Genomic DNA, 144,179 nt, shown 5'->3' on the forward strand with positions numbered 1-144,179 from the left:
ATTCTGGGAGTCGGGAGGTGGAGGACAAAGCTTGCTAGAAGAGGAGTGGAGACAGGGAGAGGAAGAGAAAGAGAGAAGAAGAAGAAAAGGCATTGCTGTTGTGCTTCTTGTATTAGTAGTGCTCCATATGCGCAAAGCATACAATTATTCAACGTAAAATGATATATCTAGCGTGTATATCTTGTTTAAAATTGTCCAAAATGTTTCCAGGGCGAGATCCAATCTGCTAATGTTGCAATCGAGCTCCAACCTCACTGGGGCACATGTTTTGGGTGTGCACCAAATTAACATAATTTTCGACCAAAATCTTTAAATGCCTTTCAGACAGCCTGGGTGTCTCAATCCCTCCTATTCCACTAACAGCTGTGTTTGGTGGGCTCACAGAGGGACTTAAAATGGAGAAGGACAAACAAACTGCAATTGAATTTACTTCACTATTGGCACATAGACTTCTCTTACTCAGCTGGAAGAATCCCAGCCTACCTCTGTTAAGTCAGTGGGTAACTGAGGTTATATACTATTTGAAATTGGAAAAAAATCAAATTCTCACTTAGACGATCTGTGCAGAACATTTCTAAAACCTGGCAGGATCAAATCAATAACATTTTAGAATAAGCATTTAAGTTGAGGAAGTGGATTATCTTCCCCTTTTTGTTCTATTTTATTTATTTTTCCTACTATTAAAAGTTTTACTCTGTTGGCCTAGCTTTCTTATGGGTGGGGGCTGATTTGATTCAAACCTAGTTTTGTAAAATTTGAATTGCTTTGATTTATTCATGTTATTTGATTTTAATAAATTCAATAAAATATTAAATGTAGTGCTTGTGTACTGTGCATTGCTGGTGGGCAACAAGAAAAATGTTTCCCACTGAAATAAAGCCTTGTGTGTTGCTGGACTTGTGTCTGTGTCTGTTGCAGCGGGTGTTTGGGGAGCTAGAGCGCCCCCTGGTGGCCACAATCTCAATACCTACTTGAGTTGAACTCTAGAGAATCTGTGTGGAGTATGGAGGAAATTTCCAGAGAGACAACCATCACTCCAACACTCCACTAATCAGGATCCTATGGTGGATTGGCAAGATGACTCATGAAAACCTGCTTGGAGTTGGTGAATAAGCAACTAAAGGACTCTCCAGCTCTGAGAAGCAAGATTGAACTGTTAGGCCTTGAATCTAAGTGTCACATCTGGAGGAGACCAGAAACTGCTCATCTCTGCCATTCCGTTCCAACGGAAATGAAAGTTGTTTGCACATTTGTGATGTGGGGTTGAGGACTGGGAGACTAGACAGGTTTGAATGAAACCTGAATTGAGCAAAGTATAGAGACATCCTTAATGAGAACCTGCTCCAGATTGCTCCGGACCTCAGTCTGGGCCAAAGGTTCACTCTCCTACAGGACAGAAAACCCTACGCCAAAGCAAAAACAAAACAGGAGTGGGCTTAGAGACAACTCTGTGAATGTTTTTGATTGGCCCAGCCAGAACCCATTTGGAACATCACAGGAGAGACCTGATAATAGCCGCCCACCGGTGCTCTCCATCCAACCTGACGGAGTTTGAAAGGATCTGCAGAGATGAATGGTAGAAAATTCCCCCAAATCCAGGTGTGTGAAGCTTGTCGTGTCAAACCCAAAGAGACACCAGGTTGGAATGGCTGCCAAAGGGACATTTAACGAAGCATTGAGTAAAGGGGTCTGAATACTTGTGTCAATAGGATATTTCAGTTTTTTTATATTTAATAAATTTGCAACGGTTCCTAAAAGCTTGTTTTCACTTCATTATGGAGTTTTGAGTGTTACATGATGTAGGGATGAAATTATTTTTAACACAAGGCTGCAACACAGCAAAGTGTGAAAATAGAGAAGGGGACTCTGAATACTTTCCATAGTCATTGTCATGTTTGAAGCTCCTGTTGATTACCTTCCAGTCCACGGCTTGTATAACCTCTTTACTGATATTTTATAAAGAGGGAGATGTAATTCAGAATTCTGCCGTTGTGTTTACTCAGTGTATTTTTTATTAACTCTCACTTTATCCTTGATATGTAAAATACACAAATTTTGCAAATCACGACCATATGCTTGTCAGGGATATGAAGCTTAGCTCGTATTAATCTAAGATTAGTTTGCACTAATCTAAGTCCAACATAACGTGGATTTATCTCTTCACAGGTCACGTTATTCCTTTTTGACCCACAATTCACTGGGGAGTTGCCCCTCACTATTTAAATTTTATAATACGCTGTTTTGGAGATAAAAGCTACTTCTGGAAGTTACTATTATAGACGTATTGGCTCAAGCAACGTTTGAGTGACCTTGGTTTGGATTCGGTTTGGTGACGGTGAAGGGTCTCAACACGTCTATGAGTGGGAGATTCCAGGTTTTGGTTTTTAATAGGTTTGCAAACCTTTCTGAAAACATGTATGGGTGATGGAGTGTAGATTGATGGACAAAAATGTCAAATGTAGGCATTTAAAATTAAATCTACAACACAATCATGTCTGCAGAAAGTGAATGGAGGGGTCTGAATACTTTCTCAACTGACTGAATAATGAAGCGTTTTGAGCCTGACCTGAAAGGGTTAGATAGATAGATAGATAGATAGATAGATAGATAGATAGATAGATAGATAGACAGATACTTTATTAATCCTAAGGGGAAATTCACATACTCCAGCAGCAGCATACTGATACAAAAAAAAAAAAACAATATTAAATTAAAGATTGATAACAATGCAGGTAAAAACAGACAATAACTTTGTATGATATTAACATTTACCCCCCTGGGTGGAATTGAAGAGTCGCATAGTTTGGGGGAGGAACGATCTCCTCAGTCTGTCAGTGGAGCAGGACGGTGACAGCAGTCTGTCGCTGAAGCTGCTCCTCTGTCTGGAGATGATCCTGTTCAGTGGATTCTCCATGATTGATAGGAGCCTGCTTAGCGCCCGTCGCTCTGCCACGGATGTCAAACAACATGCCAACAATAGAGCCTGCCTTTCTCACCAGTTTGTCCAGGCGTGAGGCGTCTTTCTTCTTAATGCTGCCTCCCCAGCACACCACTGCGTAGAAGAGGGCGCTCGCCACAGCCGTCTGAAAGAACATCTGCAGCATCTTATTGCAGATGTTGAAGGACGCCAGCCTTCTAAGGAAGTATAACCGGCTCTGTCCTTTCTTACCCAGAGCATCAGTATTGGCAGTCCAGTGTAATTTATCATCGAGCTGCACTCCCAGGTATTTATAGGTCTGCACCATCTGCACACAGTCACCTCTGATGATCATGGGGTCCATGAGGGGTCTGGGCCTCCTAAAATCCACCACCAGCTCCTTGGTTTTCCTGTGTGGCTAATTTTTTAAGCGGTCAAATATTTGTTACCTTGTATAACAACACAGTATAATATCTTCTTATAGAATACGCTACCGTGGCTGTCCATTTGTCTGTCCAGGATTTTAAAGCACCTGTAGCTCACAAACCGTTTGACATATTGACCTGAAATTTGGTACACATATGCTACGTGACCTCTACTATCCGCTTTTAGGGTGATGATTAACCTCCAAGGTTATTTCTCTTTTTATTTTATTGTAGAATCAACTCTCAGCAGCGGGCAGCAGGGCAGAACATGTGTATGGGTGCCGTTGACATTCCCTACCACCTTCGCCGTCACGTCCTCTACGTCTTCATATCTTAAATCATTCTTGAGGCAGATTGAAGACTTAAGTTCCAGCTTAAGTGAAAAATCAAGGAAAACGTACTAAGTAATAGCAACACAAACACTGGCTTAATCAGTTTTAACAGGAAAAGATGCCAACGGAAAAAGAGAAGAAGCGGGCCGCTAGGGTGAAGAAAAGAAGAGCTGCTCAGGAAGCACCAAGCGCATCAACCTCTGAGCAAACGAATATTAAACATAGAGAGAAAGAGGATGAAAACTATAAGAAAAGTGTATTCACTGCATGTTATCGTGCAGTCCGCCGTTACTGGTGTTTTAAATAATCATCCATTCATCCATCCATTATCCAACCCGCTATATCCTAACTACAGGGTCACGGGGGTCTGCTGGAGCCAATCCCAGCCAACACAGGGTGCAAGGCAGGAAACAAACCCCAGGCAGGGTGCCAGCCCACCGCAGTTTAAATAATCAGTATAATTAAATATAACAATTGAAAAATATAATTTAAATATGTAATTCTTTCAATTTACAAAGAGCACCAATAAAGAAAGATATACATCATAATAATCACATGAACGTAATCACATTCCAGTGAAAATAATCGATTGAAAGTCAACATATTCTACACAAGATCAATGCGACCTTGAAGACCACAATAAAGAAGGTTGTAAGGTTTGTGACGATGCAGGTTCACTCCACGCTTCCAACCGACTGCTGGGAGCTCTTGAACCCGACACCGTCGGTAATGTCACCGAGATGAGTTCACAAATGAGGACACTTCTCAAATGAAGCCAGGGGATAGTGCAATCAGTGCAAAGGTGCTTTTATTAAAAATCAGCAAACAAAAACAGTTAGTGCAGTGTTCCACAGTTCCAATAAATAATCTATAAAAACAAGTGCAAAGTGGGGATCAAAACAATAAACAAATCCTTTAAAATCAGAAGTTAAAAATGCAGTCTCACTCTTCACGATGTTCTTGCTCACCTCTTTCTCTCATTCCCCCGGTTCACCCATAACTCGCATAGCAGATGGAGACCCAACAGCAAAGAGCTCCTTTCGGACGACCTCTGTCTTGGCTTCCTTACGGACATCACTGCCAGACCGTCCAAGGTCGGCTGTCCTCCCTTCATCCTTCGCGCTCACGTAGTCGCTCCTCAGATCCCATCAGAGGACACCTGCCTTGCTCGCTACACTCCACCTGTATGTTCAGTGCGGCGAACTAACCTCTAGAGCGCCATATCAAAATGCTCCTTTGCGTGGCCCCAGCTCGTTCTGTCTCCTCCTTCTAGGTGGCCAGATCCTCCTGCTAAGGCCGCTCTTCATGTCTTCTAACCTCTTTCATTTTCTTCATCTATCCATCTATATATCTCTCCATTTATCCATCCCTCTTTTCCTGCTATCGACCCGTATATATATATGTATATATATATATATATATATATATATATATATATATATACATACCCCCATGCCTCTGTGGGCGCAGCGCCTTAATCACATGCCGCAGAAAGCCAATGAGGCAAGTGAGAATGATCGCACCCACACATGCAGGTGCGACTCGCTCCAACTACCTCATTAACTCCCCACGGTCGTGCAATCACGCCCACGGAGAACAACATGGCTATACGGATTTAAAATAACCTGGCCCCTTTTTTTTTGAAGCCGCGGACCCGCTATACCACATGGTTGGCTACAGTCCCATGGACATTAAACGTTTTAATAATGTTTGCAACTCTTGTAACAGGAACGTCAAGCTGCTTAAAGATGGTCTTCTAGCTATTGCCTTTAACATGCTTGTCTGTCATTTTCTTTCTGAACACACAAAAAAGATTTTGTTTAACTGACATCATACTACAAAACAACGTATTCTTCGTCCACCTCTTCATCTTTTCCCACTTCTGTGTGGGGTTGATGTGCTTGATCAGCCTTCTCCAAAAAAGCTCAGTCCTGCACATTCTCACAAGTCAGATCCTTCAGATCTTCTTTTACTTTGTCCGTCCACCTCCACTTCGCCCTCCCGTGCTTTTTCTTCCCCTGAACTCCCATTCCCCTCACTCTTTTGTCCACATATTCATTGTCTCTCCTCATCACATGTTCACACTGCAGTTTCTTAGATGTCTTTCTCACTTTTGTTGCACCTTTCATTTCTTATTCAGTTCTGTTTGTAACTTCACACATTTATCTCAACGTTCTCATTTCTGACACATCTAACTTCTTCTCCTGCTGTCCCTTGACTGCCCGTGTCTCAGCTGCTCAAGGTCTTGAAAATCTGACCTTTCACCTTCGCCTTACTTCTTCCATCACACAACACTCCTGATATCTTCTTCCTATTGTTCCATCCACACTGCACTCAATGGATTATCCCTGCATCCGATTCTCCACTGATCCTCGATATTTAAACTTCTCCACTCTTATCCCTCCAGGCCTTTAATGACCTCTTGGGCACGGCCATCAGCAGTGTGTCTGTTTGCGGAGAGAGTGTCGACCTTGTCGAGAGGTTTACTTACCTTGGCAGTGACATTCATGTCTCTGGTGACTCTTCCTATGAAGTCAGTAGACGATTTGGGAGAGCATGGGGGGGTCATGAGGTCGCTGGAAAGGGGTGTGTGGTGCTTCCGATATCTATACAAAAGGAAGAAAGGTCCAAGTCTTTAGAGTCCTGGTGCTTCCTGTCTTGCTATATGGTTGCGAGACATGAACGATATACAGTGACCTGAGATGAAGACTGGACTCCTTCGGTATTGTGTCTCTCCAGAAAATCCTTGGGTACCGCTGGTTTGACTTTGTGTTGCTCATGGAGTCCCGAATGAGGCACATGACCTGCATTGTGAAGGAGCGTCAGAACGGCCATGTGGCGTGATGCCCTGAGGGGGTGATCCAGCTAGTAAGATTCTTCATTGTTGGAGACCTGAGTGGCTGGACCAGACCAAGGGGTCAACACTTGGCTGTGGCAGATAGAGGGTCATTTCCGGAGGGTGGGACTGAACCGCGTGTCTGCCTCGGGGGGTTGCAAACCAGGATCCCGAGTTGGTTTGTCGTGTAGTGGGTGCGGCAACGTACTGTACCAGAGCATACTCCCCAACTTGACTTGACTCTTTTCAGTAGTTCCCCCTGCAGTCTAACTTCTGAATTCTGATCATCATTAAACCTCAGACATTCGGTCTTCTTCGTCCTATTTATCTGAAACCCTCCATCTTCCCTCCAAAGCCCTTCTCCATTTTTCCAACTTCAAACTTATATTTAAAAATAAATACTGTCTTCTACATGTAAAATTTCCATCATTTTAAGCAGTATTATATCTAAACATCAGCTTCAGAATTATTTATGAGGATGACTTTAAGCTTCTGTAAAGTAACTGTTAGCAATATCCTAAAGTGGTTTTCTACTGGCTTTAAACCCTGCTTTGCATTTTTTTTTATTTTTAATAACAGTCATTCCCTTTTTAAAATGTCGTAAAAACTGTAAATGACATAAATCCATCTGTGGTTAGAATCGTTTCTGTTTTTTTTATATAAGTGATTTGAATATGACTGAATAACCCTCTTAAATGATTATCTGACACAGGAGAAAAAAACCTTTTGAATGAATCATTTTTGTGCAGCAAGGGTAAGCATTCAGATGATTTCTTTTTAAATTCATCTCTCTGAGTAGCGGTAAATCTATTCCAGTTACTCACCGGCCATCATGTAATTTGGTTTTTCAGAATAATGTCTATTTTATGTACTTAAAAACGAGCTTCTTGTCTGGCTCACTAGATGAGGAGAGCTCGGCTGAGGGCAAAACTCACTCTGCAGGTCACTCTGGTAGCACGTCTGGGTTGTTGTGGCTTCTCTTCGTTTAATGCTTAACTACTTGCGCTGTTTTTCATCTCATAAGTACTTGCGCCGTGTACTTTATATACCAGTGTTAAAATGGCTATTTATATGCACGCTGTAAGGATGTAATATAAAATATTGCAATACATTTTAAAATTGTACATGTTTTTAATATAATTCAATACCTGTGGTGGATGGCTGGGGACCCTACCCAGCCGGGACGTCTGGAAGGAATGGGAGAGAGACAATACTGTGTTTCCCTGAAAACAAGACAGGGTCTTATATTAATTTTTGCTCCAAAAGATGCACTAGGGCTTATTTTCAGGGGATGTCTTATATTTATTCATGTACAACAATATACATTTATCTAAATACAGTCATGTCACCTTCTTCTGGAATATCATCATAACTCTCCACATTCAAACCCTGATCAATTTGAAAACTGACAGGCAGCCAGTGTAAAGAACCTAATATTGGAGGAACAGAATCAGACTTTCTTGCCCCAACCAGAAAGCGAGCAGCAGCATTCTGGACCAAGTGTAACCTGCGTATCAGGGATTTGCTAATCCCAGAATACAGCGAGTTGCAGTAATCAAGGCGAAAAAAGATTAAAGCTGGAGTAGCTTTCTCAAGATCCCTAGAAGATAAAAAAGGCTTGATCTTACCTAAAAGATGAAGCTGGAAAATCAACTCTTGACTACAGAATTAATCTGTTTCTCAAAAGAGAGGTTGCTGTCAAAGATAACATCAAGACTGCAGACTTGAGGTTTGCAAAAGACAGAGAAAGAGCCGAGAAGTCCAAGACCAATTTGGGCTTTAGCTGATAGACCCACTGTAAGCACCTCCATTTTATTTTGATTCAGGTCAAGAAAATTATCAGCCATCCAGGATCTTAGTTCAAAAAGACAGTTGTGCAGTTGACTCATTGCAGAGTTGCAGACAGGAATATAAACCTGAGTATCATCAGCATAGCAGTGAAAAGAAATGTTAAAATTCCTAAAAATAGCTCCAATAGGGTGAAGGTATATAGAGAATAAAATAAGACCCAAAATGGATCCCTGAGGAACATCACATTTAAGAGGAGCAGTAGGTGAAAAAGAGGAATTTAAAGTCACTGAAAAGTGTCTACCAGTTAGATATGACCTCAACCAGTTAAGATCAGCCCCTTTAAGCCCAACAAGATGTTCAAGCCGCAACAGCAATATCTCATGGTCAATAGTGTCAAAGGCAGTGGACAGGTCAAGGAGGACAAGGTCTGCAGCGCCACCCGAGTCAGTAATAATAGAGATGTCATTGAATACTTTAAGGAGGGCCATCTCAACACCATGATAACACCTAAAGCCAGACTGGTAGATCTCAAATAAATTATTGGAGTTAGGGTGATCAACCAATTGATTATAAATAATTCTTTCTAATATTTTAGCCAGAAACGGCAATTGGGAAATCGGGCAAAAATTGACTAAAACTCCAAGATCTAATTCAGCCTTTTTTAGACAGGAATGTACCGTAGCATGTTTAAAAAAAGAGGGCACAACCCCCTCACTAATAGAATCATTGATAATGGCTAGTAAAGGTTGTTCCATAGGGTAGGCATGTGGGGAGAATTCTCTCTTTCCTCTGCTGTACCATGAAGAGCCTCGGCAACTGACACCGCCCTTGGAGCCAGGAAAAGGCTCCGCCCCTTCTGGTTTAAAAAAAAAAAAAAAAGAGGCATGCCCAGTGTAGCATGTCTCATATGGGCCCTGAACTTAAACGTGGAAGGAGCTCCTGAGCTGCCTGAAACAGACGTGCTTCATTTCTTATGTGTTTTGAGAAGTCAAGCAAAAATGACACCTTTTATGTGTTTTGAAAAGCTGAGGTGGCTGTTTTGCTTATTTTTGAATAAGTGGTTTGCCCAGTGGTTCCCAACCCCACACTCCAGAAAATGTGAAGATTTTGAAGATGGAGGAGTCAAATTGTAATTTTTGAACCACAAATTGAACCACCTACAGTACTGCGGATGAACACATTTAACTCATAAAATTAAGATTTTAACTCAGTGAATAAATTTTAAATATAAATTGAGCAACTCGCCTCAATAAATCTCAATAATCTTGTAAATGTGTCGCCCATGAAGCTTAGACACTGGAGTGACAATCCGGGGGCTGGGGTATCCCACAAAGCATCAAATACCGCGAGGAAATGACACACCATCAAAGATCAAGGGGTTTGGGGGATTGAAGCAATGGGTACCAACACATTACTAAGCAACGAAACCCTCTCAACATGCTTTGTTCTCCAATAACACCTGCACTGCAGTTTAACACCAAATGCTGCACAGTTAAAATTGCTGAGCTACTGCCAGGACCGCCAGCAGAAGAGCAGGGCTGAGTGTAAGCAGCAGGTGTTGCATCCAATTCAGTCCTCCTTCGCCCCCCAATAGCAAAAATCCTCACAGGTGGCACCGTGGTAGTGCTGCTGCTTTGCAGTAAGGAGATTGTGGGTTCATTTCCCGGGTCGTCCCTGTGTGGGGAACGCTTTGAGTAGTGAGAAAAGCGCTATATAAATATAAAGAATTATTACCGATACTAATACTCTGTGCAAGAGAGGACAGAGCCGACTATACTTCCTTAGAAGCCTGGCGTCTTTCAACATCTGCAGCATCTTATTATCAGATGGTTGTGGCGAGCACCCTCTTCAACGCGGTGGTGTGCTGGGGAGGCAGCATAAAGAAGAGGGACGCCTCACGCTTGGACAAACTGGTGAGGAAGGCAGGCTCTATTGTAAGCACGGAGCTGTACAGTTTGACATCTGTGGCAGAGCGACGGGCGCTGAGCAGGCTCCTGTCATGGAGAATCCACTGCATCCACTGAACAGGATCATCTCCAGACAGAGGAGCAGCTTCAGCGACAGACTGCTGTCAATGTCCTGCTCCACTGACACATTGAGGAGATCATTCCTCCCCCATACTATGTGACTCTTCAATACCACCCGGATGGGGCTGGGGGGGGGGGGTATCTAAACGTTAACATTATACAAAGTTACTGTCTGTTATACAGTACCTGCATTTTTATCACTCTTTAATTTAATATTGTATTTTATCAGTATGCTGCTGCTGGAGTATGTGAATTTCCCCTTGGGATTAATAAAGTATCTATCTATCTATCTATCTATCTATCTATCTATCTATCTATCTATCTATCTATCTATCTATCTATCTATCTATCTATCTATCTATCTATCTATCTATCAATGCACCTCACTCAGTTTTGGCAAATCATGACACAGCTTTCCTCTTTGTCGCACCCCCAGAAATGCCATCTTGCACAGCAGGTTGAGATCCGCTGCTGTAAGCTGCATGGATTGGAAAAAAATGTCTGTCGCTAGTAAGCCACAATACGTTTGTGTTTTGTTCATTTAAATGAGTTGCCTGGCTGGCTCCCCAACGTTTATTGGGGGCTCCCCAAGTCTTCCTGGCCATAACAATATACAGTGCCCACCATAATGTTTGGGATAACAGCATATTTTTCCTTGATTTACCCTTCTGCTCCACAGTTTAAACTTTCATGTCAAATACTTCAGACTTGATTATGGTGCACATTGCTTACTTTCATTTAAGGGGATTTGCATACATTTTGGTCAGACCATTTCCAGGCACCATAACGTTTGTGAGACAGCAATGGCAGGTCTATTAAGCCCTGAAGGTGATTCCCTCAGGTGCAAAAGTTTGACAATATGTATGCAGCAGAATCAGAAAGCATTCGGACTTTCGGATTCGCATTCACGTTTTTCACACATTTTGTTATGCTGCAGTCTTGTATTTAAAACCATTTACATTCAATTTTTTTTCCTCACCAAGCAACATCTCAATACCCCAGAATGACAAAGTGAAAGCAAGAAGTTAGAAATTGCTGCAACTTTATTAAAAAACTGAAATTACCCACTGACACAAGAATCCAGACCTTTTGTTCAACACTTAGTTGAAGCCCGTTTGTCAGCGAATCCAGCCTGGGCTCTTTTTGGGTCTTTCACACACCTGGATTTGGGGATTTTCTGCCATTATTCTCTGCAGTTCCTCTCTAGGTCTGTCAGGCTGCAAGGAGGCTCTTAGTGTACAGCTTTTTTCCCCCTGTCTCTCCAGAGCTGTTTGTTTGGGTTCAAGACAGGGCTTTGGCTTGTCCACAGTAGAACATTCACAGAAGTGTCCCTAAACCACTCCTGTGTTGCATTTTCTTTTTGCTTAGGGTCACTGTCCTAATGCAGCAATTCTCAACCTTTAAGTATTTGCGACCCGAGTTTTCATAACAGTTTTAATCGCGCCCCCTAACGTTTTTTTTAAAGGAGCCCACGAATACCAATTTGTTCTTTTTTAATTAATGATATATCATACATGCATATTTTATTATACCTGCTTAACTTTTATCGGCATTTATCTAACTCTATATTTACTTTTCTAGTATCAGAATGTAGTTTAAGTTAATTTGTTTTGGTTTCAATAGATGTATTTTTCATATTTTTCGATTCGTTTTCTTTTTTTCACATCTTCGCGCCCCCTTTTTTGTTACTGCCACACAGATTCAGAACCACTGTCCTAATGTGTCCTGCTGGACGGGGAACCTTAAGCCCCGTCTGAGGACCTGGAGTAGTATATCTCTGTACTTCGTTTCGTTTAGCTTTCCCTCAACCGTGTCACGTCTCCCAGGTCGTAACACCCCGACGGCATGAAGTTCCTATCTTAAACTTCCGTTTCAATTTTTTTTGGTTCCGTTATTTTGTTCAAACATGTCGAATTCGGACTGCTTACCCAATGGTTGCACGGTCACGTGTGCCGTGTTGCGTGGAAACATCTGATGCCAAAAAGGGTATTGCGGTAGGCTAGAGTAAAACGGGCGTATCCTGTGGGCGTGGTCATCTGTCAATTATTTCGGAATTCAGCCACTCAGATATTACATTCTTTTGTCAATCACTTCTTCATCCACTTGAAGTCAGGCGCAAGAATGACGTCATTACCAGTGCGACAGAAACAAAGTAGCTTCGCGAATCACATTTATCAAATGACAGAATTCACTCCTAGAGCATTGACTGAGTTCTGCAAGTAGAGAAAACTTAAATACACTGTTTGGGGAGCAGACGTACAGGTAAAGCGGAACATTCTTGTTGCACGGTACATGTCATCTTTCATCGAACCGCCCTAATCGTCAAAACTTCGCGCAAGTGCTGCCGTTTTCAACGCAAGGCAAGCAGAGCGCAGGAATTGATTTCTAAAACGTACATAGAACCGGCTGCTGGTACAAATGGTATACATGTGTTGAATCGCTTCACATTTGCTTATTATATATACGCATTGCTGAGAGAGTTGCACAAACAGAACACTTTAAAAGATTTCGTGGGTAAATCCTTACGTCGAAAACGTTGCTTAATGTACTTCAGGGGGAGAAATTCATATTCTGTTAATTTTCGCATGAATGCAAAATATTATGTTACCCACAATGTATGAAAGGCGGGTATTGTATTGAATGCCTAGGCAATATATAGAATGCCGAAAATTGGACGTCAAAGAATGAAACGATTAATATTTCACACATTTCCTAGGCATTCTATGCAATGCCAAAAGACAAACCGGCAAAGAATAAAATACTCCCGCTAATGCAAAAAAGCAATGAAGTGCAATTCAAAATTCCATTCAGACTTTCCTTGTTGCAACAAGTAGGTTCATTTTTTCTCTTATTTTTTCAGTAAGAAAGTTCTGTATTTGATATTTTCTTGTTTCATTTATGTAATTTTTAATGAAGGCCTTTTCATGACTCTCTTTTCAAGTTTTACTTTTTTGTGAGAAAGACAAGTGCAATTTAAAATAAAATTTTTTCCTTCCTTGTTGCAACAAGTAGGTTCACATTTTATTTTTTCTTGTTTTCCTCAATAAGAAAGTCCTACACTTTATTTTCTATTTCTTTCTTTTTCATATAAGTCTTTTCAATAAAAGCCTTTTCATGTCTCTCTTTTAATACATTGTCTAAATAGCATTTGTCATTCTATATAATGCCTAGGTATTACATACAATGCCTAGGGAAAGTATATATAATATTAAAATTATTCTGATATTTCATACTTTGCCCAGAAAAGGGCGGAGTGGTGGCTCTGAGGCTAAGGATCTGCGCTGGTATCCCGAAGGTTGCCGGTTCGAATCCCCGTCACTGCCAAAAGGCCACTGCTCTGCTGGGCCCTTGAGCAAGACCCTTAACCTGTAATTGCTCCAGGGGCGCTGTACAATGGCTGACCCTGCGCTCTGACCCCAAGGGGTATGCGAAAACTACCAAATTCCTAATACAAGAAATTGTATAAGGCGAAATAAAAAAAAAAAAAAAACTCCAGGAATTCTATATACTGCCTAGGCATTCTATACAATGCCCGCGTTTCATACATTTCCGGTAACATTATATATATATATATATATATATATATATAATATATATAATATGTGTGTGTGCGTGTGTGTACTGGATTTTTTTGTCATGCAGGTTGCAATCAGGAGTAGTAGAGGAGGCAGGAATGCAGTCCCACTTGGGATTCCCACAGTGTACAAACACTTTTAGTCCCACACACACCAAAGACATGCTAAATGGTTAACGGTAGATTGGTTCAGTGTGAGAGTTTATATCGATATGCCCTTCAAAGGACTGGCATCTTGTTTAACCTACTTGTTTTTTTTTTTTTTTTTGCTTTGCCATTAGGCCTGTGCGATATATTGAGTGGCACGATATGAACAATATTTTTTAATGCATCGTTTGAAAACAAACCTATCGAGATATATTATGTAATATGTTTTATTAAACACTACAAGTGTGTAGTGCGTTATTTCTGCTAATTGGAGCACATCCTAAATGCAGTCATTGCAATTAAACCCCGCCTCCTGCTTATCTTAAACAGTAACAACAATGGCTGAGATGGAGGCAGAAACGAGTACGGCTATCAGCGATGATTTAGTGCCAAAAAAAGGTACAAATGTGACCTCCGTTGTTTGGAACTGGTTTGGCTTTAGACAAAATGATACAGAACAAAAGACTGTTATATGTAAACTTTGTAAGAGAGAAGTAGGAACGAAGAGCAGCAACACCTCGAACCTTTTCAATCATTTGAAAACAAAACACGTTACGAAGAATGTATTAAACTTCGCGAGAACTCTGCTCAAAACACAACGAAACACATCCCTGCCGCAAAACAAATCACACTGTCGGCAACGTTCTCTCGTTGCATACCGTATGAAAAAACAAGCCCCAAATGGAAGGAAATAACAGCTGCAGTAACATACAACATTGCAAAAGATATACATTTAGCACATAGTGAACTGCCACAGAGCATCTTTAAAGCCAGTGGCAGTTGACAGACTTGTCTTTCTTTCACAAAATTTGTGAAATTGTGTTACCTGAATGCATATTCTTGCCACGCTTTATTTGTTTACAAAACATAGCTTAAAAAGAGCATATTGAAACATTATTATTGTAAGTTTTTTTAGGCAAACCTAGTAAAGTAGATAAAGCATCTACTCCAACGTCACCTAATATTCAGAAAACTGGCTTTCTTGCGTAAATGTTTAGATGTGTTTCTTGCATTAATGAGTATATTTTGGTTTATGCCTATGATGTAAAGTTGTAAGTTTGCAATTACATGTAAATAACTAAAGAACAACATAAATGTATGGCTTCTTTTTTAAGTAATAATTGATAGGAAAAAAAATATCGTTGCATATCGTATATTGACTTTTGGTCCAAAAATATTGCACTTTGAATTTTGAGCCATATCGCCCAGCCCTATTTGCCATGATTAAATTCTAGAAAAGAGGTTTGACAAATGGATGGAAATGTATCTGTGGCTTTTGATGTTAACATTTTCCGATAGGCTTTGTCTTTGACTCAAACCACCTACACCTGAACACCAGCAAAACCAAAGAGCTGGTGGTGGATTTTAGGAGGCCCAGACCCCTCACAGACCCAGTGATCATCAAAGGTGACTGTGTGCAGATGGTGCAGACCTATAAATATCTGGGAGTGCAGCTGGATGATAAATTAGACTGGACTGCCAATACTGATGCGCTGTGCAAGAAAGGACAGAGCCGGTTATACTACCTTAGAAGGCTGGCGTCCTTCAACATCTGCAATAAGATGCTGCAGATGTTCTATCAGACAGTTGTGGCGAGCGCCCTCTTCTACGCGGTGGTGTGCTGGGGAGGCAGCATTAAGAGGAAAGACGCCTCACGTCTGGACAAACTAGTGAGGAAGGCAAGCTCTATTGTTGGCATGGAGCTGGACAGTCTGACATCTGTGGCAGAGCGAAGGGCGCTCAGCAGGCTCCTATCAATTATGGAGAATCCACTGCATCCACTTAATAGTATCATCTCCAGACAGAAGAGCAGCTTCAGCGACAGACTGCTGTCACTGTCCTGCTCCACTGACAGATTGAGGAGATCGTTTCTCCCTCAAACTATGCAACTCTTTAATTCCACCCAGAGGGGTAAACGTTAACATTCAACATTATACAAAGTTATTGTCTGTTTTTCTGTTTTTCACCTGCATTGTTATCATTCTTTAATTTAATATTATTTATTGTATCAGTATGCTGCTGCTGAAGAATGTGAATTTCCCATTGGGATTAATAAAGTATCTATCTATCTATCTATCTATCTATCTATCTATCTATCTATCTATCTGTCTGTCTGTCTGTCTGTCTGTCTGTCTGTCTGTCTGTCTGTCTGTCTGTCTGTCTGTCTGTCTATCTATCTATCTATCTATCTATCTATCTATCTATCTAAAAATCCAGTTTTGCTCCTTTGTCAACTTTTTTGAAGTCCAAATAGAGCATTAGTTATTACAAATCAGTTTAAAGTCCTTGAACACTGAGATACGCAGGTTGAGGTCTGACAAAACCATTGTGTAGGCAAGTGTTTGCATTCATTCAAACAAGAAACTTTTCTTAATGCGAAATGTACTCAGAAAATGGATGTGAACACACAGAAATAGAGTCGCATGACTTGCTTCATCCATTTCAGGACTGCAAGAGCCCGTCCAGGCAGCATTACACAAAAGCTAAAGCCAGACAGAGAATGTTATTTCTGGCTCTTCTGCCTTTTTTTTTTTTTTTTTTGCTCAGCCATTTTTTAGGCTGCATTTATGAACAAGGGCACAAAAAGATACGATGCTTGACAAAAGAGAGAAAAAACTTTTCAGTGCATCCAGCCTGATGGGTTAATAACTGATGTTTTATGATTTCCCATTTCGATACCTCTTAAAAGTTTCTAAGGTTTCCATTTCTGCAAATGACTCTATGGTTTGCTGCATGAGCCACCGTGTGGTTCAGCACATTTCCTCATAACTTTCACTGGTTATCCTTGGGTTTGTGAATCACAATTTAAATAGAAACATTTAAATACCTACATTACGTAGTCTTTATTACTAAAGGGGCTTAATTCCAAAGCAGTACACAGTATTCCAGATGTGACCTCACTTGCACATTATAGAGTTCTCATGCCTTGATTTTTTCTTTAGAATATAACACGTCAGTTTATTTATAGAGCACATTTAAAACAACATCAGTAATGCTGTAGCCAAAGTGCTTTACATTAAAACATACAATGAACATAAATAAAATGAATAGAAATCAAGTACAATAAAATGAAGAACAGCCAGCAGTGAGTTAAAGAAAAGAAAGAAGATGACTAAGAGTAGGGAAACCCATCAGTATCAGTGAAGGTCACCGAAAGCTAGAGAATAGAAATGCGTCTTCAATCTCATTTTAAACAGGTCAATTGAAGGTGCGTCCTTAATGTAATGAGGTAAAGAGTTCCACAGATGAGGTGCAGCAGCTGCCAAAGTCCTGTCCCCCCCTTAGTTTTAACACTTAGTGTGAGGGACCATAAGAGACAACTGACCGGTAGATCTAAGCACTCTAGATGGCTGGTGTAAAACACACAATTCAGATAAACAGACAGGAGCAGACCCATGTAATGATTTAAAAACTAGCAACAAAACTAAAGTCAATTCTGAAACTTAACAGGCAGCCCCAGTATAAAGAAGCTAATATTGGAGAAACAGAATCAGACTTTCTTACCTTACGGGCAGCAGCATTCTGGACCAACTACAACCTGCGTATCGGGGATTTGCTCATCACAAAATACGAGTTGCAGTAATCAAGTCGAGAAAAGATAAAAGCAGGAGCAGCTTTCTCAAGATCCCTAGGAGATGAATAAGGTTTGACTTTAGATAGATAGATAGATAGATAGATAGATAGATAGATAGATAGATAGATAGATAGATAGATAGATACTTTATTAATCCCAAGGGGAAATTCACAAATTTAGCTAAAAGACGGAGCTGGAAAAAGAAACTCTGACTACAACAACAACAACAACATTTATTTCTAGAGCACATTTTCATACAAACAATGTTGCTCAAAGTGCTTTACTTGATGAAGAAAGAGAAAAAAGACAAATAAGAATTAAAATAAGGGAACACTAGAATTAAAGTAAGGTCCGATGGCCAGGGAGAACAGAAAAAACAAAAAAAACTCCAGGCGGCTGGAGAAAAAAAAAAATCTGCAGGGGTTCCGAGGCCACGAGACCACCCAGCTGGCCCTCTCTAGGCATTCTACTTAACATAAATGACCTCAGTCAGTCCTCATTATATTCAGGGTTTTCATAGAAGAACTTGATGATGACGGTCATGTGGACATCTGGCCATGTAATCTATCAGTGTAGAGTTAATCCGTTTCTCCAATGACAGGTTACTGTCAAAAATGACACCGAGATTACGGACTTGAGGTTTGCAAAACTCGGCGAAAGAGCTGAGAAGTTTGAAACCAATTTGAGCTTTCAAAGTGTGGATAACTTGACAACCCCTTGTACCGTGGTGTGCAAAGGTATTCAGTCCTCTTGAAAGTCATCGTAATGTTTGCGGTCACTGAAAGTCGGTGACGACAAGGAAACGGACACCAATATAAAATAAAAAGCAATATCTTTATTTTTTATTCTTGGTGAGTTAAAGAGACTGCTGCCCCCCCATGCCTCCGAAGAGACTGGAAGCTCAGTGCCACTGGCTGGTCAGAACAGACACTCCGCGTAAAAGAAAAGAAAAATCCTCTTATATTACCTAGCTTATTCATTAGCCAAAGAAAAAAAAAACATGACAGTTAATTTTGAGGTCATACATAGATTGCTGTAAGTTACGGGTTACATCCTGATTTATTACATGCAGGAGTATACCAAAACAAAGAGTCACCAGGCACTCGCATTCCTAAAAATACGCTTTTATCAGCTCACACATACAAGACCAGTTTAAAGCAGTTTCTGTAGTTCAGTACTTTAGTTACAAAGAAATTACATTCTTATAGCTTTAATATCTTCATTAGATTTTGTCTGGTTGGATTAATAAATCCTTATTTATTAATCCATAAGGAGGTCCAAAGATCTTTTGAGCTGTATTAATAACTCTCTGTAATGCCCCCCTGATGGCTGTTGCGCGCTTGGCATGCCACGCTATAATACAGTATGTCAAAACACTCTCAACAGAACAGCGATAAAAGGACCCGAGCAGTTCCGCAGTCAACTCTGTGGTCTTAAGTGTCTGTAAATAACAGAGCCGCAGCTGAGCCTTTTTAACTAGTGCAATGCAGTTAGTTGTGGAGGTCATCGGTGATGATGGGTTCACAGAAACTTCAAACTGGAAACCCTTTCTACTTCTTCTTCTATGATGTTTACTAGAGAGTGATCCTCACGTTTTTATCATTCATGTTTGTTATTCATGCATAGCACATTGCAACTGTCTTCATTCTATATCACGTTGTAAAAGTTCACTAAAGCTTGAAGTTTGTTTGGGTCTGTTTTTATTGCTCCCCTCATTGTTTTCAATCCCTTTAGTTCTTGTGTCATCTGCAAACTTCACACGTTTCCAAACTATATCATAATAATCTTTATCAGTAATATAAATTTGAGCACAGACTCCTCAGGGATGCCACTGATAACCTTACCCCTTTCTCATCATATGTGTACTCTTAAATTTTCAGCTAACTAACCATCCTATTAATCCATTTTCCTAAACGATCTCTGATGCCCATTACAGCTCACTTCAGAATTAATCGTTAGTGTGAAGCTGTAGAAAAGCCGCTTTGAAAATTGCACTTAATTATGCCACATGCTTTTGTTCTTATCTACTGTACTAGTTTCCTTGTTGAATAAAGTTTAACAGCTTGGTCATTTTATGTTAAAGTTTATTCAAGTTTATGTACTGTCCAGATATTGTGTAATTTAAGTCGACAGTGAAGTTCAGCAGTCCATTCCTGTCTCCCTGTTATTGCAGGATCACATGCCCTAAAGTCAGTACTGTATGGCTGGCCGTCGTGCTTTGAAGGCCGTGTTGGTGGATCTCAGTGGCACTCTGCATGTGGAAGACTCGGCAATCAATGGGGCACAGGAGGCTCTTCAACGGTAAGAAAGTAGCTACAACTCTTTGGTGCTGACAACACCGTTGTTACGTTGCGTCTCATTCCTGACACAGAATTGCTTTCCTACAATGACAGACCAAGATTTACCAATAGGTTATAGGGCTGGGGATCTGCGCCAGCAATCAGGAGGTTGCTGGTTCAAATCCTGTACATGCCAGAAGTGATTCCACTCCATTAGGCCCTTAACCTGCAATGACTCCGTCCTGGGTATGACGTTAATCTGCATCCAGCCCTCCAAGCAGGTTCTCCAACTTGCAAGGGAAAACTTGGGGGTTGATGGAATCCACTAAATAGTATCATCTCCAGACAGAAGAGAAGCTTCAGCGACAGACTGCTGTCATTGTCCTGCTCCACAGACAGATTGAGGAGATCGTTCCTCCCCCAAACTATGCGACTCTTTAATTCCACCCGGGGGGGGGGGGGGGGGGATAAACGTTAATATTTAACATTATACATAGTTATTGTCTGTTTTTCACCTGCATTATTATAATTCTTTAATTTAATATTATTTATTGTATCAGTATGCTGCTGCTGAAGAATGTGAATTTCCCATTGGGATTAATAAAGTATCTATCTATCTATCTATCTATCTATCTATCTATCTATCTATCTATCTATCTATCTATCTATCTATCTATCTATCTATCTATCTATCTATCTATCTATCTATCTATCTATCTATCTATCTATCACATAGATAGAAAGATAGATTTGAAAGGCACTATCTATCTATCTATCTATCTATCTATCTATCTATCTATCTATCTATCTATCTATCTATCTATCTATCTATCTATCTATCTATCTATCTATCTATCACATAGATAGAAAGATAGATTTGAAAGGCACTATCTATCTATCTATCTATCTATCTATCTATCTATCTATCTATCTATCTATCTATCTATCTATCTATCTATCTATCTATCTATCTATCTATCTATCTATCTATCTATCTATCTATCTATCTAGGATTGGCACTCCACTGTATAAAAAACATCACACTGTTCCATTCCATTTGAACTAGTGTGGTGCTGACGTGTCACCTGTTGCACTTGGATCCTAATTTGGGATCCTGAGGTGGCTCGTCGTGTGGTGGGTGCGGCAACATGCTGTATTAGTGCATGCTCCCAACTTACAGGTTTCAGTTCTGCAATCTACCCTGTTAGACAGATAGCACGTCCTTGTAAATAGCAAGGCTATCCAGTCAGTGCCCACCACTGACTCATTACTTGACTGTGACTGAATCACTTAATGTCCCAGTGTTTCAATTGTTTATTCCTAGAAAATGACAACAAAAATTGCCTGATTAAGGTTGAAACTTGACCACTGTGACCAGACACACCATGTTTCCACATGTGCGCAGGGAAATCAGTGTAGTGAGCCCAAACAAAATTATCACAAAAATGTCAATTTATTTATAGAGCACATTGAAAACAGCATCAGTAATGCTGTAGCCAAAGTGCTTTACATTAAAACATACAATGAGCATAAATAAAATAAACAGAAATAAAATACAATAAAATCAAATACAGCCAGCGGTGAGTTAAAGAAAAGAAAGAAGATATCTAAGAGTAGAGCAACCATCTGTATCGGTGTAGGTCACTGAAAGCTAGAGAACAGAAATGAGCCTTCAGTCTAGATTTAAACAGTTCAATTGAAGGTGACTAATGTAGAAGAATAATTTAAAGGTCTTCATCTTAAAGAAATAGCATAAAGGGTTAATAAATGTCAGAAACCTTTGCAGGCTTATCAGGAAACCAGATAAAGGTCAAGTGAACCAAAATGTACTGAAAGATGACTAAGAAATGAGCAGATGTCCTGTAAAACAACCAGAATGGACAGTTGTTATAAGCGCAGAAATTTCAAGGGTGGTGGCTCAACTCAAAGGTATAAGAAGAACCAGAATCCTCTTTAATAAAATCCCTTTGTGCGTCCAGGTGTCTGTGTGTGTGTGTCTTCTGGAGAAGTGCGCATGCGTGGGGCATGGTGTGATGCGCGATATTACTGTCAGAGAAAGTTAGAGGTGTTTTACGGAAATACAAACCAGTATTACTGCGAGAGGAAATTAAAGGTACACAATACAGTGACGCATATTACAGCCACATACAAGCCAGTATTACTGTCAGAGGAGATTAAAGGCATATTACCGACGTGCACACCTGTATTACCGCCAGAGAAAATTAAAGGTATATTACGGATGTACAAGCCAGCGGACTTACAAGACAGTATTACTGTCACAGAAAATTAAAGACACACAATACATGGTGGCAGCCCACGAAGAACGGTCAGCTCAGCAAGTAAACCTCAACAAAAGAAAGGCTGAAAGAAAGAAAAATACGACAAACATAAAGAAAGGTCAAAGTCCCTTGCCATTTAATGTAGACTGTTCCTACTAAAGTTTATGCCCTACTGTTCTAGCGCCCGTTACTGTAACGGGCTAAATGACTAGTATAATATAATAGACTTTTATTTTATACCAGTAATGGCACACTGCATGATAACGTGCAGTGAATACACTTGACTTGAACATTCCTAGTTTTCATCCTCTGTACGTTTATCATTTGTTTGCTCAGAGGTTGATGCGCTTGTTGCTTCCTGAGCAGCCCTTATTTTCTCCACCCTAGCGGCCCATTTCTTTTCTTCTTTCGTCGGCATCTTTTCACGTTAAAACTGATTAAGTCAGTGTTTGTGTTGTAATTACTTAGTACGTTTTCCTTAATTTGTCACTTAAGCTGGAATTTAAGATATGAAGAGGTAGGGGAAGTGACGGCGAAGGAGGTAAGGATGAGAACTGCGCCTGTACACCTGCGCTGCATGGCCACCCTGCTGGCCGCTGCCAAGAGTTGATTCTACTATAAAATAAAAAAAAAAAAATTAAAAGAGGAATAACCTTGGAGGTTAATCATCACCCTGAAAGCGGATAGTAGAAGTCACGTAATATATGTGTACCAAATTTCAGGTCAATTGGTCAAACGGTTTGCGAGCTACAGGTGGTTTAAAATCCTGGACAGACAAACGAAGAGCCACGGTAGCGTATTATGTATAGAGATAACTCATTTGGGTGTAAACCAATGAACCAATCAGAGTAAATGTTTGTATTGATTGACATTGTACAGGTAAAATTCCATTACAACGAATATCGATACAACAAAACTTTCATTATAACGAAGTTTTTTTTTGTGGTTCCTGCAGTTTCATCATAAGGCGTAGCCTGTAAAAATCTCAGTACTACGAAATAGCTTTGGAAGATACTTTCATTACAACGAAGTACCAAAAGGCCTTGGAATCCCCAAAAGAGTTATTTACTTTGTGAAGTTTTTTCTTTAAGAAACGCAGTTAGACCTGCTCTGAGCGGTTCTGACAGGCTCTAAGCTGTTCTGCATTTGAAGCTCACTTCCGTAGAAAGATCCTGATGAGAGTCCTCAGAGTTTCCTTCACTGTTAAAAGTTGTGTTAAAGTTTTGCTCTGTTTGTTCTGTTGTGTTTTTCTATTTTGCCCTCATTAAAAAATGTCTGACCTGAAAAAAGCGACAGTAGTTCACCTTAGAAAAAAAACTTGAGATTTTTGCGGCTTTTGATTCCGGTTTAAAGAAAAAAGAAGCTGTCAGCAAATTACGATTTTTTTAGGAACACTCTCAACCTTTTTGAAAGACCACGCAAAAATCGAGGAGAAATCTCAGGAAGCAAACCTTGTGCCCCAGTGCAAACGTATATGAACTGTAGCATTTGATGATTTTGAAAAAGGAGTTTTTGTGTGGTTCCAAGATGCTCGTGCGAGGAACATTCCGATTACTGGGCCACTCATCCAGGAGAACGCGAAATCAATGGCTACTGCCTTGGGGCACAAAGACTTTACTGCTAGTTAGGGATGGCTGATTCACTTTCGAGATCGCTTTGGGATCACAGCAAAAGCAATCTGTGGTGAAGAGTCATCAGTTTCACTCAAGACAGTAAACGAATGGAGATCCAGTGAAGTTAAAAAAATTGATTGCTCTTTATAGTCCTGACGATTTTTTTTAATGCTGCCGAGATAGGGATGTTCTATAAGCTGCTACCACACCGCACCTTGTCTGCCAGGAATGATCCTTGTCATGGAGGCAAAAAATCAAAGCAGTGGCTTAAGGCTCTCTTTTCTTGTAATGCCTCATAGACAGAAATGTTTCAGTCACTTATCATCGGGAAGTCGGCGAAGCCTCGTTGTTTTAAAAATGTGACGTTTCTCCCGTGTGAAAATAAAGCCAACAAGCACGTTTGGATAACTACCCCAGTCTTCGGGGAATGGCTTAAACAGGTTGATCTTCTTCTTTTGGCTGTTCCCATTAGGGGCTGCCATAGCAGATCATCTTCTTCCATATCTTTCTGTCTTCTGCATCTTGTTCTGTTACACCCATCACCTGCATGTCCTTTCTCACCACATCCATAAACCTTCGCTTAGGCCTTCCTCTTTTCCTGTTCCCTGGCAGCTCTATCCTTAGCATCCTTCTCCCAGTATACCCAGCATCTCTGCTCTGCACATGTCCAAATCAACGCAATCTCACCTCTCTGACTTTGTCTCCCAACCGTCCAACCTGAGCTAACCCTCTAATGTCCTTATTTCTAATCCTGTCCATCCTCGTCACACCCAATGCAAATCTTCACATCTTTAAGTTTGCCACCTCCAGCTCTGTCTCCTGCTTCCTGGTCAGTGCCACCATCTCCAGCCCATATAACATACTTGGTCTCACTACTGTCCTGTAGACCTTCCCTTTCATTCTTGCTGATACTCGTCTGTCACAAATTACTCCTGTCACTCTTCTCCATCCACTCCACCCTGCCTGCACTCTCTTTTTCACCTCTCTCCCACAATCCCCATTACTCTGTACTGTTGATCCCAAGTATTTAAACTCATCCACCTTCGCCAACTCTACTCCCTGAATCCTCACCATTCCACTGATCTCCCTCTCATTTACACACATGTATTCTGTCTTGTTCCTACTGACCTTCATTCCTCTCCTCTGTAGAGCATATCTCCACCTCTCCAGGGTCTCCTCAGCCTGCTCCCTACTATCACTACAGATCACAATGTCATCAGCAAACATCATAGTCCATGGGGACTCCTGTCTAATCTAGTCTGTTAACCTGTCCATCACCATTACAAATAAGAAAGGGCTTAGAGCCGATCCCTGATGTAATCCCACCTCCACGTTGAATGCATCTGTCACTTCTACCACAGACCTCACCACTGTCACACTTCCCTCGTACATATACTGTACAACTCTTACATACTTCTCTGCCACTCCCGACTTCCTCATACAATACCACAACTCCTCTCGAAGCACCCTGTCATATGCTTTCTCCAGGTCCACAAAGACGCAATGCAACTCCTTCTGGCCTTCTCTAAACTTCTCCATCAACATCCTCAGAGCAAACATTGCATCTGTGGTGCTCTTTTTTGGCATAAAACCATCCTGCTGCTCACTAATTATCACCTCCCTTCTTAACCGAGCTTCCACTACTCTTTCCCATAACTTCATGCTGTGCCTCATCAATTGTATCCCCCTGTAGTTACTGCAGTCCTGCACATTCCCCTTATTCTTAAATATCGGTACCAGTACACTTCTTCTCCACTCCTCAGGCATCCTCTCACTTTCCAGGCTTAAACAGGTTGATAAGGACAGCCCACAATGTTGTTCCTCGCTTAGAAAATGTGCGCATAGAGTGCCTACCACCAAACTGCACAGCCGTTCTTCAACCTCTGGATTTAGGCATCATTCGAAATTACAGGAAGACACTCTGTCGTAAAATGCTTGCCAACACTGCCTGCGAAAAAAGTGAGCCTGAAGTTAATGTGAAGGAAGCCGTACAAATGGTGCGTGGTTGTGTGTTACGAAGGACATAATTGTGAAGTGCTGAAATAAAGTGGAATAATTAAGATGGCTTTCAACCCAGATGGTGGTGAAGATGAGGAAGATCTTGTGGATGACCCATCAATTTGTGAGCTTTGGGCTACCATTGCACGGAGGTCATCTGGAATCCCTGCAGAGCTCAATTTCAATGACTTTGTCACCGTTGATGACCAGGTACTTGTCACAAGTGAGATGACTGACCAAGAAATTTTGAATAGAGTGACCAACATTGAAGCTTCAGGTGCGAGTGATAGTTATAGTGATGAAAAAGAAGTTATACCTGTAGTTACCAAGGACAAAACAAGTGCTGGTGAAGTTTTGACTGCTTTCGAGCGCATCAAAAATTTTCTGACATGTTTAAACGTGGCAAATGATGACATTTATGATGCCTTAAAATAAGTAGAAGATGCACTGCTAACATCAGTAACTAAACGTTTTGTACAGACAAAAGTATTAAAGAAGTAAATAATTTTAATTTTTTGTTCATAAAAAATAAAATTATGTAAACAGAATTCCATTATAATGAATTTTTCAATACAACGAATTTCTTTTTTAAGTTCCTCTGGCTTCGTTGTAAATTCAACAGTTTATAAAATGACCCTCAATTCTTTGTTTCTCTGATCATTCTGACCCTGCTGTAACAGACTGCTTTTGAAGAATGCTCCTTCCAAGGCATTTTGCAGAGGAGTAATGAAAAGATACCATGAACTGCTTTTCTCCTGCCTGATAACTGATTTGTCCTGTTAGTGGTTGTTTCTTTCTTTAATAAGATGTTAAATTTCTACCACAATCCTTAATTTAATGAGGTAAAGAGTTCCACAGATGAGTTGCAGCAGCTGCCAAAGTCCTGTACCCCCTTAGTTTTAACACTTAGTGTGAGAGACCATAAGAGACAACTGACCGGTAGATCTAAGCTCTCTGCATGGCTGGTGTAAAACACACAATTCAGATAAATAGGCAGGAGCAGACCCATGTAATGATTTAAAAACTAGCAACTAAATTTTAAAGTCAATTCTGAAACTAACAGGCAGCCATTATAGAGAAGCTAATATTGGAGAAACAGAATCAGACTTTCTTTCCCCAACCAAAGAATGGGCAGCAGCATTTTGAACCAACTACAACCTGCGTTTCAGGGATTAGCTCATCACAAAATACGAGTTGCAGTAATCAAGCCAAGAAAAGGAGATACAAGCAGGAGTAACTTTCTCAAGATCCCTAAGAGATAAAAAAGAAATGTTTGACCTTAGCTAAAAGACGGAGCTGGAAAAAGCAACTCAGTGACTACAGAGTTCATCCGTTTCTCCAATGACAGGTTACTGTCAAAAATGACACCGAGATTATGGACTTGAAGTCAGCGAAAGAGCTGAGAAGTTCAAAACCAATTTGAGCTTTCAAAGTGTGGATAACTCTTGACTATCCCTTGTATCGTGGCATGCAAAGGTATTCATTCCCCTTGAAAGTCATCATAATGTTCTACATGACAAAAGATTTGTCCACATATGTATTTATTCAGTATTTTTAATGTGAACTCTAAATCTGTAACAATGCATTTCCAAATATAATGTACACCAGCAAAATGGTTTTTGACAAAGTAGGAAGGCATGTTTATAGCTTTTCAATACTTAGGCAAACACTAAGATCAGACTTTTTCTTCTTCAGTTAGCTATCTACAACATATTTATGGTTTATTCTGAGCTTGGAGATGTATTGTTACACTATAAGAGTTCACATTAAAATACTGAATGCATGTTGGGGACTTTAAAAACTCGACTTGATGTTTTTTTGGATGAAATAAGTGGATGGGACTGGCGAGCTTTATTGGGCTGAATGGCCTGTTCTCGTCTAGAGAGTTCTAATTTGACCAATTTGACCAATAAATATATGTACCATTCTTTTGTCATGCAGAAAGTTATGATAACTTTCAAGGGGATTGAATACTTTTCCACACCCCTGTATAGAAAATGATTTGTCACAGTAGTTACTGTTTCTGCCCCACTGCACCAGAATCAAGGGTTCCTATCCCGGTTTGGGGACTGTCTGTGTTGGGTTCATGTTTTCACCCTCTATAAATAATTTTTCATCTTAGAGTTCCCTTCCATAACCTAAAGGCACACATTTTAGCTTCATTTCTATCAGTTGGTTCAGTTATGTATGAATGTGTGTGCCCTGTGATGGGCTGACATTTTATCCCATTCTGCATTGGCTCTTGCCTTTAAACAGATACTATCAGGATAAATTCCATTTCTTACTTGCTGCCACCTAGTGATTGAAAAATCTGTTTTACAAAAATAAACATAAGTGCATAAGTGACTCATTTTAATTCTGCCATGCTAGGTTGAGAAGCTCCTCTCTTGATGTGAGATTTGTGACAAACACTACAAAAGAATGTAAAAGAACATTGTTCGAAAGACTGAAAAAGATGGAGTTTGGTATCAGTGAAGATGAAATTTTTACATCTTTGAGTGCAGCAAGGAGTTTGGTGGAACAGAAACAGCTCAGACCCCTGCTTCTGGTCGAAGACAGTGCACTAGAGGATTTTGAAGGTATTCCTTTTTAATCTATAATAATAAATAATAATAATACATTTTATTTATATAGCGCCTTTCCCATGCTCAAGGCACTTACAGAATAAATAAAGAACGGCAGAATATACAGTATATAGCATTGTACAAACCAGATAAATAAACAAAGAAGACAGTAAATTCTGAAAAAAAACAGACAACATAATTGATGGTCTCGCACACACATACAGGTTACATGAGCATCTTGACAGAAAAGTAAACTGAGAGAAAGGTAATAAAGTCAAGTAGAGCTAAAAGCCTTCTGAACAGATGAGTTTTGAGTTGTTTTTTAAAAGAATTCATGGAGTCAGCTGACCTGATTAATTTTGGTAGGTCATTCCAGAGTCTGGGCGCTATACAGCTGAAGGCCCTGTCACCCATGGAGTGTAGATTAGTGACGGGCACAACAAGATTACCAGAATCAGAGGACCTTAGTGGGCGGGCAGGCACATAGTGATGGAGAAGGTCACTGATGTAGTTTGGCGCGAGGTTATTTAAGGCTTTGTAGGTTATTAGTAGGATTTTATATTCGATTCTGTAGGACACAGGGAGCCAGTGAAGACGGAGCAGGATGGGTGTGATGTGCTCACTGCTGCTGGCTCGAGTAAGGACTCTTGCAGCTGAGTTTTGAATAAGCTGGAGCTGTGATATAAGATTAGAAGGGGCACCTGCCAGTAGGGAATTACAATAATCGATGCGGGATGTGATAAAAGCATGGACAAGTTTCTCAGCATTAGAGAAGGAGAGGAAGGAGCGAACACGGGATATGTTACGGAGCTGAAAGTAAGAAAGTTTCTTAATGTGATTTATGTGGGCGGAATAAGTGAGGGAGGAGTCAAAAATGACACCAAGATTTTTTACAGTAGAGGCAGGTCTGATGAGATCACTGCCAAGATGGACTAGGAAGGAGCTCATTTTATTAAGTTGCATTTTAGTCCCAATTTGCAGGAGTTCAGTTTTATTGCAATTTAATTTTAAAGAGTTCTGCTCCATCCAGGTTTTAATTTCACTAAGGCAGGTTGTGAGCTGAGAAAGCTCTGATGAAGTTCCACTTTTAACATTGAAGTAGAGCTGAGTATCATCTGCATAAAAATGATAACCCAATCCATAACTACGGATAATACGGCCAAGGGGAAGCATATAAATACAGAAAAGCAGAGGACCGAGGACAGAGCCCTGAGGGACTCCTTGTGTGACTGGCGCTGAGCTGGATCTACTGTTGCCAAGACTAACAAACTCTTGCCTATCAGTCAGATAGGACTTGAACCACTGGAGGGCAGTGCCAGAGATACCCAGCATGTTCTCCATTCTGAACAGTAGGATGTCATGTCTGACAGTGTCAAATGCTGCACTGAGGTCTAACAGAATTAATATGCTGGTTTGTCCAGAGTCTGCTGCCATAAGCAAATCATTGGTTACCCGTAGCAGAGCAGTTTCACAGCTGTGCCGCGCCCTGAAACCAGACTGAAAGGGTTCCATCAAATTATTAGAGGTTAGGTAATTGGTGAGTTGGGAAGCTACAACACGCTCAAGAACTTTTGACAGGAAAGGTAAGTGGGAAATAGGCCGGAAATTGTTAAGATTGTCAGCATCAAGGCCAGACTTTTTTAACGTTGGGGTTACAGAAGCAATTTTAAAAGTGAGCGGCACAGAGCCAGCGTCAAGGGATGAGTTTATTATTGTTGTAACAGTCGGGATTATGGCATGAAGGCAGGATTTAAGTAGTGTGGTGGGGATGGAGTCCAGTACACAAGTAGTCGGCCTCATCTTATAAAGCAGGTCATTAACAAACGCAGATGTGACTGGTGAGAACTTAGAGAAGGAGCTGGATGGAGTGGGAAAACAGGGAGAGATATAAACAGATGATGTATTTATGTTGGTTGAATTATTTAGATCTTTAATTTTGTTACGGAAAAAGTGGAGGAATTCCTCACAGACTTCAGTAGAAGAGGTAGTTGGACCAGATGCGGGTTCGAGTAGTTTATTAACTACAGAGAACAAAACCCTTGGGTTATCATGGCTACTTTCTATTATTCTGCCATAATGGGTGTTCTTGGCAGAAGTTAGTGCTTCTCTGTAAGCTCTTTGGTGGTCAGAGAAAGCCTGGATGTGCACGGTGAGGCCAGTCTTACGTGACATTCTCTCAAGGCGTCGGCCAGCTGCTTTCATAGATCGCAATTCTGAGTTATACCAAGGAGCTGAGCGCTTAAAGGAAACCTCCTTATGTTTTAAAGGAGCTGTTTTATCTAATGCTGAGTGAAGGGCTGTGTTATAGTGGTGAACAAGACTATCTAGTATTGATGGAATAGGTGAAGACAGTAAAAGATCAGAAATGGATCCAGAAAGGATAGAGGGACAGATATTTTTAAGGTTTCTGTAAGAAATTTGTCGTTTACAGGTAAGAGGTGGGAGAGGTAATGAGACAGTGAAAAATACTGCTTTATGGTCAGAGAGTCCCAAATCAGTGCTGTAAATGTTGGCAACAGATAGTCCAGAAGTGCAGATCAGGTCCAATATATGACCGCCAGAGTGGGTTGGAAAATCAACATGTTGTGTCAAGTCAAAACAGTCCAGTAAGGACAGGAATTCATTTCTCAGTTTAGATGTGGGGGTGTCAATATGGATGTTGAAATCACCAAGAAGGATAATTCTCTGAGAGTAAGAGCTTAGGTGGGTCAAAAGTTCAATCAGATCTGATAAGAAGGATGCATTGTATTTTGGGGGACGATAAAGAACAATGAGTGAGATAGGACCTGATTCCGTTGTTAGTTTAAGAGCCAGGCACTCAAAAGACAATGGGCAGTCAATTGGGATTCTTTTAACGTTTAAGTCTTCTCTGATAATTACTGCCAGCCCGCCGCCATGTCTTGAGCTGCGAGGCTCTGAGTGGAAAGTGAAACCAATTGGAGTCGCCTCTGGTCCAATTGCAAGATATTTGTGTCGTGACATTGGGTGTATTTGTGTTACTTTTATCTGTTATGTGCGCTACAGAAATGTCGGTAGGATTATTGACAGACTCAGTTTTCTGTCACAGAAGAGAGTTGTGCCCTGGAAGGCAGTTAATTTTTGTTTTTTTAATTGGTGTTCCTTGGATTTTGCCGCTGTCTCCCAGATATTGATGGAAATATTTGACTACAAGAATTTGCACTTGCAGGAAACAGAACATGTTAAGGGGAGCACCCCCACTTGGGGACTACTGAATGCATACCGTCTCCTCTTTATTGTGTACCAGCTGTTTCTTGTACTGGTGATGTGTATTATATAATGTCCATTGTATGTTTTGTGTCTTTAGGCTACATTTTTACTGTTTCATGTACAGTATGTCATTTTGCAGTCTTAAGTAAAGATATCCTATTGTTACATATGGCAGCCTTGACTTAGAATTCATATTATTGCCAGGTGTTACGGCTGTGGAGTCTATTGTTATGTCGGCACTTACAGTTATTTGGGTGGAAGGATACATAAGGTATAGCAATGCTCTCTTTTTCCCCTCTAAAAAAATTTTGCCTCCCCAGGTGAGGCCAAACCACACTTCACACAGTCACGGTGCTCTGACGTGCCAAGAGACGGGGCACTTCCAGAACAAAACAAACCCCCAGCAGCTCTGTTTTTGTTTTTGTTTTTTTATGTATAAGCCAATGTGAGCAAGAGTCCTGTTGTGTTTGTGACATCCCGCAAATAAAACAAAACTCAAACTATTGGACATACATATGCCTTGTTCCTTGTTGGTAGGAAACACGGAGTGGTGGCTCTGAGGCTAGGGATCTGCACTGCCAATCGGAAGGTTGCCGGTTCGAATCCCGTAAATGCCAAAAAGGGACTCTGCTCTGTTGGGCCCTTGAGCAAGGCCCTTAACCTGCAATTGCTGAGCGTTTTGAGTAGTGAGAAAAGCGCTATATAAATTCAAAGAATTATTATTATTACTTTCCTGTACATTGCCCCATAATTGGTTTAAACTTAAACTTATCAACTGTATGACTCGCATGTACTGTATAATTTTATAGTTCTCTAGTTTGCTCTTAGGAGATCACGGACACAGACTGAGACTATTTAATCGGTGCATGCAGCCTTCACCATATATGTTAGAGCGTTGCCAGCAAGAGAGTAGAAGACAATGTCACAATAATTTTAGGGTCACCGATTCTAATTGTGCCAGCTAAAAGAATTTGATTAATCAATACAGTATAGCCATATGTGAGAAAACCCTAGAAAGAGCAAGCCTGTTCTGGATTTCTGGAATCTGATGGGTAACCTTTAGGTGCCCCAATAGCTTTTTAGTATATTAATCTGGGAAACCACTAGTGCGAGGGCTGAAGGGCTAGCTCTTTTGTCTCTCAGCTTTAGGCACTGCTGTTCAGATTTTGCGCTGTCTCACACTTTCCAGAGAGATGCGTGAGTACGCCCTGTGTTGGAATGGCACCATTTTCATGTTTCATACCTGACTTGCGTTTAGAGGCTGTGGCCTCTCGGCTAACCTGAATTTGATGTGGTGCATGGCATTGGTGTGCTGGGGTAGGCCACCGCTTAAATAGGATCAATTCTATTTTGAAGCACTGTAATTAATTAAATTCTTTTTTTTTTCCTTGGAGTACTTGGCGACCATAAACCACAAATTAAATTAAACATTATGGTATTCATGACTAGCCGTATTTGACACTGGTGAAATTTATTTACCACGTCATCTTAAAATCTAGGGGCGGCATGGTGGCGCAGTGGTAGCACTGCTGCCTCGCAGTAAGGAGACCTTGGTTTGCTTCCCGGGTCCTCCCTGTTTGGAGTTTGCATGTTCTCCCCGTGTCTGCGTGGGTTTCCTCCCACAGTCCAAAGACATGTAGGTTAGGTGCATTGGCGATCCTAAATTGTCCCTAGTGTGTGCTTGGCGAGTGGGTGTGTGTGCCCTGCCTGGGATTTGTTCCTGCCTTGCGCCCTGTGTTGGCTGGGATTGGCTCCAGCAGACCCCCGTGACCCTGTAGTTAGGATATAGCGGGTTGGATACTGGATGGATCTTAAAATCTAACCAAATACAGACATCTGTTTTTAAAGCAAATCCTTGCATTCTCAGGCTTTTTTATTTTTATTTTTTTGGCCACACTTAGGTGTATGTGCTTTCCAACTTAGTTTGTACAAGTGCATATTTGCAAAAATATTTTTAAGACTTTGCAACATTACATGCCTATATAGATTTCAATTTGCATTATAGTGATCCCTCGCTATATTGCGCTTCGCCTTTCGCAGCTTCACTCCATCGCAGATTTTATATGTAAGCATATTTAAATATATATCGCGGATTTTTTGCTGGTTCGCGGATTTCTGCGGACAATTGGTCTTTTAATTTCTGGTACATGCTTCCTCAGTTGGTTTGCCCAGTTGATTTCACACAAGGGACGCTATTGGCAGATGGCTGAGAAGCTACCCAACTTACTTTTCTCTGTCTCTCTTGCGCAGACTTTCTCTGATCCTGACGTATGGAGATTGAGCAGGGGGGCTGTTCGCACACCTAGACGATACGGACGCTCGTCTAAAAATGCTGAAAGATTATCTTCACGTTGCTATCTTTTGTGCAGCTGCTTCCTGAAACGGGTGCTTCGCATACTTAAAAGCTCGAAGGTCACGTATTGATTTTTGACTGAAAAACAAACTCTGTCTCTCTCTATCTCTCTCTCTCTCTCCCTGCACCTGACGGAGGGGGTGTGAGCTGCCGCCTTCAACAGCTTTGTGCCGCGGTGCTTCGCATACTTAAAAGCCAAACAGCCCTATTGATTTGTTTGCTAGAGATTGTTTTCTCTATCTATGTGACATTCTGTGCTCCTGACACGCACTCCTTTGAAGAGGAAGATATGTTTGCATTCTTTTAATTGTGAGACAGAACTGTCATCTCTGTCTTGTCATGGAGCACAGTTTAAACTTTTGAAAAAGAGACAAATGTTTGTTTGCAGTGTTTGAATAACGTTCCTGTCTCTCTACAACCTCCTGTGTTTCTGCGCAAATCTGTGACCCAAGCATGACAATCTAAAAATAACCATATAAACATATGGTTTCTACTTCGTGGATTTTCTTATTTCGCGGGTGGCTCTGGAACGCAACCCCCGCGATGGAGGAGGGATTACTGTATACATTTTATTGACCTAATAAACACATTCTTATTCGGTATGCATTGAGACATTTTTATATTTCTTAAGGAGTCTTTAAAAAGTTAAAATAAACAAAATGTAATTATGTGAAGAAAAATGAATATTGATTGTGTCAAAAATAATTTACGTAGAGTGTGCAGACACAACTTTGAAAACATTGAATGTGGCAAGGAACTGAGTTATAGAAGAATTTGTCTTTGTTTTTTTGAAAATGAACTTCTCAAGCTTTTGCTTTTTTTTTCCAATGTATTTCTATATAAAAAATATTATATATCTACACTTTTTTGTCCAGGGATTGATACCAGTGATCCCAATGCAGTTGTAATTGGATTAGCCCCTGAGCATTTCAACTATCAAACAATGAACAGAGCATTCCGGTAAGTTTTATATTGAATCATTTTGGCACAATGCAATAAATATTTTTTTTACAATATATCTTCTTTCCAATGTATCTTATATTATATTGATATTTTTTCCAGAATAAACTCTTATCATAGAAAATCAGTTAATACTTTCACCTAGCACTGATTGAAATTTATGGGTTAACTGAATGCAGTGTACACGACAAAACCCTTCAAGCAAATATTTCAGGTGATTATCCCAGGTTAGCAACACCTTCTATTAAAAAAACTAGGGGGCTTCGCTCGCCAAAATAAAAGTAATTATTATTATCAATAATAATAATAATAATAATAAATTATTATTATTATTAAGTGGCTGATGCCTTTATTCAAGGCGACTTAGCAACATTAGAGAGATACAGTTGGTTACATTTCTGTGTTTTTACTTTCTCATATACGAAGTAATAGTCCAAAAATTTGACCTCGAGATTCTGGTGAATCTCGACGTTTAAGACCTCCCTGAGTCCGATATACTTTCTCCTAGGGAAAGTATTGCAATTGTCCAAAAATTCTATTTCGAGCTTTTGATGAAATCATGACGTTTTAGACTTCCCTGAGTCCGAAAATACCATTTTTGGAATTATGTCTGTCTGTCTGTGTGTGTGTGTGTGTGTGTGTGTGTAAACATGATAACTTATGTACGCTTTCACTTAAGTCAACCGAATTTTGCATACAAGTACAATAGAACCTCTGGTCAAGAACGTTTCTGAACATGTACAAATCGGGTTACGATCAAAAAGTTTGCCAAAACTTTGCATCTGTTCAAGACCAACACGCTCTGGTGGCGAACAAAAACACTGGTGGCCAGTTTCCCTATGCGTGTTCATACGCGCCAATAATTTGCCATTCTCCGTTTCCCATTTTCTTTTGGTTGCGTATACAAGGCCTAACAAAGCAGCTGATGTTGCAAAAGGAGTTACAATGTTAACCAAGCAGAGGCCTCAAGTGCTGGAAGAGGTGGAAAAAGTGTTGCTAGTGTGGTTGAACAAGAAGCAACTTGCAGGGGATAGCGTATGCGAGGCGATAATATGCGAGAAAGCCAGGAAGATTCATGGTGATTTACTGAAAAAAAAATCCTTCTTTGAGTGGCGAAGGTGAGGAATTTAAAGCCAGTAGAGGATGGTGTGAAAAGTTTTGCAAGAGAAGTGGCATTTAATTTTTTTTCCCTGTGCTTAAAACTCACTTACTGTGGTTCATAAGGGTGTAGCGCGAACTCTTACAATGTTAGTTTTCTCTGTTGTTCAAGGTTTTCTCAGTGTTATTCAATGTTTTTATATTTAGTTTACTATTACACTGTGCATTCTATGGTATAATTAACTATTTTTGTGCTTAAAATATATATATATTTACATACAGTTCATACGGTCTGGAACGGATTCATTGTATTTACATACAATCTTATGGGGAAATTACGTTCGGGTCGCATCCAGAGTTTTGGAATGAATTACGGTCATGACCAGAGGTACCACTGTATTAGGTACAAAATGTAGATTTCTATCAACTTTTGGGCTATTTCCACTAACCAGAAATGGTACTTTGCCTTTTATTTATGCAGCTGCAGAGTCCGATTTATTCAAGTTCACTTTTATAATAATTGTTCAATATATTATTAATTTGATTTGATTTGTTGTTGATGGTTCTTTAATGTACATAAAATAAAAATATAATCACTGTCAAATGGTTTACTCCTCAAATATCCATCCCCATATCTGAGTATACAAGAAAGTCTCGGGGAGACCACTCCCGATTTTTTCCTTCTGGAGCACAGGCAGGTGAAGTGACTGGCTTATGGTCACACCGTGGCAGTAGTGTCACATTTGAATCCACAAGCTTAGGATTTGAAGTCCGGAGCCTTAACCACTGGACCACTCAGCCTTCATGCCTACATTTAGAAAAAAAGAACAGTATAATATTGAAATCCAAGTAATTGTTGGCTCGCCATCCATTAACTCAAGAGGAGTGACACCTGAGTGATGCTGATTGAGAATCATGTTGTTTAGATAGATAATTACTTAGATAATACTTTGTTTCAAGTAAAAATTAATATTTAAATTAAATGATAAATAAAATGGACAACAAGGTCATTTTAATTCCCTGCCTAAAATGGTGTTGTTCTGACAGTTCTTGCACTACAAGAATTATTTCTGATCCACATTGATGACTTTCAGATTATTTCTGTCCTTTTTTTGACTTTGCCCGTACAATTCACGGCTGGAAGAATAGGCTGGTAGTAGCAGATTCAACACAGGGTCCCACCATCTCTGTCACTAAATGCACAAAATCTACTGCTATACCAGAACAATTTATAATTAGCAGTCAAACCTTTGATTTTGGAGGGAAGTTGTGGGAGGGATCCAGAAGATGCCCCACCATACACCACTGCTGTGTTTTTTTTTCAGGATTAACTTAAAAGTCATCTTTAAAATTGGACATTATAGGTTAACCTGGCACTACCAAACAGTACACCATGAATTCTAATTTCTTCAGGATTCCGCATCTTCCTATTCTGACAACAGAGACTGCAAACTTGAATGGAATGCCCATCAGTTACAGAGCCCAGCTAACTCATGAAATATTCATGCTCGCTTATTCAAGACTATTTAGAATCGCCACACGGGAAACACATGCAGATTTCACCCTGAAAGCACTCCAGCAGCAAATATTGTAGGGTGCCATTGGTGCTTTAAAACTAAATATACAATACAATACAATTTATTTTTGTATAACCCAAAATCACACAAGAAGTGCCACAATGGGCTTTAACAGGCCCTGCCTCTTGACAGCCCCCCAGCCTTGACTCTCTAAGAAGACAAGGAAAAACTCCCAAAAAAACCTTGTAGGGAAAAAATGGAAGAAACCTTGGGAAAGGCAGTTCAAAGAGAGACCCCTTTCCAGGTAGGTTGGGCGTGCAGTGGGTGTCAAAATAAGGGGGTCAATACAATACAATACACAGGATAGAACAAATCCTCAATACAGTATAAAAATAAAAATTTTAGAAGTACGGAGCAGAATTTAACAGTAGATGATATCACATAATAAGATTTGGATATATTTAGAGTCCTGAAGACTTCATCCTTCAAGCGGCCTCCCCCATTTGGCCATTCTACGGCTGAAACAGTGCTGGGCCAGCCAATCCGATGAAAGGACCCCTCTTTCCCATGATTCTTGCGATCCTCCATCAGGGATGACTTTACCTTATGCAGGCAAAACAACTTGGCAGGTAGGCCGTGGCACCAAGTGCCACATTTGAGTACTGAGAAGAGAAACAGAATAGGTGAGGGTTAGTAACAAATTCTAACTGTCATGTTACTTATGTTTTAGTGCTAATGACTAACAACAGAGATGCAGTCTGTACAGTTAATCAGCAGCTCTAGTCAGGGTGTGCTAAACTGAAGTAGTGAGTTTTCAGCCAGGATTTAAAAGCTGAGACCGAAGGGCCATCTCTTATAGTAGCAGGCAGACCACTCCACAGTTTAAGGGGCCCTGTAACTAAAAACTCGACCTCCCGTTGTTATTTTATTAATCCTTGGAACCATAAGCAGACCAGCATCTTGAGATCTTAATGTGCGCTCTGGTTTGTAAGTCATGATAAGTTCAGACAAGTAAGCCGGACCTGGACCATTTAATGCTTTATATGTTAAAAGGAGGATTTTGAAATTTGCCCTAAACTTAACCAGGAGCCAGTGTAAGGATTTAAGAACTGGAGTTATGTGTTCGTATTTTCTTGTTCTTGTAATAATTCTTGCAGCCGCATTTTGGATTAACTGGAGGCTGTATAGAGAACTATACAGCGCTATAAACATATGTGGTGTATATTTATGTCATCATGTTTTATGGTAAGTTTAGACTTCCAAAACTGAAATCTACGAGGGACGTTCAGAAAGTTTACACACTTTTTTTTTTAACTCGGTTTATTAAGAATTTCAAAAACAAATGAGGGCGGCACGGTGGCGCAGTGGGTAGCGCTGCTGCCTCGCAGTTGGGAGACCTGGGGACCTGGGTTCGCTTCCCGGGTCCTCCCTGCGTGGAGTTTGCATGTTCTCCCCGTGTCTGCGTGGGTTTCCTCCGGGCGCTCCGGTTTCCTCCCACAGTCCAAAGACATGCAGGTTAGGTGGATTGGCGATTCTAAATTGGCCCTAGTGTGTGCTTGGTGTGTGGGTGTGTTTGTGTGTGTCCTGCGGTGGGTTGGCACTCTGCCCGGGATTGGTTCCTGCCTTGTGCCCTGTGTTGGCTGGGATTGGCTCCAGCAGACCCCCGTGACCATGTGTTCGGATTCAGCGGGTTGGAAAATGGATGGATGAAAAACAAGCGACTTCACTTTTCTACATAGTCACCTTCGTTTGCGATGCAGTTTTCCCATTGTCTTACCAACTTTTTAATGTCCAATTACTACTCCTGCCTTCACTGTTTCCAATGAAAATATAGAAGTGTGGAAACTTTTTAAATGTCCCTCATATATACAGCTTATTCTTATTAAGCAATGTTTGGATTAAGAGTCCAGCACACTATAAAGTGAATAATGGTACTGAACTAAAATAAACATATATTTACTATATTATAAAATGACTAGGGGACTTCACCCCCTGCTAGCTTTGCTCGCCAACCCCCCTGCCTGCGCTACGTGCCAACCACTTTGTGTCTCTGACGCTTGCGTATGTGGATTTCACTTTCACCGAACAACAAATCTTTTAATTCTCGCGAATAGGCCTCTTCATTGGGAAGAAACACTACTTTTCCCTGATGGCAACACGAATTAGATGATCTACAAGTCTCTGATTTTAAATCCGAACAAAATCTACATACTTCTGTCATATCACCTATGTCCATATATTAGGTCTCTTTTCATTTTTACCTTTTCGTCAATATTGCATTGAATTTTGATTCCGAGTTTGGAATTACATTGTGACAACGCAACATATAACTGCCCGTGAGTGAATATCGTTTCTTTCTCTCTACAAGAAATGTGTCTGACAATAGCTTTCACACAAATGAGAAATGATTGAACCGTGTGCGTGATTGTGTGGGCAGGACTTTTCCAAATCTCTTTGCATAAGCTCTTCTCTCACCAGGCTTGAAATTTTCTCCTGCGGGATTTCACTTTCACCAAACAACAAATCTTTTAATTCTTGCGGATACGCCTCTTCATTGGGAAGAAACACTACTTTTTTTTCCATGATGGCAACATGAATTAGATGATCTACAAGACTCTGACTTAAAGTTTAAATCCGAACAATATATTTGATCTCTTTTCACTGATCCGTTATTTCACTAAATAATAATTTCCGTTTGTTAGCACTAATGCGATCTTTACTATCCTTTTTTTGATACTTTTGAATTTTCATACTTCCATTATCTCCTGCTCTGCATGTGTACTGCGCCAAAGTTTTTGAATTCTTGACAACGTTCTACTTTGTCATCTACTCTTTGTCTTTTAGTTCTGGCCCCGGGCGTGGTTAAATCTCTTGACACAACGTCTCGTCTCGTGGGACGTGAAAGTGTCTCTGTGAGAAAATCACGTCTTGTCTCCTTACAAGATTTTTTTTTTATAATAGAGAGATAAGGTCAGTGTGTATGTCCAGTTCCTCCAAGAAATCTGATTGGTCAGTTTGATTCTGGTGACACCCTCAAAAGAAGACGCATAAGTGTGAGACACGCAAGGTGGAGTAAAGGTGTTGGAGGCACACTGAGAGTCACCTTCCAAGACGGAAAGACTGGTTCATTGTTTCATAATGTCTCGTATTGATTACTGTAATTCCTTCTTCATTGGCCTCCCTGCAAAATCTATACAGAAGCTACAGTATATTCAGAACTTTGCAGCGACACAAAGCGTTTTGCTCACATCTCCCCTGTTCTCTCCCAACTTCACTGGTTACCAGTTCCATCAAGGATTAAATTCAAGATTCTGCTTCTCACCTTCAAAGCCCTACATAACCTTGCCCCCCTCTACCTCACTCAGCTCCTAGCTCCTTACACTCCTTGTCGCTCTCTCAGGTCCTTGAGCAGTAATCTCCTTACTGTCCCACGCACCAGACTCTCCACCTTGGGAGGCAGGTCCTTCAGTGTTATGGCCCCTCAACTCTGGAACTCTCTTCCTCCGTCTCTCAGAGATTGCTCCTGTTTCTGCACTTTTAAATTGCAACTGAAAACTTTCCTCTTCTACAAACTTTTGTCATCTGTGTAATTTTTTTTTTTTACTCTGTATGTAAAGCGACCTTGGGTTTGTGAAAGGCGCTCAATAAATGTAACCTAATATTATTATTATAAACTTTAAAATTGTACAGTAGGTGAGCAAGGTGTACAGAGAAGACTGTTTGAGTCTGAGATTCAGGCGTTATGGGAATGTGCTCGAAAGATGGGGTGCCGGTCAAGAAAGGTTCATGAGAATACCAAGGAAAGGAGCTGAAGGAACACGAAAAGCTAGAAAATACCAGATATTTTAAAATGTATTCCAGTACCTATCTTTGATAGGTACCCTGGCTAGTGTAACATAATGTTGAAACACATGCTGAGAAACAACAGGCTAGGCTTTTCTGTAAAACAGGCCTCGTTTTTCTGCCAGCACTTCAATTCAAAACATATCAGTATAAATATCTTGTGTTTGGAGATGAAACAGTCTTACACATCAATGTCTTGTCATTTTAGGTTAATTCTTGATGGTGCTCCACTGATTGCAATCCACAAGGCTAGATACTATAAGAGGAAAGATGGTTTAGCCCTGGGACCTGGGCCTTTTGTGACTGGTCTAGAATATGCTACTGACTGCACAGCCACAGTCGTGGGAAAGCCAGAAAAAACTTTCTTTCTTGAGGCTCTCCGAGGCATTGGATGTGCTCCAGAGGAAGCCATTATGATTGGTGATGTATGTATTGGGCCTCATATATGTTAAGTAAAACTTTTTTTGCATGTTAATGTTAATGAACAAAGATACCTTCCTGGGCTTTTGAGACAAAAAGAATTAATAATTACAGCAAGTTGACATCAACTAGTGCAGAGTTTCCCAACCTGTGGGCCATGGTTGCCTGTGGTGCTGTTACAGGTGGGCCTCAGCCGAACCAGGACAAAACCCCATGCCCACTCACTGCTTCTGTGATTGTGCTCGATTGACAGCGGTAGCATCACAGGTGAAGTGCAGCTAATCTTGGAGGAGCCCCCATGACCCATAAAAAAAAAGCGGGCATGATTCCCCCAGGAGGAAAAGCATTGACGATTGTGCTCGATTCACAGTGGTGGCTGTACCTGCAGGAGCTCCCCAAACCCCATTTTGATAATCATACACGATTTACCAAGGAGGAAAAAAACATCGACGATCGGGCCTGATTCTTGCTTTGATGTTCTGGTGATCGAGCAGGACCCTCCCACTTTGAAGAGCATGCTAAATTCACAGAGTGCCCTCCCTGGTGGCTTGCAAACACACTAGCATGTGAAAAACTGGGTCGCGACGTCACAGTGGTTGGGAAAAACTGTGCTAGTGGGCTCAAATCAGCACATATCTACTTTATTACTAAATTTTATTCGTTTTTAGTTAGCTGATGGTATCTTGAGGTATGAGAGTTGTTAACATTTACATTACTTGTAAAGCAAAATGGTAAGTAACACATAGTACAACATTTGAAACGCATCTGTGTATTGCACAAATGTGTGCTCTTCGGTTCGTACAAAGTTATGCCCCATAAACCGACCCCAGAATTGTTCACAAAAGCATTTAAACATTTCATATTAAAGTAAAAGTTTTAGATAGCTGTACAGTGGGACATTAATGACCCACACTTTACTTCAGTTAAAGATCATTTGAGAGCAAACACAAACACAGAAGCCAATATTCTTGACACATTCACATGGTAGAAACAAGTGCATAATAATAATATTTGAATATTGTTTATTTAAGACGATAAAAGAAAGACACCATCTTCTCATCTTTACTTTGAGCATGAGCATGGGAAAGGTGCCATATAAATAAAATGTATTATTATTTATTATTATTTTGAATAAATGTAAAGCATCTAGCCTCCTGAGAAATTAAATATTCTATAAGAAAAAATTTTATCTGCTTCAGTGTTGGATGCTGGGTATACAATGGGGGAAAAATTTATTGAATTACTGAATTTGTAAGTTTGCTCACTTACAAAGAAATGAACAGTCTCTAATTTTTATGGTAGTTTCATTTTAATGAAGAGAGACAGAATATTAACCAAAAATCCAGAAAAAACATATTGCAGAAAAGTTATAAATTGATTTGCATGTCATTGAGTGAAATAAGTGTGTGATCCCCTACAACCCAGCCAGAACTCTGGCTCTCACAGTTTGGCTGTGTGCCCATGTGGCACATACAACCAATCAATCACAGATACTCCTGATCTCAATCTCGTGATGTGTATAAAGCACACCTGTCCACAGAATCAATTTCTTCCATTCCACCTTCACCACCACCATGGGCAACACCAAAGAGCTGTCAAAGGACATCAGGGACAAGACCTGCACAAGGCTGGAATGGACTACAAGACCATCAGCAAGAAGCTTGGTGAGAAGGTGACAACTGTTGGTGCGATCCCTTTGTACAAAGCCAGCTTCTTCAGGTAACACATAACAGTCGGTCAGAAAAATGGGCGGCAAACTCACAATACTTTGGAAATGTGGAACTGTGCTGGAAAATCGACACCTAATCCGGTAGTTTGACGGGCCCAGCGATTTTAGTCGCATAAATTGACATGCGCCTGCAACGAGATGAGCAGCTGCCGTCCTTACGTCTGACACATCCTCCAACTAGAAGTCATGCAATGTGACTTTTTGAATTGAAGACAGGACTCTTGAAGGGAGGTGGGTCTTCAACTCATAAAGTCCTTCTGGGCTTGAGGTTTCCTGTTTATGAAGTCCACTGATAATTCCAGAAGTAAATATTTAACATTATTTTACAAAAAAACATCTCCGACCGGCTGGCTCAAGTTATTATACAGGCGGGTGCCGGCACGACATGGATGGAGCGACATGTCATACTTCTCGCGAGTCACTTTCTCGAATTCACAACGTCTTCACAGGTTTGTGGCCACCAAGATCACCGGACCTATCCACTTGTGACTTTTACCTGTGGGCCAATCTGAAGGGAAAAGTGTATGTCAATAATCCAAAGACATTAGAGGAACTGAAGGACAATATTCGGAGTGAAACTGGAAAAACTGAAGCGGCTGAGCTTGGCGCGTCTATGACAATATGGTGCAGCGTGCAGAAAAGTGTATTGACGCACAAGGAAATCATTTCCAGCACCTCCTCTAACCGGTAGGTACAAATTTTTGTATTGCATATCTTTCGTTTCGTGTACGGGCTAAGAAACGTACATCGATGTTGGAGATGGTTCGGTTTTTCGTGTGCCACCCTGTATAATACTCTACCTTGGATTGTTCATTTGTCTGTCCAGGATTTTAAATCTCCTGTAGCTCGCAAACCGTTTGAACTATTGACCTGAAATTTTGTACACATATACTACGTGACGTCTACTATCTGCTTTCGAGGTGATGATTGACCTCCAAGGTTATTCCTTTTTATTTTTATTTTATTTTATTGTAGAATCAACTCTTAGCAGCAGGCAGGCCGTGCGGTGCATGCATACGGGCGCCGTTCTCATTCCCTACCACCTTTTTCACCGTCACTTCTTACCTCTTCATATCTTAAGTCTTCAATCTGCCTCAAGAATGATTTAAGTGCCAGCTTAAATGAAAAATGAAAGAAAATGTACTAAGTAATTGCAACACAAACACTGACTTAATCAGTTTTAACGCAAAAAGACGCCGACAATAGAAGAGAAGAAGTGTGCCACTAGGGTGTAGAAAAGAAAAGCTGCTCAAGAAGCAGCAAGCGCATCAACCTCTGAGCAAACTAATGCTAAACGTACAGAGAAAGGGGATGAAAACTCCATTACTGGTCTTCTTTAATGCCATAAACTTCTTTCTCACCATTTTCAATGCATGAAAACGTAGCACTTAAATGTTTTCTTTGCCATCACTACAAAGTACTTGTGGTAAGTAACATTTTTGGGTAGAGTATTCCTGGAAGAGTTTGGCATGCACATCAACACAGGGAGAGTCCGGGGAATATAGTGGTGAAATATGCAAAGCCCCTAATGATGTAAGAAGTCTCAGTTGTCATTTATTTTAAAAATCTGATTCTTTGTGTACCTGAATATTATAAGCCATATATTTTATACCTTTAACAAGGAATGTAACACCACAAATGTACTGTAAGTGTAAATGGACACTATCTGGGGAATGCGTAGGCTGATTCTAACGGCTTTTGTAACAGATACGTTTTCTTTAATGTTAAACATTAGGCAAGAGGACGTTTCTCAATTCAATGAATGCATTGACTGATTTTTTTTAATACTTAGGATGCAAGAGATGATGTTGGTGGAGCACAAGCAGCTGGAATGCAGGGAATTCTAGTAAAGACTGGTAAGTACTGTAGCCAAAGTCTGGGTGAGTGGCACAAATGTCTGACTGCTGAATGGTTACAAAGTGAGGAGAGGGGATTTTTATACAATATAACCTGAGACCCCTTCAGTGAAAGGAATAAAGTATTTAGATAGATAGATAGATAGATAGATAGATAGATAGATAGATAGATAGATAGATAGATAGATAGATAGATAGATAGATAGATAGATAGATAGATAGATAGATAGATAGATAGATAGATAGATAGATAGATAGATAGATAGATAGATACTTTATTAATCCCAATGGGAAATTCTCTTCTGTCTGGAGATGATACTATTTAGTGGATTCTCCATAATTGATAGGAGCCTGCTGAGCGCCTGTCACTCTGCCACAGATGTTAAACTGTCCAGCTCCATGCCAACAATAGAGCCTGCCTTCCTCACCAGCTTGTCCAGGCGTGAGGCATCTTTCCTCTTAATGCTGCCTCCCCAGCACACCACCGCGTAGAAGAGGGCGCTCGCCACAACTGTCTGATAGAACATCTGCAGCATCTTATTGCAGATGTTGAAGGACGCCAGCCTTCTAATGAAGTATAGTCGGCTCTGTCCTTTCTTGCACAGAGCATCAGTATTGGCAGTCCAGTCTAATTTATCATCCAGCTGCACTCCTAGATATTTATAGGTCTGCACCCTCTGCACACAGTCACTTTTGATGATCACGGGGTCCATGAGGGGCCTGGGCCTCCTAAAATCCACCACCAACTCCTTGGTTTTGCTGGTGTTCAGTTGTAGGTGGTTTGAGTCGCACCATTTAACAAAGTCATTGATTAGGTCCCTATACTCCTCCTCCTCCTGCCCATTCCTGATGCAGCCCATGATAGCAGTGTCATCAGCGAACTTTTGCACATGGCAGGACTCCGAGTTGTATTGGAAGTCCGATGTATATAGGCTGAACAGGACCGGAGAAAGTACAGTCCCCTGTGGAGCTCCTGTGTTGCTGACCACAATGTCAGACGTGCAGTTCCCAAGACGCACATACTGAGGTCTGTCTTTAAGATAGTCCACGATCCATGCCACCAGGTATGAATCTACTCCCATCTCTGTCAGCTTGTCCCTAAGGAGCAGAGGTTGGATTGTGTTGAAGGCGCTAGAGAAGTCTAGAAACATAATTCTTACAGCACCACTGCCTCTGTCCAAGTGAGAGAGGGATCGGTGTAGCATATAGATGATAGCATCCTCCGCTCCCACCTTCTCCTGATATGCAAACTGCAGAGGGTCAAGGGCGTGTTGAACCTGTGGCCTAAAGTGGTGAAGCAGCAGCCTCTCCATGGTCTTCATCACATGTGATGTCAGAGCAACAGGCCGAAAGTCATCTAGCTCACTAGGACGTGATACCTTTGGGACTGGGGTGATACAAGATGTTTTCCAAAGCCTCGGGACTCTCCCCTGTTCCAGGCTCAGGTTGAAGATGCGCTGTAGAGGACCCCCTAGCTCCGATGCACAGACCTTCAGCAGTCGTGGCGATACTCCATCTGGACCCGCTGCTTTGCTGGCACGAAGTCTCCTCAGCTCTCTGCTCACTTGCGCTGTTGTAATTATGGGTGGGGATGTCTCTCCTATGCTGGTATCAGCAGAAGGATGTGTGGATCTGCTTTTGAAGTATAAATAAGGTGGCAAAGGGAAACAGGAAATTTTGGAACTACCGTATATACTCACGTATAAGTTGGGTCTTGAAACACAAAAAATTAATCATAAAATCAGACCCCGACTTGTATGCCCACTCAAAAATGCGACACTTAAATTTTTTTTTTTTTTTTACATTTTCATGTTTCCCCCAATCTCACATGAGTTTCTCAGACGCATCAAATTTTGTTGCAGCAGCGCAGTTACCAATTTCTTTCGCTACTTCAACGACACAAATCAGTGCAAATGTCGCTGATACAGCACATTGCCGCACCCACACGGAAAAAAAAAGGCTGTGTGCTCCGTGGTTACTGTCTCAGGTGGGTGTTAGCATATCATAATCTCTTGGACCAATAGTGTGAGTTTTCCGAAATCGACTTACACGACCGACATTATAAAATACCAGAAATTATACGGTAAAATCAAGTCCCGACTTATCTGCGGGAGAACTTATCCACGAGTATATACAGTAGGTGTTGGCGACCGTGGGGTGTCGGCAGTTGTTTGGGACCAATGCGACCTCATTTAGAAGCCCTTGCTATTAGTTACAATGGAGCAGTGGGGCGGTGCGCAACGAGCTTTCGCTGTGAAAACCTTTTTTAAGAATGGTGATAGTGTGACTGCTGCACAAAGGGAATTTCGGCGTCATTACCAGTTAGGACGTCATGATTGTGTCCTGTCTGCTCTTGTGATTACAACATGAGTGTGTAGTTTCGAATAAATTGGTTCAGCCTTAAAAAAGAAATCCCCAGGTGGTGTTTGAATGGCCCGCACACCAGAGGATATTGAGGCTGTTCTACATCTCTACAGTTGGGGCGATGAAGCGTGCAAAGAATACTGCACGAGTTGAAGTTCCACCCCTACAAATTGTAGATTTTGCAGGAACCCAAACCCAATGGCCACATGTTGCGTCAACAGTTTTGTGAACAATTGGTGGCTAAAGTAAACAAGGATGCCAATTTCATTAACAACTTGTGGATGTCGGACGAATGTAGTTGAATGAACTATAATTAATTACATATCCTGTACAATACATTTCATCATTAAATATATTTTGTAATGTGTTTATTTGTGCATTGAACGTCAATTGAAAATTTCCTGTCTCCATGTGCCACCCTATATTTTGAACATTTGTGAGCAAAATGTCATGAACTAGCTGTAGTCTACACTACTACAATTGGCCCAGTGCCCTCCATAATATTTGGGGCAGAGACACCTCTTTCCTTGATTTCCTCCTCTGCTCCACAGTTTAAAGTTACAAATGAAACAACTCAGTCATTCCTTTAAGGGGATTTCCATATATTTTGGTCACACAACACTTTCTCTACATGACTCCCCCATTTCAGGGCACCATCATGTTTGGGACAATTGGCGTCACAGGTACTTGTGATCACTCAGGTGGGTTTCATTGCTTCTTAAGATACCTCAGTGTGCTTGTACTCTTTGGAGTCTGAAGTTGCCATTGTTCAACATGACAGAGCTGCGCCAATGAAAGTCATTGTAGCCATCGTGAGGCAGAAAAAACAAGAATAAAACCATTGGAGACATGAATAACACTTTAGGATGACCAAAATCAACTGTCAGGAATATCATGAAGAAGAAAGGACACACTGGTGAGCTCAGTAATCTCAAAGGGACTGGTAGGCCAAGGAAGACCTCCACTGCTGAGGACAGAAGAATCCTCTCTATGGTAAAGAAAAAGCCCCCAACGCTTGTCCGGCAGACCAGTAACAGCCTTCAGGAGGCCGATGTGTGTGTGTCAGAGATGACTATCAACAGAAGACTTCATGAACAGAAATACAGAGTCCACACTGCAAGATGCAAACCACTAGTTAACCACAATAACAGGACAACCAGATTACAGTTTGTGAAAAGGACTTCAAAGAGCCTGGAGAATTCTGGTAATAAGGTCTTGTGGATGGACGAGACAAAGATGAACCTCATCAGAGTGATAGCAGGAGCAAAGTGTGGAGATGAAAAGGAACTGCTGAGATCCAAAGCAGACCACCTCATCTGTTAAACTTGGTGGTGCTGAGGGCTTTATGCCTGGGGCATGTATGGCTGCCACAGGTCCTGGCACACTTCTTTTCATTGATGATGGAACTGCTGACATCAGTGGCACAATGAATTCTGAGGTGTAGAAACATCTGATCTGCTGAAGTTCCAGTCAATGCCTCCAAACTCACTGGACAGCGCTTCTTCCTACAACGAGATAATGAGCCAAACATACGACTGAGGTACCTCAGGAGTTTTTAAAAGCTAAAAAATGGATCATTCTTGGAACGGCCAAGCCAGTCACCAAATTGAAATCTAACTGAGCAGGCCTTCCATATGCTGAAGAGAAAACTTAAGGGGACAAGCCCCACAAAACAAGCAGGAGCTGAAGATGGCTGCATTAGAGGCTTGGCGGAGCATCACCAGAGAAGACCCTCAGCCCCTGGTGATGTCTGTGAATCGCAGACTTTAAGCAGTCATTGCCTGTGAGGCATACGTGACAAAGGACTAAATATGACAACGGCTTTAATAGACCTGCCATTGCCATGTGCCCTGAAATGGGGGTCTGATGTAGAAAACGTGTTATGTGACCGAAATGTCTGCAAATTCCCTTAAATGAAAGTCTGCAATGTGCACTTTAATCACAACGTCCGAATTATTTGATTTGTAATTTAAAGGGGTAAATCAAAGAAAAAGGGGTCTTCGTCCCAAACATTATGGAAGACACTGAATTTCTATTTCTCCTGCAAATGCCTTTTGGACTATTGCGAGGTCACATTAGTTTATTATAAAATATCAATGTTTTATAGGTGCAGACTTGATTTTGCCTTTAGTTAGAGATCATCACAAATTAAATCCACTGAGTTTCAGAGTTGAATAATAATAAAATGTGAACACTTCGAAGGGGTGAATACTTTTCATGGGCACTGTGCATTTAAAGGTTGGCGACATGCTGCTACAGTGCCTAACTCTGATGCCTCATTGATCCAGCATCGTGTTGAGTTTGCACCTTCTCCCTGTGCCTGCACACCTTCTGGTTTTCCTCGTGCATTTCCACAAATGGTGCCTATGCAGAGTCCCAGTGGTCACAAATGGACTTTGTGTGAGCTGGCCTTAGCAGTCTGTGTACAGTAGATTTGGCTCCTGCTTTGCACCCAGTGGTGCTGGGATAGGCTCCAGGCTGACACAACCTTGAAGGTGAATTAAGCAGGTTTGGTAATGTTATGTTATACTTAGATGCTAACACCAGAGTCCCTGTTATTTATTAGAAAAACTGCTATATACATTTTTATTTTAACAGGAAAATACAGACAAGGAGACGAAGGAAAAATAAATCCAGGACCTTACGTGACCTGTGAGAACTTTCCACAAGCAGTGGATCACATACTGGAAAATTTGAGCTAACCGTTGTCGTCAAAATTGTGCTGATGTTGGAATGTGATAATGGCAATGCCAATAGAAATGAATAAATTAATGATTTTAAGTTATGTTTAAAACCTACTATTCCATGACGCAGTATGCACTGATTTCTCTTTCTTCTTTCGGGTGCTCCCATTTAGGGCTCGGCACTGGGGATCACCATCTCCATCCATCCATCCATCCCTGTCTTCTTACACATTGGCCTTCTTCTTTTCTTCTTGCCTGGCGGTTCCATCCTGAACATTCATTTCCCGATGGACCCCTCATCTCTCCTCTACCTCCAATCTCAAGCTGGCCTCCAAACTCCCTCCAAACTGTCATTCCCGTGTTGTCCATCTAATGTCCTCATTCCTAATCTTGTCTACCTTCGGTACTCCGAGCGAAAATCGTAGCATCTTCGACTCCGCCACCTCCAGCTCTACCTCTCGTCTTTTATTGTCGGGGCCACCGTCTCCAAACCATACAGCATAGGTGGTCTCACTACCGTTTTATAGACCTTCCTTGTCACTCATGCAGGTGCTTTTCTATCACAGATCACTCCTGTCTGTGCACCGATTCTACAAGGTTGCTATCCAAGTCCCTCCAGGATGATTCAACACATTCTAGATTATCTGCCAATCCCCCGTTCTTGGTATCATCTGCAAACTTAACCAGCTTGCTCCTTCTATTTCTGTCCAGGTCATTTATATATATATTAAAAATATCGGTGGCCCCTGCTGAACACCACTCTCACACATAACCCAGTTCTGCTAAGGTTCCTCACACCATCACCCTCCTGTGTCTGAGCCAATTCTTTTCCATCTAAACGCCACACCCTGAACGTCCACTTCTTTTAGTTTGATGCCCAACCTCTCATGTGGCACGTTATCAAATGCTTTCTGAAACTCAAGATAAGTAATACATTTTTGTTGCTTCCACATAGAATTCCAGGATGTTGGTAAAACATGACCTCCCTCATCTGAACTCGTGCTGACTGTTCAGTAAAACTCCTCTGCTTGCCAGGTGTTGCTCAGGCTTTTCCTTAATAATTCCTTCTATTAGTTTTCCTGTGATGCATGTTTAGCTTACTGGCCAATAGTTGCGTGGATCCTTGGGATTAATATAGTATCTATCTATCTATCTATCTATCTATCTATCTATCTATTTTATATAGTGTCTTTCACATCTATCTATCTCTATTTTATATAGTGTCTTTCACATCTATCTATTTTATATAGTGTCTTTCACATCTATCTATCTATCTATTTTATATAGTGTCTTTCACATCTATCTATCTATTTTATATAGTGTCTTTCACATCTATCTAACTATTTTATATAGTGTCTTTCACATCTATCTATCTATCTATCTATCTATTTTATATAGTGTCTTTCACATCTATCTATTTTATATAGTGTCTTTCACATCTATCTATCTATTTTATATAGTGTCTTTCACATCTATCTATCTATTTTATATAGTGTCTTTCACATCTATCTATTTTATATAGTGTCTTTCACATCTATCTATCTATTTTATATAGTGTCTTTCACATCTATCTATCTATCTATCTATTTTATATAGTGTCTTTCACATCTATCTATTTTATATAGTGTCTTTCACATCTATCTATCTATCTTATAGTGTCTTTCACATCTATCTATCTATCTTATATAGTGTCTTTCACATCTATCTACCTATATATTGTGAGATTCGCCCGGAAACCACTCCTTTATAAAAAGCACACGTTTATTATTCATAATAAACACAGACCTTAAACACCACACAATGCACACAGCAAATAAATCTCCCCAATAAACCTTTCTTTCTCAGTCTTTTAGCCACCAGTCTCCTCCTGGGAGCTTTGTCCTGCTCCCACTCCCGACTTTAGCTCTCAGACTGTAGGAAGGCGGCGCCTTTTATCCCTGCCCGGATGTGCTCCAGGTGTCTGATGACGTCCATCCTTTGCCCCGGAAGCACTCCGGGCGTCCCTGGCAGGTTCCTCTGCCATCTTGCCGAGTGTGGCGGAAGTAACTATCTCCAAGTCCTATGAGGCTTAAGGCGCCCCCCTGGCGGTGGCTACGGGTCCCAACAGGCCAGAAGTTCTTTGTTCTTCTCCCGTGGTCCTGTCCTGCTCCAGGGCAGTTGCCCCCTCATGGCCCGGAAACTATTCATGCCACCTTCCGGTCCTTTTAGGCATCCCGGCCAGGTAATGACCCCGACCATCTGTCACACTATCTATCTATCTATCTAGTCATCATTTTTATAACAGGATCATATTTGCCATTTTCCAGTCCTTTCGGAATTGCCCCAGTGTGCAGTGTCTTCCTAAAAAATGTGCATCAAGGGTTTATATTTGCAGAACTCGAGGGTAAATATAATCTGGTCCTGGTGGTTTGTTTGATTTCAGCCTGTTTAATCACAGCAGCTCTTCTCTCTCTACAATTTCTAAGTCACTCAGTACCTCCTTAGTTGCCCCTTTTACCAGCGAATGGTTATCTGCTTCCTCACACGTGAAGACCTCAGAAAAATACAAGTCTAGAGCATCTGCTCTTTCATGGCCTGTATTTTTTAATTCCCCTTTACTATTTCTGACACACTTCACCTCCTCCTTGACTGTTCTTTGTCTACTAAAATACTGAAAGAATCTCTTTGGGTCATCTCTTTGTTATCTGCTATATTCCTCTCCGACTGCCTTTTAGCTTTCCTGATATCCTTCTTAATGGTTGCCCTCATGTTCTCACACACCCTTGATTTGAAGTTGTAGCATTGCTGCCTGAAAAGAACTTCAGTTCCCAGCAGCCTCAGAATTACTGCGGCACTAGGCAGACCCTCGGGCTGCTGGGAGAAGGAAGATGAGGTGTTGGATTGAAAATGGAGGCCACAAGAAGCTGAAGAATTGTCTTTTGTGTTTGTTACTATTCCACTTTCACAACTGCAGCAAACCCGTTACAATTTCAACTCCCTTGAAGGTTTACCGTGTTATTTTTTTTTCTTGGATTTGACTGCTGTGTCCTGCGCCTGGCTTGTCGGTGTGGTTTTGTCAGGTTCGCCCATGGAGTGTGGACCATCCATTACGAATCATCAACATCATGGTAGGACAAACTTTACATCTCTTTCAGACGGCTCTTCATATTTTGATCCTTCCGTTTGTAACGTCTGTGAAAGTGGGTTGTGTTTTCTGATTGTTCATCATTTAGTGTGTATTGTCTTGTGGAGTATTGGTAGGGACTTTTTGCAAGTAATTATATACACACACACACAGTCAGTCTGAGCTTATCTTTGTTTAATTAGTTATCGCCGTCACGGTGTATTCATGTGGGTTTGTGCGTTGCATGTTTTTTGTTTCATTGTTTTATTTAAGATACAGTAATCCCTCCTCCATCACGGGGGTTGCGTTCCAGAGCCACCCGTGAAATAAGAAAATCCGCGAAGTAGAAACCATATGTTTATATGGTTATTTTTAGATTGTCATGCTTGGGTCACAGATTTGCGCAGAAACACAGGAGGTTGTAGAGAGACAGGAACGTTATTCAAACACTGCAAACAAACATTTGTCTCTTTTTCAAAAGTTTAAACTGTGCTCCATGACAAGACAGAGATGACAGTTCTGTCTCACAATTAAAAGAATGTAAACATATCTTCCTCTTCAAAGGAGTGCGTGTCAGGAGCACAGAATGTCACATAGATAGAGAAAACAATCTCTAGCAAACAAATCAATAGGGCTGTTTGGCTTTTAAGTATGCGAAGCACCGCGGCACAAAGCTGTTGAAGGCGGCAGCTCACACCCCCTCCGTCAGGAGCAGAGAGAGAGAGAGACAGAGTTTGTTTTTCAATCAAAAATCAATACGTGCCCTTCGAGCTTTTAAGTATGCGAAGCACCGTGCAGCATGTCGCTTCAGGAAGCAGCTGCACAAAAGATAGCAACGTGAAGATAATCTTTCAGCATTTTTAGACGAGCGTCCGTATCGTCTAGGTGTGCGAACAGCCCCCCTGCTCAATCCCCCTACGTCAGGATCACAGAAAGTCAGCGCAAGAGAAAGAGAAAAGTAAGCTGGGTAGCTTCTCAGCCATCTGCCAATAGCGTCCCTTGTATGAAATCAACTGGGCAAACCAACTGAGGAAGCATGTACCAGAAATTAAAAGACCTATTGTCCGCAGAAACCCGCGAAGCAGTGAAAAATCCGCGATATATATTTAAATATGCTTACATATAAAATCCGCGATGGAGTGAAGCCGCGAAAGGCGAAGCACGATATAGCGAGGGATTACTGTATTCTTTTCTTGAATTTACAGTTGAAGTCAGAAGTTTCCATACACTTGGGGAGTACTGGCCACAGTACTCCAGATGAGGTCTCACCAGTGTGTTATAAAGCTCGAGGAAAACCTCCTGTGACTTGTACTACATACATCAAGGCGCTATATAACCTGACATTCTGTTAGCCTTATTAATGGCTTCTGAACGCTGTCTGGCAGTTGATGATGACGAGTCCACTACGACTCCTAAGCTCTTCTCATGAGGTGTACTTTTGATTTTCAGACCGCCCATTGTGTATTCAAACCTAACATCTGCAACTACTGGCGTAAAAGATTTGTTTTTCAGAAATAAATAGCTTGAACTGTTATGGGGGGCCATTTGCAACCAGCAATGAGGTTGGGGTAATCACCGTTCTCTTCTTTAATGGGGTTGTTCTATGACAGATCACCACAAAGTTTTAAAAATTAAACCACCAAATCACAGATTTTCATTAAAATTGCTGCACTGAATTACCCAAACTGTTTAAGGAATGTGGCCTAAAGTTGCTTCTGGGGCCCCACCAGGATTAAGGGGGCCCTTAAGTTTTGAGATTCATTTGTTTCATAGTAGATCTTCCCTTTGAGGCAAACATTTCAATTTTGTGATAAGCACAAATGTAATTTCTTTTAAAAAAAAATACAGTTTGCTGTTAGGAAATAAAAGCATGTGTCACCCTCATGGTGTAGCACAAAATCAGTTTTATCTTTGGTTTAGAAACAACGCACCACATACTGTTAGACAGAACACAGTAACAACCGTTTGTGCAAAGACTGAAGCGAGGGTACGGCCACTCTCTGCACACTTCTGCCCACCGTGTTACACCACATCCCACCATTGTCAAGTGTAACAGGCCCATTTTACTCCATGTCCCACCATTCTTGAGCATAACAGCCCCATCTTACACCACATCCCACCATTGTCAAGTGTAATAGGCCCATGTTACTCCACTTTCCACCATTCTCGAGCATAACAGCCCCATGTTACACCACGTCCCACCATTGTCGAGTGTAACAGTCCCATGTTACACAACGTCCCACCATTCTTGAGCGTAACAGCCCCATTTTACACCACATCCCACCATTGTCAAGTGTAGCAGGCCCAATTTACTCCATGTCCCACCATTCTGGAGCATAACAGCCCCATCTTACACCACATCCCATCATTGTCAAGTGTAACAGTCCCATTTTACTCCACGACCCACCATTCTCGAGCGTAACAGCCCCATGTTACACCACGTCCCACCATTGTCAATTGTAACAGTCCCATGTTACACCATGTCCCACCATTCTGGAGCATAACCGCCCCATCTTACACCACATCTCACCATTGTCAAGTGTAACAGTCCCATTTTACTCCACGACCCACCATTCTCGAGCGTAACAGCCCCATGTTAAACCACGTCCCACCATTGTCAAGTGTAACAGTCCCATGTTACACCACGTCCCACCATTCTCGGGCCTAACAGCCTCCTTATAATTAACAAGTTGCTTCGGAATGACAGCAAGGTTACACATTTCAATACTCACACAAAAAATACAGCATTACGTTTAACCTTCCTTTAATGTACAGTATAAGGTTATGTCGATAATTATCCGTGATTCTGTGTTAATTTTGTTTGGGTGGGCCCTACAGCTCGTGAACCGCTTCCATCGTGAACGTGTTGTAATGCGTCAATGTCTATCTATTGTGGCTACCGCGTCATTTGGAAGTTTTTGATTTACTCTCGCACATGGGTATAAGTAGTGGGCAGCAGGCATGACTTGTCTGTGCTTGGGACACGAAAACTTTCTAAAAGCTGTGATCCTTCTGAACTTGTCTAGAACATAATTGGTTATCTAAAATGAAAAACTGGCCAGAAAATCAGTCCGTATTTGGAAAGTAAAGTGCAGCCAGACAGGTACAGTTTCCGGTTCTTCTCGGAGGTGAATGTGACGTGTCCTTTCCTCCAGAAGTTCATATTGCGTGAACAGAAGGCTAAACAGATTCATATTCCTCCTGCCACGCGGTGTACTTGTCAGTTAAGCTTTTAGCAGACGGTTTTGTATGCACAATCACATCCTGGAAATCGCGGGTCGTCACCGTGTCGAGTTTGATACCTGGCAGTGTTTTGCCTGCAGAAACAGAAAACACAGAAACTCATTTTCATTAGATTTGTAAATGTAACAGAAATATACAGTCAGAAAAAGAACGTACACCCTGTTATGGTTTTACATATCAGGACATAATAGAAAATCATCAGGTCCTTAGCAGGTCTTAAAATGAGGTAAATACAACAATGCATGACATATTATACCGTGTCAGTATGTATTTAACAAAAACTAAGACAGAATGCAGAAGCAGTGTTTGAAAAGTGAAGTCCATCCTTAATTGTGTCTGCAGAAATTAAGAGAGTAAGTAGTTTGCTGGTCTGGAGCATTCAGTTGTGTGTCAACACAATGCCAAGGAGGAAAGACATCAGGAATGATCTCAAGAGAAGCAACTGCTGCTGCCCATCAATCAGGGAATTGTGGAGGCCATTCGCAAACAATTTGAAGTTCATCATTCTACAGTGAAAAAGATTATTCACAAATGGAAATCATTCAAGACAGTTGTCAATCTTTCCAGGAGTGGACGTCCCAGCAAATTCACCCCAAGATCAGACCGTTCAATGCTCAGAGAAATTACAAAAAAAATCCAAGAGCTCCATCTTTGACTCTACAGGCTTCAGTCAGCTTGTTACATGATAAAGTGTATGACAATACAGTAATCCCTCCTCCATCGCGGGGGTTGCGTTCCAGAATACCCCCCCCCCCCCCCCCCCCCCCCGCGAAAGGTGAAAATCCGCGAAGTAGAAACCATATGTTCATATGGTTCTTTTTATATATTTTAAGCCCTTATAAACTCTCCCACACTATTGTAAACATTTCCCGCACAATTATACAGCATAAACCCTTTGTATTCTCTTAGATATTAGGTAAGATTCGTTGAAATTATGTATTTAAACACAGTTTACATACAGTAAAACCTAAATATTATTTTAAAGATATCGAGCGTCTCCGATATCACATACGTTACAGCCATTACGACAGACAGGCCACCAGCAATAAATACGTACAATGCAAGAAAAATTGTATACAGTAAAATGTGTGTACAGCAACACTAAACTATGTACATGTAATAAGTACTGTACATAAATAATTAATTATGTTACTCACCAACAATGACACAGCGACTTGTCCGATAACGATGAGTTTAATTTTACTGTACAACAAAGGATAGCGTTACAGCTCTTCTAAAGGAGCCTCTTCAGGCGACTGTGTAGCACCGCAGTTGTTCTTCTTCCAGCACTCTTCAATCCAAATCCCTAGAGCAGATTCCATCCAGTCTACTGCCTTATCACGTCCACTTGCAACTTGTTTTGCGCCCTGGTTAAAGGACACTGCGGCCGTAGATCTTATATGCTTTTCCTCCTTTTTAAATAAAAAGAATCGTGGACTCATTGATGTTGTAATGGTGTCCTGCAGCGGTGTAGCTGTTCCCTTCCTTCACCATATCCAAACCTTTTACCTTTTCTGCAATCATTTGCATCTTCTGTTGGCGCTTGGACACGGCCCCTGAAGCAGTAGCAGGAGCATGTTAATGCTGAATGAGTGAGATGAGACTTCCTGGTTAATGCAGCACTCCGTCGCTGAGCCAATCAGCAGCACACAGGAACTTAACTGCGTGCTCTGATTAGGTAGCTTCTCAGTCATCCGCCAATAGCATCTCTTGTATGAAATCAACTGGGCAAACCAACTGAGGAAGCAAGTACCAGAAGTAAAAAGACCCATTGTCCGCAGAAACCCGTGAAGCAGCGAAAAATCTGTGTTATATATTTAGATATGCTTACATATAAAATCTGCGATAGATTGAAGCCGCGAAAGTCGAAGCGCGATATAGCGAGGGATTACTGTACAATTCGAAAAAGACTGAACAAGTAGGGCTTGTTTGGAGCCTCTTCTCTCTAAAAAGAAAATGGCAGCACGGTTTGGATTTGCAAAATTGCATCTAAACAAACCACAAGATGTTTGGGGCAGTGTCCTTTGGACAGACGAGACCAAAGTGGAGATGTTTGGCCATAATGCACAATGCCACGTTTGGCGAAAACCAAACACAGCGTATCAGCACAAACACCTCATGCCAAGCTGATGATTTGGGCTTGTTTTGTAGCCACAGGGCCTGGTCACTGAGTCGACCATGAACTCCTCTGTATACCAAAATATTCTAGAGTCAAATGTGAGGCCATCTGTCCGACAGCTAAAGCTTGGCCGAAATTGGGTCATGTAACAGGACAATGATCTCAAGCACACCAGCAAATGTACAACAGAATGGTTGAAAATGAAAAGAATCAATCAAGGTGCTGTAACGGCCCAGTCAAAGTCCAGACCTCCACCCGATTGAAATGCTGTGGTGTGACCTTAAGAGAGCTGTGTGGAGACGAATGTCTGCACACATCAATGAACTGAAGCGACGTTGTAAAGAAGAGTGGGCCAAAATTCCTCCACAGCGATGAAGAGAGGCCGATAAAGTTAGACAGAAGACGATTACTTCAAGTTATTGCTGCTAAAGGTGCTTCTACAAGCTATTGAGTCATGGGGTGGACACATAATGGCTTCTCCATTTTTGTTAAATAAACAATGACACAGTGGAATCCGTTGTGTGTTCTTTTATATCTGAGGTAAGATTTAAAAACTTTTAGAACCTGGTGAGGACCAGATGTTTTTTACTTTCTCGAATACAAAGCAATTGTAATCGTCCAAAAATTCGATATCGAGATTTTGATGAATCTTGATGTTTTAGACCTCCCTGACTTTCTCGTATACGAAGTATAGGGAAAGTACTGGAATCCTCCAAAAATTCCATTTCTAGATTTTGATGAATCTCGGAAGTTGTAGACCTCCCCGAGTCCAAAAATACCATTTTTGGAATTACGCCTGTGTATGTAAACACGATAACTTACTTATAAGTATTCGGTAGAAAACGTAGATTTCTATCAACTTTTGGGCTATTTCCGCTAACCGGAAGTGGTACTTTACCTTTTATTCATGCAGCTGCAGAGTTCGATTTATTAAACTTTACTTTTATAATAATTGTTCAATATATTATTAATTTGATTTGTTGTTGATAGTTTTTTTTTTTCTTAGTTTTAATGACCTCTTGGGCACGGCCATCAGCAGTGTGTCTGTCTGCGGAGAGAGTGTCGACCTCGTCGAGAGGTTTACTTACCTCGGCAGTGACATTCATGTCTCTGGTGACTCTTCCTATGAAGTCAGTAGACGGATTGGGAGAACATGTGGGGTCATGATGTTGCCTGAAAGTGTGTGTGTGGCGCTCCCAATATCTATGCAAAAGGACGAAGGTCCAAGTCTTTAGAGTCCTGGTGCTTCCTGTCATGTCATATGGTTGCGAGACATGGACGCTATCCAGTAAAATTTATATAGGCTCTCCTGGATGTATTCTGATTTTCCCTATATATGCCAAAGGAGTACACCCATTCATTATTTTTCGTAACTTTATCTAGACCATATATTGCTATATGGTTGCGAGACATAGAGCTATCCAGTGACCTGAGATGAAGACTGGACTCCTTCAGTACTGTGTCTCCGGAAAATCCTTGGGTACCGTTGGTTTGACTTTGTGTTGCTCATGGAGTCCCGAATGAGGCACATTACCTGCATTGTGAGGGAGCGTCAGTTACGGCACTACGGCCATGTGGCACATTTTCCTGAGGGTGATCCGGCTCGTATGATCCTCATTGTTGGGGACCTGAGTGGCTGGACCAGACCAAGGGGTCACTCACCATAACACCTGGCTGTGGCAGATAGAGGGTAATTTCCAGAGGGTAGGACTGGACCACGTGTCTACCTGGGGGGTTGCAAACCGGGGTCCCGAGTTGTTTCGTCGTGTAGTGGGTGCGGCAACACACTGTACCAGTGCATGCTCACCAACTTGACTTGACTTGTTGATATTATTACTTTAATGCACATAACATAAAATTTTCAGGGTAGGATTCAAAAGTAATGAGCCTCATTTTGTTCTGACACGAACGTACCTTGCCGCGCTCCCCACTTGCCAGCGACGGTGGGTGTTGGCTTCACAACGCAATGGAGCTCCTACTGGAGCGGTAGGATCGGCCTTGATGGGAACCCCTGTGCGGTAGTGCGTTACACGGCGGAATGGAAAGTTCTTTAGAGCAACGGTACGCGTTGAAGACGAAGATCATGCTCATTGCCTTCTTTGGAGTGAAGGGGATCATCCACTACGGGTTTGTCCCACAAGGACAGACCGTAAATGCTGCTTACTACTTGGAAGTCCTGAAAAGGCTGAAAAGAAGCATCGCGCGCAAGCGAAGGGACATCAAGGACAGCTGGAAGCTTCACCACGATAACGCGCCAAGCACACCGCCTTCATCGTGAGCGTCTACCTGGCCCGGGTGAACGTTCCGGTGGTCCCCCAGCCTCCCTACAGTCCGGACGTGTCGCCTTCTGACTTCTTCTTGTTTCCACGCTTAAAATCCGCGCTGAAAGGAAAACGCTTCGACTCGATTGAGGACATCCAAGCAAATGTCAAGGCAGCCCTTGCAGCCATCCCGGAACAGGCCTACATGGACGCCTTCGAGTCATGGAAAAGCCGCCTACAAAAGTGTATTGATGCAGGAGGTGCCTATTTTGAAGACTATTAATTAGTTGTACCGATTTGCTCAATAAATTTGTCTCTCCCCAAATATTCATCCCCATATCTGAGTATATGAGAAAGTCGAGGGGAGACCACTCCTGATTTTTTTATTATATCCTGATGCATAAAACCATAGAACTAACTGTAAGAGGGTGTACTTTCTTTTACACGTAACAATAAATAGAAATGAACACCTACCTCCCTGATCACTTTCTAGAGCATCAAAGATTTTTCGGACTGGTCTCATTGCAGCTTCTTTACAGACCAACCTAATATCAGACCCTGAATAGCCTTCAGTCTCCTGAAATTTAAATATAGAACAAATTATCAGAAACATTGTCCAATTCAACACTGTGTATACAGGGGGGGGGGGTTACCAGTTTGCCTTCCAAGTCCCCAAAGGTTCACTGCTTGCCTGAAGTTGGTCCTGTGTGAGGCCCTGTGATGGACCGGTTCCCTGTCTTCGGTTGTGCTCATAATCTCCAGCTCCCTGCTACTTTGAATTGAATGAAATGGGCTTTGACAATTGTAAGCAGTAGGGGGTGCCACTGAGCCCAAACCCCAGACGCAATCACACCCAATAAAGCCACGGGTTCTGATAGAGTCCCTTTTTATTATTAAACGTTATCTTCACAGATCATAATAAGAACAACCAAAGTAAACAGCCCAGAAAACAATCCTCTTTCTTCACACTCATCCTGTCAAGTCTCATCCACCTCCTCTCGAGTCTATTTCTTTTGGTTAAGATGACGTGGCTCCTTTTACCTTTGGCCCGGCAGTACTTCCAGGGCTAGGACATGGTCTATAGGAAGCACGTCTGGTTCAGACAGGAGTCCCCCAAAGCAGGGACCATATCTCCCTGCAGCACCTCCTGGTGGCACCCACAGAACCAAACAGGGTTGTGTTCTGGAACTCCAAATCCCATGATGCCCTGTTGGCATCAGAAGGGGACCCAATTCCCAGGGATGCTGCCCTCTAGCTTATCGTGGAGGAGATAGTTACCGGATGCTGGAGTCTCTCCTGGTCCTCCCATCATACTGGCCTCCCATGTTGGGAAAAGAGTCACCATCTGGGATGCCCGTCCGTCTCCTGCAGCATTCACTGTGTGTGTACAGTATGTTCTGTTTAAGGCGCTATACTTGGGGTGCACACTCACACTCAGTTTAACTGGGGCTAACTGAGAATCCCAGATCAGCCAACACACAGAGCTTTGGGGATGTGGGAGGAAAATGAACACGCACAAGGTGAACAGTCAAACTCCTTGCCAGACACTAGATATCCATGAGGCAGCAGCACCATGAACTATTCTGCCGAGCTGCACAATTTTTATTAATTTAATTTTCTGCAACTAAAGAATGAGCACATTTTACTACAAAAGCCAATGTAATGTATAGTTAAAGTAAGTGTGGGTAATTTAAGCATCCATGTCCACAAATCAAGCAGTGCAAGGTTAATTTAAATATGATTATTATTAAAATGTGTTTGTTAAGTGTTACCACATTCTGAAAGCTCCTAAGAGCAAGACAAGCCTCACCTGACTGAGCAGAGAATATCGCAGGTCCGTGTGCAGCTCCACACCCCCAGAGTTGCTTACTGGTGGCAGCCAGTGTTTGATCATAGCTTCTCTTGCTTCTTTGCTAGGGAGGTTCACCAAGATCCTTTTTTCCAGTCTCCGGAGCATTGCATGATCCAGTTCCCTACAAAGCCCAAAAGCATTTGTGATCAACGTCAGCATGGATGTGGGGAAAAACAAAAAAAAGGTTGAATAAGACCACCATCGTTGCCCTTGGAGTGGGAGGGCAGCCAGTTGTCTTTGGTTAAGTAGACCAAGCCTAATTTTGCTTTAACATTTCAAAAGGAATATTTGTTGCCTGAGGTTCATTTGGGTCAGAATGCACAAAAACTACAACTGACATTTCCCTACCTTCTGGTGTCCAATCAGTGGTCTCATTTTCCATTGAAGTGCTTATGTGTTTACCATAGTTTGTATGGCTTAAGGATTTACAGTAAGTTTATTACGGTTGCAAATTTATTAACAGTCTCTCAGTATGTACACAGTGTAACAGACAGCACACATGGGCTGGCGCAACTGCCAGGAGAGGTTCCAGAAAGCAGTAAGAAAGGAAAGATGTTCCTTGCCAGGCATCTACTTATACTGGTGTCCCAACTGGGACAGGTTCAGGCACCTTACCTGGCTGGGAGGCCAATAAAATAGTTAGAATTGGGGGAGCCAACCTGCTGAGATTACTTGCTTCCTCAGTAAGCTAGATGGCAGCATCCCTGAGGTAGGATTCCCACATGGACACCCACAGGGCATGCTGGGACCTGTAGTCCAGTGGGGGCTGCCAGGATTTGTAATCCCTACTTTCAGGGACATTTGTTTGACTTGGAAGTGCTTCTGGTGAGCTATGTCCCAGTACCAAAAGTGCTCCAATGTCATAGATAATAGAAGCCACCTGACCTCATTCAGGTGAGTTGGGAGTCGGGTCTGTAGGATGGACAAAGCTCACCTGGGAGGGAAGGAGAAAGAAAGAAAGAAAGAAAGAAAGAAAGAAAGAAAGAAAGAAAGAAAGAAAGAAAGAAAGAAAGAAAGAAAGAAAGAAAGAAAGAAAGAAAGAAAGAAAGAGAAAGAAAGAAAGAAAGAAAATGTATTATGCTTATGCCACCATTACAAAGAAGCCTTTGTGATTATAATAAACCTTGCACTTGCACCTGGGACTTATATCTGGGGTTTGGGCTGCAGTGTTGCCCTCTACTGGTCACAAGAGTAAGGAGCAGTATACAAAAAATAAATAAATTGAGCTTGGAAGCTTTAAATAAACTGAAAGACAAAGGGTTTCTAATGTCTATAGAAATAACAAATATATTAGTATTACATACTGTATTTCAATTTCATATTTTTATTGCAAATGTACTATATTTGTATATGTACAGCAGCACTGTGTGTTCACTAAGAAGAGCAAGAGAGTCCATCCGAAGGTGAGACAGTCTGAAGCCTCAGACCGATTCAGCGACCTGACACATGCTGAGTCCTGTAAGATGACACCCCTGTCAGCAGCATCTATTTGACTCCGCCCACTTTCCAAGAGCCACTCCCCATTCTTTGCCGGTGTACTGACGCCTATACTGCATGCCCGTCTTATCGATTTCAGTTCCTGCTCTCAAACCAGTGGAACTGGTAGTTTAGCATTAGGCCTGTGTATTCAGCATTTATTAAACTTCTAAACTCTTGAGGTCTCTCAGTTCTGAATCTGAAGCAATACCACAGAATGGATGTGCCTTTTGTTATTGGTTTTATATTATGCTGGGGGTTCGCCCCCTGCTCGCTTCTCTTGCCACTCCCCCCCAGCCTGTGCTACATGCCAACCACTTCGCGTCTCTGCTGCTCGAGGTGTGAAGAGGGGAGCTGAGCGCACTCCAAGGAGATGTGGTCGCTCCTCCGAAACCCCCTCTTAAACGGTGATACAATGGGAAACAAATAGTTTTTTTTTTTACCTCCTCTTTGCTCAATCTGCTGGTGCGTGGCACTTTGAACATTTAAAAGCCTGTACAGCGGCTGTCCTACTGTTTGTCTTTTATTTCATGAGAGGTTGGGCATCAAATTAAAAGAAGTGGCAGTTCAGGGTGATGTTTTTAGATGGGTGCAGAATTGGCTCAGACACAGGAAGCAGAGGGTGATGGTGCAAGGAACCTCATCAGAACTGACCGATGTTAAGAGTGGTTACCAGCAGGGGTCAGTGCTGGGGCTGCTGCTGTTTTTAATATATAGAAATGATTTAGATAGGAATATAAGTAACAAGCTGGTGAAGTTTGCAGATGATACCAAGATAGGTGGATTAGCAGATAATTTGGAATCCGTTATATCATCACAGAAGGACTTGGATAGCAGACAGGCTTGGGCAGATCTGTGGCAGATTAAATTTAATGTCAGTAAATGTAAAGTATTGCACATAGCAAGTAAAAATGTTAGGTTTGAATACACAATGGGCAGTCAGAAAACCAAGAGTCCACCTTATGAGAAAGATTCAGGAGTCATAGTGGACTCTAAGCTATCGACTTCCCGACAGTGTTCAGAAGACATTAAGAAGGCTAACAGAATGTCAGGTTATATAGCGCCTTGATGTGTGGAGTACAAGTCACAGGAGGTTCTGCTCAACCTTTATAACACACTGGTGAGGCCTCATCTTAAGTACTGTGTGCAGTTTTGGTCTCCAGGCTACAAAAAGGACATAACAGCACTAGAAAAGGTCCAGAGAAGAGCGACTAGGCTGAGTCCAGGGCTATGAGGAAAGATTAAAAGAGCTGAACCTATTTAAGCAAAAGAAGATTACGGGAAGACCTGACTGAAGTGTTTAAAATTATGAATGGAATTAGTCCAGTGGATCGAGGCGGTGACTTTAAAATGAGTTCATCATGAACACGGGGACACAGTTGGCAACTTGTTAAGGGTAAATTTCGCACCAACATTAGGAAGTTTTTCTTTACACAAAGAACGATAGACACTTGGAATAAGCGACCAAGTAGTGTGGTAGACAGTAAGACTTTAGGAACTTTCAAAACTCGACTTGATGTTTTTTTTGGAAGAAACACATGGATAGGACTGGTGAGCTTTGTTGGGCTGAATGGCCTGTTCCCGTCTAGAGTGTCCTAATGTTCTAATTTCAGGCCCCGGGTGTGGTTAAATCTCTTGGCACAAAGTCTCGTCACACAGGACGTGAGTTCTTGATATTTTTTTATTTATAATTTAAAAACGGAATGAGAATGAAAATCTAATAACATCACATTAAAATTCGATAAATTCTGAAAAGAATGATACCAAACATATACTGTACTGTATATGTAGGTTTTAAAATAAGCCTGACAAAAAAGTGACATAAAAACGTCACATAAAATCGTTGCACTTTTAGGCTTAGGATTTTATATATTGTATATATAGAGCAGATGTTATAATTTGCTGACTGGCAGACCAACCACAAGTGTTACGTGGTGTGTAACCATCCAGAATAATCAGATTGAGATTCAGATCTATGAATGCGATACTCCAATCTTCAAGCGGTCAAGTAAGCGAAGCAGCCACTGCGGAGCAATGTCAGAGGCTTCTCCTCAGGCACTGATGTCTGAGATTTGATCCCAGTAAGGGGAAGCAAAAGTGTGTACACCTGATGAGCCTCAATTAGGGCGAAACATGTCTTGTGTACTCTTTGTTTTATTTGACAGGTACGGTATCATATATTGTTTTTTTTTTTTTCCCCCATAAGTCAGCATAACTTTTTTGTGTGAAAAAATTAAATGAATCAATTTTCTAGGTAAAGTAACATATCACAATAAAAATGCCTACTGCATCTAGTTAGTAAAAGATTTAATTGTACAGTTATACAAGAGGTAAAAATAATTGTCATCGTGTTTCTCAGAGTACAAAGAGGCTCCAGGCCTCATAGTGTCTGATGTGCTCGGATATGTCAGAGGCCTAGAACTGCCGTTGCAGTTGGATACTTCTCAAGAAGAGTTCTAGGTTGAACATCTGAATGGTGTAATACTGCCAGAAATAAACTATTTTAATTTGGGTGCTGAAAATTGCAAATTATAATGATATAATTTTTAAAGCAAAAGAACAATATATCTTCAGAGATGTATTCTTGTTGTGGTCAACGTGTACCAGGACCATTCCCTACACACGCTTACAGTATATTCAAAGGACAGGCTGCATAATCCTGTCATGGCAGAATGTTTTTTGAAAATGACCCGAGGTTTGTTTGGTCTTCATGTTTGAGAACAGAAAAAAAATATAGCCACCGTGGAGCAAATCGTAACGAGTAATACAAGAGTAGTGGCAGACATAACGGCGATTAGTTATAGGATTACTTAGGGAGCTGTTATGGTTGTCCAAAATTTTGAGTATCTGTCTCCTTCTGTGTGCCAACCTTCCATGATTGGCACTTCCTGTCTCGTTCATGTTTGGCTGAGCAACCACGGAAAAACTGACCAATCAGACTGCTCAGACAGACTGGACACACACACAAACAGCCTTTTATTATATAGATGATGAATAGTAATATACTGTACAGTTTGACGGTGAAATGATGTGTTTTGAACCACAAGAGTGGAACAGTTTCCTCCTAGCTCATGATGCTGCCAAAATAAAGCACACACACATTATAATCTTCTTCTTTCGGTTGCTCCCGTTAGGGATCGCCACAGCGGATCATCTTCTTCCATATCTTTCTGTCCTCGTCATCTTGCTCTGTTACACTCATCACCAGCATGTCCTCTCTCACCACATCCATAAACCTTCTCTTAGGTCTTCCTCTTTTCCTCTTTGCCTGGCAGCTCTATCCTTAGCATCCTTCTCCCAAAATAGCATCTCTCCTCTGCACATGTCCAAACCAACACAATCTTGCCTCTCTGACTTTGTCTCCCAACCCTGAGCTGACCCTTTAATGTCCTCATTTCTAATCCTGTCCATCATCGTCGCACCCAATGCAAATCTTAACATCTTTAACTCTGCCACCTCCAGCTCTGTCCCCTGCTTTCTGGTCAGTGCCACCGTCTCCAACCCATATAACATAGCTGGTCTCACTACCGTCCTGTAGACCTTCCCTTTCACTCTTGCTGATACCCGTCTGTCACAAATTACTCCTGACACTCTTCTCCACCCTGCCTGTACTCTCTTCTTCACCTTTCCTTCACACTCCCTGTTACTCTGGACTGTTGATCCCAAGTATTTAAACTCCTCCACCTTTATCAACTCTACTCCCTGCATCCTCACCATTCCACTGTCCTCCCTCTCAGTCACACACATATATTCTGTCTTGTTCCTACTGACTCTCATTCCTCTCTTCTCTAGAACATATCTCCACCTCTCCATGGTCTCCTCAACCTGCCCCCTACTCTCGTTACAGATCACAATGTCATCAGCAAACATCTCAGTTGTGAAGAATATATGAAGAAGAGACAATACTCTTGTAAAGGTTTGGGTTTTTCCTGCCTCGTATACTGTAAGGTCCGTTCGTCTTGCTTAGACCTTGGCATGCACATGAATGAATTACAGCCAGAAAAATGTGTTAGTAAAACAGGCGGATTTATATAACGGACGGACAGGAATTTATGTACAAGAGTTGATGGGAAAATCCAGGAGACGTCTGGGTGATGTAGAAATGTGGAACCGGAAGTGATGTCATCAGAACGGGATGGGGTTGCGCTTGTAAACACGGAAGGGAACTTGAGTGAGTGACTTCTTATTTGCTGTCACAAATTACTCCTGACACTCTTCTCCACCCATTCCACCCTGCCTACACTCTCTTTTTCACTTCTCTTTCACAATCCCCATCACTCTGTACTGTTGATCCCAAGTATTTAAACTCACCCACCTTCGCCAACTCTACTCCTTCCATCCTCACCATTCCACTGACCACACACACATTATAAATAACACAATTTTCAAGGATGTCACATATCAGCTTCCAGAGCTGACAAAGTGGATGGGTGGCAAGATAAGTCATTGAGGCAACAGGCATATTTGCTCCGTTAAGCATCTCAGTGCTCATCTCGATCTCTGTAATATGATTTTTTTTTTTTAACAAAAATGCTTTGCCAGTAGATACCTAATTTTCTCACCATGGCAGATTGGAAGCAGCTAAGACAAAGACGAGATCATCGGAACGTGCCAGTCCATCCATCTGTATGAGCAGCTCTGTTTTCATTCGGAGGCTTCCTTCATGCTCCCCTCTGAAAAAATAAAGAATGTGTAACAAAGTATTACATTTCCTGCATGATAAAGAATAGAAGATTATTGGAAATTTCATGCTTCTTCCCTGCACATATGCCCTTTTTTTCCAAGTGTTCTTTGTATTTTGTTTTAATAACAACACTAAAATGAAATGACTAAACTGACAAAACTGAAAACAAAGTAAAGATAGCAGTGTTAATAATTGTAAAGGGGAAAATGCTAGACACTCAAAAGTATCACCACTAAGTGTTAACGTTGGCCAGAATGAGAAGATGAAGACATTGTAAAATTTCCAAACCTGTTTATGCTGTGTTCATGTACAAATGAGTTTCAGAGTTGGAAATTCCACTTGAATGCTCTACGAAATAATTGGGAGAAAACAAATCTACCTAAATTCTCCAATTTGTGATGTAATACTGATTTTTCACATTAGCAAAATGTATTGTGAGGGATGGCTGGTGTTTTTACTCAGCTGGGACGCCTCCTTAAAGCAAGGACAGGGGGAGATGGCTTCTGAAAGGCACTATCTCCCCCAAACTTCTACTTGGTAGCCCCCTTGGGTTGAAATGGTGCCTCAGATCCCCACAGGGCTGTATGGGAATTGCTGTTTGTCGGCACAGCCCTGTTGGGTTCCGCGGATGCTGCCGGGGGAACTGTGGGACCTGTAGAGCCCTACCTTAGGCTTCCACCACACCAGAGTATAAAATACGAGGTGCGATCCAAAAGTTCCCGGAATGCATTTATTCTGCAGTCAGAAGGGTTTGGTTATATCAATTGCCGCTAGATAGCAGTTCTCGTTTAAACTTCGGTTGTGTCTGTGAAGGGTTGTTCGTGAAAATGAGTGATTTGAAAGAGCAAAGAGTTTGTGTTAAATTCTGTTTTAAACTGGGAAAAACAGCAAAAGAAAGCCATGAAATGTTGCAACAAGCATTCAACAGGGATGTTCTAAGGCGTTTGCGAAATCGAATTCGCCGAACACGTCCTCAGATGTGGGCTGACAAGTCATTTCTTTTGCATCACGACAATGCACTAGCTCACACATCTCTGATTGTGCGTGAATTTTTGGCTTGTACAAAGTTTACTGCCATTCCCCACCCTCCGTACTCCCCTGATATAGTGCCGTCTGATTTTTTTTGATTTTTCCGAAGATGAAGATGAGGCTCAAAGGACGCAGATTTGAGACGGTGGAGGAGATCCAAGCGGTAACAACCGACATCTTGAACACACTGACAAACAACGACTTCCAGAGGTGCTTTGAACGGTTGAAATCTCGCTGGGATTGGTGTATCAACTCAGCAGGTGACTATTTTGAAGGAACTGTTCACCATTAATTGTTACTTGGTGTGTATGCTTTTAAATAATTGCATTCCGGGAACTTTTGGATCGCACCTCGTATAACAAAATATATCCTGGTCCACCAGAAATGCCATTTTTTGATCAAATATCCTTTCGGAGCCAAGTTATAACCCGGCCTTGAGTGCAGGTATCCATTCTAGGGGAAAAAGAGGCAACCCACTTCCCAGATGGTTCAACCCGACGCGTGTGAAATTGAAACTCTCCATCCTTCCATCCACTTTCTTAAGCTGCTCACTGCATTTAACCATTTTACAATGGACGCCAAAGGTAAAATAAAAAAGTGATGCTGACAAAGCATGGATGGAGGAGCATGCAGTGTAAAGTATGAAAATATCAGCTTTTTTAGAACAGGTGAGAAAATTTGCCATGTGTTCATGTTACAACACAGTATTGGTTCACGACTTCACACTAGGTTACCGCAAAGTAGCTAGCAAACTACAGTAGTAAGTGTGATTGGCCCCACAGTCTGTCATATTGCCTAAAACACACTGAGATTCTTCTGTTATTAACACACTGCGTCTGTCTGACATCGATCTGCAGTGCTGACAACACTGTTAATGTTAGCTCACTTAAAAACTTAATGGCCAAACAAAGGAGTTGTAAGTTAGTGCCGCTACCTAGCTTTCATAAGTAGCTTTAAGCTACATAAAGCCTATCAAGAAAGGGAACGTAAGTATTAAGCAACTGAAGTGCTACTTGTTGTAAGTGCCCAGGGCGACCGAAACGCCATTGATGACATCACTTCCGGTACCGGCGCCATTGATGACATCACTTCTAGGTTTGGTACCATGGATGACGTCACTTCCAGTTTCATAGTTCTGCTCCAACTAGCAGCCACACAGAGTCAGTCCAGTGATACTAATGAGGCAGGGGCTGCAGGTCGTAAAGAAAGGACAGCGACAGGTATTAAATGGGCGATTACGCAGTTGAGGTACTACCTCTTGGGCCGTGAACTCACTCTTATTACGGAATATGCACCCCTACAGTGGATGGCCCTACACAAGGAATCCGCGGGTCACCAGGTGGTTTCTTGAACTTCAACCATATAAGTTCTCGCCTATTCATCATAAGGGTTCTCTCCATGCCAATGCCCTTCCTTGAATTCACTACCTCTTGGTCAGAGCTGCCCGATCCAATGGGTCTGGGCATTGGCCTTCTCACACATGTGCGATTGGGAGGCAGCTAAAGGGCCTGAATAATAGCACTGGTCAACAAGCATTTTGCTACTGGGATTCTTTCACCTGTACTTGACTCCAAATCTGAAAACTGTTTTCGTCCAGCACGTTCCATTTTTTAGTTATGATGTTCCAGGTCTTGGACAACTGGGGTGACTGGACGGACAGGAAGGTGTTTTTGTTGGTCCTGAAATCCGTGAACTGATGCTTGACAATGGGTTCAAAAGGAAACTGAAGCCAACTGAATCACCACCCTCATTCGTGCAGGTTGTCCAGAATTTTCTTGACAAGCACAGAGCAGAGAATTATGCTGAGCTTGTGGAGAACATGCTGAAAGTATATCAGCTTATGGGAACCAGAATGTCACTGAAGACGCATTTTTTTACATTCTCATCTCGACTATTTTTCCACCAAATCTAAGCGATGTCAGAGATGAGCATGGGGGAAAATTTCATCAAGATACGAAGGTGATGGAAAACCGATATCAGGGAAAATTCACTCCGAGCATGATGGGTGACTACTGTTGGTTCTTGCAAAGAGAGACAGATGTGCAATACAAGCGCAAAAGCGAGTGCCGCCAACATTTTTGGGCCCGCTGACCTCACTTTTATATTGAGGTAAATTGACATAAATATGTTTTAACGTGTCTCTGGTATCGTCTTCTGGTTTGTTTTCAGAATAAACACATTCAAACAATTTTGGTGGGACAGAGTCCAACCTCCAGATATCGTGTTGATATATTGATATTCAAAAAAGTGTCAAAACGTCAATGATGTGTATTTCAAAAACCTGACATGCAGCTTAATTCAGATTCCATATATGAAATCAGGGTAAAAAACTTAATAAAGAGATGCTCTGAAGTTCCCAGAAGCAAACAAAAAATATTTTTTGTAGACCAGTGTAGTAGTACCATGCCAGGGCAGGGGGTGGCGAGCTGCACTAACTTTCTCAATCCTGTACAGATCATCCACGGGAAATCTCGGTACTGGCACCATTGATGACATCACTTCTGGGTTTGGTGCCATGGATGATGTCACTTCCGGTTTCATAGTTCTGCTCCAACTAGCAGCCACACAGAGTCAGCTCAGTGATACTAATGAGGCAGGGGCTGCAGGTCGTAAAGAAAGGACAGCGACAGGTATGTGCACCATTGTGGTGCTGTCGTGTGATGATAGGTTGGAGGTTTGCAGGTATTTTTTCAATATTAAAAAAATTATTTGACCACTGTGAAATATTATGATTGCAGGATATAAAGAAATTATCGATGGAAGGATATGCAATAATATATTACAGCTACTGTATATACAGTAGGCATCATGTATTGCAAAGTTATCATATCCGTGGTACATCTAGTAGTACACACTGCATAGTAGTAGTCCTATCAATTATTTAATTTCTTTGTTATTTAAGATGAGGCTGGCCCTGTGGGATAGAAGGAAGTCAGTTCACCTGAGAGGGTTCTACTTCTAGGTACATGACAGAGGCAACAACAACACCTGAGGAGGATAAAGAAAGAGATACTCAAGCAGATGGAAGGGATGTAGAAAAGGCAGCTACAAGTTTTCATTACTTTGCACATCCCCAGTCCAAAGATCTTGCCCTGTTTTTCTGCCAACATCTCCGACAATCCCAAAGACAGAGCATGTTGTGGATGTGGATTGGAAAGTGTGGCCTTAGCTACTGAGGATATAAAGCTGAAGCTACCTATACACTACAAGACAATACCCTTGACCATGGCAACATATTGTTCCTGCATCTACATGAGTGCACTGAAAAGAGAAAGAGACAGCCGAATTACAAGTTGTGTATGTCTGTTTTCTTTTGTTGGCAGTTACCAAGGTGGCCCAGTAATAATTACCAGGGAGTATGGGTGTGCTGCTCTGTATCATGTCACACCGGGGCTAAAAGACAGGCCCACTCCGCTCCTGCCTAGGACGCAGTATATTTATGATGCAATGGTGCAAACCACTGCTTAATTGTACAGATAACAGCCACTACAGCAGACACAAGTGTTCAAACACTCAGGTATAGCGACTTACCCTGGACCGGTACCCCTCTGGCTCATTACGGACTCCAACTCATCCAAAAAGATTGTAGAAGGTGCATGATACCTTGCCAGCTCAAACAGAACCTAGACAAAAGAGACGGGCATGAGGATACTCACTGCATACAATGTCAGACTTATCAAACACTTAGAAAAAGAATCTGGTTCCATGCATGTACAGTGGTGTGAAAAACTATTTGCCCCCTTTCTGATTTCTTATTCTTTTGCATGTTTGTCACACAAAATGTTTCTGATCATCAAACACATTTAACCATTAGTCAAATATAACACAAGTAAACACAAAATGCAGTTTGTAAATGGTGGTTTTTATTATTTAGGGAGAAAAAAAAATCCAAACCTACATGGCCCTGTGTGAAAAAGTAATTGCCCCCTGAACCTAATAACTGGTTGGGCCACCCTTAGCAGCAATAACTGCAATCAAGCGTTTGCGATAACTTGCAATGAGTCTTTTACAGCGCTCTGGAGGAATTTTGGCCCACTCATCTTTGCAAAATTGTTGTAATTCAGCTTTATTTGAGGGTTTTCTAGCATGAACCGCCTTTTTAAGGTCATGCCATAGCATCACAATTGGATTCAGGTCAGGACTTTGACTAGGCCACTCCAAAGTCTTCATTTTGTTTTTCTTCAGCCATTCAGAGGTGGATTTGCTGGTGTGTTTTGGGTCATTGTCCTGTTGCAGCACCCAAGATCGCTTCAGCTTGAGTTGACGAACAGATGGCCGGACATTCTCCTTCAGGATTTTTTGGTAGACAGTAGAATTCATGGTTCCATCTATCACAGCAAGCCTTCCAGGTCCTGAAGCAGCAAAACAACCCCAGACCATCACACTACCACCACCATATTTTACTGTTGGTATGATGTTCTTTTTCTGAAATGCCGTGTTCCTTTTACGCCAGATGTAACGGGACATTTGCCTTCCAAAAAGTTCAACTTTTGACTCATCAGTCCACAAGGTATTTTCCCAGAAGTCTTGGCAATCATTGAGATGTTTCTTAGCAAAATTGAGACGAGCCCTAATGTTCTTTTTGCTTAACAGTGGTTTGCGTCTTGGAAATCTGCCATGCAGGCCGTTTTTGCCCAGTCTCTTTCTTATGGTGGAGTCGTGAACACTGACCTTAATTGAGGCAAGTGAGGCCTGCAGTTCTTTAGACGTTGTCCTGGGGTCTTTTGTGACCTCTCGGATGAGTCGTCTCTGCGCTCTTGGGGTAATTTTGGTCGGCCGGCCACTCCTGGGAAGGTTCACCACTGTTCCATGTTTTTGCCATTTGTGGATAATGGCTCTCACTGTGGTTCGCTGGAGTCCCAAAGCTTTAGAAATGGCTTTATAACCTTTACCAGACTGATAGATCTCAATTACTTCTGTTCTCATTTGTTCCTGAATTTCTTTGGATCTTGGCATGATGTCTAGCTTTTGAGGTGCTTTTGGTCTACTTCTCTGTGTCAGGCAGCTCCTATTTAAGTGATTTCTTGATTGAAACAGGTGTGGCAGTAATCAGGCCTGGGGGTGGCTACGGAAATTGAACTCAGGTGTGATACACCACAGTTAGGTTATTTTTTAACAAGGGGGCAATTACTTTTTCACACAGGGCCATGTAGGTTTGGATTTTTTTTCTCCCTAAACAATAAACACCATCATTTAAAAACTGCATTTTGTGTTTACTTGTGTTATATTTGACTAATGGTTAAATGTGTTTGATGATCAGAAACATTTTGTGTGACAAACATGCAAAAGAATAAGAAATCAGGAAGGGGGCAAATAGTTTTTCACACCACTGTAATTCCTACATCACATTGTGGCATTTACAAGCCCAAAACACTCAGGAACAGCAGCCTTTCTGAGATTTCCATGCACAGTTGTATCCAGTATTCACAAAGAATGTTTTGGAAAGAAAAATCGTTTTTAAAAAAATCCAATGGGTATCTATCCAGCCATCCATCCATCCATTTTCCAACCCGCTGAATCCGAACACAGGGTCACGGGGGTCTGCTGGAGCCAATCCCAGCCAACACAGGGCACAAGGCAGGAACCAATCCCGGGCAGGGTGCCAACCCACCGCAGGGGTATCTATCCTGTTAGTGAAAACGTCTTGTTCAGAGGTCAGAGATGTGCTCAAGCCAACAGAGAGGATGCAAATACTGAAACAACAGCTCTTTACAACAGTGGATTGTCTGTGGAAAATCAAAATTGAGTTTCATGTTTTAAAATTACATTCTTTAACCTCAAGATTATGCGTTTTTTGCACTGTGTGGAGCTCCTGGGCGACTACAGCAGAACAAAGATACCAAAATTTAGAACAAACGGTTTCAGGGAAATCCACCCTAAATATTGAAACCTATACAGAATGGTGACTTCTGAAAAATGGACCTGTCTTTCCGTGTGTATACATGTATGTGTGTATATATATTTAGTGATGGACAGCCGGGACTCTAACAAAGGGAATGACCGGAGAAAGGTGCTTGCATGGGGCAATACCTCCCCTGGGAGGTCAGAGGGCAGCCCCCATGGCTTACTATGGTTCCCTGGGGCTAGAGCATGGAAGGTCAATACTGCCAGGGCCCATGGCCACCTCCAGGGGGTGCAAGGGGAATGGCTGAGCCCTCCTTCGCAGGACTGCCGCCACACCGGTGATGACCTTCCAGTAGCGCTTCCAGGACACCTGGAGTACTTCTGGGTGTTCTAAAAAAGGAGCCAGAGGTGGAAGGAGAATTGAGAGAGAAAGAAAAAGAAGGACTGTGTTTATTAGAGTATTTGGTGTTTGCGTACCGCACTGTTGTGGGGAGTGAGGGAAAAAGCGCTTCCCCACTATAAATAAATGTGTGTGTTACTGAACTTGTGCCTAGTGTCGCTTGTGCTGGGGGTTTGGGGAGCTGTGCACCCCCCAGAGGTCACAATATATAAATTCTCAAAAATGTTGTAAATCAACTTTTTGCCCGGTCCCTTTACTAAATGGAGCAGACTGCGTAAAGGTTAACATGTTTTTGAAGAATATGGGGATAAGCACTAAATCAAACTGTACCAAAAACAGCAGAGCTGGAGCCTGTAACTAGACAAGCACCACGCATCTTGTTCAAAGAAGTCAGATCCATTATCCATTGTACTGTACATGGGTCATTGCAAAGAGTTCAGGGTGGAAACCTCGGCAACAACTTATTCTAATCTTTGCTTGGACGTAGTTATCTAGGAGCTCTATACAATACAAAAAAAAAAAACTGTTATAATGAAAATTGTAATTTTACGATGTGAGAATCGATTTCAGTTTTCCACAGACACCGCGCCAAAAGTCAGAATCTGAACTTAACTACAGTAATCCCTCCTCCATCGCGGGGGTTGCGTTCCAGAGCCACCCGCGAAATAAGAAAATCCGCGAAGTAGAAACCATATGTTTATATGGTTATTTTTATATTGTCGTGCTTGGGTCACAGATTTGCGCAGAAACACAGGAGGTTGTAGAGAGACCGGAACGTTATTCAAACACTGCAAACAAACATTTGTCTCTTTTTCAAAAGTTTAAACTGTGCTCCATGACAAGACAGAGATGACAGTTCCGTCTCACAATTAAAAGAATGCAAACATATCTTCCTCTTCAAAGGAGTGCGCGTCAGGAGCAGATCATGTCACAGAGATAGAGAAAAGCAAACAAATCAATAGGGCTGTTTGCTTTTAAGTATGCGAAGCACCGCGGCACAAAGCTGTTGAAGGCGGCAGCTCACACCCCCTCCGTCAGGAGCAGAGAGAGAGAGTTTGTTTTTCAATCAAAAATCAATACGTGCCCTTCGAGCTTTTAAGTATGCGAAGCACCGTGCAGCATGTCATTTCAGGAAGCAGCTGCACAAAAGATAGCAACGTGAAGATAATCTTTCAGCATTTTTAGACGAGCGTCCGTATAGTCTAGGTGTGCGAACAGCCCCCCTGCTCAATCCCCCTACGTCAGGATCAGAGAAAGTCAGCGCAAGAGAGAGAGAGAGAAGTAAGCTGGGTAGCTTCTCAGCCATCTGCCAATAGCGTCCCTTGTATGAAATCAACTGGGCAAACCAACTGAGGAAGCATGTACCAGAAATTAAAAGACCCATTGTCCGCAGAAATCCGCGAACCAGCAAAAAATCCGCGATATATATTTAAATATGCTTACATATAAAATCCGTGATGGAGTGAAGCCGCGAAAGGCAAAGCGCGATATAGCGAGGGATTACTGTAGATAGTAAATTTTTGACCTCATCACCAAACTACCATTTACACGGAAGTAAAATTAATCTTAAACAGGATTAAGGACTAAAATAATAATATGGGAACGAGAGGTCAATAAAAGGAGGGCAATTCCCTTTACACTAAACACCCTATGAAAGCTTTCTTCTTCCTTGTTGTTTTTGGAAATTATCAATGACAGTCTTACTCGAACCAGCTTTTCTGAGTCCCCTCTCCATTTGCTGACAATGCTGGATGCCGAGATGTTGAAAAATGTCGTATTGCATTCAGTGGCAACAGCCTTGGCAAGAAGTGTTTTCCCAGTGCCTAAGAAAATGTATTAAACGTTTAGAAAATGCCTTTATACATTATATATTTATCCATTATATACATTAAATTAGAATGATTGAATTAGCATTAGAAAAAAATACTCAATTATTTAATCTGGACAATGAATACAAATATATTACAGTCAAATCTGTAGTGTAACTATAAACTACAATTGCGGACTCTATGCAAACATACTATTTACAGTAACAATATGATCATATGACAATATTCAGGTGTGTGTGTTAAATATTGTATTTGTGTATTCATGTTCTCTTTACTTACTATTAATGAATTAGAACAACAATAGAAAATTAGGGTCCATTACACACCTACTCATTTAAAGTTTTTTTGCAGTTCTGTTCAGTACAAAGGAAAAATACAGAACATATGAATAAAGAACTGCCAGGGGATTTCTAATCTAGCTCTTCTAGCAGCTATCCCGCGGTGGTGCAGGGTCTGCTGTCCGGCACGCACGTTTCCACTTGGCACAGTCAAGAGCATCCTCGGGGGCATCATCGATGTGCTTCATATCGTTCTTGATTCGATCCATCCACTGGCGCTTCAGTCTGCCTCGTGGTTGCTGACCATGTGGGCTGAGACAGAGATTTCTAATCTAGCATCCTAGTTAAACACATCTCCAGTCATGAAGACAGATATTACCATCCAGACATCTTACAATTCCATTCTTAGAGGAAAAGCCAAGCAAAATGACCCCTTTTATTGGCTAACTAAAAAGATTACAATATGTAAGCTTTCGAGGCAACTCAGGCCCCTTCTTCAGGTGAGATGTAAACAATGTAAACAAGATTACATCTCGCCTGAAGAAGGGGCCTGAGTTGCCTCGAAAGCTTACATATTGTAATCTTTTTAGTTAGCCAATAAAAGTTGTCATTTTGCTTGGCTTTTCTTTACATTCATAATGGCTAACACAGTACAACACCCTAGTAATTCCATTCTTTAAATCTCAGGATTATAAGTAGCAGGAGCAGCAGGGGCCAATTATGAATAAATCACTTGGCAATCACACAATTATCTGTCAGCCTAACCTGCACATTATGGAATGTTTGAGTACCTGGATGAAATACCATGCTAAGATGAGGAGAACATACACAGTCCACAAAGACAATCACCGGGTTGAATTTGAACCTAATATAGATTTTCAGAATCTTAACCATACCTTAAGATAAGTGAGTCTATTAGATATCACACATTTCAACAGTGCAATACCATATATATTCGTGTTTAAGTTCTCCCGAGGATAAGTCGGGGCTTAATTTTACCGTATAATTTCTGGTATTTTATAATGTTGGTTGTATAAATTGAATGTAGAAACTCATGCTATTGGTCCAAGAGATTACGATATGCTAACACCCACCGGAGAGAGTAACCACGGAGCACACAGCCTTTTTTTCTGTGTATTGTGCCTATGTGACCACACGGTAATACCCAAAGTGATGTCTGCACTGATTTGTGTTTTTTGTATCTCACACCCTCATACACTTTTATCGTAACAGCATCCCTTATCTACAATGGAACATTTGATCAGAATAAAAAAATTGAAGCTGGTTTTAAATTAAAAGTTGTTGAAGTGGCGAAAGAAATTGGTAACTGCGCTGCCACAACAAAATTCAATGTGTGTAAGAAACTCGAGATTGGAGGAAGCAAGTTAAAAAAAAAAAAGTTTTAAGTGTTGTATTTTCGAATGGCCGTATAAGTCGGGGTCTGATTTTATGGTCGATTTTTCGGGTTTCAAGACCTGACTTATACGCAAGTACATACGGTATATACTTTGTGACAGTAATGGAAAATGAAATAGTTAATACAGAAAAAAGATGGACATCTTTTTAAAAAATGAAAGTGGAAATGTGGACCTAAATACTCAATATACTATATTAGAAACATGTGATGCACAGCGGATGCAAGAATGAAATTGGTGATTCTCCCATGTAACATGTACTGTACTGTAAATGATGATCACTCCTGGACAAAGTAGTTCTTTTCACTGCCTTCTACTGTAACTTTACCATATGAGGAGCCTCAGGTTTGTATGGGAAATAAAACGAATGTCTAGAAATAGGTGTCAAATGAATGGAAATGACAAACCTAGCATTCTCAGACTTGCTTAAACCAAATCAGGGAGGCTGGAGCCTGTCCTGGTGGCACTAAATGCAAGGCCGCAAATGACTCTGGTCAGGATTCCAGTCCATCGCAGGACACACTCACTCACACACATAAGGGACCGATATGAAATGTTCAACTAACCTAATCTGTAAGATCTTTGGGGATGTGGAAAACCAGAGTGCCCGGAGAGAAACCCATGCAAACACGGACACACGGTTACGTAAACATTTCAAAAATATATTTTTTAGATTCTTTTTACTTATTACAATGATGTCTGTGAACATCCACTCACATTATAGAATCCATTCTTGCAGAGTCTTTGAAAAGTTTAAAGACTTCACAAACATTTCTCTCACCCATATACATGATGCATTATGCAGTATTTTAAAATACTGAAAAAGATGTCTTGACGTTTCATGATATCTTCACCCAATTGTGCATACAGATGCTAAAGTAAAGGCTGTGAGGATTGTTCCATTATTAAAGTCACTCACCTGGGGGTCCATAGAGCAAAAGGCCTTTCCATGGGGAAAGAATCCCTGTAAATAGCTGGGGATACTAAGATAAAAAAAGTAATAAAACTTAGTCATTACTCAAAAAGTATTTACCATAACCCTGCTTAGATAGATAGATAGATAGATAGATAGATAGATAGATAGATAGATAGATAGATAGATAGATAGATAGATAGATAGATAGATAGATAGATAGATAGATAGATAGATAGATAGATAGATAGATAGATAGATAGATAGAATTCTTTAGTGTCATTATACATATACAAAATTTTTGTTGGTAGGATTTGGCTTCAAGGCAGAATACTTAAAATACGCAATACACTATAAATAATAAAATAAACATAATAAATATAAAAGACATCAGCAATAAGACATCATCAAGTCCATACTATTCCTGAGGTAGTACGCCTGCAGAGACCAGTGATCTGTGTGCGTGGGTCTGCAGGGGAGGAATACGAGTGTGTGTGTTTGATTATGAGGGAAAGTGCGTGTGGATGTCTACAGGGGGGCAGGTTAGGGGTAGATGTAGATGTATGTGTGTGTATCAGCAGGGGCAGATGGACTTCACAGCTCTGCTGGTACGTGTTTTTATGTTTCTGTACCGTTTTCCCGAAGGCAGTGGTACAAACAGTCCATTTCCCGGATGGGTGAGATCCGCAGCTATATAGGCCCTCTTCTGCACCCTTCCAGCATATACAGAGTCCAGGTCTAGGAGAGGACTTTCCATGATCCCCTGTGCTGTTCTCACCACCCATGCCAAGTCCTTCCTGTCTTGTGCTGTGCAGCTACTGTACCACACTGTCATACCGTGACAGAGAATGCTTTCAATAGCGGATCTGTAGAAGTTTGTGAGCAGCCGAGAGGAGAATCCAGCACGCCTCATCTTCTAGAGGAAGAAGAGTCTTTGTTGGGCCTTCTTTACCAGGTGAGATGTGTTCAAAGACCATGTCAGATGCAATGTGATGTGGCTACCCAAGAACTTGATATTGTCCATGCACATTACAGCCTCCTCATGTATGAATATAGGAGCATGTTCTGTTCTTCTGGACCTCCTATAGTCCACAATGAGCTCTTTGGTCTTGCTGATGTTCAAGATGAGGTTGTTGGCTGAGCACCATAGTGCTAGGTGTTGTATCTCCTCTCTGTAGTGAGTCTCATCATTGTCTGATATGAGACCCACCACGATCGTATCATCCGCAAACTTCACAACCATATTTGTGGCATGGATGGCAGAGCAATCATGCGTGAATAACGTGAAGAGTGCTGGGCTGAGCACACAACCCTGTGGCGTGCCTGTGTTAAAAACCAGTGTGGCTGATGTGTGATCTCCAATTCTAACCACCTGAGGCCTGTTGGTGAGAAAGTCCCTGATCCAGAGACACAATAATATGGACAGACTCAGATAATGAAGCTTTTGTACCAGCTTGTCTGGGATTACGGTGTTAAACACTGAACTAAAATCAACGAATAGCATCCTAACAGAAGTGTTAGGGCACTGCAGATGAGTCAGGGCTATGTGAAGTACTATTGAGACAGCATCCTCTGTAGATCTGTTCCTCCTGTTGGCGAACTGATGGTTATCAAATCCAGCAGGGATGGCATCCTTGATGTACTTTAGGAAGATTCTCTCAAAGCACTTCATTATTACTGGGGCCAGAGCCACAGGGCGGTAATCATTAAGGCAGGTGACCGCTTATTTTTTAGGCACTGGCACAAGAGTGGAGGATTTGAGGTTGCAAGTTGTAGAGAAAGGTTGAAAATATCCAGAAAGATTCCTGTCAATTGATCAGCACATATTTTCAGTGTCTTACCTGACACCTAATCCGGTCCTGCAGCTCTGCTGGTGTTGATCCTCCTCAGGGTGGACCTCACTTGGTGTAGTTGCAGGACTAGAGGCTGATGCTGCTCCTCCAGCCAAGGGAGATGCATCTAGCAGCAGGGAGACTGTACATCAAAGCGTGCAAAGAAACTGTTCAAGGTGTCAGGGAGACTCGGGTCATAGCTGACCTGCTGATCATTGCGCTTATAATCTGTTATGGTCTTTAAGCCTCTCCACATGTTCCGTGGGTCGTTGTTATTAGAAAATTCCAAAATAAGTTGTTTGTTATCTGTATTTTGCCAGGTTTATTCCTTTTTTTTTAGTTTTTATCGGGCTTTGCTATATGCCAGCCTGTTGCCTGACCTATATGCATCGTCCCGGGCTTTAAGCAGAGACCTCACCGTACCGTCCAACCACAGTTTCTGATTTGGAAACATTCTAAATGTCTTCGTGGGCAGGATAGCATCAGTACAGACCTGCACATAGGATAGGACAGATGATGTATATTCCTCTAGATCTGAGACCTCTTTGAACACTCCCCAGTCAGTATGCTCAAAACAGTCCTGTAATGCTGAAGATGCCTCCTCTGTCCATATCTGTACTGTTCTGGTAGTCGGTTTGATCTTGCAGATCATGGGAGTATAGGCTGGGATCAGCTCCACTGTGATGTGGTCCGACACGCCTAGATGTGGGGCTGCTGCTAAAGCCTTGTATGCTCCTGGGATGTTGCAATAAACTTGATCCAGAATGCTACTGTCTCTAGTTGGAAAGTTTATAAATCCTCGAAATTTGGGAAGCACTGCTTTTAATTCTACATGATTAAAGTCACCAGCCACAATCACAGCCACGTCTGGATTAGCATTCATTTGTCTGCTAATCAGGCAGTACAGCTCTTCCAATGCTAATTTAGCATTAGCTCGCGGTGGGATATAAACAGTCACTATCAGGATGGAGGAGAACTCTCTTACCGTCTTGAATGGTCTGCATTTCACTGCCAGATAGTCCAAGTCAGGGTAGCAGTATGTTCCAATAATGTTTGTAGCTGTACACCAGGATTTATTAATGTACAGTGCCAGCCCTCCACCTTTACATTTAGCGGAAGCTGCAGTCCTGTCTGCCTGGAACAGAACGCGCCTGTCTAGCTGGGATATTATTATCCAGCCAGGTCTTGGTAATAATTGCCACACAGCTGTCCACACTATGTGAGGCAATCCTCAGCTGAATCTCGTCCATCTTATTGGCGAGAGACCTGGCATTAGTGAGGAAGAGACTGGGAAGAGCCGGTCTGTATGGGTTAGCATGTAGCCTAGCACATAGGCCGCTCCTTCTGCCCCACTTTTGTTTACGGTGTCTCCTCCGCCTTCTCGGCCACTGAGGGAGGATGGTAAAAGCCTCAGTAGTCCTCCGTACCTCTGGTGGAATAAAGTCTAGCCTTGGTGATGCATGGAGCTCGAACCACTTCCCTATATTAATTAAATCAGCCCTTCCATACTGGATTAGCGCTTTGAATGGTTTAACTAACAGTAAAAACTTAATTACAAATAAAACGAAGCCAAAAACTGAGAGCCACTGAGCCGATGCGCGTGTCCGCACTGCCATGTGCTTATGTTCATTTAGTAAGAATCAAATGGATCTAATATGGCTAATTTAGATAGTTACAAAACTATGTAAACTCTCAATCTACACTATCTACCTCGTAATACTGTGAACCAAATCCTTTCAATTACTATACATCACCTGAAAATGGTGGAAATGATAAAATAACACATATTTTTTAACGATGTTCATAACTTCTCTGTTAACAATACACCTATCAATTTTACATCCTGCTTGTCTTTTTCAAAGACATGGGATGTTGGTGGCCATCCCGGGGGCATTGGGCACAGACAGGGAGCCAGACTCTCTGCTAAAAAAAAAAAACAAACATACCCACATAAAGGGAGAAGGTGGGAGCCTCATACTGAAAGGCGCATTTACAGCCAGCTACAGATGAAGTTGCACACAGACAATGAGCATGCTGGTCTGTTTCTAGTACAGGTGTTCAGTGCGTGACACTGCGCAGTAGCAGAATCCCCTGGAAGTTTTTTTTTCTTTGTCTTTGAATATTGATCTTGTAGATATTCCCTTACTCTAGGGATATTACTGCACTCTGGCACCTGTGTTTTGTTAGTTTAATTTCTATTGATTAATCTTTAATATTTTTTAATATTGCCCATATTTACTTTCTAGGTTTGCAACTCAATAGCCATGATTCATACACACTGAATTTAACATTAAATCCATAAACTTCTGTACTTTTCTTCTAGACTTTAAAAATTTACAACTAACTGTTTCATAAGCAAGTGATACCTGTCATGGAATTTGCCTTTCTTCTTACCTTTATGGGGTATACTACAGCTTCTTTGACCAGTCGCTTGGCTGCATCAAGTCCAATAATATCATCCCATCTCACATTAGGATTGTGCAAATATATATCCTTTAAAATAAAGTAAAATGAAAATGGGAATATATTAAGTTTATACATTCATGGTTGTGCACAGGCAGGCAGACTTCTGAAACTAATCTTTGTCTCCCCCTAGTGGTAGCTAGTTTATCCTACAATCAAATGGTTCAGAAGTAATATGATAATAATAATTCTTTACATTTATATAGCGGTTTTCTCACTACTCAAAGTGCTTAGCAATTGCAGGTTAAGGGCCTTGCTCAAGGGCCCAACAGAGCAGTGTCCCTTTTGGCATTTTACGGGATTCGAACCGGCAACCTTCCAATTGCCAGTGCAGATCTCTAACCTCAGAGCCACCACTCCGCCATGTAAAGAAGTCTTACCTAAGTATTTTACATGCTCAGTGAATACAACACAATTAAAAAGATAATTAGGGTCATCTGTTAGTATTTATGTAATCAGGTTTGCCAAACATAAATGTTGCCTTTTACTATCACAGTGAAGTTGACAACATGTGAACGTGTCCCTAAACTCAATAATGACATTCTAACGGTGTTTTATATGTAACTCTAGTGATGTTGCCTATCAAAGACAGGTAATTGAATAAATGCATTATTTGTTATCTCTTGCCCTACGTGTACCTTCAGGGCTTTTCCTTTGTATCCTTGTGTATTAAAACCTGTCTCTTCCCCTCTGTTAAGTGTGTTCCCGTAAAGCCTGCACTTCTTAGACTCTGTCATTTTCAGGCGCCTTTCTCGACTCCTGTCGGCTTTTACACTTTGAATCTTTGAAAGCGATTCTCAGTGTGGCTGCTACAGCTTTACTTGTCTTTGTGTGTCTCACGCTTGCACATCCTCTGTCGATCACAAAATCCACAATGACCAATCACACCAAAGTCAAACTAACCAATCAGAATGCTCAGAGGGACAGGACAGGCACTCACACAGACCTTAGCATTTTATTACTGTATATAGTAGATGACAGCTGTGGGTGGCCATACCTGCTAAAACCATGACTGCAGTGGTTTCTTACTTATAATTATTTGGAAAGCCCTTCTCACTTATAACTGTTATGAAGCTCTTCAATAACATTTTCACATGTGAGTTTGTATCCCACGTAGCAGCTCAGAATCTTAGAGAGAATTCTTTTATCCTCCATGTTACTTGAAAGGTAACAAGTGACAAAAATATTTTTAGCATTTCTGCCAGTCATTCAGAGATGGCTTGACAGTCATGTAAAAAAATAGGCCTCTTTCAGTTCTAAGGTTTTACATGTAAGGAGATAAATAGCAATCACCTAATACTTCTCTTAGATGAATCTAGCCACAGGTACTAAACCGCACAGAGTAGATGGCACATTGTTACTATTACATGAACTAAGCCAAAGATGGTATGAATGTGGAATTATTTTTTTTCTTCTTACCCTGCTTATTACTGCTGCCAGCTCTCTCATTTCACTGTTCATTCCAATAAAGGCACTTAGTGGTTTAACAAGGCGTTCCTATATAAATTCAGATAGGAAAAAGTTGTTAATAAAGGATTTATTGTAAGGACTGCATGTTATAAAATATACACAGACAGCTCTTTAATACATTAGCCTAAGCATAAGTAACACTTTTTAAATTACGGCCATTTGACCATGTAGTAAACACCCCACAAAAAGACTGTGCTCCAACAGCAACTTGTCACACAATGTATAACAATGTTTTTGTAAAATAAAAATGCTATGCAGAGAACTGTGCTTGATAAACCCAAATTCACTAGTTCTGGTTATGCGTCAACAATTTTAGCAATAAACTCTTCATGAAGTTAACAACAAATATGCTCTTAACTTACAGAGGGATCCTGGTTATAATTCAGGCTATTTATGGATATTTCATTGGAAGCTCCTTTGATTGCATCTTGAATCAGTTGGCGAAAGTCAATGATCTGTCCCTAGATGAAAAGAAGCCCATCAAGAGTTAGACTTTAGAAAACATTACCTTTAATTAAATAGGCAGAGATGACGCATTTGTGGCATCAATTGTAAATGGTACCATTAAAGTGCATTGCAGCTATTACTGCTATGTTGCAAGTACGAGTTTAATCCCACAAAGAAACCGTCACATAAATTCAGGCGGTTAGAACAGCAAACTTGCTCATTATTTGTTTGAAATCAAAAAAGAACTAAAGGATGAATGTTTTCTTTATTTTCTTTTGGTTTTCTATACTTAGGGACCACTAACCCTGATATGAGTAGGGTCTCCAGAAAATATCTACTACAGAACTTTTTGTTTGCTTGTCTTTTCATTTTTGTCTGAATGTTGATCTTTTGCAAACAGTAACTGACTTGTTCTTACTCAGCTAGACTTTTCTTGCAAGGGACAGGACATTGAGTCACCCTGAAGCCATTCAAATGGTTGATTAATGGGTATCTTGCTTTGACGAATCAAATGAACAGGTTTTTTCAGACACTTTTCTTTTCTCATTCTCTCACCAGAGAGGTGGAGGTTTTTTTTTTGTCTCATGTCTTATCATGTTATTCTGTTCTTATTTGCTCTGTGCACACTGCTGCTGAATTCCCAACAAGTGAACAAATGCTGGATCACTTCCTGCCTCTATTCCATTGTATGACCCTGAGCAGCTCGTTTAAGCTGCCTGTGCTCCAACTGTAAAAATACCTAGAAACATCTGTATAGTATCCAGACTTTGGAATTTACCATGAATAAAGGTTTTAACCAAATATGTGATAATAATAAGAGTAATAAGCTATACTTTTAAAGTGATAGAAAATGCTCCCTCTAGCCCACTCAGGTCTGCTGATGAATGGCGTTTGGTGATGCCACCTCTGCGTGACATCAAATCTAAATCCAGATTCTTTTCATGTAAAGCTCCTAGTTAGTTGGAATGAGTTGTCCATCTTCATCCAAACATCTGACTCCACACCTCAGGGGTGACAAAGTAAGCTTAAGACAATGTATGGAAAAATATGTTTTGAGCAACTTCTCTCGAGATATGATTGATCCTCTAATCCAGCAATTTTCGGCAGGATTGTGATAGGCTGGAGTTTATCCCAGCAACACAGAGTACAAAACAGAAATTAATTCTTGATGGGGCATTGGTAACATAACATGTATTTACAGTGCTGATGCTTGGTTATTTTATGCCATAGGCCAAGCTTATTACTGCTCCAACTAACTGTTTGGTAGCTAACCCATATGGCTGGGATTTTCTTCCCCTTGTTATCTGAGCCATAGGAGAATGCATAATTCACCTTAATGGTAGCGCTGGCCCTGTGTATGTGTCTCTGATCCTTAGTAAAGGTAATCACTGGTGAAAAGACACACCACAAGGAATAGTTGTGTTTCCTTTTCTCTTCGCTCTATTAAGAGGTAAACTCAAGGATATGCATGTAGATGAGACTATGTGACTATGTTGTCCTATTAGTCAGGCAGAGCAGAGTTTGTGAAGCTTGAAGACTGTGAACAACACCAGAGACCTACTAGGAACAGTCCTGTCTGCTTTTCCCTTAACACTGTACACCTCCGACTAGAAATATAACACTTGTGGCAATTCTCAGATGATTCTGCACTTATTAATATATTAATAAGTATAATAAGTATTAATAAGGGGGGTGAGACAGAGGAGGAGAATCAGAGGGAGAACTTTGTTTATTGGTGCAACTTAACATCAGCAAAATCAAGGAACTGGAGAGCCTCTTTGCCCAGTTCTTATTGAAGGAGTGCACGTGGAGAAGAATTTGAAGACACTTTTGTTTGGTGAATGTCCATCTAACTGAATTTAGCTGTTAGGCTTTGTAACTTTGGAGCGGTGATTAACTTGTATTTATTCTGAGCTCTTCACATATGATGATCAATTGTGTAACCTTGTTCTGTAACACTTAGTCCTAAACAGACCTCTAGACTGATGTTTGCTCAATTATGTTGACCTCTTTTTTAAGTTGCTTTGGATAAAAGCATATGTTAAGCAAATAATGTAAATGTAAACACAAAATGGAATAATGACAAAGGTTCAACTGCTAGAAGTAAGACAGGTCAAAGTTTTGTATGAGAGGTTGGAATGCGGGATATAGGACTTTATTTTTTTATTTTATTGATTTTATTAAAATCAAATAACATTCCATACAAAAAACTCAAGTTTTACAAAAAAAAAAAAAGGTTTGAAACAAATCAACCCCAACCCCTGAGAAAGAGAGCTAGGCCAGCAGAGTAAAATTTTACGCTAGTAAAAATAAGTAAATAGATAAATTAATAGATTAATGAAGATACATGGTGTAAAAGAGGGGAGAGAACCTGCTTCCTTAATTTAAATGCTTATTCTAAAATGTTATTGATTAGATCCTGCCAGGTTTTGAGAAAGTTCTGCACAGATGCTCTAAGTGTGAATTTGATTTTTTCCAATTTCAAATAGTACAGTATATGACATCAGTTACCCACTGACTTAGAAAAGGAGAGTTAGGATTCTTCCGGTTGAGTAAGATAAGTCTACGTGCCAATAGTGTAGTAAAGGCAATTCCAGTTTGTTTGTCCTTCTCCACTTTAAGCCCATCTAGAAGTACCCCAAACACAGCTGTTAGTGGATTAGGAGGGATTGGGACACCAAGTCTGTCTGAAAGGCATTTAAAGATTTTGGCCCAGAATGATGTTAATTTGGTGCAGGCCCAAAACATGTGACCTAGTGAAGTAGGAATTTGATTGCAGCGTTTGAAGGTTGGATCTTGCCCTGGAAACATTTTGGACAATTTTAAATGAGAGAGTTGCACTCGATATATAATTTTGAGTTGAATAATTGTATGCTTTGCGCATATGGAGCTTGAGTGAATTCTGTGCATTGCTACTTTCCACTCCTTTTCTGAGATGTTGAGTGAAAGATCCTTTTCCCACTGTACTCTGAGATCTTTGAAAGGGAGGCACTTTAAAATGTTTTTATATATTACGGAGATGCTGTCTAAGTCCTCAAGACCGATCAATATTTTTTCCGGCGTAGAGGTAGGTGGGAGGTGAGGGGAAATTGGGGAGGTTCTGTTTAACAAAGTTTCTAATTTGAAGGTAATGTTGCTGGAAAGTTAAATTTAGAGTGTAATTGTTCGTAGGATGTAAAGACGTTGTCTATGTACAGATCTCTAAGTGATTTAATCCTGAATGTTTTCCAGACATTAAAAACTGCATATGTTTGAGAGGATGGAAAAAGGTGGTTCTCGTGCAGAGGTGCCACAGATAAGGGGATATAGGACATTTTAGATAAGGAGCAAACACCTAGCTAGCCTAAAGTACCCACTCTAGCTCCTAAATGACTGGTGTGTGCTGCAAATTTTCTATTCTATTTACATTAAACAGGAAGTGAAACATTGATTTCCAGTAGAAGTTCAAAAGGCCTATTTGATTAAATAGACCATTTATCTGTTCAGTCCAGGTTAGGGTCATAGGGGCTATGTCTTTCCTAGTAATACTTGGAGGGAAGTAGGAACCAGTCTTAATGAGGCACCAGTCCATTACTGCACGCACGCATACACACATGCACACACCAATAATCACTCACACTGGGCCAGTTTAGATTTGACAGTTAACCTAATACATAACTCTATGCGATATGGAATGAAAGCTAAAGTACTGGAGGGAATCTCTGGCAGACACAGTGTGAATGTGAAAACTCTATACAGAAAGTGCGTTGCCTGGGATTAGAACCCAAAGCTCTGGAGCTGTAAGTCAGCAGCACTAAACACTGTACCACTTATTTACTAAAATAACACATAACCCCATGACCAGAATAATAAAATGTAAATTCCTTGTGTGTCCAGACATTTTTCCAAGTATCAAAATGACTGTAAAATTAGCACTGTGGTTGACATATGGTGGATTCATATGGTATTCAGACCGCTTCACTTTCTGCACATTTTACTGTGAAGATGATTTAATTTTAAATGGATAAATTTGACATTGTTGCCTATCAAACTACACTCAATAGCCCATAATGACAAAGTGAAAAAATGTTTTCAGAAAGGTTTCCAAATTGACTAAAAATAAACAACTGAAATCTCTCATTCATATACGTATTCAAACCCTGTGGCGTGGTACTCCAAATTGTCTTCAAGTGCACCCTGTTTGCTTTAATTCTTGTTGAGATGTTTCTGGAACTTTATTGGAGTCCACCTATGGAAAACTGAAGTGGGTATCGTTTGGAAAGGCAAACCTGCACCTTTGTATAGAAGGTTCACAATTCACACTGCATGTCAGAACAAAAACCAAGCCATGAAGAACTCTCTGTAGACTTCCGTGATCAAACTATGGTGAGGCACAGATCAGGACAAGGGGATAAAACCATTTCTAAAGCTTTCACAGAAGCACTGTGGCCTCAATGATTGTGAAACAAAAGACGTTTAGAACCACTTGGACTCTGCCTAGAGTTGGCTGTCCGGCCAGACTCAGTAGTTAGGGTAGAAAGGCTTTGGTCAGAGCAGAGCTCCATGTGCTATGTCTAGCAAAGTTCAGACACTGTTCATCACCTGCCTAATTCCATCTGTTGGGGGAATCATGGTGGTGGGAGCATCATGCTGAGGGGATGCCTCTCAGCAGCACGGTGGGAGAACCTGTCTGAAGGACAACCATCTCAGAAGCACTCCATTAATTTGACATTTATGATAGAGTGGCTAGATGGACGTCAGTCTGAAATAAAAGGAATATAATAGCCCACTTGCAGTTTGCCAAACGGCATTTAAAAGGACCCTGAGAAGACGAAGAATAAGATTTTCGGGATTGATGATACAAAAATTAAACACTTTAGGCAAAACTCAAAACACTATGTCTGGCAAACACCAAGCAATACTCATCACCTGCCTAATACCATCCCTACAGTGAAGCATGGTGGTGGAAGCATCATGCCATGGGGGTGCTTCTCAGCGGCAGAAACACAAAGTGTGGACAGAATTGAGAGAAGGATGAATACAGCCTAGTATAGAGAGGTCCTTGAAGAAAATCTGCTCCAGAGTGCACACGACATCAGGCTGAAATTTGAAATTCAACCTGCAACACAATAAAGTGGGCAGAAACTGAAGAGGTCTGAATGTTTTCTGAATCCACTGTAGATTATCAAGGATATATAAAAAAAAAATTACCTTTTTCATATGTGTGCCATTCCCCCCTCCATTTCTGTTGATAGAAGACACATTTAAACCGAAATCTCCAGTTTCAGGAGGTTTTGAGAGACCATTGTCCTAAAACAAAAAAAAAAAGAAATTGAACACATTTTTTCATTGTCCAAAACATAGCCAAGTAAAATATTGGTAGCAACTTTAAAATGAAGAACGGGCATGAATACTTGCTAGTTAACTAGTAATCAAATGAAAAAGAAATCAGAAGACCCAAAGAAGCACAGAAGGGTGGTGATATGTACGTAAATACACACAGACCAATCATCCAGGTTTCAAGACAAAATGCATACACTACAAAATTCTTACAACCCGTAGTGTAATAAACTTCACTGTAAAAGATTCAGCAGGCATATCACATGCACTTCAGATCAGGTCATCCACCTGAAGCTAAGCATGTGTGGGCCCAGCCAGTACCTGGATGGGAGACCAAACAGGAAACGCTTAAGTTGCCGCTTAAAGAAATGTTTGTGAGGCCAGCAGGGGGTGCTTACCCTGTGGTTTGAATGTGGATCCCAATGCCCAAGTGCAGTGACAGGGACACCATACTGTAAATATGGTGCCATCCTTCAGATTAGACATACCTGTAAATCCAACTACATAAGACTCTCTGTGGTCATAAAAGATCCCTGGGCATCCTTTACAAAGAGTGGGGTGTATCCCAATGCCCAGGCTAAATTGTCCCCTATGGCCTGGTAATTCTGGACCCTTAATCATTCCCTGTCTCTAATTGACTCTCTCTTTCTCACCCCTTCGCCACCTAATAACTCATGTGTGGTGAGCGTTCTGTCACAATAATGGCTACTATCGCATCATCCAGAAGGATGCTACACATTAGTGGTGGTTGAAGTGGCTCCCCATTCACTATGAAAAGCACTTTGAGTAGGAAGAAAAGTGCTATATAAATGCAAAGAATTATTATTATTACTAGCCGATGCCCGCCGCAACATACGGCGGTGTAAGAATAGGAACGGAAAACTGTGAGAAACGAATTCAGAAATCAAGAAGAAATAAATACTTCTTGAAAGATGCAGTGTGCATGTAGAATTTCCGGCTAAGCAGGATTACATGTGAAAGTGATAAATAAAGCAGGCTTTCCGAATTTACGTACTATGGCCATGGCATCCTGATAGTTTTGTTGCATGTACCTTGGACTTCCTGGAAATGTGGATGGTAATATGTTCATTTTGCCTACACGTATGTTGTTATTTTCAGCATTTGCTTGCAGTGCGTCTGATAGTCCTTTGTATTAATCTTGTTGATGTAATCTGAGATTGTTAAAACAGAGGGCGCGCGTCTAAACTTACGCATCTACAACGTACTGTTGGAATAGTTTGCCACTGGAGTGCAAAATACTAAATGTATTCCTCATTGCTAATCTGTACATGTAAAATTGGCATCGAGTAAGCCTTATTCACTTGGCGGTGTTTTTATCGGGAACATGTTGTAAATCTTTGTGCCAGCCAATGTCTCCGTAACGGAATAAAAGTGGGTAAACCATAGGATCGCAATTCATATTGAGCGTGGCAATCTGTTTACAGGAGTTGGCTATGGGATAGATGCAAATGTCCCTTTCGGCAGGCGGTCCGCCATCTTCTCCGATGAAAATCACTGCAACATCAGTGTGACATGTCGGGGCATTGTATCGTCATAAATCCTGCCTAGGGTTTTCCTTGACAACCATTCGTACAGATGCTGTTGGATTGGACTCAGCGATTTCATGCATGTGTTTGTATGATTTAACAAAGGAGTTGATGGTTCTGAGCATGGAATCTCGCTGGAGAAGTACATTTTCGCTGCATGCGGAGTTTGCTTTATTTTGTAAGCGTACTTCAGTAGCTTGCGCTGTGTTAATAACATACAACTGTCCATATCCTGGAGAGGTAGAAGTGTTAGCGTATAGTGGAGAGATTTGGTAATAAATTTGCCTGTGTATTTTAAAACAGTATGGTCCGTGGCCAGGAGCTTGAGTTATCTGTGCACCCATGGAAGAAACGCTACAGAAGAGTTGTATTCTCAAATGTGTTCACGATAATTTTTAGCTTCTGATGTTTGCTGTGTAAGAAGCTGTTGTAAAGACACAGGTGGCTCCCGCAAAGGTGGTAAAGCTACTTTATCGTTGTGGCAGCACCTCGAGTACTTGTTGGATGTATTACGCTCAGCAGGTCAGTATAGTGCATGACATGGAAGAGGACGAATAGGAATCAAGAAATGCCGTGTCAGCTGCGTGTGGGCAGGACCGGTTTTGAAGTGGAAGCAGGACGAACCAGAAAAGAAATATATATAAGAGATTATTATTAAAAGAAAATTTAATAAACAGTGGTACTCACTATCTTTGAACTGTCTTTCGCCATTGCTTTTGGTTCTGTTTTTTTTCCCAGTGCTTTAGAGGAAGGTCGCTGTGCAGTACTGGACTGACTAATTCTAGGAAGGTTGTGGGCTGAAGAACTGGGTGTCCTGAGAAAAATAACATGTGTTAAAATGCATATACCGTTCCTGTTCTAAGCAAATTGTGCCTGTGCTAATGTATTGTAGTCACAAATAGCTGCAATTTCCAAATTACAGAACAAAGGTTAATGTTAACTGCAAAGGTAAACTATTAAAACCCTAAAAGCATAAAAAATGTATATGCCAATGTGTCAGCTTTATTAGATCTACCAGCCTGAAAGCTCAATAAGCAACAGCATCATAAGCAGAGACAATAATAAATAAGCCAGTAGTACCAATCAAATATCAATATTTATGTAATATGGCCGGACTACCACTGATGAGACTATGGTAAATTCAGTGTTTGGACTGGAAAAAAAAATACTGAGCGTACTCTATTTATGGTGATACAGTGACATTGTATCAAATAATTGAGGGATGAAGGGTGGAGATTCTTGAAGAGGTGCTGGTACTCACTGGAACACTAAGATAGTGGCTCATAAACTTTTTTTTCTGGCAACCCAATCTTGCCTTTTTTTTCTTTCTTTGAGACCCAGAATCTCTGCTGACCATCATTTCCCCCTGCTCCCCCTTGGATAATCGCTGCCAAAAGTCAGACCCTGTCCTGTTTGGAAAATCATCACGTTCAGTCATACTGGAGAAATGGCATTTGATTAAACTGTCCAAACTGTGCAAAACACTCTGCAAACCATACATGCCTCTTTCCCAGTGTGTGCTACTTTGAATCACGACTCTGCGCGACACAAACGCAGATGACCCATAATTTAAAGATCTATGCAAGTATGGAGTGGAGTGGTGGCTCCGAGAATAAGGATTTGCACTGGTAATCGGAAGGTTGCCGGTTCGAATCCTGTAGACGCCAAAAGTAACTCTACTTTGTTGGGCCCTTGAGCAAGACCCTTAACCTGCAATTTCTCCGTCCTGGGTATGATGTTAATCTGCATCCAGCCCTGCATGTAGGCCCTCCAACCTGCAGGGAAAAACCTGGAGGTTGGTGGCAGAATTGGCACTACGGCCACCATAAAAAAACCTCACACTGGTTCCATTCCATCTGAACTTGTTTGGTGACGAGGTGTCACCCGTTGCATGGCTACACTCGGGTCCCAATCTGGGATCCTGAGTTGGTTCATCATGTGGTGGGTGCGGCAATGTGCTGTATCAGTGCGAGCTCCTAGCCTCTCCTCTCCTCTCCTCCATGCAAGTATGATACATTACCTTTTACATTTCCCTCCACTCCTTGGGTGTTTATTTCCTCCTACAATAAAGAAAAGATGATTTTTAAAGTTAAATGAATAAAAATGTTTAAACCTGATCTTGTAGTTTTGCACTTGTTATTTTATACTGTCACACTTTCAGAGCTTCAGGATCTAAGGAAGGCAGGACCCTTTACACTCTGGCCAAAGGAAAATATTCAGAAGATAATTATGATACCAGAAAAAATAGTAAGAATTGCAATATAATATTAAAAACACAGGGTGGATGGGTGATGCAGTGGTAGCACTTCTGCCTTGTAGTAAGGAGACCAGGGGGCACATGTTGGGTCCTTTGCGTGGAGTCTACATGTTATTCTCATATCTGTGTGGGTTTCCACTGGATAGTCCGGTTTCCTCCCACTGTCCAAATACATGCAGGTTAGGTGCATTGGTAATGCTAAATTTGCCCGTGTGTGTGTGATTGCCCTGTGATAGACTGGTGCCCAGTCCAGGGTTTGTTCCTGCCTTGCGTCCTATGCTAACTGAGATAGGCTCCAGCACCCCTTGTAACCATATTCAGAACTAATTGAGCTAGATAATGACTGACTAACTACTATTAAAAACCCCTCCATATTTCTAACTTATCAATGAGAATGTACAGTATGGAAATGCAAGAATGATACATAAAGTAACTTTTTTAAACCCATTTCTTATTAAAGAGTTGATTGGGAGTTGGAGCTTATAGCAGCATAATCAGGTACACAAAAGTATCTAAACCAGGATGCAGGTCCACTGGAGGGCATTTTCAATGTATGTGTTCTACATAGCATCATGCTATGGGGGTGCTTCTCAGAGGAATAGTGGGGGAGACTGGTCAGAATTGAGGGAAGGATGAATGCAGCCAAATACACTGCAAACACTGTGTTTGCAAAGACCAAGACTTGCTCAACACCTGTCAAATACATCCCCTGCAGTGAAGCATAGAGGTAACAGCATCATGCCATGGGTGTGGTTCATGGTGGCACAAGCAGGGAGTCTCATCAGAATTGAGGGAAGGGTGAATGCAGCCAAATATAGAATGGTCCTTGAAGAAACCCTGCTCTAGAATGCATGTAATGGTTCACCTTTTAGCATGACAATGTCCCAAAGCATACAATGCCGGGGTGGCTTTGGGCCAGGTCTCATCTTTTGAGTCCTTAATATGTTGGGAGAGCCCTGAAGATGGCACTTCCCATCTAATCTAATGGAGCTTGAGGGGATCTGCCACAAAGAATGGGATAAACTGCCCAAATCCAGTAAAACATGCGCTTTCCCCATTAGAAAGTTAGAACATTTTTGACAAGAACAGAATATTCTGCCCAGTCCTAACCACCTAATTTCTCCAAAATAACACTGAGTCGATAAAACTGTGCCAAACTTAAATGCACCACATGCATATGCATTATCTTACCACATGCATTAAAAGTATCAACTAAAAAGACTGAATCTTTTATGTACAAACTAACTATTTTGGAATAAGAAATGTAAATACTATCCTATCCCTAAATGTGTGGCTTAATTATAAAGAATAGCATAATGCAATGTACAATTATTTATTTAAAAGAGTAAACCTACTGTACCTGTCTCTGCACACTTTTTTGTGAGCTTTGGGTATTTCTGGAACTTTACGTAATAGTAGCTCTCATATTCCATTAGGACGGTCTCCAAATCAATGTTGTCACACACTTCATACCGACGTAGGTCTAGATTTGTCTCTTGTTCTAATGCATTTGCGGCATCTAAATATCTGAAGAAAATATCCATACATAAAAGGAAAATAAAAAAAAGACAATTTGCACTTAAAATTTTTTTAAATAATATGTAAGCATTGTTAAGAAAACTGTACTATACAGTATAATGAAAAGTATACAGTGGATTCAGAAAGCATTTACACCCCTTCACTTTCTGCACACTTTAGTGTGTTGTAGATTTCATTTTAAATGGATAAACTTGCCATTTTTGCCCATCAGTCTACACACAGTAACCCACAATGACAAAGTGAAAACCTGCTTTAATTCTCCTTGAGATGTGTCGAGAACTTGATTGGAGTTCACTCGTGGCAAACTGAATTGATTGGACAGGTGTACCTGTGTCTATAAGGCCCCACAAATCACAATGACTGAAGAACAAAAACCAGGCCATGAAGTCTGACGAACTCTGTGCATACCTGCACATAGAGCAAATTGTTGTGAGACATAGATCAGGGCAAATGGGACAAAACTAAAGCTTTGAGCATTCTCAGTGACCTCAATAATTGTGAAATGGAACAAGTTTGGAACCACCAGTATTTCTAGTGTTAGTGAACCAGCCAAACTGAAAAACTAGGTAGGAACCTGATGATCACTCTAACACTCTTCAGAAGTCCTCTTCTGAGACAGGAGAACCTGTCAGAAGAATGACCATCTCAGCAGCACTCCATCGACCAAGTGTGTATGACAGCCTGCTTAGAGTTTGCGAAATGGCATTTAAAGGATTCTAAGAGCATGAGGAAAGATTCTGTAGTCTGGTCAGACAGAAATTTTACCGTGTGGGCAGAACTGCAAACACTGTGTTGGCAAAGACCAAGAATTGCTCACCATCTGTCAAATACATCCCCTGCAGTGAAGCATAGTGGTAACAGCATCATGCCATGGCTGTGGTTCACGGTGGCACAGCCAGGGAGTCTCATCAGAATCGAGATAAGGGTGAATGCAGCCAAATATACAGCAGCCTTTGAAGAAACCCTGTTCCAGATTCCACACAATGATTTATGTTTTTAGCACGATAATGACCCAAAGAATATAGCGAAGACAATGTGGAAGTGGCTATGGGACAAGTCTCTGAGTGTCTTTGAGTCCTTAACATGTTGAGAGAGCCCTGAAGATGGCACTTCCCATCTAATCTAATGGAGCTTGAGGGGATCTGCCACGAAGAATGAGATAAACTGCCCAAATCCATCTGTGCAAAGCCTGTAGAGAATTAACCAAGAAGACTAAAAGCTGGAAATGCTGCCAAAGAGGCTTCTGCAAAATACTGAATTAGGTCTGAATACTTATACAGTATCAATGAGAGTTGTCTATTTTTATTAAATTTGCAAAACTTTCTGAAAACGTTTTCACTTTGTCATTATGGAATGTGCAGTGTAAACTGATAGACAAAAAAAATCCACTTAAAATTAAATCTAAAAAAGACAATAAAGTGTGCAGAAAGTGAAGAGGTCTGATTACTTTCTGACTCCACTGTAGATTATTTTCCTTGTCTTCTTCTTGTGGTGCTTGAAGGGATGGGCCCCCCAGTGCTACAGATGAATAACCATCCTAAGGCTATATACCGTAAGTCCTGAGTTACGTAATGTAATTTTTGTAATGTTCTTGTTCGGCTTATTTTAGGATTCCCTAGTTTTGTAAATGTTCTTGTTTAGATTATTCTGGTTTCTGAAACTTTTGTCTCTGATTTGGATTTTTTTTTGGATTATGGACTTGGCTTTGTTCTATTTTGGTTTGCCTCTTAGGCAAGCAATTGTAACATTTTCTAATCTTACTTTGTTTTGGAGTCTTTTGTTATTGATTATTATTAAGGATGATTGTTTTGTTATTTTGGGGCTGGGGGTTCACAGTTACTCTCTTAAATTCAAGATTTATAAATGTTGACTCCTTCTCCTCTACTCCCTTTCATCTGTCCTTCTTAATTTTTGGGAGCCAGGTTTACTTTGCAGTAGGTGAATATTTCTATCATTCAGTGTACTTTAAAAAAATTCTCTGTGCTTCTTTTTGTTTACAGCTGTCCCTTTTTTCTGTAATGCTGAATCAGATTTTTTGCTACCACTTTTTTTATGGGCGCTGCCATTTTCAGTCAGAGTGCATCTCGAGAAACAAAGTAATTAATGTCATTGATGTGACAATATAAAATGTAGTGCATCAAACACATCATTCTCTAAGTTTGTGGAAATCTGAAAAAAAAAAAGTGTGTGTGTGTATTTTCTAAGTGCTTTAGGTTCCAGATTGTTTGTTTTTATTTCCTTACAATAATTCCTTGATTATAGTTTTAGTAGTGACAATGATAGTACAAAACTCTGGTTTCAAGTATTACTCCAATCAGTGTTTTCTCTCCTGGTTATCAGCATATCTCAGCCAGCTTTTCATTGCACAAGGCATGACAAGGATCTTCAGGACAGTTTTTGAAATTGGGTTTTGTAAACCTGAACATCACAATGGCCATTCCTTCAAAGGGCAGCTGCTGTCTTGTGTCTGACGGTGCTGGTGTAGGACCTGTTTATCACAACAGATAAACAAGAGTATTACTTATATATACTAGTGGGCTTCGCCCCCTGCTCGCTTCGCTCGCCAACCCCCGTGTTTGGTTTTCCGGATACACACTTTTAAGATTTTTTTTTCTTTGAATTGTTGCTATTTCATTAGTTTCACTTTTATTTCAGAACTTCTGTAAAAACAATATTTGTAATCTTCCGAGTCCCAATATGCTGAATCTTTTTAATGAGGTCAGGATAGGTTTGGAATTTCAGCACAGACAAAACAATCTACATCATCAGCAGTTAATAATTTTTTTTTTTTACAAAGTAAAAAAGTAAGTAGAGTTCTGCATTGGACTCCTGTCTGTAAAGTCGTGCTATTTTCCGCTCACAGTTCCAAAAGTACATGGGGTTACCAAGGTGATACCCCAGCTTTTGTCTAGGTTTTTGTACAAGGGCTAGACAGAACGTTTTTGACTCCTGGGGTAAATGTAGCTTTTTAAATAAGCAGACAGATAAATATATATACATGAACAAAGTAAGCAATAAATGCATGTGCGGTAAACTCCGTTTTTGAAATTCTAAAGATTCTTTATTTGTCACATGCATAGTTATACAGGACAACACGCAGTGAAATGAATCCTGATCCGCTTATCAAAAACTGTGCAAAGTTAGAAAAATATCAGTTAAATTAACACAAAGTCATAAATTGAAAGATAACAGTATAGTAGAACATAATAAATAAGTAAAATTATGTGAATAAAGTAGAATTAAGTGTTAAGGTGTAATAGTGTAGTAATTATTGTGCAAAACCAAAGTTAGACTAGTGCATAGTTAAATGAGGCAGTTTGTTTGTTTGCGCTACTGTGATCTTTACTTTCTTTTTTTATATTTTCTAATTTTCCTACTTTCATATCCTTTAACTTTCTCCACATGTGTATAGCGCCTTTTTTTTTGTTTTGTTTTTTGAGCCTTTCTAATTTCACTGCTTTCATAGTCTCTAACCTGCTCTGCATGTGTTTAGCGCCAACGTTTGTAAGCGTCTTTATGAAGTTCTACTTTGTCTTTTTACTCCAAGCTCCAATCTTGTGGCTCCCCTGCACCCCAGGGCAGTCGTCCTCTCGTGTCCCAGGGGAGGTATTGGTGCTCTCCCGGTCCTTCACGTCCCAGGCATCCTGACCGTGCAGCCGTCAATGACAATATATGCAGTATATATTGTCATTGACGGCTTCACAGTTATATGTACATATGTTACTACTAAGTGGAAATATAAAAAGGCAGTTAATTTGTTTCATCCTCAGAAGCTACTTAATCCTATAGGAGAGTTTCACGGGGGCCTTAGCCTCATTCAGCAGAAACCAGGAATGAGCTCTGGATTGACTGCCAGTCAGTTCTAAGACAAGAAGATAAATAATGGAGACAAATCAAGCTTGCAAAAAGAATCAATGAAAATAACATTAGAAATATTTTGCAACCCTTACTTCTAATGGTGAAATGACTTGAAAGAAATCACACAGATTATACATACCCTTCCTCAGACAAGTAATGAAGAACCAGAATTAAAAGATTCTTTCTTCTAGCTTCAGCTTTCATTTCATCCTTTTAAATGAGAAAAAGAAATGAAAATGACTTGCATCTGTTTAACAGTCAAGTTAATGTAAAACTAGAACGTTAGAACAATCTTAGACAAGCACAGACCATTCTGACCAACAAAGATCACCAGTCCTATCTACTTAATTCTTCCAAAATAACATGGAGTTTTAAAAGTACCTAAACATTCTGCTGTCTAACACAGTACTTGGTCACTTACTCCATGTGCCTGTGGATCTCTCTGAGAAAAAAAACTTCCTAATGTTTGTGTGAAATTTACCCTTAACAAGTTTCCAACTGTGTCTCCGTGTTCTTGATGAACTCATTTTAAAGTCACCGTCTCAATCCACTGGACTAATTGCCTTCATAATTGTAAACACTTCAGTCAGGTCTCCTCTTAATCTCCTTTTGCTGAAACTGTAAAGGCTCAGCTCTTTTAATCGTTGCTCATAACTCATCCCCAATGTCCTGGAATCAGCCTTGTTGCTCTTCTCTGGACTTTTTCCAGCACTGCTATGTCCTTTTTGTAGTCTGGACACCAAAATTGCACACAGTACTCCAATAAGACCTCACCTGTACATTATAAAGCTTCATCATGACCTCCTGTGACTTGTTCTCTACACTTCAAGACGTTATATAACCTGACATTCTGTTAGCTTTCTTAATGGCTTCTGAACACTGGCTGGCAGTTGACAGTGACAAGTCCACTACGACTCCTAAATCCTTTACATGAGGTGTATTTTCCAAGTTTCAGATCTCCCATTGTATATTCATAGGTAACATTTTTACTTCCTAAGTGTAATACTTTACATTTATTTGCATTAAATTTCATCTGCCACAAATCTACCCAGGCCTGTATGCTGTCCAAGTCCATCTATGATGATTTAACAGATTCAAGATTATCTGACAATCCACCTATCCTGGTATCATCTGCACACTTAACCTGCTTGTTATTTATATTCCAATCCAAATCATTTCTATATACCATATTTACGCATGTACCACGCACACATTTTTTCCCGAAAATTAGCATTAGAAAATCAAGTGCGTGTCATACACAAGGAAATTTTTTTCTGTAATATTTACTTCTTCTGCTTGGGCGGGCTCGCGCGCGCGCTCTCTCTCTCTCTCTCTCTCTCTCTCTCTCTCTCTCTCTCTCTCTCTCTCTCGCTCTTTTGTCATACAACAAAAACAGAAGTGCATTTTGCAGAAAACGTGCCCTAAACGCTTCCTAGACGATCACAACGCACGTCGTACACTGGGCAAATATTTTTCGCGATTTTCTTTGTAAAACTTAGGGTGGGCATCTTACACGAGTAAATACGGTATTAAAAATAGCAGTGACCCTAACACTGACCCCTGCTGGACACCACTCTTAACATCAGTCAAGTCTGCTAGGGTTCCTCAGACCCATCTAAAAACATCCCCCTGAACTCTCACCTCTTTTAATTTGATGCCCAACCTCTCATGTGGCACCTTATCAAATGCTTTTTGAAAGCCAAGATAAATAATATCATCTGCTCTACTCTGATCATATCCTTTTGTTGCTTCCTTATAGAATTCCAAACACGGCCTACCTTCTCTGAACCCATGGTAACTGTTCAGAAAAACTCCGTTCATGGCATGTGTTGCTCAATCTTTTCCTTAATAATTCTCCCATTAATTTATCTGTGATGCACATTAAGCTTACTAGCCTATAGTTGCTCGTATCTGCTCAATTACCTTTTTTTTTTTTTTTTTTTATAACCAGAAAATATTTGCCATTTTCCAGTTGTTCAGAATTTTCCCAGTGTCCAGTAACTTCCTAAAAATAACCCGTTATATCCTAACTACAGGGTCATGGTGGTCTGTTGGAGCCAATCCCAACCAACACAGGGTGCAAGGCAGGAAACAAACCCCAGGCAGGGCATCCACAGGGCGCACACACACTAGGGACAATTTAGGATCGCCAATGCACCTAACCTGCATGTCTTTGGATTGTGGGAAGAAACCCTCACAGACACGGGGAGAACATGCAAACTCCACGCAGGGAGGACCCAGGAAGTGAACCCGGGTCTCCTAACTGAGAGGCAGCAGCGCTACCCACTGCGCCACCGTGCCGCCCACAGTTTATTTATTTGTATTATATGTCTTTTTGTTCTTCTTATTATTATTAATGTGTACTTGAGTGTAGCAAGTAGACTACAAGAATGTATAAATAATGAAGGCCGGCAATTTAAGCACTTATGAGATTGTACCTAAGTGCACTGTGCCATTGTGACATTCTTTTGAGTAAATAAAGCTATTGTAATAATCATAACCTGCATGTCTTTGTCCATATAAACAACTGTAAATTTGCTTTTGCCTACCCCTGTATATACACTCACTAACCTCCTTAAGATCTTGAGGATAAATATTATCTGGTTCTGCTGATTTGTTTGATTTTAGCCGATTTAATCTGAGCAGCACTTCTCCCTCTACAACTTCCAAATCCTTCAGTACTTCTTTAGTAGTCCCTAATTAGGCAATTCTTTCTGCACCGAGACACAAACCCCTCCACCTGACTCCTCTCCTCTGTCTCATTCTCCTTTTACCAATACTGTACACCCCAAAAGTGCAGAATCATCTGAGAATTTCTACAAGTGACATCGTTGTATATTAGTCTACTCCAGTTACTCCTGTGTAAATATTTGATATGTTTTTACTGTGGAATACAGGTCAGACCAGGTCAGGTTAGGTTGGGGAGCATGCACTGGTACAGCGCGTCACTGCACCCACCACATGACTAAACAGCTTGGGATCCTGGTTGATAACAAACCCACCCTTCCACCCCCCCCCCAAAGAGACGCGCGGTCCAGTCCCACCCTCCGGAAAAAACCTTCTGTCTGCCACAGCCAGGTGTTACGTAGATGTCCCCTTGGCCTGGTCCAGCCACTTGGGTCCTCCTTCTGGGAATCGCACCACAAGGCTGTAGTGCTGTAACTGACGTTCCTTCACAATGCAGGTAATGTACCTCATTTGGGACTCCGTGAGCAGCTGCTCATTCGACACAAAGTCTAACCAATGGTACCCAAGGATTCTCCGAAGAGACACAGTACTGAAGGAGTCCAGTCTTCATTTCAGGTCACTGGATAATGTTCATGTCTCGCAACCATATAGCAAGACAGGAAACACCAGGACTCTAAAGCCTTGGACCTTCGTTCTTCTGCATAGATATCGGGAGCGCCACACACCCCTTTGCAGTAACCTCATGACCCCCCATGCTCTCCCAATCCGTCTACTGACTTCATAGGAAGAGTCACCAGAGACATGAATGCCACTGCCAAGGTAAGTAAACCTCTCAACGCGGTTGACTCTCTCTGCAGACAGACACAATGCTGATGGCCGTGCCCAAGAGGTCATTAAAGGCCTGGCTCTTGGTTTTTATCTAGGACACTTGCAAGCCCAGACACTCAGACTCCTCGCTCTGACTCTCGAACACCCCGATCACAGCGTCTATTGACTCCGCGAAGATCACAGCATCGTCAGAAAAGCCAAGACCAGTGAATCTCTCTTCAACAACAGATGCCTCACAGCCGCCGGACCCCATGACCCAGCAAGCATTGATTGGAGTAGGAGCAGAACACACCCCTGATGAACCCCAGAATCAACTGGGAAAAACACAGTGAGTGCTGTGCAGACTGGAGGCAGAACCTCTTTGGAATACATTGAAAATTATATCTGGTTGGTGGCACCTTTTAGTCAAACAAGTTCATTAATATTTTGCAATTCATAACTCACTCTTAATTATATATTGAATGCATACCCATATCAGTACCAGATTATAACTATTCAGTATAGTACAATATTCATCACCAGCAGGCTACAACAGATGATTCCTTCAAACTGGAATGTGACAAATTTGTATTTAATAGGCCAATGAATGATCTAATTTTGTTGTACAGTGATCCCTCGCTATAACACGCTTCGACTTTCACGGCTTCACTCTATCGCGATTTTTTCTCATACACGCTTACGTCACTACGCATGCGCTTTCTGATAACTTTTATCTAAGCCCCACGATGGCTCCTAAACGTGCTGCTTTTTCTAAGCCTTCTGACAATGAAACTAAGCGCCGGAGGAAGATGCTTACCATCCAGGAGAAGGTGAAACTCTTGGATATGATCAAAGATGGCAATACCCTACAAAAGCCTCCTCACGCATATGAAAAGACAGCGCCAGCAACTGCCTATCAAGATGTTCTTCAGCCGCACACCCAGACACCCACTGCCTACTCCTAGTACTCCTTCAGTGGAAGAAGACAACGACGCACCTGCTGAAGATACTGCACTACCTTGTCATGCTTGGGTCACAGATTTGCATAGAGACACAGGAGGTTGTAGAAAAAAAAGAACTTTATTCAAAGCACTGCAAACAAACATTTGTCTCATTTCAAAAGTTTAAACGTGCTCCATGACAAGTCAGAGATGACAGTTCCGCCAGGAGCAGAGAATGTCGGAGAGAGAGAGAGAAACAAAACAACCAATTCCAAAGCTGAGAGGCGCTGCACAATACTTTTAAGTAAGCGGAGTACTGCGTGAGAGGCTTATTGCACGTTATAGCGCAAGTAAGAAGGGTAAGGAGCAATGTGAAGGTAGACTGTCAGCTGTTTCAGGGGTTTTCCCAGGGGCGTCTGTGTCCTCTGAGGGTGCGATCAGCGCTCCAGCTTACAACCTGAAGACTCTCCTACTGAGCTCGTGCCTTCATAGGTTAGTGGTTGTGTGTAAGAACTGTGTGTGTGTGTAATTAAATGTACAGTACAATAATAATAATATGATATTTGTAACGTCTAATATGTCTTATTTTCTCTTATTTTGTCTAATATATTGGGTAATACGAGTGTAATGGTGACTAAAGGGTGTTATTTCATGTCTAGAGGGCTCTAATAATGTTAAAAAATGTATTTAGAAGGTCGTAAACAGGTTTTCATTACTCTAACTGCGAAAATATTCGATTTATAAATAAAGAATCCTACTTCGCGAAAATTCATTTATCGCGGTAGAGTTTGGAACGGATTAACCGTGATAAACGAGGGTTCACTGTATTTAATATAATATTGCTATTTTTTGATTCTAATATTATATTAACAACTATTATATCTTGTAATATGCCTATGCTGTAGATTTTAAGTGCATCACTCTATAATATTCACTTAGCCCTATCTGACCACCCCACTACAAATCTTGGACAGTCACACACATTTAGCATCACCAATCCATCTAACCTGAAGGTTTCTTTGGACTACATGAGGAAACTGGAGCTCCTGTGCATATGGGGAGAACATGCAAAATCCACACAGGTACCACCCAGGACTTGAACCGCAGTCTCCTTATTACAAGGCAGCTGCACTAGCACTGCACTACCATAGTCTGTGCATCAGTTAAAAGAAAAAACACACAAACAATGACTCTCTACTTTTAGAGGACCTGTATGGTATTTACAAATTACAAAGATATTAAGTCAAATTAAGGTTGTCTGTTTTAGAATGTCATTTTGCACATTACTTACGAAAAAAATGGTGCTTTTGGAATGTAGGAGAAAAACCCACATTGAGATAGTGACAACGTGTAAACTCTACGGTCGTGGCCAAAAGTTTTGAGAATGACCCAAGTATTGGTTTTCACAAAGTTTGCTGCTTCTGTGTTTTTAGATCTGTTTGTCAGATGTTTCTGTGGTATACTGAAGTAGAAGTACAAGCATTTCACAAGTTTCAAAGGCTTTTATTGACAATGACATTCAGTTTATGCAAAGAGTCCATATTTGCAGTGTTGGGCCTTCTTTCTTTTTCAAGACCTCTGCAATTCACCCTGGCAGGCTGGCAATCAACTTCTGGGCCCAATCCTGACTGATGGCAGCCCATTCTTGCATCATTAATGTTTGAAGTTTGTCAAAATTGGTGGATTTTTGTTTGAGGATTGACCACAAGTTCTCAATGCTATTAAGGTCTGGGGAGTTTCCTGGCCATTGACCCTAAATTTCGATGTTTTGTTCCCTGAGCCACTTAGTTATCACCTTTGGTTTACGACATGGTGCTCCATCATGCTGAAAAATGCATGGTTGGTCACCAAACTGTTCTTGGATGGTTGGGAGAACTTGCTCTCGGAGGATGTTTTGGTCCCATTCTTTATTCATGGCTGTGTTCTTAGGCAAAATTGTGAGTGAGCCCACTGCCTTGGTTGAGAAGCAACCCCACATGACATGAATGGTCTCAGGATGCTTTACTGTAGGCGTGACACAGGACTGATGGTAGCGCCGCTCACCTTTTCTTTTTTCCGTATGCCCCAAACAATCGGAAAGAGAGAATCAGCGAAAATGACTTTACCTAAGTCCTCAGCAGTCCAATCCCTGTACCTTTTACAGAATATCAGTCTGTCCTTGATGTTTTTCTTAGCTTCTTTCCTGACCTTCTTGACACCAGGCCATCCTCCAAAAGTTATCGCCTCACTGTGCGTGCAGATGCACTCACACCTGCCTGCTGCCATTCCTGAGCAAGATTTGCACTGGTGGTGCCCCGATTCCCGAGCCATGAATCAATTTTAGGAAACATTCCTGGAGCTTGCTGGACTTTCCTGGGCACCCTGAAACCTTCTTCAATTGAACCTTTCTATTCGAACTCAATCAGCATAACAAAGTGATCTCCTGCCTTGTCCTCGTCAACACTCTCACCAGTGTTATTGAAGGATCACTGAAATGATGTCAGCAGGTCATTTGGTGGGAGGCCTGAAATGCAGTGGAAATGGGTTTTTTGGGATGAAGATCATTTTGATGGCAAAGCGGGACTTTGCAGTTAGTTGCAATTCATCTGATCATTCTTCAGAACATTCTGGAGTATATGCAAATTGCCATCATAAAAACGGAGGCAGCAAACTTTGTTTAAATTAATATTTGTGTCATTTTCAAAACCTTTGGCCACAAATGTACACATACAGATTATGTAAAGAGGTCTGTTGTACAAAACGTAGCTGGGCCAGCAGAGGGCGGTGACATTCAGTCTATGCGCCTCAGGGACGTCACGTGACCGTCAAATGTGGTCGCCTAGGAAACGTTAGACTCTACTTTCTACAATGGAAGCAGCCGGTTTGGAAAAAACGATATATAAAGATAGGTGTGTAAATACACAAGCATAAAGTAAGCTGTAGCTGGTGCTCTCAGTCGCTCTCTCCCAAAATGAATTTTAAACTTTTGCTATGGTAGACTGTACTGTTCCACGTACGTTCCACAGCAGAGTGACACTTTTCATTCTTATCCCAGGTACTTCATTTTCAACAAACAACCAAAAAAAAAATCGTTTTAAAACAGCCGGCTAACAAGAAGTCGAACGTTCCTCCCGCTCACTCCTCTGACATGCATCATAAACGCTAATGTCTTAATGCTACTTTTTAGAATAATTTTCCATTACTTACCGCTTCTCTCGCCTGGTTGGCTGTTTTAATAGTCTGATAGGAAAGCTCCATAGTCATCTTGCGCTCTACACGAACGAATATTCACACCGTTCCTGCCCGCAAGTTAAACGTACACGAAATAAAGCATTTCTCTTGCAGCTTAGATGCACTTGTGAGAAAGAAGCCCGCGTAAGTAATTCACAATCAAGGACGCTACGTCCCTTGCGTGGACGCGTTCGCCCAGTTACGCCCCGACGTTGATTGACACGTGGTTGAGCCAATCAAGTCATGGCTTTCTAAACTCACCTATAGGGTGTCGCGATGCAGTCTTTTAATTTGTGACAGCAACGGGGCGATACTTTATTCACATACTTCAGTATTACTACTTTACTGTTATTGTCGAAAGATTATTGCTTAATAACGTTCATGATGGTGGTTTATAGCGTATTTTATTATAAAAAAAAATTTAAAAAGCATCGGGTCGATAAAATCACTACACTGGCTGCCTGTAGCGGGACTATAAAGTTCAGATCCTTGATGCTTACCTACATATTAGTTAGAATGTCAGCACTTGTAAATCTACGGAGACAATTCTGAGGTGCTATGCTCCTTCTCGCCCACTCAGGTCTGCTGGTGATCGGCGTCTGGTGATGCCACCTCTTCGTGACATTAAATCCCAGTTCAGATTTCTTTTCATGTGTAGTTGCTGGATGATGGAATGAGCTGCACAGCTTCATTCGAAATTCTAATAAGAAGCGTTGGAATACGCTCTTGTATGGTGAATTTCTGTCCGATATTTGTTAGGCTTTGTTGCCTATGAATTGTAACTTGCTTGTATTGTCCTCACCTCTTCATTTGTGATGATCAATTTTGTCACCTTGTCCCGTAACATTTGTTCCCAAATAGTCTGTTTACTCGATTTGCCTCCTCTTCATTATAAAACTTGGACTGATTAAAACTTTAATGAAAATGAAAAACAAGAAAGGGAAAAGATTTGTCATTTGAGATAGATGTTTCTACGAATAACTGATGCCAAGATCAGTACCTGTGCTATGTTATTTTGTGCCCTAGGGCAAGCTTACAAGTGTGCCAACCGACTGTTCGGTAACTGACCTGTACAGTTGCTACCCCCTTATGATCTACAACCCAGGTGAATGCTTAATTCACCTTTATGATGGCGCCAGCCCTGGCCAAGATTAATGAAGCCGTGTTTGTTGGCCCATAAACATATCGTCAGTGCCAAGAAGTTCAAAGAACTATTTACAGTGGTGTGAAAAACTATTTGCCCCCTTCCTGATTTCTTATTCTTTTGCATGTTTGTCACACAAAATGTTTCTGATCATCAAACACATTTAACCATTAGTCAAATATAACACAAGTAAACACAAAATGCAGTTTGTAAATGATGGTGTTTATTATTTAGGGAGAAAAAAAAATCCAAACCTACATGGCCCTGTGTGAAAAAGTAATTGCCCCCTGAACCTAATAACTGGTTGGGCCACCCTTAGCAGCAATAACTGCAATCAAGCGTTTGCGATAACTTGCAATGAGTCTTTTACAGCGCTCTGGAGGAATTTTGGCCCACTCATCTTTGCAAAATTGTTGTAATTCAGCTTTATTTGAGGGTTTTCTAGCATGAACCGCCTTTTTAAGGTCATGCCATAGCATCTCAATTGGATTCAGGTCAGGACTTCGACTAGGCCACTCCAAAGTCTTCATTTTGTTTTTCTTCAGCCATTCAGAGGTGGATTTGCTGGTGTGTTTTGGGTCATTGTCCTGTTGCAGCACCCAAGATCGCTTCAGCTTGAGTTGACGAACAGATGGCCGGACATTCTCCTTCAGGATTTTTTGGTAGACAGTAGAATTCATGGTTCCATCTATCACAGCAAGCCTTCCAGGTCCTGAAGCAGCAAAACAACCCCAGACCATCACACTACCACCACCATATTTTACTGTTGGTATGATGTTCTTTTTCTGAAATGCTGTGTTCCTTTTACGCCAGATGTAACGGGACATTTGCCTTCCAAAAAGTTCAACTTTTGACTCATCAGTCCACAAGGTATTTTCCCAAAAGTCTTGGCAATCATTGAGATGTTTCTTAGCAAAATTGAGACGAGCCCTAATGTTCTTTTTGCTTAACAGTGGTTTGCGTCTTGGAAATCTGCCATGCAGGCCGTTTTTGCCCAGTCTCTTTCTTATGGTGGAGTCGTGAACACTGACCTTAATTGAGGCAAGTGAGGCCTGCAGTTCTTTAGACGTTGTCCTGGGGTCTTTTGTGACCTCTCGGATGAGTCGTCTCTGCGCTCTTGGGGTAATTTTGGTCGGCCGGCAAATAGTTTTTCACACCACTGTATAGGGCTGGAGGAAATCGTATCAAAGGCATTCAAGGAGCTTGTTGAAAATTTACAGAGCACCAAATTATGTCTAGCTGGTTGGCAACATGCTTCCAGCATACAAAAGCATGAAGTGCAACATGTGGCTAAAGATTAATTTTCTGCTTTTACATCTGGACTTCTTCCCTGCTAGTATTAGTGCTGTAAGTGACAAACATGTTGAAAAGATTTCACCAGGACGTTGCTATGAGGAAAAAGCGGCAAGAGGAATCCATCAGTGCTAGCTGGCTATTGTTGGAGCCTGAGACAAGAAGCACTAGCTGCAGAGTACAAATGAAAATCAGCAGCAAAACAGGTATACAGTTGGGCAAAAAAGTATTTAGTCAGCCACCAATTGTGCAAGTTCTCCCACTTAAAAAGATGAGAGGCCTGTAATTTTCATCATAGGTATACCTCAACTATGAGAGACAAAATGAGAAAAAAAAAATCCAGAAAATCACATTGTTTGATTTTTAAAGAATTTATTTGCAAATTATGGTGGACAAAAAGTATTTGGTCAATAACAAAAGTTCATCTCAATACTTTGTTATATACCCTTTGTTGGCAATGACAGAGGTCAAACGTTTTCTGTAAGTCTTCACAAGGTTTTCACACACTGTTGCTGGTATTTTGGCCCATTCCTCCATGCAGATCTCCTCTAGAGCAGTGATGTTTTGGGGCTGTCGCTGGGCAACACGGACTTTCAACTCCCTCCAAAGATTTTCTATGGGGTTGAGATCTGGAGACTGGCTAGGCCACTCCAGGACCTTGAAATGCTTCTTATGAAGCCACTCCTTCATTACCCGGGCGGTGTGTTTGGGATCATTGTCATGCTGAAAGACCCAGCCACGTTTCATCTTCAATGCCCTTGTTGATGGAAGGAGGTTTTCACTCAAAATCTGACGATACATGGCCCCATTCATTCTTTCCTTTACATGGATTAGTCGTCCTGGTCCCTTTGCAGAAAAACAGCCCCAAAGCATGATGTTTCCACCGCCATGCTTTACAGTAGGTATGGCGTTCTTTGGATGCAACTCGGCATTCTTTCTCCTCCAAACACGATGAGTAGAGTTTTTACCAAATGACCATATGACATTCTCCCAATCCTCTTCTGGATTGTCCAAATGCTCTCTAGCAAACTTCAGACGGGCCTGCACATGTACTGGCTTAAGCAGGGGGACACGTCTGGCACTGCAGGATTTGAGTCCCTGGCGGTGTAGTGTGTTACTGATGGTAGCCTTTGTTACTTTGGTCCCAGCTCTCTGCAGGTCATTCACTAGGTCCCCCCGTGTGGTTCTGGGATTTTTGCTCACCGTTCTTGTGATCATTTTGACCCCACGGGGTGAGATCTTGCGTGGAGCCCCAGATCAAGGGAGATTATCAGTGGTCTTGTATGTCTTCCATTTTCTAATAATTGCTCCCACAGTCGATTTCTTCACACCAAGCTGCTTACCTATTGCAGATTCAGTCTTCCCAGCCTGGTGCAGGTCTACAATTTTGTTTCTGGTGTCCTTTGACAGCTCTTTGGTCTTGGCCATAGTGGAGTTTGGAGTGTGACTGTTTGAGGTTGTGGACAGGTGTCTTTTATATTGATAACGAGTTCAAACAGGTGCCATTAATACAGATAATGAGTGGAGGACAGAGGAGCCTCTTACAGAAGTTACAGGTCTGTGAGAGTCAGAAATCTTGCTTGTTTGTAGGTGACCAAATACTTTTTTCCACCCTAATTTGCAAATAAATTCTTTAAAAATCAGACAATGTGATTTTCTGGATTTTTTTTTCTCATTTTGTCTCTCATAATTGAGGTATACCTATGATGAAAATTACAGGCCTCTCTCATCTTTTTAAGTGGGAGAACTTGCACAATTGGTGGCTGACTAAAAACTTTTTTGCCCCACTGTAGCTTAATTGCACTTATACAATATGTCAGCATCATTAAGTGATTAAACACACTAAATTTATTAAGTTAATTTCATGCTTCTACATACTCCTATGGAATACAGTGAATTCAAAATTAAAATTCTGCTCAAGTGAAGTGGTCTATCAGTTACCAAATATTTTTCAGAAAGAAAAGCTTTTGGAAAAATTGTTGTCCAGTATTGTTACAGACGTTGGTTCCCTTATAGCTTATTGAAAAAGTCCAGTCTGCCTTCTGAAAAATTATGACATGAAATGAAAAGCAATTGTCCCAGATATACCGACATGTTACCGAGTAAAGCAAAGCAAGTGTGACAAGAGATCAAGTGTTGCTTTTAATACAAAGATATTATAAAATGGCCTGGTTACATTTGTTGAAACTTCTAGAAAAGATCCTAAAATAACTGGGTTTAGGCGATTTATTTTCAAACTTGAACTTTTCTTGAATTCATGTCACACGTGTCTCAAATCATGCAGCCAAGTCATTCAGCTGATTTAAATGGAGACAAGTCTTCACTCTGCTGTTTGGTGTCATCGCATGTCCCGTACTTTACATGGACCAGAGAAAGGAGAGCTGTCTGATGAGATCAGAAAGAAAATAATAAGACAAGCAGGTTAAAGGCAAAGGCTAGAAGACCATCATCTCCAAGCAGCTTGATGTTCCTGTGACAACAGTTGCAAATATTATTAAGACGTTTAAGGTCCACGGGACTGTAGCCAACCTCCTCAGATGTGGCAGCAAGAGGAAAATCAACTCCAGAACAGGCAAAAAGAATAATGACAATGGTAGACAAAATGCCAAGGACATCCTCCAAAGAGGTACAAGTTGAACTCCAAGGTCAAGGTCCATCGGTGTCTAATGACACTATCCGTTTGTTGTTTTTGAGTGACAGTGGGCTCAATGGAAGAACAACTTCACTGTTGAAAGAAAAACATTTAAAAATGACAATCCACAATGCTTCTGGGAGAATGTCCTTTGGACAGATGAGACCAAACTGGAGCTTTTAGGCAAGTCACATCAGCTCAATGTCCACAGATGTACAACAGTGTCAAAAAGCTTTGTCTCAGTTGCAAGTCATGAATCCTCCAAGAGGATAATCAGCCAAAACACACAGCTAAAAGCATGCAAGAATGGCTCCAAACAAAACTTTGGACTGTTCTGAAGTGGCCTTCTGGGAGCCCTGATTTGAATCCCATCAATCATCTATGGAAAGAACTGAAATTTGCAGTCTGCAGAAGATCCCCTTCAAATAGGACACCGCTGGAGCAGTTTGCTCAGGACAAGTGGGCTAAACGACCTGTGGACAGGTGCAGACATCTCATGGAGAGCTCCAGCAATCGCTTGTGTGTAAGGAATGCAAACTCTAAAGGTTGCGCAACAAAATATTAGGTGTAGGGTCCAATCATTTTTTTGTCCATGCCATTTTCTTTTGTTATTATATGAAATATTCTGTTAAATCAAAATTCTAAATCAAAGCTGATTTTTGCTGCAGTGGGTTGCCCGGGATTGGTTCCTGCCTTGTGCCCTGTGTTGGCTGGGATTGGCTCCAGCAGACACCCGTGACCGTGTGTTTGGATTCAGCAGGTTGGAAAATGGATGGATGGATGGAAGCTGATTTTTGTTAAATATGGAATAAATAATGGGTGCCAATTACTTTTGTCAGTTTCAATTTATTTCACAAACAGTTGTGGGTTCTTTTTTTTTTGTGGCGGGGTACCAATACCAATTGTCTGGGTTAGTAGCTATGACCCAGGGTTTATTCTCCTCTCGTCCATCGTGCTTTACTTTGTTTGCACTTTGCCCCAAACGTTAAGCCAATAAACTGCTGCATATATGAAGCACGTCGTTCTTTTAACAGTAAGCTTTAAAAGCAAACTTTAAAAATTAACAATAAAAGGCAACATGAAGTAAGAGACCTTTGTGATTATTAATTTATTAATGAATAAAAATAATTTTATTAAGATTTACATTTGAAATATGAAGACAAGTCTGAATTAGGCTTTGAACTGAAATTTTCAAAATTGAAGGAGAAAACTCCCAAATTCACTAGATTAGTGAAAACTCTTGTTACAGTACTTATTTGAATATGATGTTCGTAGCATAAAAGGACAAATTTAAATAATATATGAAATGACTGACTGACTGACTGATATTCAAACTGCCTCTTTTTTAGGTCCCATTACAGCTGTAAATGTACCCATCATAGAAAAGCCCATTTACCGACTAATAAATAAAACATCTACTTAACATTTACATTTTTTTTTAAATAATATTGCACATTTCAGCAGTGATCAGCTTATTCAATATTAAAAACTGAGTCTCTGATGTAAACTATACATTCATGTCTGAATTCCTAATGGTATAAATGGACTTACGGAGGTGTGGATTGTGGCTTAGCCAAAAGAATATATTTAGCCTAAGAAGAAGAAAACTCCTCAGGAAGGAACATCATTTTTGTTTTAATTTGTTACAGAATATAAGCATGCCTTCAGATCACTGCTGAATACAATATATGTCGGCCAAAACAACATCCTTGCTCAGCTAAACTTCAATGTGTCTTAGTATTTATTAGGCACTTCAAACCTATTGCACTTGTCAAGCGATTAAACGCATCTTGTTCACATTGTCAAAGGAAAGCAGAGCCAGAAAAAAAATCAAATATAGTCCTATATGAAGAGTTAAAATTACCACATATTGGTTGCCAATCTAAAATTTTCAAACATTTAAATATTGTTTTATAGTAACTAATACTAAAGCTTTAACTTAAAAAAATGGATAAATTGCATCAGTGATGATAAAGCAGAATCTAATTAACATTGTCACCCAGGTATAATATTTAAAAGCAATAAGGGGAAATAAGGAGATGGGAGGATACCCGTAATGCCAGTTTAGGGTACACAATCACCACCACAATTGTTTCTGCTTTGTACCTGTTGTTGTTAACTGAGGCTGATTATGGTAAACCATTTTATTTAGATAATTCTGAGATTGCAAGGCGAACGTCAGGTCAACTGGTAGCTGCACACTGTTTCTATAATGGTATGTGTGTCTTCTGATAGTCTAGCATCCCATCCAGGGCAGATTCTCACCATGTGCCAAAGGATACGCTTAGGCTACCCATGTATCTGTCACGGAGTAAATGGCTTCAGAAAACCAAAGGATGGGATATAAAACTCTTGAAGCTATCAAACTAAAAGATTCAACTTAATCTCCCAGACTTGCTTCACTCTCATCTAATTAGTGAAAACAGAAGGCAAAACAGACAATAAAAAAATACAAGAATCCAGTGGTCACCTGCTTATTTTTGTCAGTGTTTTCTTGCTCTTTTAGACCCCAATATGAACAATCAGAACTTTAATTCAATTGCATTTTCATGCTATATCTGTAGAGAGGCATGCAGTATAACTTTCTACGGCCACAAAATTCCAAATAATGTATCTTTTATAATGCCAAAGGTGCATTTTAAAGATTAAACAAATACCACAGAATAACTCCCTAGCGTGCATTTATTTCAAACTCTAAAATTAACGTTTCAAAATGCATTTTTTTTATGTTCTAACCTGCAATTTTACCCAACTTTTCATGTCATGAAATTTTTATAAAATTCCGGAATAATCAGAAGAGACTTCAACAAAACCAACTAAAAATATATCTACAGTAAACAATTATTGTAACAGATCTAAAGCTTTCACTTGAAAGTCCACCCATTTTCTTCCTTTAACCAATACAGGGTCTCTCTCTGGAGGAAATTGCATTTAGACTCCACTTTTCCCATTTAGGAATAATTAAAAAAGCTAAATAAAAATGTATTTAAACATCAAAGATCTGCTGCTGCAATATTAATCAAATTTAATCAAACCCAAGAAAAAGACCATTCATTGGTCTTCTGAACTCATTTTATTATGTATGGGGTCTTAAGACTTTACAGGTGAAACCTCAAGGGTTACAATAAAATCCAGTGCAGACCCGATTAAGGAACGTTAACATTCTCAGATCTATTTAATCAGGTCCACGCTGGGCCCATGCACACACACACCCAGGAACACGGAGATAAGTTCACCCTTAACTTAATAGGTATATCTTCAGAGTCGTGGGATAAAAACAAATGCCAAAATGAAAATTTAGAATAGACTCGGGGAAACTATGCCCATTTCTCCCAGACACTATCTAGTAGCAGAAAGGGGGGAAAAAATTATAGCTGATAAGTAAACTCCCTAAATTACATTTTATGCTGTTTGCAGTGAAGGAAAGAGCCTCTATCTCAGGATGAATTTTATTTTTTAGTAAACAAAAAGTACTTCTGATCTCTGTAAGGTAGTTATAATATATATGCTATGTTTAATCAAAAACGATGAAGGCCATTTGTTGAATCAAAATGGAATGGCCTTATTCTGACTGCAGTGCCATCATACTAGTTATTTTTATATCTGTATATAATAAGGGTAATTGAGATGGTAGTTTTTTGTGTAAAGAGAATTTAACTGTATTCTATGCATGAACTGTCATATAGTAAGATATAAATAATAAAATGTATGGGAACAAAAGAACTTAAGACTAATTAAAATCCTACAGGAATGTCTGAATGTTACCATAAGACTGTGGACCTATATGTTCACTATATCATGATTTTAAAAAAAAATATTTTTCCAACTTATATTCAATTCACAAGAACTCAAATATCGGAAAACCACCTAGTAATTAATTACCTATGGCCCTATTCCCTTGTGTCCCGCATAAAGATTATTACTACCTGTCTAAAGACCTGGGGCCTCATGCATAACACCGTGCGTAGAATTCACACTAAAAACAAAAGCAGAAATGTGCGTATGCACAAAAAAATCCAGATGCATGAATCTATGCGTACACCAACTTCCACATTCTTCCGCTAAATAAATCCCAGTCAGCGTGAAAAGTAACACACATGCACACGCCTGCCACCACTCCCCAACTCCTCCCAGAGTTACTCCTCTTTGAATATGCAAATCAATATAAATAGCCCCTAAGCTCAGTGTTCTGTGAAAAGACAATGGCAAAAGCACATGGGGAAAATAAAAGAATTTCAGCGAATACCAAGTGGAGGCAAGGAAAAATTTACTACTTGTTGGTTTAAACAGTGGTATAAACAACAAAAGGAAGTTGATCAAGTGACACAGTGTCAGAGAAACTTGAAAGTTCAAGTTCACAAAGTTGCATAGTGCCCAAAATAAAAAAAAGAAGTTGTCAGATATCAAAGTCACTGTGAAAAGGTGAGTCGTAGCCCACCATCTGTATTGTATGTGTTCTTCTATGTGTGAATTATTACTTGCTTCTTAAACAAGCTTTCTCTTCCTCCAACAGAACACAGAATCCATTACATTCATGAAATTACAGCTCTCTGAATAAGTTAAATACTTGAGATGTATACTTGATATCATTTTCATGATGATAAGAATTAAAGCATGTTATTAAACATGGGAACACAATGGCGCAGTGACAGTGACAAGCTGGAGCCCCGTCCAGAGATTGTTCCTGCCTCACACAAGATGCTTGCTGCGCCGTGCAGGACCTTCGATGAAATAATTTATTGCAGCAGTACTATCCCTTTCAAACATACTAACCCAATTCCTGTCCTTCCTTTTCTTTCTCCAAGTACCCTACCACCACACAATCAGCTCTGTAGTCAATGTCAAGTCATCTGTAAGCTTAGAATGGAGATTCTTCAAAACTTTTAAGGAACATTGAAATATCTTCGTAGTATATTTTAATTATTATATCCATCTATCATTCCAGTGTCACGCCAGTCCCAGCAAGAATACAACGTGAGGCAGGTACAATTCCTGAATGGGGTGCCAGATCGTCGCTAACGCTGCAACACCATGTCCTCACATGTTTAATTATTAACAATATAGATTATTTAAATTTTCTGTATAATGTAAAAAACATTTTGCTGCATTTCATCATAAAAATTATATCGTTATCATATGTAAATATGCGCTTTATAAAGTGGCTCAGGTTGTGCAATATTAGAACTATCGCAAGTTTACAGTGAGGTGATTGTACTTATAGGTACAAACAATTCTACAAGGTGCACTTGATGGACTGATTGAGTGCGTTTAGAGCTCTTGGCATGTAATGGTTTCTGAACCGCAAGGTCCCTACGGGAAAGGCTTTAAAGTGTTTTCCGTATGGGAGCAGTTCAAATAGCGCATGGCTGGGGCAGCGTGTGCTTGATGCTGTATCCTGATTATCCTCTTTCCGATCTGCTGCTTGAGAGCTGTGATTCCACACTCAAGATACAGTGGGATAAATACTTGATAGTAACAACGCTAAAGCAGCTATGGTATTTGGAACAGTTTGGCCATTCCGTGGACTATTATATTGTTACAGGTTAATTACAATTTGATGCCTTAAACTAATAAACAATATGCCTTTAATTTCAGTGTATTTGACAAAGCAGTCAGGGATGTGCATCTAAAAAAGAAAGGGAAACCACACTGGAACAAAAGCACTGCTTTGACGCTGGGTGCCGCCAGTTTGCAAAACCAACTAGAGAACTTGTATATGCCAAGAATTTAGGCTAGCATGAAAATGTGCGTGGCTTTATGCCAAGTTTAGTTTATTTACATCGCGATGCGAGCGTGGAAACAGGTGTATGCAACATTTTTGTGCGTATACATCGTTTATACATGAGGCCCCTGGACATTCTCATTTGCACTTTCTTTTGTTTCATTTTCTTCAAATGAAGTCTCCAATCACTAAGAGGTCCTTTCTTTAATAAAATGCGCTTTTTCTTTTTTATGTGTCTCAAAGCATATTTGTAACATGTGTTCCAATATCCTTTATTTAAAACAAAAGCTGTACAATTATTTTTCCCTACTGGGTTTATTGACCACAGATCACAGGTGTGAAATGCAAGACTCAACATTTTTGACAGAGTTTATGGATGATTATGGGGATCCTAAAAAACTCTCTTTAACACACCAAATTTGTGAACGTTTTATTACAATACGCTTAAATTGTTCAACAAAAGCACTGTATTTAAAAAGAGAAAAGTCACAATAAGTGTAAGCTGCCCTAATTCGGAGTTTTCATAAGTAATGTAATGATTAAGTTTATGAGGTAGAAGTACACAATAAACAAGAACAGTTTGGTCAAATGTTTTAAATATAAAAAAAATGTGCTCAAGTCTAAATACTCTTGATTGTAATATAAATTTGACATTTTTCATCCTCTGATAGAGGTCTGGGCTTTAGCTAAAGAATTGAAAACCAAACCAAAAAAAAAAAAAAAAACACAAAACTTTCTATTTGTAAATCACTGACCTTGAAAAACTCTAAAACGGTACCCCACATGCTTACATTTGAAATTTGTCATTTTTAACCTTCTGGGTGTGGCTCTTACAGGACTAGGACCACTGGTCATATCAATGATATTACCATACTTGTGATATGCAGACTTGAATATAGCATAAAAACAACACTCCACGGGCTTATTTTACTGATCCACATTTTTTCAAAGTTTTGTAAAAAGGAGTACATATGACCCCTCATGTCATATTTGGGAGTAAACCCCTGGCATTAGGTTGTATGGCATTAACAACTTCAAGCCCTTCTAATCACTTTTGCTCTTTATTATAAAGAGCATAATTTCCTGCACAAAATATGGTCCAAAAATGACCTAAAAACAATTTTTTAACAGGATCCCCAATAAGCTTGATGCCAGAAGGTACCTGACTATTTAAAAAAAAAAAAAAAAAAAAAAACAACAGAAGTGATTTCAACGCATTCACAAATAATTCATAGGAACACAGAAATAGAATACAAAAAAAACAGTACCTGTGCTATTTTTCTTTCCCTTATGATATGTGCCTATTACTTCAACATTCTAGAAATTCATTGAGCGGAAATGCTGCTGTAAAGCCAATCAGATGTGTCCAGTCCAATTATTCTCAGTATCAAACCACATGGCAGCACATCTGTCCTACAGTAAAGCTAATAAGCTTTAGCAGATTGACAATGTTTAAAATTTAAGTTTTGTCAATTTGACTTTAGGGAACAGCATTTTTGGATTAAAAAAAAACAAAAAACAATATGAAGACAGACTTCCCACTAACAAATCATTAATGTTTAGATAAAGATAGTTACAATGATTAAATAAGTTGTTTCAATTTGTCGTAACACTTAAAATGATGTGTAGTATTCAGAACATAAAAGCAGCACTACATGCTTATATCTGCATGACAAATGTGGAGACAAACCTAAAATTTGAAACAGTCTCTGCCGATAAAAATAGTACACTCTGTGGTGGAAGAAAGTGCTTTAAATAATATGTGGATGTTTAATTCTTGCCCTTATTTTGTGCTGTGCATCCTGTAGTCAACTCGAGAATTACTGGCACCCTTCATGAAAATATAATAAAATGATTGTATAAAATAAACAATATATATAATGATTCAAATGTTCCAATAAAAGATAATTCTCATTGAAATGTTTTTCATTGTAATAGTATTTTCTTCCAATATATGGGTTAAAATTGTTGCCATTCCTAATGTTTTAAAATAACAGACATTAACTGTGCTTGGTTGTATGAATAACCAATGGTTTCTCATTGGTCTCTGTCTTATGAAAAATTTATTGCTGCCTTTCAGCAGCTTCTGTTTCCCTTAGGAATAAATATAATGCTGCATGTATGTACAATACATTTGTTGACCATCACCAAGGGCGAACACAAAGATGTAGGAGCTAAAAAGAGACAGATTGTTGTCAACCTACAAACATCTTGACCTGTTCTTTTTAATAACAATCTCGACAAGAATATAATCAATAAACTGGTTAAATCTGCACATGGCACCAAACTAGGTGGAAAGGCAGACCATGCAGAAAATTATTACAGTGGGACCTGGGCAGCATACAGGACTGGGCAGATTTGTGGTAGTTGAAATTTAATGTAAGTAAATGTAAAGTATTACTTACATGTAGGAAGCAACAATGTTAAATTTAAATACACAATGGAAAGTCTGAAACTTGAAAGTACACCTTATCAGAAGGACCAAGGAGTCACAGTAGACTCGATACTATCTACAACCAGAGTGTACAGAAGCAATCAAGAAGGCCAATAGGATGTTAGGTTATCTATCACAATCCGTGGAGCACAATTCATGGGAGGTTATGGCTACGTTTTAGAAGTTGTATAACACAACAGACAGAGCAGCACTACAGAAAGTCCAGAGACAAGCGACTATGATAATTATGAGACAGAGATACAATCTATGAGGAGAGATTGTGTTTTACCAGAGGTTAAGAGGTGACATGATTAAAGTGTTTAAAATGGTGAAATTAATTAGTTCAGTGGATCTAAGTTACTTTAAAATTAATTCTGCAACAAAAAATAGAGGCAGGGTTGGAAACTTGTTAAATGGAGATTTCATACAAATGCCATATAGTTTTTGTTTTTTTCTTCCCATGCAAAAAAAAACACAGACACATGTAATAAATTACCAAGTAGTGTGGTGGGTTTGCAGGGAAAACTTGGGGGTTGGTGGCAGGACTGGCACTCTGTCCACCATAAAAGCCTCACACTGTTCCAGTGTGGTGCTAAGGTGTCACCCGTTGCATGGCTGCACTCGAGTCTCTATCCGGGTGGTTCGTCATGTGGTGGGTGCTGTAATAGTGCATGCATCCAAACCCTCTTTCTCTCTGGTGGTGGAGAGCAGGAGTTTAGGGACCTTCATATTTCAACTTGATGTTATTTTGGACAATCTTGGTGAAGAGGATAGACTGAACTTTGACAGGTGTCACTGGAACAACAACTGGTCTGGATTGTCTGTTCTAGTCATATGGAAATAAAATTTAACATTTTGGCAATACACCTTTGGCATATTTTGGCAACAAAAGACGACTGCAACCAAGGAAAAACACCTGAAACTGATAGTAAAATATTCTTATAGATCACAGATGCTTTGGGGTTGTTTTACCGGTAGTGGTCTAGGGGTTCCTGTTAACAATGATGACATTCCATTAAGTACCTGGGCATTTTTAGCCCAAATGCTGCCGTTTCTGCCAAAGGTTTAGGCTTTACTGCAGATAGATCTTTTAGCAAGACAATCAGCCCAAACATAAATGAAAATCAACACTGTAATGATTGCGGGAACAAAAAAAAACAATAAACATCAATTTGCAATGGCCATTTAGTCTCTGAAATTGAAGCCATTGAAAACCTATAGTCTTAATTACAGGGCAACCCAGATGTGAAAGAACCTTGAAATGTTCTGCATGCAGGAGTAGTCCAAGATCCCTCTGATAGTGTGCTCGAATTTTGTCACATTTTAGAGGTATTAATGCCAATCATTTTGAAGCACAATAGTGTTTTGTGTTTAAAAACATTGTGTTAAATTTAAGTCCAAAATAGGACTTACTGCATGTGATGTTTACTTTACAAATTCATTTTGCTTACTTTCATGGAGAATGGCAGTATTTTTTGAATTGACTACATTTCACAAGGTGGCTGTCTCCATCAATGAGTGTGAGTGATTCTGTGCTTGTTGCTTACCTGCCAGTGGTTATTTTGAGGTAATGTGCATATGCGGCTTAAAAGAGGCTTTGGTTACCAGCTGGCTAAATAAAAAGATAAATGTAACAGTATTAGTTGCATATTATAAATAAGTGTGTAACAGATCGACAGGTCAGCTGTAATCAAAGATTAAATCAAATGAAAAAAAATGGTAAATTCAACCATTGTAGAAAAAGAGATACACACAGAATTAAATATAAATGCCAGAAATATTTCATATATTGTCCAATCTCCTAATTATTGTGACATTGGGCACTCTATTAGTAGCCAGAGTTTCCTTAAAACATGTACTCTGAATTTGTCTAGATGTGCCAAATATCTGTGGTGCAATTCTTAATTATGCATTAACAATAAACTAGCCTTCCTGGTTAGGGGCAAAATGCTTCTAAGCTGGTCTTGATTAACACTGTAATGAGGTATGCCTGCTTACAGTAGGGCACATTAATTCTCAACAGATTTAAGTTTTCAATATTCTACCACCTTAGTAAAATTAACTCAGAAACATTACCATAAAAAATATAGTTGGGCTAATATAGTAAAGTTATAATTGAGGCCTGATGTTTAATAAAAATGAAGAAACAAACCATTTTAAATTATTGTTATAATGGTAATGCATGTTCCATAAATAAAGAATTAGGAATCTTAAAAACATGGTTACAAAAAAATATTAAGGCGTGTCTACATAAGTTGCTAGGTTTATCACAATTAGCGAGTATTAACAAAAATTATTTAAAAAGTGGGAAACGCTGAAGTCAAGAAATATTATCCATTCCATGTCTTTAGTAAGATCAAAAAACACCAACCTCAGTAAGATATGTATGTGCTTCTAGTAACATTCCTTTTATATAAACTTGAAGTGTATAAAATAAGGTAACAAAGTCCTGTGTGCTAAAGATTGTATCAGCTAGTGCAAAACCCAAAGTTGAAGGGATGAATCCCCTGCCATATTCCACCATCCAGGTTCCTGCAGTCCATTGTACAGATGTAGCTTCACCTGGTTTATGAACAATAGTGTCACCTGCATAAGGGGTAAAAAAAACAAACATACACAAAAAAAAAAAAAAAAAAAAAAAAAAAGATAAAAATGTCAGTTGGTAGGAAATGAATTTCCCTTCTTCACAGAAAGGAGATCTTAAAATATCACAAGTAAAAATAAAAAAGTTCCTTACATTTTGTTGGATATTTATTTAAAAAAATCTTTAAAAAAATGGCACACTTGTAATTAAAATGTGTTTATTAACATAACAAATTGCTTTTATATGATTAACCACAGGGAAAAAAAATGTACCTGCAAGACTACACTCTAGATTTAATATCACAAAGACTACAGAATTCTTAATTATTAAAATCATATGATGTGAAACACCATGCAAGTTAATGCATTTTCTCGTTAGCATTTATAAATGCATTAATTCTAACTCTGTAGATTAAGTAATGTATAAAAATGGAAGAGAAACAGAAAAATACATTCAAAGCATTGCCATGTCCCGTTTAGATCCATTCTGCCTGAAAAACTAATACAGTTCAAAAAATATTTTCATCTATTTAATTTACACCGCCATGCGGTGTGTAAATAAATAGGTCTGATCGGATTTAATACAGTTCAGCCCAGACTACTGTTCAAGTACCTATTTACTTTATTCTCCTTCTGACAAGTTGAAAAAAAGTTAGGCAGAAGGGCTAAAAAACAAACAGAATCAGGCACAATCACCTGCATACCACAAGCCTCTCTACAGTCCCTTTTGTGTTTGCTGTGCTGCTATTTCCAGGATGGAGTGACAGACAAGAAGAGAGTGCAACAAACAGGAAAGAGAAAAGCATCCTAATAGCACGCATGAGAACAAATGCATCATATTTCAAATCCTAACTCACAACATAATGCAAAGCCTTCCTGTCACATTAGCAGATATTCTAAGATATTCTTCTTTTTTGTGAAACTGGTTGGAATGAAAATGCACAGCCACAGTGATACTCCAGGACTGAACTTGGGAACCCCATTTTAAGCCATTGTACAATTATCAAAAAAATGAAACCATATAATTTCTAAAAATAAACTTTTTTGTAAATGCTTAGGAAAGCTTTAATTTAGGGTAACAATTATAATTAAAAGGATCTGTTCACATTTAAGCACAAAGCAAATCTTCAAAATAGATGGAAACTAATTTCTAAATTCAAATTGGCTCAGATGGTTTCCAAAAAGAACTTGTGAAATAAAGCTTAGTAAAATGTACCATCCCTTTTGACACTATATTTACAGTATATTCCCCACAAAACATGACAAATGTTTGTCTGCTTAAAGAATATGCTACTAAAATTTGGAAATGTTCACACTCCAAGTGAATGGTGTGGATTAAACTGATAACCTTGAAGTTTATAGACCTTCCTGTTATAAGCTTTTGGGCATTATTCTAAATATATTATTCATTACAGATATACATCTACAAAAAACAATTAAAACGCTCCACATTACTCCGTAACTTTATTTTCTGTCTTACTGTGTTATGTAAATGCATTAGCAAACAGTTTGAAGAAGAAAAAAAATAATAATTAGACAGACAGACAGACATGCATATCACATACACTCTCACCTGGATAATAAACATCACTTTTTGTTGTTCCCTCTTTCCACTGGCGAAATGTACCAGAAATAATGGTGTCTGAGATTTCAGCCCAGTATCGACCTATATAAACAATTTATACACATGATTCTTGAACACACTTTGTGCTTAACATTATACATAAAAACACAAAAATAAATGAAGCTTCACTACAGACTACAAACCGAATTCTTTAAAACAGTAGCTTGTTTACAATTTAGCTCATGTGTTATTTTGATCCATGCAAGTAAATTTATTTTTTCTACTTTTATTTCTTAATATTTAAATAATTTTAAAAAGAGTTAAAAATTAGGATATATTATCACTTTGCTTATAACCGATTTTAATTTATCTAGGATGAAGCTTCAAAGCATAATAAGCAAACAACTCCATTCTAGAGTTGATGTGAACATTAATTGAAGCTCTTGACCTGCTCTGATGCCACATGATTGGCCGATTAAATTATTAGGAACATCTGTTTATCTACTCAGTGAGTGTATGCTTTGAAAAGGAAGATAAAGGACTACTTCAGCATATATATTATTCTACCTGAATGGCCACTGGTATCCACTGCAGTTCCAAACAGCAAAACATATTCAGTCAGGGACGCATGGAGCAAACACATGGAACCCATCCAACCACCAGCATTGACAAAAACCCATTTCAGGTCTTCATCTGGCAGTATGTGACCTGGATACTTCTTTCGTAGCTCCAGCACCACTTTGGAAAAAGCCAGCTCATGGTCTAATCCTACAAGCACAAAAACAGAATGTAAAAATAACATACACATGAAATTTAAAGTTTTCATAAACAAAACTGGAACCCAAAGGTTCAGTAATTTAACACTTTGCCTTAATGTAACATCACAATACTGTTTTGATGCATTTAGATATCAATCCTTGAGGTTGTGGGTTCAAATCTTTCTGCCACTTTGTGACCATGAGCACCTACCTGTGCTCCAATTAGACAAAAAGAAGAACTGTAACCATGTGTACATTAAACGTTGTAAATCGCCTTGGATAAAGGATATCAGCCAAATAAGTAAATATAAACTTGAAGGGAAACAGTGCCCAAAGGTTTAATAATTTAGTGAAGCTTTGAAGCATCAAAGTTGCATTCTGACCTTATCGATTGTTTAAAGTGATCTCAAGTGCACATAACACTTAACAAAATTAACATATTGATTCCCATTTAACAGTATTTTACCATTTCGACGGTAAAGATGCTAGTCATTTTGCAATCATTTTTCTTCTTTCTGGAAAGCGGTTTTAAATTTCAAGTGTCACTAAATAACACAAACAGGAGGTTTTAAATCTTTAACCATCGAACAAATACAAACGACTATCCATTACTATGAGCATTTAACCAATTCTCCACGCTTTCACCAAATGAAATATTCGAAGCCGGCTTTTCCATTTAATTAAAGTGATGTAGTAAAACTGCAGTCAAAGCTGTGCTGAAACAATTCACATTACCTTAAAAATGAAGAACGATCGTAGTTCGAAGTGGAGGCATACCTATACTGAGCTAGAAGAGAACCGATAACGTATGTACGAACTGGTCCTTTAGTTGTACTGAAATTATATCTTTAAATTTTATTTCGTTATCCCTTTTCGCAGAATCAATGGCTTTTTTAACCGTAACGGTTTTCTCTGTAAAATGCGTTGCTGTAAGCCTGTTGAAATGAAAGTCCCTAAACCCACATGAAAACGGTTAAAAGCAACAGGCACCATCATTACCGGATCGCTCCAAATTAGCGGCTTCTTTCTATGTAACTTTGTAAACTCTGCACGATCGGAAACTTAAAGTAAAGCAACAAGTTTGATTTCTGTCAAAATAAAGACACTATCGCGGTTTATGCGCTAAGAGAGCATAAGTAAACCCGCTTTTCGCATACTTTAAACCATTAACGATTTGCTCGTGTCAGGCAAACGTTTCCAAAGAAAGCTACAGACTAGTAAACCCCGGTACCTGCGTATTGCTTGGCCAGTTTTGCGATATCATCTTTATTGAAGACGTACTGCTTACTTTCCAGACAGTACCGTAAACACTGCAACACTAGCGCGAGAGCACCAAGTACCACGACAAGCTTCAATAAAATTGTCGGAAAATACATTGCTGAATTAACGCGATACAACTGAAGTCCGACACACTCACGCGACTAAACCGTCTTATTTTAATCAGTAGTACACATTAACTGCATGCAGGTTGCAAAGACCACCTGTTTTCAGAGTGACGCGAGTATCCACCAATAGGACGGGACCTTGTTTACTTCCTATCCAATAGCACCGAATCGATTCGCCATGAGGAATATCCCGCCCAAGAGTGACAGTAAAGGACAAGTGTGACTTTACCCGGAGTTGAAAACCACACGCTGAATGCAAGGTGAAAGCCACATGTGATAATTGCATTTGGTTATTTCAGTGATTAAAAAAGTTTTGCTGAATTGTATATATTTTTTGCAACATGCGATACTTTCAAGAGCCTTAGAGTTAAGTTGAACCGTTTTGTGGTTTATCACTTATAAAATCAAGACGTGTTGGGAAAATAGTTTTTATTTTAGTGGTTTTATCTTATTATTTGTGACAATGAATGGCTAGCGCTGTTTTGGGATTTGCTGTTATTCCAGTTGAACATGGCAGAGGTTTTAGTAAATCGTCAGTGTCCACAGCATGTACAGTTGAGGCCATAAAATGACAAACATCTTGGCTAAAAACTGTCAAATTTAAAATTCTACAATTTCACACACATCACGTTACCAATTTATTTGCTAAGTCAAATGGTGTATCTTCTTTATTTCTGTAAGAGTTTTTCTTTAAAATAATGATTAAAGGATTTATTTCAGGTTTTAAGTACTATGCCTGATTTTCGGTGCTGGCGTCCTGCCCGGGGTTTGTTTCCTGCTTTGCGCCCTGTGTTGGCTGGGATTGGCTCCAGCAGACCCTCATGACCCTGTAGTTAGGATATAGCGGGTTGGATAATGGATGGATGGATGGATGGATTTTCGGTGGATCAAAAGTTCACAATGTCAGTTCTGGGGGGCTGCAGCAGCTCCCAAGTTTTTGTTCTAACCCACAGCATCATGGGCCCCCTGGCAAAGTAGTGCACTGGGGCCCCTGTTTTGATAGCAAAACAGAAACATACATAGGCATCAGAAACATCGTGGGTCCCTATGCTCCTGGGACCCCCGGCCAGTGCCCATACATGAAGACGGTACTGATTACCCAGTTGTTTAATTAAAAAATTAAAAAACAATCAGCAGCGAAGGTGGAAGGGAATGAGAACGGTGACTGTAAAACGTGCCGCATGGCCGCCCTGCTGGATGATTCTACAATAAAATAAAATAAAAATAAAAAGAGGAATAACCTTGGAGGTCAGTCGTCACCCCGAAAACGGATAGTAGACGTCACGTAGTATATGTACTGAATTTCAGGTCAATGGATCAAACGGTTTGCGAGCTACAGGTGATTTAAAATCCTGGACAGACAAACGAACAGCCACAGTAGTGTATTATATATAAAGATTCAAAAGTGTCAAAACAGCAATGATGTGTATCTCAAAAATCTGATGTGCTAGCTTAATTCCGATTTCATATATGAAATCTGTGTAAAAAACATAATAGAGAGCTGGTCTGAAGTTCCCAGTAGCAAACAAAAAATTTGTAAACCAGTGTTATTTTTGTTTGCATGGGCTGTACAGCTTTACCCAAGCACATGTGAAAACATGGTGTGTCTGTTGTCACAGTGGTAAATATTTGATCTTCATCTGTCAGTTTCTCTTGCTGTTTTCTAGGAGTAACCATGGCCACCCCACTGTTCATTTGCACCAAAAAAAAAAAGAGCAGTGAGCAGTGGTCCACTATTTGTGGGCTGAAGTTGTACCAGGAGCCAAAATCCATTAAAGGCTTTCTGCACAAAATGGAGACTTTATTTTACCATGACAGTGTATTTATAAATGGATTGAGGAGTTCAAAAATGGTCACACAAAAGATATGAGCACAAAGCAGCGGTGGAACACCCATCCACGTCCACTACTGACGACCACATTGAGCAAGTCCAAACCATGACTCTGATGAACCAATGAGGATTTGGGCCCCTCGTACACCTTCAGCCCATAAAAAGGGGATACCTACTCACTGCTTTTCTTTGGTGCGTATGAAGAAGTTGAAACTTTATCACTGTGACCACAGACTCAGCAGGTTGCTGCTATACAGTGCATCTGGAAAGCATTCACAGCGCATCACTTTTTCCACATTTTGTTATGTTACAGCCTTATTCCATAATGGATTAAATTCATTTTTTTCCGCAGAATTCTACACACAAGACCCCATAATGACAACATGAAAAAAGTTTACTTGAGGTTTTTGCAAATTTATTAAAAATAAAAAATTGAGAAAGCACATGTACATAAGTATTCACAGCCTTTGCCATGAAGCTCAAAATTGAGCTCAGGTGCCTCCTGTTTCCCCTGATCATCCTTGAGATGTTTCTGCAGCTTACTTGGAGTCCACCTGTGGTAAATTCAGTTGGTTGGACATGATTTGGAAAGGCACACACCTGTCTATATAAGGTCCCACAGTTGACAGTTCATGTCAGAGCACAAACCAAGCAGGAAGTCAAAGGAATTGTCTGTAGACCTCCGAGACAGGATTGTCTTGAGGCACAAATCTGGGGAAGGTTACAGAAAAATTTCTGCTGCTTTGAAGGTCCCAATGAGCACAGTGGCCTCCATCATCCGTAAGTGGAAGAAGTTCAAAACCACCAGGACTCTTCCTAGAGCTGGCCGGCCATCTAAACTGAGCGATCGGGGGAGAAGGGCCTTAGTCAGGGAGATGACCAAGAACCCGATGGTCACTCTGTCAGAGCTCCAGAGGTCCTCTGTGGAGAGAGGAGAACCTTGCAGAAGGACAACCATCTCTGCAGCAATCCACCAATCAGGCCTGTATGGTAGAGTGGCCAGACGGAAGCCACTCCTTAGTAAAAGGCACATGGCAGCCCGCCTGGAGTTTGCCAAAAGGTACCTGAAGGACTCTCAGACCATGAGAGAAAGAAAATTCTCTGGTCTGATGAGACAAAGATTGAACTCTTTGGTGTGAATGCCAGGCGTCACGTTTGGAGGAAACCAGGCACCGCTCATCACCAGGCCAATACCATCCCTACAGTGAAGCATAGTGGTGGCAGCATCATGCTGTGGGGATGTTTTTCAGCGGCAGGGACTGGGAGACTAGTCAGGATAAAGGGAAAGATGACTGCAGCAATGTACAGAGACATCCTGGATGAAAACCTGCTCCAGAGCGCTCTTGACCTCAGACTGGGGCGACGGTTCATCTTTCAGCAGGACAACAACCCTAAGCACACAGCCAAGATATCAAAGGAGTGGCTTCAGGACAACTCTGTGAATGTCCTTGAGTGGCCCAGCCAGAGCCCAGACTTGAATCCGATTGAACATCTCTGGAGAGATCTTAAAATGGCTGTGCACCGACGCTTCCCATCCAACCTGATGGAGCTTGAGAGGTGCTGCAAAGAGGAATGGGCGAAACTGGCCAAGGATAGGTGTGCCAAGCTTGTGGCATCATATTCAAAAAGACTTGAGGCTGTAATTGCTGCCAAAGGGGCATCGACAAAGTATTGAGCAAAGGCTGTGAATACTTATGTACATGAGATTTCTCAGTTTTTTTATTTTTAATAAATTTGCAAAAACCTCAAGTAAACTTTTTTCACGTTGTCATTATGGGGTGTTGTTTGTAGAATTCGGAGGAAAAAAATGAATTTAATCCATTTTGGTATAAGGCTGTAACATAACAAAAGGTGGAAAAAGTGATGCACTGTGAATACTTTTCGGATGCACTGTACATATAATTCCATCAGTCTGACAGTGTCCTGATTACACAGCTTATGGGATACAAGAGCCAAAGTCAGGAAAATTGTGAAGATTTACATGGTGTTAGAAATACTGTGAATTTTTGTATTCTATTAATATAGGTACTGTATACCACTTGCTCAAAAAATATTTTAAATAGAGCACACGCTAGCAACTTTGATTTAACTCTGAGGTTTGCCCTTCTGGAATAAAAGAGGAAAACAGCATATTGGATTAACAGAAACAGGTTTTTATTAGGTAGAATAGCAGGGTCCCTTTGTGACAATACTGTACATTACCAATGGACCCGTATAGTTGGGCTGGGAGCAGGAACACCACCAAGGCAGTTGTTTTATTGTGGAGTGGTCAAGGACAGATGATACAAAGAAATGTTTTGTGCCCTTGAGTACAAGTGTGCCAGCAACCAACAAGTTGACAAGCCTCAGACTGGTTTTCAGTTAAGCTCTACATGATGGGAAAGCACAGTATTTTGTGTTACAGCATGGACAATAATAGGTAAAAATTCATAATGCTTAATTAGGCAAGTCTCAAAGAAAGAATGTGTCTAATTCCCAGAATAATTTATTTTACATTTGTTTGACCTTTTTGAATATACAGTGCAAAAAAAGGAACACCGATTTGTAACAGTGGCTTTCAGCCAGCATTTTACTGCCCTCTAGAGAATCCTTTGGTATGTAGCAGATAACATTTTTCACATTTCTTTAGCTGTTTTATTTAGATTTATTGTTTTAGTGCCATATATCCCAATGACCGCAAAGCATTTTAGAGGATGCTAAAGCTGGCTCAGAGTATTACTGACACACGACATTCTTCTGTGCTGACAGCGTTATTTAAGAGCTCTGTTAAACCTTTTCCATGCCTCAGTATACTTCTTCACTTTTCACACACTTTATTGTGTTGTAGATTAAATTTTAAATGGATAAATTTGCTATTTTTAACCATCAATCTACACTCAATTACCCATAATCAAGTCAAGTTGGGGAGCATGCACTGGTACAGCATGTTGCCACACCCACTACACAACGAAACAAGTCGGGATCCCGGTTTGCAACCCCCCAGGCAGACACAGGGTCCAGTCCCACCCTCCGGAAATGACCCTCTATCTGCCGCAGCCAGGTGTTACATGGGCGGCCCCTTGGTCTGGTCCAGCCACTCGGGTCCTCAGCAGTGAGGATCCTGTGATTCAGATCACCCTCGGGGAAACGCGCCACATGGCCGTAGTGCTGAAACTGACACTCCCTCACAATGCAGGTAATGTGCCTCATTCAGGACTCCATGAGCAACCGCTCATTCGACACAAAGTCAAACTAATGGTACCCAAGGATTTTCCAGAGAGACACAGTTACAAAGGAGTCCAGTGTTCATCTCAGGTCACTGGATAGCCTCCATGTCTCGCAACCATATAGCAAGACAGGAAGCACCAGGACTCTAAAGACTTGGACCTTCGTCCTTTTGCATAGATAATGACAAAGTGAAAACATGCTTTCATACTTTGTTTTGCAAATTTGTTAATTAAAAACTGAAATCTTTCATTTCTATAAGTATTAGACCCTTAGCCATTGTACTCCAAATTGTAGTTATGTACATCCAGTTTGCTTTAGTTATCTTTGAGACAGTGACGTGCGGTGAGGTTCATGGCAGGTGAGGCCTTCAGTGTCAGATTTACAAACATATGAACCCCAAAGTGTAGCTTATTCAATATTTAATTGGCAGCATGCACATTGACTACTGGTTATGTTTCATATCTTATTAGCATTCTTTACACACACATACAGTAGGTAAGGCATATATGTGGCTAAGAAAGAACGTTACATTTATAGTGACAAGAGAGAGCGGAGAGAGAAAGCGTATTTGCTCCTCACCCTCCATGTGTTCTAAATTTTCCGTTGTAATTCCACAATTCATACTCATTCAATACAAATGAAAGTATAGAGTGGTGTATAAAAAATTAAAAAAAAAAAAAACAGATTTTGACTTTAATTGAAATATTTAGTTGTTTTTAAAAGCTTTTTATTCTGATGCTTTGATCAATTTTAATACAGACTGTTCAACAAAAAGATAACAAGAACAACAACAATATTTTATTTAAGGTCAAAATTTAGTTTTTAAATATTGGATTGTTTTTTTTTTTCTTAGTCTGATCCCATTTTTTTTTTTAATCGAAAACCGTTTATGGTCTTACCTTTATTTGTAAATGAAGTCCATGCGCCTGTCCTTCTAAATGAAAATCTCCGTCACTTTCTTCTAAAAGTCCTCCTTATTTTCCTTTAGTTTTAAAAATCTTAATCTTCCATTTTGGCAGTCAGTCGGAACAAAAAAATAAAAATAAGCGGACCGCTGCAGTGCCCTTGACTTTCTGATATCGCTAACTTATTGGCGCCTCTGCGTAGAAAAGCAGCAGCAGCAGCAATGAGCACCTGTTGGGCTCACATGCGCCCCCTTCAGGGCAGCATGGTACTGTCTGCCTCACTCACCTTGTGCCTTTTCACTGTGGTTTTATGTCCGATCAAAATGACTAAATATGTCACACACATTCATTAAAGATATTAGCCAGACTGTGGAAAGTCAGGGTGTCTGTAAACATTAGATTGGCAACAAACAGAGAGACAGCAACAGGCATGCGCCAATCGCAGTTATCAGCCCCGTGTGTGAGGAAGAGCGCAGTCCGAGATGAGGTGAGGTTTGTCGCTGACGCACCTCACGTTTCTCTCATGTATTTGAACAGTAAATGCACAAATTCAGCAATTTTGACTTATATTTTATAAAAATGATCAAAATGATTGGAATCAGAAAACAAATTTATAGCACAGACCAGTGGACACATTTTTTTTTATGTTATCATTATTAGTTTTTTTACTTTTCATAATGACATCTGCCTCCCTTGACCGCATGTTTTTAGAACCTGACCCGTGGCAAATTTAATTGACTGGACATAATTTACAAAGGCACATACAGTTAGGTCCATAAATATTTGGACAGAGACAACTTTTTTCTAATTTTGGTTCTCTACATTACCACAATGAATTTTAAATGAAACAACTCCGATGCAGTTGAAGTGCAGACTTTCAGCTTTAATTTTTTTAACACAATCCCTTCATTTCAGGAGCTCAAAAGTAATTGGACAAAGTAAATAACTGGAAATAAAATGTTCATTTCTAATACTTGGTTGAAAACCCTTTGCTGGCAATGACAGCCTGAAGTCTTGAACTCCTGGACATCACCAGATGTTGGGTTTCCTCCTTTTTAATGTTCTGCCAGGCCTTTACTGCAGCGGCTTTCAGTTGCTGTTTGTTTGTGGGCCTTTCTGTCTGAAGTTTAGTCTTCAACAAGTGAAATGCCTGCTCAATTGGGTTAAGATCAGGTGACTGACTTGGCCATTCAAGAATTTTCCACTTCTTTGCTTTAATAAACTCCTGGGTTGCTTTGGCTGTATGTTTTGGGTCATTGTCCATCTGTATCATGAAACACCGGCCAATCAATTTGACTGTATTTAGCTGGATTTGAGCAGACAGTATGTCTCTGAACACCTCAGAATTCATTCGGCTGCTTCTGTCCTGTGTCACATCATCAATAAATACTAGTGTCCCAGTGCCACTGGCAGCCATGCACGCCCAAGCCATCACACTGCCTCCACCGTGTTTTACAGATGATGTGCTATGCTTTGGATAATGAGCTGTTCCACGCCTTTTCCATACTTTTTTCTTGCCATAATTCTGGTAGAGGTTGATCTTGGTTTCATCTGTCCAAAGAATGTTTTTCCAGAACTGTGCTGGCTTTTTTAGATGTTCTTTAGCAAAGTCCAATCTAGCCTTTCTATTCTTGAGGCTTATGAGTGGCTTGCACCTTGCAGTGCACCCTCTGTATTTACTTTCATGCAGTCTTCTCTTTATGGTAGACTTGGATATCGATACGCCCGCCTACCCCCTGGAGAGTGTTGTTCACTTGGTTGGCTGTTGTGAAGGGGTTTCTCTTCATCATGGAAATGATTCTGCGATCATCCACCACTGTTGTCTTCTGTGGACGTCCAGGTATTTTTGCGTTGCTGAGTTCACCAGTGCTTGCTTTCTTTCTCAGGATGTACCAAACGGTAGATTTTGCCACTCGTAATATTGTAGCAATTTCTCGGATGGGTTTTTTCTGTTTTCGCAGCTTAAGGATGGCTTCTTTCACCTGCATGGAGAGCTCCTTTGACCACATGTTGTCTGTTCACAGCAAAATCTTCCACATGGAAGCACCACACCTCAACTCCAGGCGTTTTGTCTGCTTAATTGATAATGACATAACGACGGACTTGCCCACACCTGCCCATGAAATAGCCTTTGAGTCAATTGTCCAATTCCTTTTGAGCCCCTGAAATGAAGGGATTGTGTTCAAAAAATGCTTTTGTTGCCTCACATTTTTATGCAATTGTTTTGTTCACCCCACTAAATTAAAGCTGAAAGTCTGCACTTCAACTGCATCGGAGTTGTTTCATTTAAAATTCATTGTGGTAATGTACAGAACCAAAATTAGAAAACAGTTGTCTCTGCCCAAATGTTTATGTACCTAACTGTACTTGTGTATTTAAGGTCCTACAATTCACATTGCATGTCAGGACAAAAAACAAAGCCATGTTGTCCAATGAACTCTCTGTAGACCTCTGCAATCAAATTGTGGTGAGGCATAATTCATGGTAAGGGGATAAAACCATTTCTAAAGCTCTGACCCCTCTCAAGAGCACAGTGGCCTCAATAATTGTGAAAGGGAAGACATTTGGAACCACGTGGACTCTTCCTAGAGTTGGCTGTTTGTCCAAACTCAGTAAGCAGGCAAGAAGTGACTTGGTTAGCAAGGTAGTCAAGAAATCAATGGTCACTCTAAATGAACTTCAGAAATCCCTTCTGAGATAAGAGAACCTGTCAGAAGGGCAACCAGCTCAGCAGCACTCTATCAGTCAGGTGTTTATTGTAGAATGGCTAGATCATGGTGACCACTCTTATGTTAAAGTCATATGGCAGACCGCTTGAAGTTTGCCAAATGTCATGAGGAAAAAGATTCTCAGATCGGATGAAGGAAAAACTGAACTATGTGGGCAGCATTCCAAGGAATATGTTGACTAAACACCAGGCACTGCCCATCACCTGCCTAATACCATTCTTACTGTGGAGCATGGTGGGAACAGCATCAGTTATAGGGACAGGGTGAATGGATAGAATTGAGGGAAGAATGAATACAGCTAAATACAGAGAGGTCCTTTAAAATAAAAAGTACTCCAGAGTGCACATGACCTTAGACTGTGGTAACAGTTTACCTTTCAACACGACAGTGATCTCAAACATGTAGCCAGTACAACACTGTAGTGGCTTCAGGACATGTATCTGAGTGTCCTTGAGTGGCCCAGCCAAAGCTCAGACTTGAACCGAACAGAACATCTATGGAGAGACCTGAAGACGGCTGCTTATAGATGCATCCCATCCAATCTAACGGAGCTTGAGAGGATCTGTCAGGAAGAATGAGATAAACCTCTCAAATCCAGGTGTGGAAAGCGGGTAGAGAATTAGCCAAGAAGACTTGAAGCTGTAAAAGGGGCGGCCTCTACAAAGTACGGTACTATGGGTCTGAATACTTACATGAGTGTGAGATTTCAGTTTTAGATTTTTAACAAATCTGCAAACCTTTCTGAAAACATGTTTTCACTTGTCATTATGGGCTATTGTAGATCAAAAGCAAAAATGTCAAATTTATCCATTCAAAATTAAATGTACAACACGACATGTAGGGATTGTGAAGTGATTCTGTTCTGAATGTAGAGAAAAGCCAAGCAAAATGACACCTTTTATTGGCTAACTAAAAAGATTACAATATGCAAGCTTTCGAGGCAACTCAGGCCCCTTCTTCAGGCAAGAGGATTAATGCTGGTCTACCTGCACATTAATCACATTAAAACATCATTTTAAGGAATGTACATTCTTCTGAATTGAATAATGGGTTGAGAGCTTAACCTCCTTGGTGCTAACTCTGAGCGTGACTTTGACTCAGAATTGTACGTAATTAAAGTTAACCATGATTCAGACCAGTGGTGTAGCTCGAGGCAAGCGGGCACATTTTTTGGGGGCGGCATTATTGGCCAAAAGGCTCAGTACAATTTGTGTGTAAGCAGCAGGGTTTGGAAAAATATCACTCATGAATGAAAAAACTACAATTCTCTGATTTAAATCCACAAATGCTTCAAAAATAATTTTCAGACTGTCTTTTTGTGACGTTGTCAGACACAGCAGTTGAAATTTATCAGGCAATAACAAAAATAAACATAAACATTACACTGATAAAAATTTCTAGGAAGATAACTAATTTACAATTTATAATTTTGTTTCGTTACCAGTCCGAATGTGTTCTTGCTCTGCACAGAAAACATCCCCACCTATCACTTGTACGCTACACTGGTTCTGGTTTTCGCAGCGTAATTATATTAAACTAATAATTAGAACGCGGCTTATCAGTGTGTCTATACTACATTCTTGTCTAGTTGATGCTTATAAATAATTATATGTGAAAAATTATTGCTGTTTCTCTATATATGAATAAATCTATGCAAAATTTATCTTATTTTTTTCTCTATACGTCATTTTAATTTTCTATTTAAATAGGTTAACATATTCAGATATGTTGGAGGGCGGCAAATTGAAGCACCGCTCCACCCCGAGTGGCACGTACTCGAGCTACACCACTGAGTCAGACTCAGGGTGACCTGTAATGATCTGTAATTCTCCGGTCCTGTTCAGCCTATATACATCAGACTTCCAATACAACTCGGAGTCCTGCCACGTGCAAAAGTTCGCTGATGACACTGCTATCGTGGGCTGCATCAGGAATGGGCTGGAGGAGGAGTATAGGGACCTAATCAATGACTTTGTTAAATGGTGCGACTCAAACCACCTACACCTGAACACCAGCAAAACCAAGGAGCTGGTGGTGGATTTTAGGAGGCCCAGGCCCCTCATGGACCCCGTGATCATCAAAGGTGACTGTGTGCAGATGGTGCAGACCTATAAATATCTGGGAGTGCAGCTGGATGATAAATTAGACTGGACTGCCAATACTGATGCGCTGTGCAAGAAAGGACAGAGCCGGTTGTACTACCTTAGAAGGCTGGCATCCTTCAACATCTGCAATAAGATGCTGCAGATGTTCTATCAGACAGTTGTGGCGAGTGCCCTCTTCTACGCGGTGGTGTGCTGGGGAGGCAGCATTAAGAGGAAAGACGCCTCACGCCTGGACAAACTGGTGAGGAAGGCAGGCTCTATTGTTGGCATTGAGCTGGACAGTTTAACATCTGTGGCAGAGCGAAGGGCACTCAGCAGACTCCTATCAATTATGGAGAATCCACTGCATCCACTTAATAGTATCATCTCCAGACAGAAGAGCAGCTTCAGCGACAGACTGCTGTCACTATCCTGCTCCACTGACAGATTGAGGAGATCGTTCCTCCCCCAAACTATGCCACTCTTTAATTCCACCTTTAAACGTTAACATTTAACATTATACAAAGTTATTGTCTGTTTTTCACCTGCATTATTATCATTCTTTAATTTAATTTAATATTATTTATTGTATCAGTATGCTGCTGCTGAAAAATGTGAATTTCCCATTGGGATTAATAAAGTATCTATCTATCTATCTATCTATCTATCTATCTATCTATCTATCTATCTATCTATCTATCTATCTATCTCTTTACATTTTTAAGCCTGAATAATGCTCGGAACAGTATTCTGCTGCCATCTAGTGGATAAAATAACATCATGCTGCAAAAAAACTACATTTCTGTACATTTTGCTACTCTAAGGTAATTAATTAATATTCACGAATAGGGTGGAGCTTCCAACTAAAAGCAAAATGGTAAACCAAAAGCCATAAAGGCAGCTTTAGAATGAACTGAAACTGAACCATTGCTCAAATTAAGCCATAGTGATGACGACGTGAATTGGTCAGCAGATGTTGACATGGAAAGTGAAACTGATCCATGATAAGGCACTATACGGCTGTGATATGCCTGGTGAATTTGGTTGCCTGAAGCTAGAGTGCAATGCAACAGTAGCTGCCTAGCAAAAAGGCAAAATCATTGCAATTGACTGCAAGGACAAGCAGGACGTTAGCCCCCATAAACTCTGTTCATAATGTGACAACTGTCAGTCTGTCGGGGAAATGCGTAAGTTGCTAAGTCTTGCTCTGCAATAACACAAGAAGTGTGTTGATCCAGCAGATAAGGCCCTGCACATTCTACCCTCTTTTGCACAAGCAATAAAAAAAATATAAGAAAAGAGTGCAAAGAAACACGTTTCTACTGTCTCGATTGTGGCACCTACCTTTGTGTTGGTGTCAGTTTCAACACATATCACACAAAGGATGTGCACTAAATCTGCATCAGTACAGAAGTGGACACCTGACATACTGTACCTTTCCTTTCTGGTGTCCTGGAAAATGGACTATCTGTCAAGTAGATCGCAATTTGTGGGACTCAAGGACTGTGTGAGCGACACTGGAGGTCTGTCTCCTTTTCCCTTTACTCTGTACACCTCAGGCTATAAATATAACAGCAGGTCATTTGCAGGAATTCTTAAGAGGATGCAGCACTTAGGGCGGCACGGTGGCACAGTGGGTAGTGCTGCTGCCTCGTAGTTGGGGGATCTGGGTTCACTTCCCGGGTCCTCCCTGCGTGGAGTTTGCATGTTCTCCCCGTGTCTGCGTGGGTTTCCAAAGACATGCAGGATAGGTGGATTGGTGATTCTAAATTGGCCACAGTGTGTGTTTGTGTGTGTCCTGTGGTGGGTTGGCACCCTGCCCGGGATTGGTTCCTGCCTTGTGCTCTGTGTTGGCTGGGATTGGCTCCAGCAGACCCCTGTGACCGTGTTCGGATTCAGCGGGTTGGATAATGGATGGATGGATTCAGCACTTATAAGGTGTATTGATAATGAGGATGAGACAAAGGAGAGGAGTCAGTAGAGAACTTTATTTCTTGGTGCAAACAGAAATGTCTGCAACTTACCATCAGCAAAACCAAAGAACATCTTATTGACTTTCGCCGCAACCAAACAGCCTCTGTGTCCGGTCACTATTAAAGGAGAGGATGTAGATGACAGGTTGTACTGGTCTCAGAACACAGAGGAACTATACAGGGTGGTCCAGATCTAATTATGCAATTATTGCATTGCATTGCAGTAAAAGTTGCAGTTAGATCTGGACCACCCTATAGAAGAAAGGGCAGAGCAGGCTCCTTTTTCTTAGGAGACTGCATTCCTTTAATGTAGAAAGTGACATTCTTCACATCGTCTACAACTCTGTAATGGCCAGTGTGATTTTTCTACACCGTGATGTGCTGGGCTGGTAGCATCACTTCAAGACAGGCCCACCAAATCAACAAACTAATTAAAAGGACAGGCTCAGTTTAGGAGGCACTCTGGACCCCCTGGAGGGAGCAGCGAAGGAGGGAATTAAAACAAAACTGAGTGCCATTATGAACAATGCTGCAAATCCTCTGTGCGACACACCAAACCTGAGGACTTTCAGCCAACAAATTATTCAGTCAAAGTGTGCCAAAAAGTGCTATGTCTTCATAATACCTCACTGTGACAGCCAAATCAGAACTTTTCTTTCTGTTTAATTTTCTTGCTTTATAGTCATTCCAGTGTGTGTTCAGACCAAAGTGTGTATATTTATTTACTTACTTATCTATTTATGCATATACAGGGTGACGCAGGGAAGTGGGAAATTTTCAACTGATGTTCAATGTACGAATAAACACATTACAAAATACACTTAATGATGAAATTTATTGTACAGGATATGCAATTAATAATGGCAATCAATATTCATTTTATATTTGTAAAACATCATGAAACATCCATTTCTCCGTACACATTCTGATAGCCTGTTGTGGAAATTCTGCATTGCTCGACTGTAACATGTCAAGGGGAATGCTGGCGATTTCCTCTTCAATCCTTTTTAGTTCAGCAATGGCTGCAGGACGTTACACTTGGCTTTTAAGATGTCCCCATTGAAAAAAAAAATCACAAACAGTGAGATCTGGGGATCTCGGAGGCCATGGAATGTCACCGTTACATGAAATGATGTGCCTTCCAAACAAACAGCTGCCATCGATTGTCGTGCAGTGTGCGAAGTGGCTCCACCTGGGGACTTCTTTTTTTAAGGCTGAACCCGTTTCTTCAAAATTACGCACCCATGTTTATAATCACAAAAGCAGACAAATTCTCTTTGCGCAGCAGTCACACTATAACCCTTCTTAGGCTTCAACAGCGAAGGCTCGTTGCGCACCACTCCACTGCTCCGTTATAAATAACTGCAAGAGGATCTAAATAGGTTGTATTGGTCGGAAACAACTGCCGACGCCCCAGGGTCAACAACACCTATATCCAAAATTTCCCGTTTCCCTGCGCCACCCAGTATTTATTTAAAGGCCTTCTGTAAAAAGCAAAATTTTCCCCTTGGGACAAATAAAGTTCTATCCGTCAACAGGTATCTATCCAATGTTATATATCCTAGGTTGTTTATCACGAAATTTCTGTGAAGCGCTTTAAGCATGAAAAAGGCGCTATATAAATAAAATGTGCTAGTTTCAACCCAGCTTGTTGCGCCCCTGCCCACCGTGGAACTAAATTCAGAACCATCGATCTAACGCACTGCTTGGATGTGATGAAACCGGCAATCCATGCTGCACGGTCATTGCGATACAGAGCAACACAAGGACATTATTTATGAAAAAAATTACCCCTTGTGACTTGTGCTTGTGAAGTTATTTCACAATCCCTGCTACGATTTACATAAATATCGGCGCCCTCCTTGCTGCCAGTTGTGACTCACCGGTCTCTTTAAATCCAGCGCCTTACCGTCTACAGTCCCCTCCCCTTTGGTAAATAAACTGGACGAGTGTCAGTAGCTCATGTGACAGCAAAGGGCGGCGTTTATGGATTTCAAAGTTTCCTCTTTCGGAAGACATGGAAGGCAGCGGAAAAACGCCAGTGTTCGATCACGCCGGTAAATCCAGTAATTAATCCGTAGCCAATAACGGGGGCTTCGTTTCAAGCGCACGAGTCTTTTCCGGCACACGCGCAGCCTCTTCCGGCTTGTTCGCGTCAGAGAGTGTGTCGCTGTGCCCTTTTATTTTCAGTGATCTTTTCAAGTAGTCTGCTTCTTTTAACTGTCTCGTTAACACAAATTAATAGACGCAAACTATCACGTACTTACTGTTGATGGTACTTGGTGAAATGTGCCCTACGAATAGAGATAACGGCAGGCGATTTCGATGCCGTTGATGAATGAAGGTTTAAATACTATAAAGTGATACAAATACCACCGCAGTCGGCATAGAAAATCATTTTAACGGTGGAAGGGCTCGACAACTTTAGAATTATAGCAAGAGTTGCCAGTTTATCGAGGCACTTCACAGCCCAATCACAGCCAAAATTCTACCAAGTCGTGCAAAATCTAGCCCAGTGTTAATTCATCTCTTTCAAGAGAGCAAAACTACCACCCAAATACACCTTTGTCGTACCGTAATGCGACAAACAGCCCGTGAATGTCACTCCTCTGATTGGCCAACTGGTTCTTTATTTGCATGGGTGGGCGGGGCCAGATAGTTTCATTTCCTGGATGTCTAAGGTTGGGTTTGAGTGTAATTGAG

The 144,179-nt window shown here is 40.6% G+C and overlaps 4 protein-coding genes across 5 annotated transcripts in view; 2 read left to right on the top strand and 2 right to left on the bottom strand.

Annotated features, from left to right (window-relative positions):
- The first annotated feature begins 12,438 nt into the window (after positions 1-12,438).
- Positions 12,439-50,509, top strand: hdhd2 (haloacid dehalogenase-like hydrolase domain containing 2). The gene is made up of 7 exons (XM_028805019.2): positions 12,439-12,590; positions 19,797-19,924; positions 28,163-28,371; positions 34,813-34,897; positions 41,564-41,780; positions 45,297-45,360; positions 50,323-50,509. The coding sequence occupies exons 2-7, from the start codon at positions 19,824-19,826 to the stop codon at positions 50,424-50,426; spliced, it is 780 nt and encodes a 259-aa protein (XP_028660852.1). The 5' UTR covers positions 12,439-12,590; positions 19,797-19,823; the 3' UTR covers positions 50,427-50,509.
- A 4,744-nt stretch (positions 50,510-55,253) lies between these two features.
- Positions 55,254-110,045, bottom strand: katnal2 (katanin p60 subunit A-like 2). 2 transcript variants are annotated; one of them, XM_028805982.2, is made up of 16 exons: positions 109,209-110,042; positions 101,726-101,796; positions 97,550-97,716; positions 95,953-95,992; positions 94,620-94,746; positions 92,257-92,355; positions 86,982-87,080; positions 86,569-86,646; positions 85,081-85,179; positions 80,861-80,924; positions 78,124-78,242; positions 73,707-73,798; positions 69,025-69,135; positions 62,945-63,107; positions 61,609-61,711; positions 55,254-56,828 (listed from the first exon to the last, which is right to left on the bottom strand). In XM_028805982.2, the coding sequence occupies exons 1-16, from the start codon at positions 109,263-109,265 to the stop codon at positions 56,692-56,694; spliced, it is 1,626 nt and encodes a 541-aa protein (XP_028661815.1). In that variant the 5' UTR covers positions 109,266-110,042; the 3' UTR covers positions 55,254-56,691. The 2 variants fall into 2 exon arrangements, with proteins under 2 accessions (XP_028661815.1, XP_051785758.1); XM_051929798.1 differs by lacking the exon at positions 86,982-87,080 and having other exon boundaries at positions 109,209-110,045.
- A 14,516-nt stretch (positions 110,046-124,561) lies between these two features.
- sigmar1 (sigma non-opioid intracellular receptor 1) lies at positions 124,562-128,843 on the bottom strand. Its single transcript, XM_028805017.2, has 4 exons — positions 128,594-128,843; positions 127,172-127,372; positions 126,614-126,706; positions 124,562-125,043 (listed from the first exon to the last, which is right to left on the bottom strand). The coding sequence occupies exons 1-4, from the start codon at positions 128,736-128,738 to the stop codon at positions 124,814-124,816; spliced, it is 669 nt and encodes a 222-aa protein (XP_028660850.1). The 5' UTR covers positions 128,739-128,843; the 3' UTR covers positions 124,562-124,813.
- A 14,538-nt stretch (positions 128,844-143,381) lies between these two features.
- galt (galactose-1-phosphate uridylyltransferase) overlaps positions 143,382-144,179 on the top strand; it is a 258,052-nt gene continuing 257,254 nt past the window's right edge. Inside the window, exon 1 of the mRNA XM_051929826.1 lies at positions 143,382-143,533. Within this exon, the coding sequence (XP_051785786.1) occupies positions 143,494-143,533 (40 nt within the window). The 5' untranslated portion in view covers positions 143,382-143,493. The remainder of the gene's footprint in view (positions 143,534-144,179) is intronic.

This window comes from Erpetoichthys calabaricus, chromosome 7 (genome assembly GCF_900747795.2).
Source record: "Erpetoichthys calabaricus chromosome 7, fErpCal1.3, whole genome shotgun sequence".
Classification (NCBI taxonomy): domain Eukaryota; kingdom Metazoa; phylum Chordata; class Cladistia; order Polypteriformes; family Polypteridae; genus Erpetoichthys; species Erpetoichthys calabaricus.

What these genes read in the sequence shown, in the direction of transcription:
- katnal2 (XM_028805982.2), bottom strand. Translation starts at nt 109,265, where the DNA reads ATGACTATGGAGCTTTCCTATCAGACTATTAAAACAGCCAACCAGGCG. An exon ending in ATTATAACCAGGATCCCTCT is followed by an intron (nt 86,647 to 86,981) that starts GTAAGTTAAGAG and finishes GAATTTATATAG; the next exon opens with GAACGCCTTGTTAAACCACT. An exon ending in ACTCAGAAAAGCTGGTTCGA is followed by an intron (nt 73,799 to 78,123) that starts GTAAGACTGTCA and finishes TCTTTTGTCTAG; the next exon opens with GTTCTGTTTGAGCTGGCAAG.
- hdhd2 (XM_028805019.2), top strand. Translation starts at nt 19,824, where the DNA reads ATGGCTGGCCGTCGTGCTTTGAAGGCCGTGTTGGTGGATCTCAGTGGC. An exon ending in TGCACTAGAGGATTTTGAAG is followed by an intron (nt 28,372 to 34,812) that starts GTATTCCTTTTT and finishes TTTTTTGTCCAG; the next exon opens with GGATTGATACCAGTGATCCC. An exon ending in GGGAATTCTAGTAAAGACTG is followed by an intron (nt 45,361 to 50,322) that starts GTAAGTACTGTA and finishes TTATTTTAACAG; the next exon opens with GAAAATACAGACAAGGAGAC.
- sigmar1 (XM_028805017.2), bottom strand. Translation starts at nt 128,738, where the DNA reads ATGTATTTTCCGACAATTTTATTGAAGCTTGTCGTGGTACTTGGTGCT. An exon ending in GGATACCAGTGGCCATTCAG is followed by an intron (nt 126,707 to 127,171) that starts GTAGAATAATAT and finishes TTGTTTATATAG; the next exon opens with GTCGATACTGGGCTGAAATC. An exon ending in AAGTGATGTTTATTATCCAG is followed by an intron (nt 125,044 to 126,613) that starts GTGAGAGTGTAT and finishes CCCCTTATGCAG; the next exon opens with GTGACACTATTGTTCATAAA.